General features: G+C 50.1%; 2 protein-coding genes across 3 annotated transcripts; both read right to left on the bottom strand.

Moving 5' to 3' along the window:
* Nucleotides 1-4592: 4592 nt before the first annotated feature.
* On the bottom strand, nt 4593-33053 carry PADI6 (peptidyl arginine deiminase 6). The gene is made up of 16 exons (XM_064363734.1): nt 32888-33053; nt 32001-32178; nt 29621-29693; nt 27502-27569; nt 26617-26731; nt 25696-25821; nt 19333-19511; nt 19014-19117; nt 16002-16113; nt 12862-12969; nt 12289-12443; nt 11020-11176; nt 10480-10603; nt 8970-9040; nt 7390-7551; nt 4593-5082 (listed from the first exon to the last, which is right to left on the bottom strand). Exons 1-16 carry the CDS (start codon nt 32980-32982, stop codon nt 4849-4851), a joined length of 2061 nt encoding a protein of 686 aa, XP_064219804.1. The 5' UTR covers nt 32983-33053; the 3' UTR covers nt 4593-4848.
* A 9163-nt stretch (nt 33054-42216) lies between these two features.
* PADI4 (peptidyl arginine deiminase 4) lies at nt 42217-92594 on the bottom strand. 2 transcript variants are annotated; one of them, XM_064363355.1, is made up of 17 exons: nt 92469-92507; nt 90818-90921; nt 75886-76066; nt 72712-72778; nt 70568-70635; nt 69007-69124; nt 67370-67495; nt 65395-65573; nt 65123-65226; nt 61438-61549; nt 59777-59884; nt 52386-52540; nt 50982-51126; nt 50639-50741; nt 47893-47963; nt 47402-47527; nt 42217-42800 (listed from the first exon to the last, which is right to left on the bottom strand). In XM_064363355.1, exons 3-17 carry the CDS (start codon nt 75919-75921, stop codon nt 42567-42569), a joined length of 1752 nt encoding a protein of 583 aa, XP_064219425.1. In that variant the 5' UTR covers nt 75922-76066; nt 90818-90921; nt 92469-92507; the 3' UTR covers nt 42217-42566. The 2 variants fall into 2 exon arrangements, with proteins under 2 accessions (XP_064219425.1, XP_021524065.2); XM_021668390.2 differs by lacking the exon at nt 90818-90921 and having other exon boundaries at nt 92469-92594.
* Nucleotides 92595-120606: the final 28012 nt, after the last annotated feature.

The raw sequence follows: 120606 nt of genomic DNA, 5'->3' as shown, positions 1-120606 counted from the left end.
ATACCGGGGATCGCTGGAGCCTTGATTGCTGGCCACCTTGTGTTGACTGGCTGAATAGTGGCCAGACCAGCCCTCTCGGCAGGCATTGGCCCCGTTCGGGAGAGGAGACCGGCTCCCACAGTCTGTCAGTTGCAGTAGCAGCATGTGCACTGTTGCAGGACCATCCACATGTAAAACAGGTGTTTCCCATCTCCGTGCCTGGCAGCTTGGAGCTTCCCATCAGATGATCCCACCCTGGAGGAGTCTCCCATGGTCAGGGAAAGCAGCCACTGCTGCGGGCAGCATCCTGGCTGACACACACTGGCTGTCATGGCTTGAGCATGCTGCAAATTGGGTGCTGTGTGTCTTGCCCTGACTCCTGCAGTCCACTCCAACAGTCTGGTTTTTGTTTTTGAGACGGAGTTTTTGCTTTTGGAAGGCCAGAGTGCAGTGGTATGATATCGGATTGCTGTAGCCTCCGCCTTCGGGTTTCAAGGGATTCTCCTGCCTCAGTCTCCTGAGTAACTGGGATTATAGGTACCCACCACCACACCTGGCTACTTTTTTTTTGAGATGGAGTCTTGCTGCTCAGCTGCCCAGGCTGAAGTGCGGTGGTGTGATCTCGGCTCACTGCAACCACTGTCTCCCGGGTTCAAGCAGTTCTCCCATCTCAGCCTCCCGAGTAGCTGGGATTATAAGCAACCACTATCATACCCAGCTAAGTTTTGTATTTTAGTAGAGACAGGGTTTCACCATTATTTTGGCCAGGCTGGTATTCAGCCACCCACCTCAGGCTCCCAAAGTGCTGAGATTACAGGCATGAGTCACCACACCCGGCCACATGGACAGTCTTGAAGGGGAGGCTATTTATCCCTGTTTCATAGAGGGAAGTGTGGGGTACAGAGAGAAAATGGCACTGAGGACACAGAGGGGTGGGGCGCAGTGGGAAGACCCCTACCTGGAACCACGAAGGTCGCAGTAACAAAGATGGCCTCCCCTGCTCCCCCAGCCTGCCCCAGCTGAGGACAGTGAGCCCATGTGACCTGTGGCCACCCTGGAGGGGCTTCCTTGAGAACTTTGTGAACATCCAGAAGACGACTCTCACCTGCCCTTTCAGGGGCAGCATGGGCGGCCAATACAGTGCTAGGGGATGGGAGAAGCCTCCTGCAGTCAAAAGGCAGAGAAGGCAGACTTCCCACAGGTGGCTTTGGGTTATTTTTATTTATTTATTTTTTTGAGATGGAGTCTCGCCCTTGTCCCCCAGGCTGGAGTATAGTGTTGCAATCTTGGCTCACTGCAACCTCACATTCCCAGGTTCAAGCGATTCTCCTGCCTCACCCTCCCCAGTACCTGGGATCACAGGTATGTGCCACCACTCGCAGCTATTTTTTTTTTTTTTTGGTATTTATAGTAGAGACGGGGTTTTGCCATGTTGGCCAGGCTAGTCTTGAACTCCTGACCTCAGGTGATCCGCCTGCCTCTGCCTCCCGAAGTGCTGGGATTACAGGCATGAGCCACCACATCTGGCCTTTGGCTTTGGGGTTTTCTCACCTGCAAAGTTGCTGCGTCCTGCTGCTCTCCTGCCCCGTCAAGCCAGTAGCCTTGCTGGCCAGTGCCCTCCACTCTCAGCGGCTCCTTGGGCTCCCAGGGAAGAGTGGAAAGGGCAGGAAGGATGGCGGATGGGGAAGGGGACTTGCCTATTCCTGCCTAGTCCTGCTCAGCCCTCAACACCTGCCCCAGCCCCACATTGGAAGGGCAGGGACCTGAGGGAGGGTCATGCGGGATGGCCACACTGGAGGGTCTCAGGATCTGGCTTAGCTGGTGTCACCACCAGCCAGTAGCAGTGGAGTCTACTCTCCGTCTGGAGGACTCAGCAAGCAAGGATTCGGGGAGGGAGAACGGGGAGACAGGAACAGCCCCTTAAGTGCTTTGGAAGGGAAATGGGGGTCACCCCCTGCTGAGGGCATTCTGGGCACTGAAGTAGCCAGGAGGGGAGAAGACTTGGTGCCTTTAAATAACTAAAAGGGCTGGGTGTGGTGGCTCACGCCTATAACCCCAGCACTTTGGGAGGCCAAGGCAGGTGGATCACCTGAGGTTGGGAGTTAAGAGACCAGCCTGACCAACGTGGTCTCTACTAAAAATACAAAATTAGCCAGGCATGGTGACACATGCCTGTAATCCCAGCTACTCAGGAGGCTGAGGCAGGAGAATCTCTTGAACTCAGGTGGCGGAGGTTGCAGTGAGCTGAGATGGAGCCATTGCACTACAGCCTGGTCAACAAGAGCAAAACTCAGTCTTAGAAAAAAAGAAAGCTAAAAGATGGCCTGTTACAGGTTGGGAAGCATATGTAAGGGTTGGAATCTCCAAAACCCCCAACTGCCCTCACACTGGGTCCCCAGCACACCCCAACTCCCACCCCCCACCCCACCAGTATTTCCTGGGGTTTTTTTTTTTTTTTTGAGATGAGGTCCTGTTCTGTTGCCCAGGCTGGAGTGCAGTGGCACATTTCGGAGCCTCTGCCTCCTGGGTTCAAGCGATTCTCCCAACTCAGCCTCCCAAGTAGCTGGGATTACAGGTGCACACCACAACGCCTGACCAATTTTTGTATTTTTAGTAGAGATTTTAGGTTTCCCCATGTTGGCCAGGCTGGCCTTGAACTCCTGGCCTCAAGTGATCCACCTACCTCAGCTCTCAAAGTGCTGGGATTACAGGCGTGAGCCACTGCACCCGGCCCTGCGTCTGCTATGCAGGCAATGGAGGGTTTTGTTCACTGCTACAGAGATATGGTCTCCCAGCCTTCAAGAATGAGAGTGGCTAAGGAATAAGGTGCCACATCTTTCTAGGGCTTTATGTAAATTACTCCAGTCCTCAGAACAACCTTGAGACAGGCACAAGTCTTGCCCAGTTGGTGAGGAAACTGAGGCACAGGGCCCACTTAGCTCGTTTTCTCACCTTTGACAGGTACAGGGAGCATTTCCTCTCCTTCCCTACAGCAGTAGTGAAGCATGGCGCCAGGTGACCTTTGCAGGGGACACAGTGGGGAGCGACGGGGACTGGGGCCTTCTGGAGCACATCTGTGTCTAGGGTGTGGCCAGTGAGTCTTCAGCCTCAAGCCCAGGGTGGTAAGACTTGGCAGCAGGAGCTGGAAATCCAGACTGAGTAAACCGTCGGTACCTAACTTAGAGAAGTTTGCAGCATTGTGCAAACCCAGCAAACCCAGCTCTGCTGCAGGTGTCTAACAGCCAGGGCTGGAAGGACGCCTCTGCAGGTGCATCAGGGCGGTGCTGCTGAGTGCCTGGGAGGTAACAGGAGGAAAGGGTGTCAAGCTGCCAGGATCTCCTGTGGGGCCCTTAGGCAGGTGGGGTGGGAAGGGCCCAGGGCTGACCTGAAAAGCCCTGGGTGAGGGTCTAGTTAGGGTCAGAGGAGGGACGAATTCATCCACCCTAAGGCAGTCCTTGGCAGAGGTGGGCGAGTTCCCTGGGAAAAGCCTGTGTGGGTGGGAGAGTGGATATTTTGTCCCCCTCTGTCCCTCTTCTGGCCCTAGGGCTGCCCTCTTCCCTTTTTCCCTAGAGATGGAGCCCCAGCCCTTGGGATCCAGAGTCCCCTACTCCCTTTAGCTTTTCCAGACTATCTGAAAATATGGGGAGGGATGAGCTCATCATCCCTCCCCATATTTAAGATTCATTTGAAGGTTTGGTCTGTGTCAGAGTCCCAGGCTGGTATAGGGAACAGAGCTCTAGTCCACAAACCCTGCACCACCACAGGCAGGTTAACGAGGTGGTGCGTCAGATGTTCTGGGGTAGCTGGCACACCAGGACGCAGCTCCTGGATGAAGACCCGCATCTGATCCAGAGTCCGGCCCCACTGCCTCAACCCTGGCTTCTGCCTCTCGGCTGCCTTGCTTCCATAGGGTGACCCTCCTCTACCGCCCCAGCAGCTGGCAGAGGCTGGCCAGGTCCTGCCTGCTGCCCACAGCTCCTGGCGCTGGGACCGAGGCTAGTTCAAGGCCCAGCTCTGCCTTCAGCTCCCTGTGGGACAGGGACACAGGGCTCCCTTCTCAGGGCCTACCCTGAAAATTCGAATGTCCTAGAGAAGTCATCGCCCGGGAGCAGCAGGGCAGGGGCCACAGCGCTTGTTAAAGCTTAACAGCATCTCTGTGCCATTAACACAGGGCTGGTCAGATGGGAATATGCGGCTTTGGGCCCTGGAGGGGGCACTTCAGGCTGTCAGTCGAGGTCCGCCCCTGCTGTGCCTTCTCTCAGAGGCCACACCTATAGACCCAAGACGACCAGCCCCTCCACGTGCTGAGGCCAGCTGCCCGTCACCCTGGGCCTACCCCCTCCAGCTCCTACCCGGCCCAAGGGGAGGCCCTTGGCCTTCCTCCAGCCTGGGCCTGGCCTCTAGACTCCGCTCGTCACAGTTGCTTAAACCAGAGCAGCATTTGAATAATCTAAGTCCATTTGAATAATGCAAGTCCAACCACTTCCTACCATAGACATGATTCAGAGATGAGGGGAAGGACAGCAGCTCATCATGTAGCCACGTCTCTGCCCCTCATGAGCGGGCCAGCATGGCCATAGGACCCCCTCCCCAAGCAAGGTCACCGCCAAGATGCATTCATGACTGCCAGCGCTTTATTGGCTCTTCAGTAAACGGCTCTTGGCTGAAAACTTTTCCATCTTTTCCCCACAGGGGTTCAAGCTGGCGGCATTTGCCACCCTACAGGGTCCAAGGGTCAGGGTGGACGGGGAAGAAAGGGTTGTGTTGCCTCGACTCTCCAGCCTCCTCCACTTGGCAAGGAGTCTTGCTGCTGCATGGTGACATGGGCCATCCATGCTGGGGCAGAGCTGGCAACTGCAGGGCCTGGGTCTAAGGTACCATCTTCCACCATTTGAAGGCAAAGGGCACCCGGCGGACGGTGGCGCAGGCACAGATGTCTCCCACATCTGCCAGGTAGCAGTCGAAGTCACTGATGAAGGTGCACTTGAAGCCCAGCGGCTCCAGCAAGCAGCGCATCTTTTCTTCCAGGCAGCAGGTGCCCTTGATTTGGGGCCCGAAAGGCTTGGGGATCCCCAGGTTCTTGCCCATCACAATCATCCGCAGCTGTCAGAAAGACAGTTAGGGTGGGTGAGGCCTGGACAGGGATCAGAGCCCTGGAAGCCACCTTCCTCCCTGTGGTCAGAGCAACCCAGACCAGGCGTAGCAGGCACACGGCCGCTGCCTTCAGCTCAGTGAAACCTGGCTCGCTTCTGCTTAGCCCCCTCCAATGGCTCCTTCTCAACAGCAAGACATAAAATCCTGCCTGGCCAAGGTTCGGCATTGTCAACTTCTCCAGTTTCTCCTGTGTTTCAATTATTCTGTCCTCTTACTGTCTGGACGAGCCACATAGCTGCTATCTCCACTGGAACGCTCTCCCCACCCCCACTTTGTCAGCTGACTTCTGTGTCTCTTTCATGCCTCATTTCCTCCTCAAAGCAGCTTCTTGCCACTATTCACCCCAACCAGACCACACTGAGCTGACAGTTAGAAGACACTCTGGCTGGGCACTGTGGCTCACACCTGTAATCTCAGCACTTTAGGAGGCCAAGGCAGTAGATTACAAGGTCAGGAGTTTGAGATCTGCCTGGCCAAGATGGTGAAACCCCATCTCTACTAAAAATACAAAAATTAGCTGGGCATGGTGGCGGGTGCCTGTAATCCTAGTTACTCAGGAGGCTGAGGCAGAAGAATCGCTTGAACCCGGGAGGCAGAGGTTGCAGTGAGCCAAGATCGTGCCACCACACTACTCCGTGACAGAGCAAGACTCTGTCTCAAAAAAAACAAAAAACAAAAAAAAAAAAACACACACATCTATGTACGGTTGAGGCAGGCAAGGCCTGTGTCCCCAAGACTCAGGGAAGAGGTAAATATTTAGAGAATTGGGGCACTCAATTGCCTCCGTTCATTTTCAACACCTATATAATGGGTCAGTTATTGCATGAGAAAGTTCAGATGTGAGCCACAGTTGGCATAGGCTTGGTGAAGCCAAGACCTCTTGTGCTCACAGCAGCCCTCGCCTTTTTTTTTTGAGACGGAGTCACTCTGTCGCCCAGGCTGGAGTGCAGTGGCACAATCTCGGCTCACTGCAACCTCCCGGGTTCAAGTGATTCTCCTGCTTCAGCCTCCCAAGTAGCTGAGGTTACAGGCGCACACCGCCATGCCCAGATAATTTTTGTATTTTTAGTAGAGACGGGGTTTCACCATGTTGGCCAGGCTGGTCTTGAACTTGGGATCCACCCACCTCAGCTTCCCAAAGTGTTGGGATTACAGGCATGAGCCAGCGTACCCGGCCACAGCCACACTACTCTTGATCGCAACTTCTGATTTAAAGTAGGAACAGAATGGTTTTTTGGTTTGGTTTTAAGACAAAGTCTTGGTTTGTTGCCCAGGCTGAAGTGCAGTGGCTCATTGCAGCCTCCACCTCCTGGGCTCAAGCAATCATCCTGCCTCAGCCTCCTGAGTAGCTGAGACTACACAGACATGTGCTACCACACCCAGCTATTTTTTTGGGGGAAGACAGTCTTGCTCTGTTGCCCAGGCTGGAGTACAGTGGTGAGTGGTACAATCTCAGCTCACTGCAACCTCTGACTTCCAGGTTCAAGGGATTCTCCTGCCTCAGCCTCCGATGAGCTGAGATTACAGGCATGCACCACCACACCCAGGTAATTTTTTGTATTTTTAGTAGGGATGGGGTTTCACCATGTTGGCCAGGCTGGTCTCAAACTCCAGATCTCAAGTGATATGCCTGCCTCAGCCTTCCAAAGTGCTGAGATTATAGGCATGAGCCGCCTTACCTAGTTTTTTTTTCAGGTGCGAGTTTCCCCCGCTGGTCTCCAACTCCTGAATTCAAGCAATCCTCCCCCCTTTACCTCCCAATGTGCCAGAACTACAGGTGAGCCACCATGGCCAGTCAAGCAGAACAGAATGCTATTTTAAGTGCTGATATACCTCCGTATAGCAGACATTGCTTCCCCAGACCCTGGGGATAGCGGACTGGAAGACCCACCCGGAGGCAGCTTGCCCAAGGCCTCACTGCCAGCAGATGCACAGCAACCTTGACTTTGGGTACGCTGCACCCCATCTGAAGTGGGGCTCACAGGTTCATCCTTTTAGACTACAGGGCAGCTCACTGAGGCTCCTAAAGCACCTGGTCCATAGTAACTTCCTGGGGAGCCTCCCAGCCTTCAGGCTCAGTGCACCCGCTCTCAGGGAAGGCCATCCCTCATCAAGATGTGGGAGAGGGGTCTCCTTCCATTTCCTCATCGGCACCATTATCTGTCCTCCCCATCTCCACAGTCCAGCACAGTGAGGTGGCAGCCAGTGTTACCTGAACAGGCCCTCCCCTGCCCAGGGGTGCCAGTCGCCCCTCACCAGGTTAGGGAAGTATGGCCTTGCGAAGAGCCTCTTGGGCTGCTGATCAGAGGGGACATTAGTCAACTTCTCCAAGCAGAACAGCTGGGGAATCTCGATGATGTCCTGTTCCACCAGGCCCAGCTCTGTCTTCAGGATGTCATGGTTCAGGTGAATGCACTTCTGTGGGGCAGGAGGGGACAGGAGAGCTCATCAGGAATTAAACAGTTTCCTTCCACACTGAAGGACCCGACGCCACTATTCCCCGTCACTTGCTGTGTGCCAAGGAGCCTCACATACCATGCCAACCTTCTGATGAAGTGGGCACGGTTCCCTTTTCACATGGGGAAGTGGAGGTTCAGGAAGGGCCTGGTCTTTAGTCCAGGATCCCACAGCTAGACAGCGTCGGGCACTTCCCCAACCCAGACCAGCTGAGCCCAATACCCAAGTGTCTCCCTAGGTCCTGAAATAGGCTTCAGACATGTACCCAACACGCCTAAGCTATTTGTCACTAAGGGCTGGGAGATGCGGTCTCAGCCCCATGCCTGACTGGCACCCACCCTGCTGCACCAGGAGGGCTGTTCTTGCCAAGATCAGGGCATCCATGCACTGTGTATGGCATAGAACATTCCTTGGGAACATTTCTGGGAAGGGTAAGGACCTACTGAGCAAAGCAATTTTGCTGACCATGCAACCTCAGCCAAGAAACTGCCCTTCTCTGGGCCTCAGCTTCTCCCAGAAGTTGAGGGGAGACTCTGCTTCTCACAGCCAATGATTCACTAAGATCTCTGAAGGCTTGGCAACCCTGAACACCATTCTTGGGACTGCTGTGATGGGCCAGTTCATCCAGAAAGCATTGAATAGGCCCTCTTGAGTCTGATACTCAGCTCAGCTGGCCTCTTCAAGGAGGCTACTGAGCTCTTGTCATTTCCCGGGAAATGGACCCCAGGCAGCTTGAGCAGCATAAGGAGCAACACGTGAACTTGAGAGTCCAGACCCAATTCCCTAAATGATTGTCTCGGGCTAGTGGATTTACTCTGTGCCTCACTATCCTCGTACATGAGAGGCGTTTGACTTTATAGGGCTGTCTGCAGGGTTTGTGGTAAGGTATCCTGCACAATGCTTGGGCCATCGTTGTTCTTAGCTAGGAACTGCCTAGATCGTCAGGGCTTTCCCAGCTTGGGGGAGAGACCAGGTGCACAGTCACAGTCAGTAACCCGCTCTGACAGTATCTGTGCAAACAGTATCTGTCAATGGTCCCGACATGCCATTGCGCTTCTCCCTGCCCCAGCACCCCCGCAGGTCCTCAGCCATCTGGCATTGTGGAAAGCTGCTTGCTATTTCCAGCCGTCTTCTAAGCCTAAGGTGCATCGTGCAGTGTTTGACTCCAGAGCCCTAACTCCTTACTCCTCCAGTCTCCCTGCACTGGCAGACGGCTGGCTCTAGCCCCGGACCTAGGCCTGTATCAGCACCTGGAGAGAAGGGTGGCAGGCAACTCCCTCCCAACCCTCACCCCCCAGGAGGGGTAGATGGGAGCTTTCCTGCAGGACCCGCGGCACCAGCCCTTTCTTGGGGACGGCCCCCGTCACACTGGCCCCTACCTCCACGTATTCATTCTGCTTCCTCAGGCTTTCATCAGCCAGAAGTTGATCGATGGTTTTGGCTTCCCTTCCTGTAGGAAGAAGCAGGCAGCAGGCCCACTGGTCAGGCAGTGGCAGCACTGCCCAGAGCTGGGCAGACTCAGGCTGGGTTCAGCCACCCGGGTGTGTTCCTGGGCCAGAGACCATGGTGAGAGGCCTGGCCAGTCTCCAGGGACCACGCCCTCAGGTCTGATATCATCCTCCTGGGGACTGACCAGGGTCCACACCAGAATGCCCAGGCAGGACTTGCTGCCATTGGCCACTCTGTCCCCAAGCATGAGGGGGAGCAGCCTGTGCCAGGCTCTGAGGGATACAGCCTAGAGCTTGTTAGGATGACTTCAGCCCCTACTCCCCTGATGCCAATACAACCTGGCACCTTCTGCCTGTGACTTTGACGAGGTAACATTACCTTGGTTCCTCAATTGCATCTTTGGGACAGGGATGCCCAATTCATTTGCCAGCTCTGAGGTGACAGTCTTTGTCATGTGGTTCATGCTCAGCAGATGTCACCTTCCATGAGGTTTCTATGACCAGGAGTTCCTGGGCCCCACCCCAAAGGCTGAAAAGGCTGACTATACTATACGGGAGGCCTGGAGCCAGGTGGAATTCCTGCAGTTCTGACAAGCTCCCAGGTGCGCTGGCCCTCAGATCACACTTTGGGTATTGAGGGTCTAGGAAAACCTAAAACCCCCAGCCCCTTTCTGTATTCCTACAGTCTTTATTATTTTTTGAAACCGAGTCTTGCTCTATAAGCCAGGCCGGAGTGCAGTGGCGCGATCTCAGCTTACTGCAAAACCTCCGCCTCCCAGGTTAAAGCGATTCCCCTGCCTCAGCCTCCGGAGTAGCTGGGATTACAGGAGCGCACCACCACGCCCAGCTAATTTTGTATTTTTAGTAGAGACAGGCTTTCACCATATTGGCCAGGCTGGTCTCAAACTCCAGACCTCATGATCCACCCACCTCGGCCTCCCAAAGTGCTGGGGTTACAGGTGTGAGCTACTGCACCAGGCCCATTCCCACAGCCTTTAGATCAGAAGTGCTATGCCACCAGCCACACAACCTCTGCTTGTCCACCTGTGTTTTTTTTTTTTTTTTTTTTTTTTTTTAACAGTGACCAGGAGATCCACAAAGTCCCCATGCCTAGGTACTTAACCCAACGTGCCCTGAATAAATCCAGGCACTAACATTGCTAACACCTGTTTTCCTCCCGCTTGGGGCCACCTGTGTGCTAAGTGAGCCCCCCTCCAATACATCCTGGCAGCCTCTAGGCCATCCCGGAACATCTGGTATACTTGTGTTGTCCTGGTACCACTGGAGTGGCCCGGAAATAAGATGTTCCAGTATAGCAGTTCCAACAGATTTTGTGCCTCCCTGCAGTCCTTTCTGCTAAGGGCGACAGAATGGCTACGTAGAAAGGGCCCCTGGGAAAAGAAGGACCCCAGTCCGTTCTGTGGAAAGGGAGTTCCCTTACTGTTAGACAGGAGCTGATCTGCTCTAACTCCGTCAAACAGAAAAGCATCACCATAGCCTTCCTTCTGTTTCTCTTGGAAGAGTTTGTAGCAGGCGCTGGGGTTGGCCAGAAGCAGCTGGAAGCCCTGGGAAAGAAAACTTGAGTCAGAAGCCAGCTTTCTCAGCTGGGCATGGTGGCTCACACCTGTAATCCCAGCACTTTGGAGGCCGAGGCAGGTGGATCACCTGAGGTCAGGAGTTCAAGACCAGCCTAGCCAACATAGTGAAACCCCATCTCTACTAAAAATACAAAAATTAGCCAGGTATGGTGGTACATGCTTGTAATTCCAACTACTCAGGAGGCTGAGGCAGGAGAATTGCTTGAACCCGGGGCCGGGAGTTGCAGTGAGCCAAGATCATGCCACTGCACTCCAGCCTGGACAACAGACTATCTCAAAAAACAAAAACAAAAGCCAACTTTCTCCCCAGAATCTTCCAGGAGTCCCCAACAGAAGGCATGAGGACATGGTCAGATGTCCCCTCTCCAGCCCCCAACACAGACCTTTTTGCCCTCACTCTTCTCATCTGTGGGAATGAAACACATGAACTCATCCACGTGGCCGGTCATTAGCCAATCTGAGTAGAGCTCCACCGGCGCTTGGACCTGCTGGGCATAGAGGAAGTCTCGGAGGGTCTTACTCATGGCCCGGCCCTCCATGCTAGAAGGAAGATGGAAAGAATAGCCCTTGAGCCAGTGTGGCCCAGGCTGGTTGCCCGCCACTTGGTGTCATGCTGCCTCCAGGTAACTGGCTTCTCTGACCATTGGGTGAAAGAGGCCAGTTCATAGAGGATGGGTTGGTTATGAATCCCTTACTCTGACCCCATTCAGAACAAAGACAAGTGTTTCTAGACAGACAAGCCTGGACACAAGTATCATTTTGGAATTATGGCCCAAGAAATCCAACCACGTATCTCAGAAATGACATCCTGGTGGACCAAATTTCTCGTTTCAGTTTAAACCCTGGAATCAAAGAATAAGTGGTTTATCCTAACCTTTAGTCTCCCACGTGAATCAAAAGTTCAATGTCCTTACTTCAATTTAAGAAGTGGTCCACAAGGCTGGGCATGGTGGCTCACGCCTGTAATCCCAGCACTTTGGGAGGCCAAGGCAGGTGGATCGCCTGAGGCCAGGAGTTCAAGACCAGCCTGACCAACATGGAGAAACCCCATCTCTACTCAAAATACAAAATTAGCCAGGCGTGGTAGTGCACACCTGTAATCCCAGCTACACAGGAGGCTAAAGCAGGAGAATCACTTGAACCCAGAAGGTGGAGGTTGTGGTGAGCAGAGATCGTGCCATTGCACTCCAGCCTGGGCAGCAAGAGCAAAACTCCATCTAAAAAAAAAAAAAAAAAAAAAAAAAAAAAATCCTTTTTTGCCAGGTGTGGCAGCTCATGCCTATAATCCCAGCACTTTGGGAGGCCGAGGCAGGTGGACCACAAGGTCAGAAGTTCAAGACCAGCCTGGCCAAGATGGTGAAACCCTGTCTCTATTAAAAATACAAAAATTAGCCAGGTGTGGTGGCGGGCACCTGTAATCCCAGCTACTGGGGCGACTGAGGCAGGAGAATTGCTTGAACCTGGGGGCGAGGCTTGCAGTGAGGTGTGATCACACCACTGCACTCCAGCCTGGGCGACAGAGTGAGACTCCATCTAAGAAAAAAAAGTATATGGTGTATGGACCTGCTGAGGTTCTATGGGAAGCAGGTGGGGCCAGGGGAACAACCATGGTCCCTGTCTTTCATCTAAAGGCATCTGGCTCTGTGGCTCACCTGGGGTAAAAGCTGCTGCCGATGAGGACTCTGCCCAGGGGGTATTCTTTCCCTTGGACCTTGACAGGTGGGGACACCATCACGTTCCCGATGGAATCCATGCTGGCCACTTTATGGTCCTCAGTGTCGTGGGTCATGTAGCCAATACCGGGGCTCTGGAGAGAGACCCGGCCGGGGAAGGGGCGTTACTAGGGGATGACTTTTTTTTTTTTTGGTTTAACATTTATTATAGTTACAGGAGCAAATAATCACTAGAAATAACTTTTGATCGGGTTTTGTTTTTCCTTTTGAGACAGGGTCTTACTCTGTTGCCCAGGCAGGAGTGCAGTGGTGTGATTATGGCTCACTAAAACCTCAAACTCCTGGGGCTGAAGGGTTCCTTCTGCTCTAGTGATCCACGAGGGTCACCGCGCCAGTCTTATCCTTCAATCTGGGCTCTCAGGTAGATACCCACATCCCCCCGCCCCCCACAGGCCACCCAAGCCCTCTCCCCACTTAGTGCCCTCATTTCTAGGCAGGCACCAGGCCTGAGAGATTGGACTGAGCTCAGATCAGCCAAACCAAGCTCCACACCAGTGAGTATTTCATGGGGAACTCATCAAGACTGGGGGCTCGAGGTGTGTCGAGGATCAAGGATGTGGTCTTGTGGGGCGCCTGGGTGTAGCAGAAGGCCATCTCATCCTGGAAATGGACAGGAAGACGGATTACTTGCCAATCGCTCATCTCCCTGGATCCCCTTTAGGGATAAGGAATGGTAAGAAACCCCTTCCTTCCTGCCAACTCCTGCTCAGCCCTCAACACCCAGCTCAGATGTCATCCCTTCTTGAAGGCTCTCTGATCCCACTTCCTCTTCAGGTTTAAGACTGGAGCATCCATGGCTGGGCATGGTGGCTCATGCCTATAATCCCAGCACTTTAGGAGGCTGAGGTAGATGGATCACTTGAGCCCAGGAGTTCGAGACCAGCTTGGGCAACATGATAAGACCCTGTCCCTAATATATTTAAACTTAGCCGGGAATGGTGGCTCATGCTGGTAATCCCCGCTACTCAGGAGGCTGAGGCTGGAGAATTGCTTGAACACGGGAGATAGAGGCTGCAGTGGAGCTGAGATCGTGCCACTGCACTCCAGCCTGGGTGACAAAGAGACTTGAGCAACCAGATTCTTCCTTCTTTTGTAAAGAATCCATTAACAAGCCTCACTGGATTGCATTCTGAGTCAACTCTGCTCTGGTGCCACTCAGGAAGCCACCATGATCTCCACCCTATACACTGCAGTGCCTTCCAGTTTCCCTTCTATTCTTGCCCACTCTTAAGATCTGTTCCCTACATCTTAGCCGGAGAGGCCTTTTGAAAACCTAAACTGTAATCTTTCAATCCCAATTTATGCTTTGACTGTCTCTTGCTTGCCTTTAGCTTAAAAGGTGCTAGGAGGTAGCCCTGCCTCTCACCTTAGTCCACGGATCTGGCTGCACCAGCCCTCTTCAAGACCTCCAAGCACACTCCCTTTTTTTTTTTTTTTTTGACAGTGTCTCGCTCTGTTGCTCAGGCTAGAGTTCAGTGGCATGATCTAGGCTCACTGTAATCTCCGCCTCCCGGGTTCAAGTGATTCTCCTGCCTCAGTCTCCCGAGTAGCTGGGACTACAGGCATATGCCATCACTCCTGGCTAATTTTTGTATTTTTAGTAAAGATGGGGTTTCACCATGCTGGCCAAGCCGGTCTTGAACTCCTGACCTCAGGTGATCCACCTGCTTTGGTCTCCCAAAGTGCTGAGATTACAGGTGTGAGCCACCATGTCTGGTCACACCCCTCACCCCATCTGATCTTGTCAGTTGCTCTTTTGCCTGAAGAGCTCCCACTTTTGAGATGGAGTCTCGTTCTGTCACCTAGGCTGGAGTGCAGTGGCCCCAATCTGAGCTCACTGCAACCTCTGCCTCTTGGGTTCAAGCAATTCTCCCGTCTGTGTCCCAACTAGGTGGCGCTCCAGGTGTGTGTTACCACACCTGGCTGATTTTTGTAATTTTTTTTCTTTTTTTTTTGACACGGAGTTTCGCTCTTGTTACCCAGGCTGGAGTGCAATGACTCGATCTCAGCTCACCGCAACCTCTGCCTCCTGGGTTCAGGCAATTCTCCTGCCTCAGCCTCCTGAGTAGCTGGGATTACAGGCACGCACCACCGTGCCCAGCTAATTTTTTGTATTTTTAGTAGAGATGGGGTTTCACCATGTTGACCAGGATGGTCTCAATCTCTTGACCTCGTGATCCACCTGCCTCGGCCTCCCAAAGTGCTGGAATTGCAGGCGTGAGCCACCGCACCCGGCCCGTGATTTCTGTAGTTTTAGTAGAGATGGTATTTTGCCATGCTTTCAAGGCTGTTTTTAAACTCCTGACCTCAAGTGATTCACCTGCCTCAGCCTCCCAAAGTGTTGGGATTACAGGCGTGAGCCACCAGTGCCTGGCTGGGGTCTCCTACTTTTAAATCCCAGCTACCCCTGCCCCAATCTCTATATAGCCAGCTCCTTGGTTCCTTTTCATTTGAGGGTTTTCCCCATCTATTCTTAAATGGCCTCATTTGGTCTAGTGACTCACTGCATCATCTCATTCTCTAACTTTCATAACACTTAAAAGTTCTACACTTGGCTAGGTGTGGTGACTCACACCTGTAATCCTAGCACTATGGGAGGCAGAGGCAGGCAAATCAAAAGGTCAAGAGATCGAGACCATCCTGGCCAACATGGCGAAACCCTGTCTCTACTAAAATACAAAAATTAGCTGGGCATGGTGGCGCACGCCTGTAGTCCAAGCTACTTTGGGAGGCTGAGGCAGGAGAATTGCTTGAACCCAGGAGGTGGAGGTTGCAGTGAGCCAAGATCACGCACTGCACTCCAGCCTGGCACCTCGCGACAGAGCAAGACTGTGTCTCAAAAAAAGAAAAATAAAATTCTACCCTTGCTAACATGGGACAGCAGATGTTCCGATTTCTCTCTGGTGCTCAGGATGGTGTGCCTAGCATGTGACGATCACGTATCTGCAGAGGACAGAGCTCTAGAACTGAAGGCTGACCGGGGCTCTAGACTTGCTGCTGTGCCAGGGTCAGGCGGGACCCCAGGGCAGTGGCCCAGCTCTCAGCCTTAACCAAAGGTATCAGACCCTTCAGTGGCCGGCGGCGGGGGTTAGGGTTCTGTGGTCTTGAACTTGTGTACATTCTGCAATGGGAAGGAGGTTGGACTCTAAACTTTTCTTTGACAGAATCTCGCTCTGTCACCCAGACTGGAATACAGTGGTGTGATCTCAGCTCACTGCAACCTCTGCCTCCCGGGTTCAAGTGATTTTCCTGCCTCAGCCTCTCGACTAGCTGGGACCAGGGACATGCCACCATGTCTGACTGATTTTTGCATTTTTAGTAGAGACAGGGTTTCACCGTGTTAGCCAGGATGGTCTCAATCTCCTGACATGATCTCCCCGCCTCAGCCTCCCAAAGTGCTGGATTATATGCATGAGCCACCACACCTGGCTCTCTAAACTCTATTCTTCAGTGGCCATAACTCAGGCAAATCCTCATCTGAGCCTCCACTGAAGTCCTAAGAATGGGGCCACCCCTATCAAGGCTCTGGTCTGCTTTCGGGTTAACCAAAAGCCTGTAACATTCCTCCTATGTGACACATACTGAGTCTCCCCACCCCTCCTCCACAGGCAGGTTCCCAGGTGGGATGTTACCTGGAGCCACCTGCCCAGGCGGCTGGGGTCCTCGTAGACAGAGGCCACCTGGCTGTTGCTCTTCTCACTCAGCTCCGTCACTGTGTCCACAAAGCCCTGCAGCTGCAGCTCCCTGCCATGAGAGAGAAGTCGGTTCTGGGAAGGCTTTCCAGGCTCCCTTACAGGTCATGACCTCCCTATGCCAGGAGAGGTCATATCCCTGCCCATGAGGTCGACAGAGCAACCATCCCCTGACCACAGCACAAGCCAGCAGCTCAGAGCCCATCTTGTCCAATGCTACTCAGCTTTGCTCATGGCAGAGCCAGGTCAGGAAGTGCCCTGAAGGGAGGTGTCCTGGATGCAGCAATGGATAGCAACACAGACTTCTAGCTGGGCGTGGTGGCTCACACCTGTAATCCCAGCACTTTTAGAGGCCAAGGTGAGCGGATCACCTGAGGTCAGGAGTTCAAGACCAGCCTGGGCAACAAGGTAAAACCCTGTCTCAACTAAAAATACAAAAGTTAGCCAGGCATGGTGATGCACACCTGTAATCCCAGAACTTTGGGAGGCCGAGGTGGGCAGATCACTTGAGGTCAGGAGTTCAAGACCAGCCTGGGCAGCAAGGTAAAACCCTGTCTCAACTAAAAATACAAAAATTAGTCAGGCATGGTGGTGTACGCCTGTAATCCCAGCTGCTTGGGTTGCCGAGGCAGTAGAATTGCTTGAACCTGGAGGCAGAGATTGTAGTGAGCCGAGATCACACCACTGCACTCCAGCCTAAGCAACAGAGCAAGACCCAGTCTCAAAAAAAGATAAACATTCAGTCACATGACATTCATCTTCCCTGTGGCCCCTTCTAGGCCCCGGGCTGGCAGCTTGGCCTCACTGGGACCTCTAGCCTCTGATGGCTTTTATCCATCAACCCTGTTCCTTTCCTTTTTCCTCAACCTTGCATGGGGCATCAGAATACATTCTTGCCCTTCTCCTTGAGCTTATTTGCCTGGCAAAATCCAATCTGCTTAGACCTAGTTCTACATTTATTATTTCTGGAAAAAGTTACTTAGAATAGTTGGAAAAAAACCCACAATGACCGCTCTCTTTAGATCGCCAATTTCTTTCTTTCTTTTTTTTTTGAGACGGAGTTTCACTCTTATTACCCAGGCTGGAGTGCGATGGCGCGATCTCGGCTCACTGCAACCTCCGCCTCCCGGGTTCAGGCAATTCTCCTGCCTCAGCCTCCTGAGTAGCTGGGATTACAGGCACGCACCACCGTGCCCAGCTAATTTTTTGTATTTTTAGTAGAGACGGGGTTTCACCATGTTGACCAGGATGGTCTCGATCTCTTGACCTCGTGATCCGCCCGCCTCGGCCTCCCAAAGTGCTGGGATTACAGGCGTGAGCCACCGCGCCCGGCCCAAGATCGCCGATTTCAACAGGTCCTTGGCACCATCCAGCCATCCTGCTGTTTCCTAGTCGATTCTGTGCGTTCCTTCCTGAACCATGGTGAGTGGCCCTTGCACCCACGTTAAGGCTGGTTTGACTTGCACACCCATCCTACCAGCTGGGCTCCTGCAGTTACCTTTACCTTTTTTGTAGGGGACGGAGTCTTGCTCTGTTGCGCAGGCTCCTGATTGCAGGAGATCGTGCAATGGTGCAATCTCGGCTCACTACAACCTCCGCCTCCCAGGTTCAAGTGATTCTCCTGCCTCGGCCTCCCGAGTAAGTGGGACTACAGACACCCACCACCATGCCCAGCTAATTTTTATATTTTTAGTAGACACGGTTTTGCCGCATTGGCCAGGCTGGTCTTGAACTTCTGACCCTCAAGTGATCCGCCAACCTCAGCCTCCCGAAGTGCTAGGATTATAGGCATGAGCCACCATGCCTGGCTGCCTCTTCCTTTCTATTAGTATTTCCCATCCCTACTAGAGCATTCTATCAGCATTATCCTTCGCCTCCTACCTTAAAAAAGAAAAAAGACAGCCTTCACATAAGGAATTTGTAATAAGGGGCGATGTGGCAGTAGTCATCTGGAGGCGGCTGGTATGGACCAAGTGGGGCAGGGATGTCCTACCGCAGACCAAGCCCACCTCTGACGGCCGTGCTCCTGCCGCCCTGGCCTGAGCCACGCTGTCTAGCCTGGTCTCCCATCTTTTATTTGTAGCCAACTTCCCATGTGGCCAGAAGTGCAGACAGAACCCTTGGTTTCCCACTGGTTGTGCCTTCAGGACCCGTTCTCCTTTTCTCCCTAGGCACGCAGCTACGTAGCAGAGACCGTTTCTGGATTCCCTGAAGCTGGATGTGGCCTTGTGTGTGTTGAGGCTTTTGGCATGTGAGAAGTGGTTCAGGAGACTTCCAGACCACCAGCTGCAACAGTAGGCGGCAGCGCCCGGATCCTGGCTCTTCCTCCCACCCTGGGGCCTGGGCCTGGACCTAGGAATGTGCACACCCAGCCTCCATCGAGGAGGAGGCCGCCCCAAGGGAAAGCTTAACAAGACTGAAAGGAACCAGGGCCCCTAAATGGCAGTGGGTGAGCAGTACCATCTTCCTGCAGGCATCCAGGTGACAAAGTTTTCACCACGGTATTTGAGGTGGCTATGGCCCCAGACACCTCTCCCTAATGCCCAGGGCCCACAGGGCTCTGCTCCTTTCACCCAGCCCCCCACTGCCCCTTCCTGGGCTCACACCTGTTCTTCTGCTGGCTCCACAGGAGCCTCATCATCCCTGGAACAGGTTCTCATCTGACCTCTCCATCCTTCGCCCTGCTTTAGAGCACTTGCTACTATTTAAAACCATGTTGTTTGACCCTCACATAAGAATGGGGGACTGTCTCATTCACTGCTCCATGCCCAGCATTGGGAATATTCAGGCATGTATTGGACTGTCTTGGGTCAGGTCCAGACAGCTCAGACCAAAGGTTTACACTCACCTGGTCAGAGGTCCTAGCCATCTTTACCCACCTTGCCCTGCATACAGAAAAGAGGGTGCCAGTTATGAGAACCACCTGGCACAGTCGGCCTGAGGGTCTCTCACCTGCACAGATAAACTTCCAGAGGCACCTGGGTGCAGGGAATGAAGATGCAGGGAGCCACCCGAAACACCACCGTGTCTTTGTACAGCGGAGTCTCTGGAATTAACTGCAACAAGACAAGGTTCTGTTAGCAACCTGCTTCCACATCTACTCCCTCCCCTCCTACCCCCAGGCTTCTGGCCGTTCAGCCCGGCCCCCAGCTGGGCCCCGCCTGCCTTCTGCAGCTCTGCCCCAGCAAAGCCCAAGCTCTGCACAACTGCGGGAGATGCTTTCCCCTACCTGAGCATCCTAGCCCATGGACTCATCTATGTGAGGACATACCGGGTCTTGAGACTCCTCCACCAGGGATACAGAGTAGGCGATCAGGCCTGAGAATTCAGCGGACGGGAACACCATAGCTTCGAGGTAGAAGGTCTCTTTCAAGTGGTCCCCGAGGAGGGCCAAGGTATAAGCATGCTGGCTGGGCCCCAGCACCAACTCAAAGGTACTGGAGTTGTCTTCTAGGAGAGAAGGAAGGGACGGACCGGCCACTGAAGTAACCTAGTGCCGGTCACCACATTTGATGGTCAAGGGTCCCAGCTCATTCCTCATATCAGAGGCAAGCCTGGGAGTTCCAGGAGGGCTGGAGCTGAACTGGCTCAACCTCCCCGTTTCTAGCATTCAGGGCTTGGAGGAAACCATATGTTCGTACACAAGCGAGGACCAGTTATGCACCAATACTCCTCGAAGGCCTATTACACGCCAGGAGTTGGAGCTCGGGAGGCGATGCCTTCAAGACTCCTGGCTGGAATGAAGACTCAGGGTGAGTGGTTCTACATTTTGACCCACGAATGCAACTCCTGTGATAATAGTATAAAGTCCTAAAGGTGAGTAACTGTCCCAGGCTAGGCTTGGCAGCCTCATCTGAAAAAAGTCACACTTACTGATGCTAGAAAGGTCAGTGAGAACCATTTATTGGATGGATGACGCCTCCATCAAGGTTTCTGAAGAAACCAAGTGTTCTTGTGAACTCCTGACCTCATGATCTACCCACCTCATGTATGGGTATACATGTGATGCCTGTCTCCTAGTTTTAGGTCATTAAATACAGAACCATGCAGGGGGGATCAGAAGGAAGCTGACCACATGTGGTGGTTGTCTTTTGCTAACTAGATCCTAAGTTTCTTTTTTTTTTTGAGATGGAGTCCCATTCTGTCACCCAGGCTAGAGTGCAGGGGCGCAATCTTAGCTCACTTCAACCTCTGTCTCCTGGGTTCAAGCGATTCTTGTACCTTAGCCTCCAAAGTAGCTGGGACTATAGGTGTGCACTACCATGCCCGGCTAGTTTTTTGTGTTTTTAGCAGAGACAGGGTTTCGCCACATTGCCCAGGTTGGTTTCCAACTCCTGGGCTTAGGCAATCCTGCCTGCCTTGGCCTCTCAAAGTGGAGGGATTATAAACGTGAGCCACTGCGCCCAGCCCAAGTCTTTCTATTTTCTATGCCAAAGATGACCCTGACCCAAGCTTCTCTGACCTGGGCCACTAGAACTTTCCTGGCCTGTTCTCCTTATCTGTTCCTGATGTGGCAACTGTGGGCCTGATGATGGCTGTTCCTGCTTAAGACTTCAGGTGATGGCCAGGTGCGGTGTCTCACACCTGTAATCCCAGCACTTTGGGAGGCTGAAGAGGGCAGATCACGAGTCAGGAGTTCAAGACCAGCCTGACCAACATGGTAAAACCCTGCCTCTACTAAAAATACAGAAATCAGCTGGGTGTGGTGGCATGTGCCTGTAATCCCAGCTACTCAGGAGGCTGAGACAGGAGAATCGCTTGAACCCGCGAGGCAGAGGTTGCAGTGAGCTGAGATCACACCACTGCACTCCAGCCTGAGCGACAGAGTGAGACTCCGTCTAAAGACTCCAGGTGACTTCTTATCTTATTTCAGGGACTCCTAAGCTAGGTTTACTTTGGACACCAGAACCAAGAGATCCAGGAACCGTAGCATCCTCAGACCTTTTGCACGGCACTGCCAGCGGCCTGTCTCCAGCTCCTCCTGCGTGCCAGCAGATGGCTGCAGCTGTGGCCATGGCTGCCCCCAGTCACGTGCTGCCCTGGGTCCTTGGCCTCTTGGTCTGGGATGGGGCCCCAGCAGCCCTCCCGTGGACTCTGCAGTTCTGCAGTAGCCCCTCCTTGGAGGCCCTGGGGATGTTGGTCACAGACCTGGCCTCAGTCCTGCTGCTGGCTGTGAGGGAACTGGGCCCACCGGGACCACTCCTGTGTTGGTTCCTGCTTCTCATCTGCCTAGAGGCTTCACCAGCTCTGAGCCAGGCCTCAAGGGGAAAGACCAGACAAGGCAGTCTTCCCCCAGGAACCCCTGCGACTGCCCAGTACAGACACAGCCCTCTTGACCTGCTATAATCAGCTGGCCCATGGTACCCAGCCCAGGAGGTGCTGCATACCAAGGGCCTGCTCCTGTTCTGGGACCCGGGCTCCCTGTGGCCATTCCACACAAGAATGATTCACTACCAAGTGTGGGGGTCACAGTCTGTTTGCCACAAGCCCTTACTGGCTGGCTGTCCCTCAGTGGACCCTCTGGGGACCCATCTCATAGCTAGTTTGTTTGAAGCATAGCTAACACTTCACTGTGGGCTTACCATCTTTGCTAGGAGCTGCGACAGGTGTTGCAGGCTCATGGGCTCACATCCCTTACGACACTGAGGCAGGCATTTGTTGTCCCCATTAAATAGAGGCCAGGGCAGCACAGTGGCTCATGCCTATAATCCCAGCACTTTGGGAGGCTGAGGTGGGTAGATCATGAGGTCAGGAGTTCAAGACCAGCCTGGCCAACATGGTGAAATCCCATCTCTACTAAAAACAAAAATTAGCTGGGCATAGTGGTACATGCCTGTAATCCCAGCTACTCAGGAAGCTGAGGCAAAAGAATTGCTTGAACCGGGACCCCTGGAGGCGGAGGTTGCAGTGAGCTGAGATTGTGCCACTATCCTCCAGCCTGGGCTACAGAGCTAGACTCCATCTCAAAACAAACAAACACACGCACACCAAAAACCAGAAACCAAGAAGAGGCCAGAAGCCCTGCGACCCAGGCACAAGCGCTGCCTCTGCCTAGAAGGCCCTTCCTGCCCTTGGTCCTCACTGAGCTGCCCGGAAGGCCTTAGCTATCTCTCAACTCTCTCTGCCTCCTCTGGGGGCATCTTAAAGGGCTCCCCTCCAGCCTCTGCTTAGTCTCTGGCTGTCTGTCCCTCTGTCCTAGCAGGCTCTGAGAGCACGCAACGTGTTTATTCTTCCAGAGCTGGATCCTCAGAGCACAGAACAAATCCCGACGATTCCAGCCGAGCTTTGTCCTACCTGCCGTGTAGTGCCAGCCCCGCAGCAGGGCGGGAACCCTCTTGGTCCTTCACTGGCACTTCTGGACCATTTCTCACCCCAGTCCCTGTGAGGTGCAGGCTATCGGATAATGCCAGCTACCCCTTCTTTTGGGGACTATGTCATCCCCTCCATCCTTCATGGATTGTTCTAGCACCACTTGCCTCCACCACTATTGTCACTGGCATCTGACAATGGACTAGAACCCCCAGACGTTTTGATCTCTTTGACCTTATTTCAATGAACGTGGGTTCTAGCCACCTTAGACATCCATTACAATGGTCATAACCCAGACTGCACGCCACCTCCAAGGCAGGCTTAATGCCTTCCTATTTATTTAGCTCACCTATGTTCCCACCCCAGCGAATCCCCACCCTCCATCCCCACTTCCCTTTTACCCTTCTCAGAGCTCAAAACCCCATCACTACACCCTCTTATACATACTGTCCATTCCCACATCCTTTTATAGTTTACTTTCCTGGAGAACCTCCATTCTGGTCACACCAGGTCTGTCTCCTGGGTTCACGCGATCCCCCTGCCTCAGCCTCCAGAGTAGCTAAGATTATGAACAAGCTTTACAGTGAGCTTTAAAAAGCTCACTCTTGCACCTGAGGATCTGGAGAAAGTCCCACACTGAACGGCCTCGTCTCAGGCTATGACTGGACCTCAGAGCAGACCGCCAGCATGACTTAAACACAATTGTCTCGTTTCTGTCCACTGACTCACCTGTATTCCACAGTCCTAAAGGCGATCCTCCTGCCTTGGCCTCCCAAAATGCTGGGATTACAGGTGGGAGCCACCATGCCCAGCCTGTTTAGAACTTTGTCTCCTGGCTTTCTATTCAGCAAGCATGTCAGATCTTTCCCCTAGAATCCATTTCCCGAGCCCTATTGGATCAGTTCCATCTAACACACCTGTCCATCACCACCAGCTTCAGAAACGCTCGACTGCATGCCAGCCCCCTGTAATTACCACCATACATCTCCCATTATGGAGGATTCCTTCCATGGCCTAGATTTATCATGCCTCTTCATTTCAACCTGGCTTTTCACCGGTCTTATCAGGGTCACTAATGACTACCATTCTGAGGACTGGTTTTCCTACGGGCTTGGGCGCCTTAGTCTATCAACAGCATTTGCCAAGGTCACCCACTGCCTTCCTTTGCCCAGGCTAGAATGCAGTGGTGCAATGTCGGCTCACTGCAGCCTCTGCCTGCTGGATTCACACAATCCTCCTGCCTCAGCCTCCCGAGTAGCTAAGATGATGAGCGAGCGCCACCACACCCAGCTACTTTTTGTATTTTTAGTAGAGGGGGTTTCACCATGGTGGCCAGGCTGGTCTTGAACTCCTGACCTCAAGTGATCCACCAGTCTTGGCCTCCCAAAGTGCTGGGATTACAGGTGTGAGTTATGCTGCCTGGCCCCTAGATTTTTGAATAAGCTTTTTCAATAAAGAAACCGGTGGTTTGCTATGATCCACATGATGGAGTATGGTGTCCTTAGCATGCCACGTGAACTGGTGGACTCCAAGGCCTGCCTGGCCTAGCCCACCTACTTTAGCATTGGCAGGCCTTGCAGGGCCAGAGGAGCTCTTGTGGCCTGAACTGGACCTAGACCCCTGGGTTTCTTAGGCTCGCTCCAGCCTACACGTAAGACGGCCATGTCCAAGCTGGGCTGCCTTTTCTGGCTAATCCCAGGCTACTCTGAAATCCAGCTGTGACCTATGGTCTGCAGAAGAGATGGAGGAGGAGACTGAGCTAAGGCCCCAGAGTGCAGGCCAGAAGTGACAGGGGCTCACTCTCCAATGCTGGCAGCAGAGATAGTGCCCTCTGAGAACAAGCACAGTAAAGACCACAGGCTACCCCTATTGCCCAGCTGAAGGTAAGCATGGTTTCTAAGAGAAGGTAGCAGGCTGGGCCAGGTGCAGCAGCTCACACTCATCATCCCAGCACTTTGGGAGGCCAAGGCAGGAGGATTTTTTGCATCCAGGAGTTTGAAACCAGTCTGGACAAAGTGAGACCCTGTCTCTACAAAAAAATTAATTAGCCAGGTGTAGTGGCACACACCTGTCATCCCAGCTACTTGGGAGGCTGAGGTGGAAAGACAGTTTAAGCCCAGGAAGCTGAGTTTACAGTGAGCTGTGATCACACCACCACACTCCAACCTGGGCGACAGAGCGAGACCCTCTCTCAAAGGAAAAACGAAAAGCATGCTGGCGTGTCCCTCCAGAAGCAGAGAGCTCTCCCTGAGAGATTTAGCGGTACTAAGTACTGAGCTAGTTCAGGGAAGTCAAGAGTTGCACAAGGCTCTTTTGCTGGAGCTGGACAGGTCTACCTCCTAACCAGCCCTCCATCTATAGAATAGAGCGTGCTACCTGCCTCCCAGCCAGAGGGCTGAAGATGGGTGGTGGGTGGCAGGTGACTGGGATGTAGGTGCTATCATGGCCGCTGCTCTAGCTTTGGGCCTTGAATTTCTGGAAATTTAAGGTAGTGGGTCTTGGTTAAGAGTAAAGATGAGCTGGGTGCGGTGGCTCACACCTGTAATCCCAGCACTTTGGGAGGCTGAGGTGGGTGGATCATGAGGTCAGGAGATCGAGACCATCCTGGCTAACATGGTGAAACCCCATCTCTACTAAAAATACAAAAATGGGGCCAGGCGCGGTGGCTCATGCCTATAATCCCAGCACTTTGGGAGGCTGAGGCAGATGGATCACGAGGTCAGGAGATCGAGACCATCCTGGCTAACATGGTGAAAACCCTGTCTACTAAAAATACAAAAAATTAGCTGGGCATGGCAGCATGTGCCTGTAATCCCAGCTACTCAGGAGGCTGAGGCAGAAGCATCACTTGAACCTGGGAGGCAGAGGTTGTAGTGAACCGAGATTGCACCACTGCACTCCAACCTGGTGACAGAAGGAGACTCCATCTCAAAAAAAAAAAAAAAAAAAAAAAGAACGAAGGTAGATTTTCCCGAGAGGGGTCATTGGAAGACGTGATCTAATCTGTGTAAGACAATATCCTCTGTTTCAGCCGATTTGCCTCTTCTCCTCCAGCCTGCAGGGAAGGCACAGCTACCCCCGTTTTACAAGCGGAGAAAGTGGCTTAGAGGTGCAATAACTCACCCATGTGTACAGACTTAGCCTATGGTGAAGGTGGCAGCCAGAGAATCCTAGAAACACAAGTGCACCCAAGACAGCCCCTTATCCGCAGCTCTAGGTCTCCAGCAGGCTTCTGCCAGGGACCTTGGTGGGAGGAGATGTGGGCACAACTTGCCCTGGCACGTTGAGAACAAGGCAAAGCTGGCGCTGGCACAAGAACACTCACTTCGGGGCCAGTAGACTCTCGCCTTCTTCGACTCTTCCTCGGAGGTATGGAGGACCAGCCGATATTTCTTTAACAGGCAGCTGGGGCCTTGGACGTTCAGTGTCATCTGAGACAGATTCTTTATTTCTGGGCAAAAGACAAAGCCAAGGTTCGGGAATGCCTGGAGGCCAGTGCTCTGGGGGTGGAGGGAGGGGCAATAGAGAGGGGCGGGGAGCTTGAACAGAGTGCCAAGGACCCCCTGCCTTTTGCTAGGGCTGAGGCCTGAAGCACTGCACTTCACTGCTTGTTCTAGGTGGCTACGGGCAAGCTGCAAACCGCAGGGCCTCCTTTTGAGTGAGGATGGCATTTATCCCCTGGTCCCCACAAACACAGCAGGTCCGGCCTCGGGTCAGTTCAGTGAGGGTTCACCTCCAGCCTCAGTAGGAACCAAGACATTCCATTCTACTGCTAAGACCCAGAACCGAGGTCCCAACCACAAATCAGGACCCAATCCAAGATGACTTTTACCCAAGACAGTCAAAGGTTCCTGGCCCAGGCTGAGAGGCTTTTTAGAAAGCGGTGCGTATATCCCCATTGTCTTCATTTAGTCTTGTCAACCAACTGTCAACTGACTGATACAGTTGGGCAGCCAGCTGTATCATCCCCATTTTAAACAGGGAAACAAGACTAGGGAAGCGAGTGTGCTCAAGTTCACAGCTCGGAAATAACAGTTTGTAACCACCCACGCTCTTTGCATGGGGCCATGTGACCTCTTCCCAATGACACAACTCCAACCCAGGACAAAGGATTTGATCAGCCCTGGCATGGGGGCTGGGGAGAGGGTGTGGGTGGCAGAGAAAATTAGTCTGAGATCTGTGTTTTGCTGAGAAGTAGAGCAGGAAAAGACCAAGAAGGAAAGTTGGAGACAGTCTGAGGTCCTACCCTCTGAGAAGATCACTCGCTGGGTCTTATCCTCAAGTTGCTGGCTTGCATCAGCAGGGTTGCAGTTCACAAGCAGGATGGCACCCCTACCACTGGGACCCCAGGTCCATTTTTTCTGCAAATGAGATAGGAAGGAGCCAAGTACATCCTCTGCTTCTCGGATGCCACCTTACAGCAGAAAGGCCGGCCAAGCCTTTCTCCAGGGCCACAGGGACCTGTGGAACAGGACCGGTGAGGTCAAGTACCTGTAGGAACAGGAGGGTAACATCAGGTAAGGAGGCTAAGAGGAAGGAAAAGCAGCTAGGTTCAGGGTTACCAGTTACCTACCTCATTTCAGGGTCAGAGAATCAGGGACCGAGGCAGCCTGGAAGAGAGATGTGTCACCTAAAGTGACAGCTAATCCTCTCGTCTAGGAGACTTCACAACCAGGGTAGGACATGCATCTAGAGTTGCCAGACATACTATTTTTTTTTTTAGTGAGCTAGAAATTTAATCAGTTTTGATACCAGTACTTTGGGAGGCCGAGGCAGGTGAATCACTGGAGGTCAGGGGGTCGAGACCAGCCTGACCAACATGGTGAAACTCTGTCTCTACTGAAAATACAAAAATTAGCTGGTGTGGTGGTACACGCTTGTAACCCCAGCTACTGGGGAGGCTGAGGCAGGAGAATTGCTTGAACTCGGGAGGCGGAGGTTGCAGTGAGCCATGATCACACCACTGCACTTCAGCCTGGGTGACAGAGCTTGGTTTTTCTTTCCCCATACCTAATCCATTAGCAATGTCACAGCAATCGGACTAGACACTAGGAAGGTCAGATCAAGTGAACCTGTGGGCAGATCCGGCTTATGAGGCCCCTTCCCTGTCCGCTTTCGCTGGAAGACTCACCTTAGCCTGTTTGTCTCTTGATACCTCAACTTGCCCATTGCGGTAGATGTCTGCCTCTAGGGAGACCTCTGAAACAGAAGAGAAGAGTGTCCCAGCCACCTAGACGTGCCAGATGGAGCCTCAAAGTTACAGGTTACATCCTGTGGGGCTGCCCAAGGCTGGCATCAGGCCGTCAACCTTTCTGGCATGCTATCAGTTTAGAAGCAAAAACCATCCTCAAAGGTAGCAGCTTCACATCACCAAGCCCTGAGAGGCCCAAGTAGTCACGTGTATACCCCAAACCTCCCTGGAACTCACAAAACAAGTTCATCATGGTCCTCAGGCTATCTCATGCCTTTCAGCCTCTACACAAGTGATTCTTATTTGCAAAACCTACCTCCCTAGCCTTCCAGAAAGCTCTATGCTCTAAGACATAGGAAAGGCTTAATATGGCCGGACACAGTGGCTTGCTCCTGTAACCCAGCACTTTGGGAGGCTGAGGTGGGAGGATCACTTGAGGCCAGGAGTTTGAGACCAGGCTGTGCAGTATGGTGAAACTCCCCCTCTATGAAAAGAAAAAAAATCAGCTGGGCATGGCGATACATGCCTGTAGCCCCAGCTACTCTGGAGACTGAGGTGGGGAGAGCCTAGGCAACATAGGGAAACCTATGTCTGTATAAAAGATTAAAGACCAGGTATGGGCCAGGCGCGGTGGCTCACACCTGTAATCCCAGTACGTCAGGAGGCTCAGGTGGGCGGATCAGGAGTTCGAGACCAGCCTGGCCAACACAGTGAAACCCTGTCTCTACTAAAAATACAAAACTTAGCTGGGGATGGTGGCAGGTGCCTGTAATCCCAGCTACTCGGGAAGCTGAGACAGGGGAACTGCTTGAACCCAAGAGGTAGAGGTTGCAGTGAGCCGAGATTGCACCATTGCACTCCAGCCTGGGTAAAAAGAGCAAAACTCTATCTCAAAAGAAAAAAACCACCACCAGAAAACCAAAACCAAGAACCCACCAGGTACGGTGGTGCACACCTACGGTCCCAGCTACTGGAGAGGCTGAGGTAAGGGGATTATTTGAAGCTGCAATGAGCCATGATTGTGTCCCTTCACTTCAGCTCAGCCTAGGTGACAGAGTGGGACCCTGTCTCAACAAAACGAAACAAAACAAACTTAGTGTTACAGATGTTAGCGTTCTGAAGAGCTCCATTGCTGGCAGGTGCCTAATCTGAATAGATTCTAGAGAAATTGAGGACACAGATGGCTCTCCAGGAACAGAGATGGGAAAGTGGACTTTAAAGGCAACCTAGAATCGGGTTTAAGAGTAGATGTTATGGCCAGGCCTGGTGGCTCATGCCTGTAATCCCAGCACTTTGGGAGGCAGAGGCAGGTGGATCACAGGGTCAGGAGTTCAAGACCAGCCCAGCCAACATGGTGAAACTCCGTCTCTACTAAAAATATAAAAAATTAGCCAAGCATGGTGGCATATGCCTGTAATCCCAGCTACTCAGGCTGAAGCAGGAGAATCGCTTGAACCTGGGAGACAGAGATTGCAGTGAGCCAAGATTGTGCCATTGCACTCCAGCCTGGGTGACAGAGTAAGACTCCATCTCTCTCTCATACACACAGACACACACACACACACACACACACACACGCAGAAAAGAAAAAAAAAAAGTAGAGGTTACGGTTTGTTCCTGAGCTGACGGGGGTGATCTAGCAATGGGGAAGGGTGTCAGCTTCTTACGTCGATAAGAATTGCCAAAGAAATGTTCTTGAACAAGAAAGGCTCTAGTCAGACAGGAAAGATTTACTTTGAACTAGACACATCAGTTGTAACCAAGAGGCAGAACGAAGGCACCAGACAGGCGTAGGTGGGTAAATGCAGCAACACGGAAGTTCTGGCTGTTTCTATTCTCAGTATTAGGTTGGCAGTGCATGAAGATGGAGAAGTGAGTGAGCGTGGGGGAGGGAGTGTGTGAGTGGGTATCTCAAATGAATCCATTTAGGAGTTAGTTCAGGAATTCCTGGGGCCCACGGGAGGCATCTTGTTACAGGGAGAATCCTTTTCGGCTCCTCTTGCAAGCCCCCCCGCAACACCACCCCTTCCCCAAGGCTCCTGGTGGGAGCCACACTCACCAATGCCAGTGAGGTACAGCACAGCCTTGCCCACAGGGGCATCCTCGTTGAGCCCATAGTACTTGACCGAGACCTGTGGAGACAGCGTCCTGAACCCATGGCAGCGTTGGAGGGCAGGGGCCAGGAGCAGAGCCCTAGGCCATGTGCCTAGTCTAGGCGGGTAACCTTGGTTTCCTGTTATGGCTTCTGAAGTCTCTCTACAGGGGCCACGGCTCTGTGCTTGGGGCTGAGAGTCAGTACCCTGAGGACCTAGAACCTGCCCTGATGCCCAACCCCAACCTTGTTGGGAGCCAGGCTTGCAGCCACCTGTCCAGGTGAGAACTGTATCCCTGATGGCAGAGGGATCAAGGGACTTAGCCCACACCACTCAAAGGGATTTAAGATCCAGTCTGCCTGGTTCTAGAGCCCAAGCCTGAAACCACACCACACATCCTCCCTGCTGAACTCACCCTCCCAGGGTCCCATCCGCTATTCCATAAGGTAGAGAGCGGGGAAACAGGCCTCTGGGGGTGTAAGTTGCTAAGAAGGACACCCAGCCTGAGACGCTCAGTTCCTATCTAAGTGCACTACTTGCCTCTCGGGGAATTGCCTGCCTTAGACACACAGCGCAGGCGGGTGTGTGTACCTATGCCTCCGTAGCGGGCATCTCCCCCTAGACACACGGCGCAGGCGGGTGTGTGTACCTATGCCTCCGTAGCGGGCATCTCCCCCTAGACACACGGTGCAGGCGGGTGTGTGTACCTACGCCTCCGTAGCGGGCATCTCCCCCTAGACACATGGCGCAGGCGGGTGTGTGTACCTACGCCTCCGTAGCGGGCATCTCCAGTAGGTCCTGCGGGCTGTGGTGGGGAGGAAGAGGGAACTCTGCTCCCCCAGTGCTGAACTGCTCCGTCACGGTTCTCACCCCTAGCTCCACATTGGAGGCACCTGGAGAGCTTTAAACCACGGAGGCCAGGGTCCTAGTTCCGAGGTTCCGCTTTAATTGGTAGGGGGTGTGGCCTGGGTATTGAGGTTAGCAAGTCCCAGTGGTTCTCACCTGCAACCAGGGTTGAACATTCCTTTCCTGAACGAGACACCTGCTTCTACCGCGGGAGACCATGCTGCCCCCTCGTGTCTAAGGTGGAGGGGGACCTCTCCACGGCAGGCACCCCCTTAGGGAGACAGTTTATCCAGGGAGAGCGCACACTTGGGCTCAAGCTCAAATCTTGGGTCTACCCCACTCTAGGCAGGCTATTTAGGTTTAGACACAGCACCCTGCCTCAGTTTCCTCTTATGTAAAGTGATGGTAGGCCAGGTGTGGTGGCTCATGCCTGTAATCCCAGCACTTTGGGAGGTGGAGGTGGGTAGATCACTTGAGGTCAGGAGTTCAAGACCAGCCTGGCCAACATGGTGAAACCCCATCTCTACTAAAAATATGAAATTAGCCAAGTGTGGTGGTGGGCACCTGCAGTTCCAGCTACTCAGGAGGCTAAGGCAGAAGAATCGCTTGAACCCGGGAGACAGTAGTTGCAGTGAGCCGAGATGGTGACATTGCACTCCTGCCTGGGCGACAAGAGTGAGATTTTCTCAAAAAGTAATAAAGCAATGGTAGAGGCCAACACCCCAAAACATGATCCAAGCTCTCTAGTACGTAGCATGCATTTAGGACACTTTAGCTATTAAATCTCTTTAAAGTCTCCACATCCAGAAGAGCTGCCTTCACCAAAAAGCCCATCTGAATTATGCTGCTAACACCCTGAAGCCAGACTGTGGCGTGGCTAGATCGGAAGCCAACCCAGCATCGCCATCAGGGGCTCAGATGGCCGAGATGAGCCCGCCCAGCTGGAATCCCAGTTCTGCTGGTTGCTGCCTTAGCAGCGCACCTTCACTAGATACCTCCATTTCTTTCTTTTGTTTTTTTTTTGAGATGGAGTCTCGCTCTGTTGTACAGGCTGGAGAACAGTGGTGTAATCTTGGCTCACTGCAACCTCCACCTCAGAGGTTCAAGCCCTTCTCCTGCTCAGCCTCCTGAGTAGCTGGGACTACAGGCGCTTGCCATCACACCTGGCTAGTTCTTGTATGTTTAGTAGAGACAGGGTTTCACCATATTAGCCAGGCTGGTCTTGAACTCCTGACCTCATGATCCGCCTGCCTTGGCCTCCCAGAGTGCTGGGATTACAGGCGTGAGCCACCGCGCCTGGCCAGTGCCTCCGTTTGTCTGTAAAACGGGGTCATGGAGTGCCTACCCCACAGGTCTGCTGCAGACACTGAATAAGATCAGACATGCAAAACAACGCGTGTTCCACAGGCCCGAGTCACATCTGCAGCCAGGAGGGAACCCCAGTGGCTATTTCAGGTCCCACCCTGGGAGATGCCCCTCGCCTCTTCCCCTGAGGCTTACCTTGTCCCCATCCACGGAAGGACTGGGCGATATCATCTTCACTGTGGCGTAGGTGGCATCAGACAGGGGCCACCAGATGGTGGCGCTCTCCTTCTCAGAAATCACTGTGTTGGCCACATCAATCATGACCCTCCCAGAGCCACGGATGGTGAAGCACTGGCACTTCTCAGGGGCACACCTGGGTTGCCAGATGAAAGAGACATTTCAGGGCACGGAGACTCACCTTCTCAGCCTAGGAGATGACCAGCATGGGAGAAGAGGGACGGCTCCCAAAACCCCATTCTCCTCAGCGTGTTGAGGCAGAGGTCTGCAGTCAGAATGGTCTGAGGTCTTTATTCCTACCCCCCTCCCACCCAAAGGACCCCTGTGTTTGTTCTGTGACAAGCTCCAGCCCAAACCACCCCCACCACCAACACTGTAGAAGTTACCACAGCTACATCTTAGTGATAAGTCCCCAACTCCCAAGAAGGGAGGAGCCATTCATTTGAGCCACAAAGGATCCCCATAAGGAAAAAGAACAGGGTGTGGGACTCAGGAGGTGGCATTGTGACCCCACTGTGAGTCACCTCCACCCCCAGGCTCCAGCATCTAGCAATCTCCCCGGCCTACTCCTCACAGCCCCCCGAGGCCAGCCTCCCCACGGTTTCACAGATAAGGGAACAGAGAGGCCAAGGCACTTGCCTCCCTAAGAGTCCACGGCAGCCGCTACAGGGCAGAGGCAGGAAATGGAACAGGGCAGTGGTCGGAAATGGAAGGCCCCCCTAGAGACCCAAGGCTTCCCAAGATGAGGCTAGAGAAGTAAGCCCCAACTCCCTGGGCAAGGGGACTGGGTCTCAGGCCTGCCTGCCTCTGCCCTGCCAGCCCTGGCAGGCCTCCCAGCACCTCACCTGCTGAGATCCAAGCAGATTTCTGTGCCTATCACACAAACCGCATGGGCAGGACTGTCTAGGGACAGGTGGATGATATTCTGGAAGGACATCATGGCTTGGCCCTCCACGCTGACCTTCCGGCCTGCACCAAAGCCCTCACTCGGCACAGCAGCCTCAGATGCCCCAGGACTCACCCAGCCCTCCTCCAGTTATGCAGTCCAGGCCTGTGCAACCCACCTCCTTGTTAAGAGGGGGAGGGGTCAGCAGCTACCCAGGTGTCACTGATTTTCTCTATCAGGGCTTCCTGGTGGCTGAGAGTCTGGGGAGCAGGTGGCATCAGAACCCCTTCATCACCAATTTATCAAGCAGCTCGTGCCTGCAGATCCTCAGGCTTGGGGAGTCTGAGGCATCTCTGGCCTTCAGCTGGGAATCGGAGAGGCTCTGGGAAGTCACTATCTTGGAGTGGTCAACTTGGCCAAGGTGCTGGAGGACTCAGCTGGAAGCTGTCAGGGCAAATACCTACAGAGGGCAATTGGGAGCAGTTGATGGAAGTGTTCAGGATGATAGCGTATGGCAGCATGCCCAGGCTCTGGGGTCTCAGTTCTAGAGTTGTGTCTCCTGGAAATTGACAAAGGAGCTTGGCAAAGTGCTGGACTGGTGGTTTTGTCTCCATCACCCAGGCTAGAGTGCAGTGGCGCAATCACAGCTCACTGCAGCCTCAACCTCCCTGGCTCCAGCAATCCTCCCACCTCAGCCTCCCGAGTAGCTGGGACTACAGGTGCATACCACCATGTCCAACTGATTTTTGTATTTTTTGTAGAGACCGGGTTTCACCACATTGCGCAGGCTGATCTTGACCTCCAAATTGCTGGGATTACAGGCGTGAGCCACAGCGCCTGGCCCAGACTAGATGGTTCTTAACCCTCTGGTGGTTTCAAAAATTATCAAGGGCGCTTATTAACATTGCAAATTACTGGGCCCACAAGGTCTGGGGCGTGGTCCAGGAACCTGCATCCCAACCCCAGGTGATTACGGTGAGCTCCTTGCTTACAGCTGTGTCACGGGGGGTGGGGCACCGCAAATGTTGGTGGAATGACTACATCAAGCCAGGGTCACCAGCTGCTACTCATCTCAGCCGAGCCCACAGAGCAAAGAAATAGGAACTCCTGCTCTGGCACAAGGAACTTACATAACTTACTTTAAAATTGTGTTCATGTCTTTTTTTTTTAGACAGAGTCTTGCTCTGTTCCCTAGCAGGCTGGAGTACAATCTCCACTCACTGCAACCTCTGCCTCCTGTGTTTAAGCAATTCTCCTGCTTCAGCCTCCCGAGTAGCTGAGATTACAGGTGTCCCCCACCACGCCCAGCTAAGTTTTGCATTTTTAGTAGAGACGGGGGTTTCACTATGTTGGCCAGGCTGGTCTTGAACTCCTGACCTCAGGTGATCCACCTGCCTCAGCCTACCAAAGTGCTAGAATTACAAGTATGAGCCACTGTGCCTGGCCTCATTTCATATTTTAGGCATGGGTTGCACTTTTTCTTCTTTTTTTTTTGAGACAGGGTTTCACTCTGTCACCCAGGCTGGAGTAAAGTGACACAATCATGGCTCACTGCAGCCTCGACCTCCCAGGCTCAAGTGGTCCTCCTGACTCAGCCTCCTGAGTAGCTGGGATTACAGATGTACACAACCATGCCCAGCTAATGGTTTTACATTTTTCTGTAGAGATGGGGTCTTGCTATGTTGCCCAGTCTGGGTCGTGCTTATTCCAGAATAGGTAACACATTCACATGGTTCCACGTTCAGTCTCCCTCCTGCCCTGTCTCTTACTCACCTGCAGGTGGAGGCAGTGACAGCGTTACCAGTTTCTTCTACGTCTTTCCACATAAATGTCATGCATGATCCTTCTTCTCTTCCTCCTCAGATACCCGCACACAGATAAATTTGAAGGAGCTTTACGGTGGGAAAGGCAGGGACGTGGAGCCTATTTTAAGGTTAAGGGGAAAAGGTTTCTGCAGTTTCCTTCAAGGTTACATCTCGAAACTAAAGAGAAAAGAAAGTTGTAAAATGCATTCGAAGTTAAGCTGCTCGGTTACAATTACAAACTCTTCAGTTCGGTGAAGATGCCCCTGGAAGCCCACTGGGTTATCTTTTTTGGGGAAGGACAAGGAGGTCATTTAGTCATTTGCTCTACAAATGACTAAAAAGAGTCCGGGACTCTCTTACTATTTCCTTCTCTTCCTCCTTCTTATATAAATGGTAGCACATGCCACACAGTATGTCATACCTTGCCCCTTTGACTTCATAGTTATACTGGAGAGGAGTTCTTCTATCAGTACATAAAAAAGCAGGCTTACCCCTTTGTGTGGCTGTGTATTTCCATAGGGTTGTACCGTAATATACGTAGCATTCGTTTTCCGTCTTTGCTGTGATTTGCAGAGCTGTGAGAGTCACCGGGCGTACCCGGCACAGGAGATGAAGATGAGGGACTGAGTGAAGACTGCTCGGTCAGCTAGGCTGATTACATTTGCAAGTTGAAATGAACAATCCCCTCCCTGCAGGTATTAAGCATGCAACAAAACTCTCAAGGATGGCTCTGTTTTAGTTGCTCTTGGAGGCAGGGGTTGGTCAGCAAGACCCAAAACACCCATCTGGTTGGATTGAAAGTGGCAAAATTAAATAGGCAGGAGGCGTTCAGCTGGCAGAGGCTCCGGTGAGACTCATCCCAAAGGGCTCACCCACCCTCACGCACAAGCGGCCAGAGGCGGGTGGAGGGAGAAGACAGGTTGACTGGGTAGGGGTCGCTGAGGCCCAGTCCAGGCTCTAGGGTCTGGAGGAGAGCAGCCTGGAAGCTCTGACCATCCCCACTCTGGCACAGCCCTGCCTTGTGCCAGGCTGTCTGAGCACAGTGAAGAAGGCTCCTCGCCCAGCCTGGTGGACAGAGACGAAAGGGACTCAGACCCAGAGCACGTCCTGCTCCCCTCCAGGGTCTTCCTGTTCACCACTGAATCCCCAGCACCCACAAAAGAGCCTTAGACATAGCAGGTGCTCAACAAATTCTTGTGGAGCAAATGACTAAATGACCTCCTTGTTTTCCCCCTAAAAAGATAACCCAATGGGCTTCCAGGGGTGTCTCCTCTTAACCGAGTGGCTTATGATTGTAACTGAGCAGCTTAACTTCAAATGCATTTTACAACTTTTTTTTCCCTTTCTCTTTCTCTTTAGTCTCAAGATGTAACCTTAAAGCAAACGGCAGAAGCCTTTTCCCTTAACCTTAAAATAGACTCCGCGTCCCTCCCTTTCCCACCATAAAGCTCCTTCACATTTATCTAACTATGAGCTAGTATCTAATTATGTGCTTACTTAGAAGTTCCAGGCCAGATGTGGTGACTTATGCCTGTAATCCCAGCACTTTGGGAGGCTGAGACAGAAGAATTCCTTGAACCCAGAGTTTGAGACCAGCCTGGGCAACACAGTGACACTCTGTCTCTAAGTAATAATAATAATAATAATAATAATAAAAGAAGTTCCAGGGGCTAATCTTGAGACAGACAGACCAAGCCTAGAGACCCAGCTGCAAATTTCAAGAGGTTACCTCCAGGCAGCTAGCCAACAACTCAGCGCCGTGCTGAGATGACATCAGCCTGTGCTCTAGAGGGACTGAGACCCCGAGTTAGCCATGGAAACAAGACACACAGACCTTGTACCCGTACAACTCCTGCATGCCTCCTATACCAAGTTCCCCTCTTTTTTTTTTTGAGACAGAGTCTTGCTTTGTCACCTAAGCTGGAGTGCAGTGGCATGATCTGGGCTCACTGCAACCTCTGCCTTCCAGGTTCAAGCAATTCACTTGCCTCAGTCTCCCAAGTAGCTGAGATTACAGGCATCTACCACCATGCCTAGCTAGTTTTTGTATTTTTAGTTGAGACAGGGTTTCACCATGTTGGTCAGGCTGGTCTCGAACTTCTGACCTCAGGTGATCTGCTCACCTCAGCCTCCCCAAGTGCTGGGATTACAGGCGTGAGCCACCAGGCCCAGCTGAGTTTCCCTTCTTAAACCCTTGTCTTCATCCCAGAAAGCCAAAGTGGTTGCTTTTGAAGTGAATCCACCCACTCCGCCATTGCTAGGTGGGGTAAATGATCACTTTCTACCATATTTTGCTCTTGTTACTGGGCTTGACTCTCCAAGTGGCATTGGCTGGACCCGCGTGGGTTACATGGTCATAAAGTAACTTTGTATTGACTCCGCACTCCTCACATGCTTATTCCATGCAGGAAGTTCTCTCTCGGCAACTCAGTGAGGTTTGCTCATCACACTTAAGCCATCAGAAGTCCCATGATCACTTGAGGTCACTGTGGTGGGTGCTGTGTTGAGCCGCCACAACCCCCTTTAGGAGGAGGCACTCACGTCCCCAGCTGCTGCGGGTGTCTCTCTTCTGGAATTGCCTTCTGTGCCTAGGAGCTGCCTAGCACCTGGCTATGTCCCCTTCTGAGGACAGCCACATCCAATGTGGGGCAACAAAGGCCAGGTTGCCTTGTCTGAATGCAGGACAACTCTGAGGCCCTTCCCCAGCCCCCAAGCTACCCCATGCATTGCCTGAAACCTTGTGGCAAGTGCATCTGAGCCCCACACTCCCTCCCAGGTGGGCTTCCTGAGAACACCTTCCCCCGCACCCCCATAAACCTCCTGCAGGTAAATCTCCATCTAAGAATCAGTTTCCAGGAACCAGGCATAAAACAGTCACCAAACATTCTCAATTCAGGAGTTGGAAAGTTTGCTCCCACGCAAGACTCGGTTTTACAAAGGCAGATCTTCATCCTTGCCTATGAGGTTATGCAGGTGCAAGGCTTAGAGCTGTGGAAGGGAGGTGCCTGGCTTATTTCTTTCCCCTTCCGCCGGCTGCAGCTTGCATATGGTAATCTCCAACCTATAGTGAGTGGAATAATGGCATCCAAGAGATAGCAGGTCCTTGGAGCCTGTATGATAGATACAGTGAAGTTCTTCCTCAAAAAGGAAGGCAATTAAGTCAAATAAGGCATATTCTGTTCCCTTGTTCTTTAATTTCTAAAGGCCTAACCCACTCATTTCCTGATCTGCCTGGGCATGCCTGGACATGTCCTAGCTTGTACCATATACTCCTTTTTCCTGATCTGCCTGGGCACGCCTGGACATGTCCTAGCTTGTAACATATACTCCTTTCCTTATTTGGACATGTTATTGCTTTCCTAGTCTTTTCACAAACACTTCCTCCCTTTCTTTGTTCTCCATTGCCTTTACCTATTTAGGAAAGTTTTAAGCTTTTAGCCAATCAGGGTTTAGCTTAGACTGTGCCGTCCAGCTCCAGACAATGGAGGCTGGAAATAGTACTAGAAGCCCCATGCGTTAGGGATAAAAAGCCCTCCTCTCCTTTGTTCAGGTGATACTCATGGCAAACAGGCTTATAGGCAGCACCCTTCTGCAGAAGTAAAATTGCCCTGCTGAGAATCTCTTTGAGTGATCATTTTCTTTGTGATGCTGAACTTTTACTTCCAACTCTGTAAGTTATCTCATATAGAAAGCATCTTTGTTTGCAGAGGTGATTGAAGATCTTGGGATGGGGAAATTGTCCTGGACTGTCTGGATGGGCTCCAAATATCATCACAAGTGTCCTTACAAGGGAGAGACAGAGGGAGATTTGACACACACAGAGGAGAAAGCCACATGACCAGGGAGGCAGAGACTGGCATTGATGCAGCCACTAGCTGAGTAATGCTGGCAGAAGCTAGAAGAGGAACTCTCCTCCTAAAGCCTTTGTAGCTGGGATGGCTCTGCTGATATCTGAATTTCAGCCCAGTGAGACTGATTCTGGACTCCTGGCCTCTAGAACTGAGAGAGAGTCCATCTCTGTGGCTTCAAGCCATTCAGTTCGTGGTCATTTGTAACAGCAGCTTCAGGAAACTCCTATGTGGTCTCTGGGAAGGGGAGAGGCGAGAGCAAGGCTAAAGGAACAGAGAAGTTTTTGTTTCATGGGCACAAGCAGGGGATGGCTCTGTGCTCTAGGGTGCTGGCAGCACTTTCTCTCCTGTGGCTTCCTTGGCTCCTCCGGGGATGCCTCCCACCCGCAACCCACACGCGGCTGGGGTAACTGTAAGGCCGGCTGCCTCTCTGAAGAGCCAAATGGACACACTTCATGCTGGCTCCCCACCCAAACTCCTATCAGGCCTCTCTATGCTAGCTCCCCACACACTCCTATCAGGCCTCTCTATGCTGACTCCGCACACACACTCCTATCTGGCCTCTCCATGCAGGCTCCACATGCCCACTCCTGCATTCCTCGCTCAACCCTTTCAAAATTTAAAAAGCCCACAGGAGATTTGTCCAAGGGCAGTTTAACATTAACCTACCCAGCCAGTCAGCCTACCAATGAAACTGTCTGCTCTTTGTTTCCCTAACAATCAATCAGACTTCCCCACCAATGAACCTGTCTGCTCTTTGTTTCCTTAGCCCTGCCTAACTACCAATGGCTACTCACCCCATCGGCATCTCAACTCCCCCTGACCGATGAAACTGTCTGCTCTTTGTTTCCCTAACAATCAATCAAATCTCCTTACCAATGAAATTGCTCTTTGTTTCCCCAATAACCAATCAACTACCTCCACTTCTTATAAAACCCCACACCCTGAGAAGCCCATTGTGACTTCTCTGGCCCCTTCTTGGACCACAGAACCTCGCCCGAGAGCTGAATAAATTGGATTCTCATTTTTTCTCACTGGCCTCAGTTTCCTAATTTCGACTCAGCAATATACCTTACAGTAACATCTGCGCATCTCCACGTCCCTGATGCAAGGGATGCCTTATCCATCAGCTTGTCTCTGGGTCCTTCTCCAGTCCTAGGAATCCAGCAAAATCTTCAGTTTTATCTGCTAAGACCTGTTTGATGCTCCAGGCAGCCCTATCAGCCAGGTTTGGGGCTGAACTCATACCAACTTCCTCTGTCCCTGGCCCCCTTCTGGTCCACAGAAACACTCACATCCTTTGCTCCAGCATATTTGGGGCAGTGGGGGAGCAGCTGATTGTCTTCAGAGCAGCGTGTTTTGACCCACGTTTTATGGATCCCCTTCTCCTAGGTGGGCAGGGAAAAGGCTTTTTAAAAAATACAGTATTTATTTATTTATTTAGAGATAGTGTCTCACACTCTGATCAGGCTGGAGTGCAGTGGCACAATATTGGCTCACTGCAAACTCTGCCTCCTGGGTTCAAGCGATTATCATGCCTCAGCTCCCAAGTAGCTGAGACTACAGGCATGTGCCACCATGCCTGGCTAATTTTTGTATTTTTAGTAGAGACAGGGTTTCACCATTTTGGCCAGGCTGGTCTTGAACTCCTGACCTCAGGTGATCCACCTGCCTCGGCCTCCCAAAGTGCTGGGATTACAGGCATAAGCCACTGCACCTGGCCCATCTTAGCCATTTTTAAGTGTATAGTCCAGCAGTGTTAGGTATATTTACGTTGTTGTGAAACAGATCTCCAGAACTTTTTCATCTTGCAAATCTGAAACTCTACACCCATTCAACAACTCCCCTCTTCTTTCCCCTCCAGTACCTGGCAACCACCATTCTACCTTTTTTTCTTTCTTTCTTCTTTTTTTTTGAGACAGAGTCTTGCTCTATTGCCCAGGCTAGAGTGTAGTAGGGTGATCTTGGCTCACTACAGCCTCCACCTCCCAGGCTCAAGTTATTTATATGCCTTGGCCTCCCAAGTAGCTGAGATTACAGGCATGTGCCACTACATCCGGCTAATTTTTCCTATTCTTAATAGAGACAGGGTTTTGCCATCTTGGCCAGGCTGGTCTTGAACTCCTGGCCTCAAGTGATCCACCCACCTTGGACTCCCGATGTGCTGGGATTACAGGTGTGAGTCACTTGGCCCAGCCTCTACCTTCTGCTTCTGTGAATTTCTCTTGTAAGTGGAATCATACAGTATTTCTCTTTTTGTAACTGGCTTATTTCCTATAGCACAATGTCCTCAATGCATATCCATGTTGTAACATGTGACAAAATTTCCTTCCTTATTTTCAAGACTGGGTCTCTCTCCATTGCCCAGGGTGGAGTGCAGTGGCACAATCACGGTTCACTGCACCCTTGACCTCCCAGGCTCAGGTGATCCTCTCACCTCAGTCTCCCAAGTAGGTGGGACTATAGGTGTGCACCATCAGGCCCAACTATTTCTTTTGTATTTTTTTGTAGAGATCAAGCTTTGCTGTGTTGCCCAGGGTGATCTCAAATTCCTGGGCCCAAGCGATTTGCCCACCTCGGCTTCCCCAGACCCTGAGGTTACAGGTGTGAGCCACCGTGCCTGGCCTTTCTTCCTTCTTAAGGCTGAATAATATTCCATAGACAGGGTGGGCAGATTGCTTAAGCCTAGACGTTTGAGACCAGATTGGGCTACATGGTGACCCCCATCTCTTAAAAAAAAAAAAAAAAGAACATCTTGCTTTTGGATATTTACCCGGAAGTAGGATTGCTGAATCATATGCTAGATGTATTTCTAATTATTTTTAGGAATCTCCATACTTTTTTCCATGGCAGTTGCATCATTTCATTTTACAGTCCCACCAATAGGGCACAAGGGTCCCAATTTCTCAACATCCTAACTTGTTTTTTTTGATAGTAGCCATTCTAATGGGTGTGAGGTCACTGTGGCTTTGATTTGCATTTCTCTGATGGTTAGTGATGGTAAGCATCTCTTCGTGTGCTTGTTGGCCATTTGTATATCATCTTTGGAGAAATGTCTGTTATACTCGAGAGTTTACTTCTGGGTTTTCTACTCTATTCCATAGGTCCATTTGTCTTTACGCCCATGCCACACTGTTTTGATGACTATAGCTAGTAGTATGTTTTGAAATCAGATGTATGGAGGCAGAGGCTTTTGATGTTCATCTTTTCCACCATCATATGTTCTCCATGACCTACGAGAAAATAACAGGATCCCTGGGTGTTCTCTGAATATCTTGAACCCTTTCAAGCCAATATCTGGTCTGAATTTTAATGATCTCAAGCCATCAAGTTTTATTTTCTACAGAGGAATTTAAGTCTTTATTTCACGGCCATAAAAGGCAATATACAAAAAGAACACTGAAGGGATGAATTACTTCATTCCACAAAAATCCATCACTGTCAGTATGTAGGTGAATGCCGGGTTGTAGGTGAATTTAAAGAGAGATATAACCCTCAGTGGGGCTCACCCCTCCCCTGCTCCTTCCTCCTCCTCCTCTTGGAAAGGTTCCATGGGAAACTCAGAATGAAGTAGGATCATGCAAAATTTTATAGACCAAATACATGTCTGGGAGCAAAAGACACACACAATAACGTGGCCTTCAACGCAGCCTGTTAACACTTTTCAGTTTATTTTGCAATAGTCAATTCAACCATGAAAAATGAGTGAATGAATGAATGATAGCAACAACATCTTGACCTCATGTACAAAGGGACTTAAAAAAAAACTTCATTGCGGCTTCTTAGAGCAGAATGGAATGTGCAATGCTAGGACCACGTGGGGATGCTCAGAATGGGAAACTGAGGCATAGGAGAAGGAAGCAAGCCACTGCTGGGGGGCTGGCCCATCCCAGGGAGCCAAAATATGCAAGAGCTCTTGCTTGCCACACTGCAGAGGACCCAGCGACAACTGGCCAGGAGGGAGAGGACGCTGGGGAAGATGGCCTCAGGGCACCATGTTCCACCACTTGAAGGAGAAGGGCTTTCTGCGCACGTTGGTGCCGCAGTGCACCTCCCCCTGCAGCATGTGGTATGGAGTGAAGTCGTCGATGAAGGTGCAGTGCAGGCCCAGCGGCTCCAGCAGGGACCGCACCTTCTCCTCCAGGCAGCAGCGGCCATCAATGATGGGACCGAAGGGCTTCGGGATGCCCAGGTACTTCCCCAGCACCAGCATGTTCACCTGCAGAGAAGTGAGGGCTCAGGTCACAGGCAGCAGCAGGCAGCCTGCAGCGTGATCCAAGCGGCCCCTCCCTTCTCTGACCTTTGGAAATAATAGCCCCTCCTGGGACGGTGGCTCACACCTGTAGTCCCAGCACTTGGGAGGCTGAGGCAGGAGGATCGCTTGAGTCCAAGAGTTTGAGACCAACCTGGGCAACATGGCAAAACCCCATCTCTACAAAAAATATTTTTTAAAATCAGCCAGGCGTGGTGGTGTACACCTGTGGACCCAGCTACTTTGGAGGCTGAGGCAGGAGAATTGCTTGAACCCAGGAGGTGGAAGTTGCAGTGAGCCAAGATCATTCCATTGCACTCAGCTTGGCAGCCTGGGTGACAGAGCGAGACTCCATCTCAAAAATAAATTATGCCTTTCATGGTGGCTCATGCCTACAATCCCAGCATTTTGAGAGGCCGAGGCGAGTGGCGCACCTGAGGTGAGTTCGAGACTAGCCTGGCCAACACGGTGAAACCCTGTCTTTACTAAGAATAGAAACATTAGCCAGGCACGCCTGTAGTCCCAGCTACTCAGGAGGCTGAGGCAGGAGAATTGCTTGAACCCAGGAGGTGGAAGTTGCAGTGAGCCAAGATCATTCCATTGCACTCCAGCTTGGGTGACAGAGTGAGATTCTGTCTCAAAAAATAAAACAAAACAAAAGAAAAACAATAGCCCCATTTTACTAATGAGAAAACTGAGACTCAGACACAGAAAGTGGTTTGCGTAAGGCCACCCAGCTATTCTAGGACTTACAACTACTAGACTCCAGGTTCCACACTTTTTTTTTTTTTTTTTGAGATGGAGTCTTGCTCTGTCGCCCAGGCTGAAGTGCAACGGCACAATCTCAGCTCACTGCAACCTCCGTCTCCTGGGCTCAGGTGATTCTCCTGCCTCAGCCTCCCAAGTAGCTAAGATTACAGGTGCCCACCACCACACCCAGCTAATTTTTGTATTTTTAGTAGAGGTGGGGTTTCGCCGTTGGCCAGGCTGATCTCAAACTCCTGACCTCATGATCCACCTGCCTTGGCCTTCCAAAGTCTGGGATTACAGGCGTGAGCCACTGCGCCTGGCCTTCCATACTCTTATTTAAAACTTAAAAAGTTTAGGCCAGGCATGGTGACTCACGCCTGTAATCCCAGCACTTTGGGAGGCTGAGGTGGGTGGATCATCAGGTCAGGAGATTGAGACCAGCCTGGCCAACATGGTGAAACCCCATCTCTACTAAAAATTCAAAATTAGCTGGACATGGTGGCATGCACCTATAATGCCAGCTACTTTGGGAGGCTGAGACAGGAGAACCACTTGAACCCAAGAGGCAGAGGTTGCTGTGAGCCGAGATGGCACCACTGCACTCCAGCCTGGCAACAGAGTGAGACTCCGTCTTAAAAAAAAATTCAGATTCGGGGTACATGCATATTGTTATCTCAGTATATTGCTTACTGGTGGGCAATGGGCTTCTAGTATATTCATTACCCAAACAGCGAACATTGTACCCGATAGGAAATTTTCCAACCCTCACCTCATGCTCATTCTCTCCAGTTTGGGGGTCCTCAGTGTCTGTTATTTCCATCTCTGTGTCTCTGTGTACCCAGTGTTTAGCTCCTACCTATACATGAGAACATGCAGTATTTGATATTTTCTGTTCACTTAGGATAATGCCTCCAGCTCCATCATGTTGCTGCGAAGGACATGATTTCATTTTTATTTTTTATTTTTATTTTTTGAGATAGGGTCTCACTCTGTCACTCAGGCTAGAATGCAGTGGTGTGATCTCAGCTCACTGCCATGTCCGCCTCCTGGGCTCAAGCCATCCTCCTGCCTCAGTACATGCCACCAGGCCTGGCTAAGTTTTGCATTTTTTTGAGAGACAGAGTTTCTCCATGTCGCCCAGGCTGGTCTTGAACTCCCAAACTCAAGCAATCCTCCCGCCTAAGCCTCCCAAAGTGCTGGGATTACAGGTATGAGCCACCCCTCCTGGCTGATTTCATTCTTTCTGATGCTGCCCATGCTCTTAACACTACACTCTCCTCCCCTACCTGCTACCTCCTGGTAAACTCTTTCTATTACTCAAGGCCCAGATCAAATGGCAGCCCCTCTGTGCAGCTGCCCATGAATTCCTGAGCTCTGGCAGCCACTCCTGCTCTGTGTTCCCATAATTCCCAGCACTGTGCCTCACACTTAGTAGGCACTCAATAAATATCTGTTGACAGGACGGATAAATGACTGCCTCTGTTGTGGCACTTTCCGTATATAAGTAATGTATGTAAACTACTCTGCTTCCTCCATTAGATTGGGAGGCCGCCTGGCGAGGTGGAAAGGTGAGGATTTTGGCTGTAGGCCTAAGTGGGTTTGAATCTCAGCTCTGCTATTCAATAGCTGCGTGGCCTTAGGCAGTCACATCACCCCCTCTGAGCCTCATCAGCAAAATGAGCCCAACACTTGCTTCCATTGCAATGACAATTAGGTAAGAAAGAATACACAGGCACAGCACTGTGCTGGCACATAGTAGGTGCACAGCCATCTTCCGTGGGTCATGAGTCCTCAAGGGAGCGTCTCATTCTTTGTCACTGCCTAGACACAGCAATGCATGCTAAATGCTTCGCACCGTCCATCTCTCTGCCTGTTCCACTCACTCTTCCCCGCCTCCCACAGCCAGCTCCTGGGAGAGTGGTCCCATGCTCAGGCTCCCTCCGGGGGCCTTGAACAGTGAAGGCGCACAGTCAGCCCTTGGCGTTCCTGACCACTGTAGCCGCTTTCCTTCTTGCACTGGGAAGCCTGGCTTGGCTAAACTGGAGGGAAACAGGATGCTTGGGGTCAAGACTTTAATTCCTTTTGGCCAAGGAACCCTTTACTCTACACAACATCTTTCACCGAATGTCAGTGCAAAACCAGAAAATCTGAACTACTGGATTTGAGGCGCTGCCTTGGAACTCCAGGGCCCTAGGGAACCCAGTTTGAAAACTACTGTGGTAGGTCCTGCTGGCTCCTCCCTGAACTGTAACCCCCAGCTCCAGAAGAAGAGGGTGGCTGGGGTTCCCCAGCAGAATTGGGTGAAGTCTCTGCCTGGGCCTCAGGTATGCTCTGAAGAGAGGGAGGAATGGGGCCGAGGAATGTCAAAAACACAGTGGATGATAGCAAGACAGTGCTTGGGGGCCACAGTGAACTCTCAGGACAAAGGTGGGCCCACTCTCGCCCTCAAGTGCAGCCTCGAGAAGGTGAATCCCGCTCAGCCTGGGCAGTGCCAGCCTCACCTGCTCACAGAGGCTTTCCCGGACCCCCGAGTCTGAGGTGGTATCCCCATATGTGTCCCTGTCATGGTGCATAGGCGACCTGAGGGTGTCTTGTTTGCTGCTTGACTCCCTGTCCGTCTCCCGACCCCCTACAGCACCCCCGAGCCCCAGGGAAGCTGCTAGGTGGGAAGGCTGCATGGTGGTTATAGCCTGGGGTCTGAAGCCAGAGCCCGGTGGAGGCAACCATAGAATCTGACTCCCGGCATTGTTGTGAGATACCAGAAGGTGCTCTGGAGGATGTACAGGCCCATGCAAGCCTGGAGCACTCTTGACATAAGTGACTCCATCTTAGAAAAAGACTCCGTCTGACATTTCAAAAGGCACCATGCCAACAGGGACCAGACGTTTGCCTAATCAACAGAGACTGCACCCAACCAGATAGGGACGTAAGCAGGATACTCCATTAACGTCAGTCCTCACCAGAGGACCTGGCTGTAAAAAGAGCAGGTCTTCACTAGCTCAAGATAACTGTCTTTTTTTCTTTTCTTTTTTTTTTTGAGATGGAGTCTCTGTCTTCCTGGCTGGAGTGCAATGTCACGTTCTCGGCTCACTGCAACCTCTGTCTCAGCCTCCCAAGTAGCTGGGATTACAGGCGCCTGCCATCACGCTCAGCTAATTGTCGTGTTTTTAGTAGAGACGGGGGTTTCACCACATTAGCCAGGCTAGTCTCGAACTCCTGACCTCAAGTGATCCACCCGCCTTGGCCTCCCAAAGTGCTAGGCTCACAGGCATGAGCCACCGCACCCGGATTTTATGATGGAAATAGCATCAGTAGGGGCCAGGTGTGGTGGCTCATGCCTATAATCCCAGAACTTTGGGAGGCTGAGGTGGGCAGAATACCTGAGGTCAGGAGTTTGGGAGCAGCCTGACCAACATGAAGAAACCCCATCTCTACTAAAAATACAAAAAATTAACTGGGTGTGGTGGCGTGCGCCTGTAATCCCAGCAACTGGGGAGGCTGAGGCAGGAGAATCACTTGAACCCGGGAGGCAGAGGTTGCAGTGAGCCAAGATCGCGCCATTGCACTCCAGCCTGGGCAAGAAGAACGAAACGGTGTCTGAAAAAAAAAAAGAAAAGAAATAGCATCAACCTGACCTTGTGGAAAGACACTAACATGCGTGGACCTGGTCACGTCTGACCTGGTGCCACTCGGGACAAAGCTCCAAGCAGTAATGGAGAGGAGCCAAGCCCTCTGGACCGCCCGGGCGCCCTGCTGACCTCTTGGGCTGAGCTGCCTCCATGCCACACCCTGGGGTTTTACAGCCCCCACCTCCTCACCATGTTGGGGAAAAAGGCTTTGGCCTTGAACTCTTTGAGCTTGAAGAGCTGCGGGATGTCGATGATGTCGCTCTCAGCCAGCCCCAGCTCTCGCTTCAGCAGCTCCCGGTTCCAGTTGATGCAGCTCTGGGGGGAGGGGCGGGGGCAGTGAATGGGGGAGGGCTGGGTGTGGGGGACAGTGTGGAGCTGAGGGCCCTGGGCCGAAGGAAGGACTTGGACAGGGTCAGGAAGGCAGTGAGGGCAGCTGCCAGGCCCCCCCACACAGAGAGGCCTCTGGCCAGTTCTCTCAGGGGACCCTGGGGCCTCCTGCTCCCTCTGCTCCCTCAGCCTCTCCCAGTCTCTGTCTCTGTCCCTGCTTCTGTGTCTCCGTCTTCCAGCACATCCTGAGGTCCTGAGGGAGACTCCTGCCAAATGCCTCTAGTCACTGGGAAAGTGGCGGGTGGGTCGGGGGAGCATCAGATGTACTGGGGTGTGGGCACCCAGGCTCGTACCTCCACAAATGAGTTATGTTCTCTCAATGTCTTGTTTGACAGAATGTTCTTTATTTTCTGCTGGTTTTTTTCTGTCATGGAGAAAAAGAAAAAAATAAGGCAAACAAATTCAGAGGTGGATTTCCCTCTTCCCAGTCAGTGCCGGGGGACTCAGTGTTCCTATCTATAAAGTGGAGGCAGTAACAATTCTTATCATACAGGTTTGTTGTGAGCATCTGTGAGTCAAATGTCTTTCTTTTTTTGAGACTGAGTCTCACTCTGTCACCAGGCTAGAGTATAGTGGTGAGATCTTGGCTCAGTGCAACCTCTGCCTCCTTGGAACAAGCAATTCTCCTGCCTCAGCCTCCTGAGAAGCTGGGACTACAGGCACACGCAACCACACCCAGCTAATTTTTGTATTTTTAGTAGAGATGGGGTTTCACCATGTTGGCCAGGATGGTCTCGATCTCTTGACCTTGTGATCCAACCGCCTCAACCTCCCAAAGTGTTGGGATTACAGGCATGAGCCACCATGTCCAGCCTCAAATGTCTTTAATACAATATTTTAGCAGTATAAATTCTCCTTATAAATGTTGTTCTCACCTCACTAAAATTTTCTTTTTATAAATATATTTTTGTAGTTTAATGTATTCTTTTTTTTTTTTTTTGAGATGGAATCTTGCTCTGTTACCCAGGCTGAAGTGCAGTGCTGTAATCTCAGCTCACTACAATTTCCACCTCCTGGGTTCAAGCGATTCTCCTGCCTTAGCCTCAGCAGTACCTGGGATTACAGGTGTGCACCACCATGCCCAAGTAATTTTTGTACTTTTACTAGAGACGGGGTTTTACCATGTGGCCAGGCTGGTCTCGAACTCCTGACCTCAGGCAATCCACCCACCTCAGCCTCCCAAAGTGCTAGGATTACATGCATCAGCCACCGTGCTAGGCCTAGTTTAATGTTATTTTTTTTTAATTAATTTATTTTTTGAGACAGAGTCTCGCTCCGTTGCCCAGGCTGCAGTGCAGTGGTGAGATCCTGGCTCACTGCAACCTCCACCACCCGGGTTCAAGTGATTCTCCGGCCTCAGCCTCCCAAGTAGCTGGGATAACAGGTTTGCGCCACCACGCCCAGTTAATTTTTTGTATTTTCAGTAGAGATGGGGTTTCACTGTGTTAGCCAGGATGGTCTCAATCTCCACCCGCCTCAGCTTCCCAAAGTGCTGGGATAACAGGCATTAGCCATTGCACCTGGCCTTTTTAATTTTTATTTTTTTATTTTTAATGCATTTTAATGCCCCCACACTAACAGGAACAGCACAAAAGACAGGCAACATTAAAAATACCTACTTGCATGTAGGATAGTTTAGTGAACAGATGGAATCTATTGTGTGATAAAATGCTATGAATACCATTTAGTTGCCGTAGATAAGAAATGTTCTTGTTTTAGGTGGGGCGAGGTGGCTCACGCCTGTAATCCCAGCACTTTGGGAAGCTGAGGTGGGTGGATCACCTGAGGTCAGGAGTTCAAGACCATCCTGGCCAACATGGTAAAACCGTGTTTCTACTAAAAATTCAAAAAATTAGCCGGGCGTGGTGGCGAGTGCCTATAATCCCAGCTACTTAAGAGGCTGAGGCAGGAGAATCACTTGAACTGGGAGGCAGAGGTTGCAGTGAGCCGAGATCACGCCACTGCACTCCAGCCTGCGGAATAGAGGAAAACTTCCTCTCAAAAAAAGAGAATGTCCAGAAAAATTAAACAGGTTTACTTATAATTATTATAAAGTTGAACCACTGAAACTTGTTCACAGAAACATTTTGTCTTGCATTAATGCTAAATTCTCTTATCTCCAAAGAGATCACGTCGAGAGAGGAAAAAACAGGTCCGCCCTCACTTGATGCCACACGACATACACAGACCCGAGGTGGAGCTCTCAGGCACACAGGCTTCTCAACTCTGGGCCTGGCCCATGTCTGTGAGCTCTATTGAAAGAGTAGTATTTCTTTTTTTTTTTTTTTTTTTTGAGATGGAGTCTTGCTTTGTTGCCCAGGCTGGAGTGTAGTGGCACGATCTTGGCTCTCTGCAACCTCTGCCTCCCGGGTTCAAGGGATTCTCCTGCCTCAGCCTCCTGAGTAGCTGAGACTACAGGCGTGTGCCAGCACGCCAGGCTAATTTTGTATTTTTAGCAGAGACGGGGTTTCACCACGTTGGCCAGGATGGTCTCGATATCTTGACCTCATGATCCACACACCTCAGCCTCCCAAAGTGCTGGGATTACAGGGGTAAGCCACCATGCCTGGCTGAAAGAGTAATATTTCATTCTGTGCTCCAGCCAGACCGAACCTCCCCCAGATTCTCAAACACCTCGCGCTTTCTCCTGCCTCTGAGCCTCCACTCGCCCTGTCCCTCCGCCTGCAGTGTATCTCTTCCTCTCTTTCCCTGCCCCGTTTGCCCAGCCAGCTCCTACCTGCATGCTCCTGCCTGGCCTTGCCTCCTCCAAGAAGCCTTCCCTGAGCTCCATCCACTCAGACACCCCTCAAAGCCCCTGTGTTGGAGCTGTTCTGTTGACTCACTTCCCCCGGGCCTGTGAGCCCAGAGGGCCGCAAGCTGCTCTGCTCTGTTCACGCAGGCTCCCCAGCACTTGGCATGATGTCCGGCACACAGTAAGTCCTCCTGGCACACAGTAGGTAGATGATTCCCTCCAGGCAACAGGAGACCCCGGGAAGCAGGAAGGTGTACAGATGGGAGAAGAAGGCAGGGCTGACTTACTCTTGACCCCTTGGAACATCAGGGCTTCCCCGTGGCCCTCGTTCTGCTGCTCTTGGAACAGTTTGTAGCAGGACCTGGGGCTGGCCAGGAGCAGCCGGAAGCCCTGAAGGCAGAAACACTGGGGTTAGAGGTCAGCTTTGCCCCTGAGGCTCCCAAGGAGGATGAATCTGCCGAGAGTGGGAGGAGTGTGGACTTGGACCCAAGCTGGATACCTCCTCTACCCCCATCCTAAGGGTGAAGAAAAATAGCCTCAGACAAGCAAAGTTGCTCCCACCCCAGGCAGAGGCAGAGAGTCTACCCAGGAAGGAGTCATGCTTCCTGCAGGCAGCCCCCAAGATCGTACCTTCCTGTCGGGAGCAGGCACAAAGCTCAGGAACTCGTCCACGTGACCCACGGAGAGCCAGTCAGAATAGAGCTTCACGGGGGCCTGCACCTGCTGGGCATTGAGGAAGTCCTGCAGGGCCTGGTGCATCTCCCGGCTGTAAGGGCTGTCACGGCAGGGTTAAAGGCGTGTGATTGGCAGCAAGGGCTACAGGGAAGTCTCTGAAGGACAAGGGGCTTGGCAAAAAGGTCAGGGTTCTCCTTCAGTGAAGAAAGGGATGCAGGAGCCTGGAATGCCTTTATTTTAGCCCCTAACATTTGAGAAATTAAGGAATTGTCATTCTAGTTTTATTGGGGGAAACTGAGGCACAGAGTCACTAAGGCGAGTAGGACAGAGGTTAGCCTCAGAAAGCACTGCCTCTTGAATTAGGCGAGAGGCTGGTGTTCTGGGTACACATGGGGTTTAGAGCCAGTCTGACCTAAGTTGGTGATCTCTCATTAGCTGAGTGGCCTTGGGGACATGCCCTCACCTGTTTGAGCTCAGTTTTCTCCTAAAAATCCCTTAGCGTTCCAGTGCCTTGCTCTTCCTTTTTTTTTTTTTTTTGAGACGGTCTTGCTCTGTTGCCCAGGCTGGCGCAATTTTTGCTCATGGCAACCTCCACCTCCGGGGTTCAAGTGATTCTCCTGCCTCAGCCTCCCTAGTAGCTGGGATTACAAGTGTGTGCCACCACGCTCAGCTAATTTTTGTATTTTTAGTAGAGACGGGGTTTTACCATGTTGGTCAGGCTGGTCTCGAACTCCTGATCTCAGGTGATCCACCCGCTTCAGCCTCCCAAAGTGCTGGGGTTACAGGCATGAGCCACCGCGCCTGGCTTTTTCCTCTTGTTCAATCGGTTCTAGCCATCCTAGCCTTCTTGCATGCAGGAGCTCACTCCTGCCTCAGGGCCTTTGCACACACACTTTCATCTGCTGGGAGCTCTTCCAGATCTCCACGCGGCCCTGTCCTTCCTGTCATTAGGCCTGAGTTCAACGGCCCCTCCCCCAGAGAGGCCCTCCCTGGTCCCCCCAACAGTTCCTGTTTCTCCTCTGCCCTCTCTTTTGTCTTTGTCACTATTTGAAATTATCTTGTTCACTTTTCTGTCATCTGTTTCCCCCGATAGAGTAGTGGTAAGGACTTGTCTTTGGCATCCGTGGCTGCATTCCCAGCTCCCATTCACCGAATGAAAGAGGGTAAGTGACAGAGCTGGAATTGGACTTGGGTCTATGGGCTCCAAAGCCCGCATTCCTCACCGTGCACTGGATTCCTTTTCACACTTCCTAAAGCCTGTTGGGCCCTCTGGGGTTGGAAGCGGATGGGGGAGGCTTCTGCTCTGGCCCACGGCATCCCTGGGTTCTGGCCACCCCTTCCTGTTACTTCCCTCCTTACCTGGGATAACAGCTGCTCCCGAAGAGAATCCTGCCCAGTGGGTATTTCTTCCCCCTGACTGTGACCGGGGGGCTCACTTCCAGGTTCCCAAATGAGTCCATCCCGCTGGCACCCCCCGCTTGGGGCCCTCGAGTTACGTAGCCAAAATCTGGACCCTGAGATAGGAGAAGGGAGTGCCGGGAGTTAGAGAAATGAGGTCCCAGTTGAAGGAGGGGAGTCCAAGTTTACAGATGAACTGTCTGCAGCGGGTACGTAGCAGGCACTGTTGTTATGTGTGGAATGTTAAAAGAATATTGAGTTCATTCAGTAGACAAGAAAAGGGACTAGCATTTGTTAGGTCCCTAACGCATGCAGCTGCTTGGTAAATCTTAACTTGGCATAAAACAAATCTGCAAAACATCTCTTTTATTTTTTCTTAAGACAGAGTCTCGCTCTGTTGCCCAGGCTGGAGTGCAGTGGTATGATCTCAGCTCACTGCAACCTCTGCCTCTGGCTTCAAGCAATACTCCTGCCTCAGTCTCCTTAGTAGCTGGGACTACAGGTATACCTCACCATGCCCAGTAATTTAGTAGAGATGGGGTTTCACCATATTGGCCAGGCTGGTCTCGGATTCCTGTCCTCAAGTGATCCATCTGCCTCAGCCTCCCAAACTGCTGGGATTACATGAGCCACCATGCCCAGCCATGTTTATTCTCTTAAAGTTCTGGAGGCCAGAAATCTGAAATCAGTTTCACCGGGCTTAAGTCCAGGGATGGCAGAGCTGGTTCCTCCTGGAGGCCCTGAGGGAAGAATCTATTATATTTCCTTGTCCTTTTCAGCTTCTAATAGCCACCTTGGCTGGCAGCCCCTTCTTCCATCTTCAAAAGATCTCCAATCTCTGCTTCCATCATCACCAGCCCTCCCGCTTCCAGGATAAACCAGGATAATCACTGCAATCGCAAAGCCCTAACATAAGCACATTCAGCAAAGTCCCCTTTGCCACATAAAGAGACATCAGGTTGGGGATTAGGATGTAGAGGGGCCATTATTCAGTCCCCGGCCCATCTCCCCTGCCCCCAGGAGAGGGTGCACCTAGCCTTCTACACATAGATGGTCTATTCCCTGGGGCTTCGTGGGGGCCATGAACTCCCTGAGAGTCGACTCCAAATTGTGTGCCCAGGTTTGAGTTTCTGGGAAGATGAGTAGGTCTCAAGGAGGTCTGCGATCTGCAAATTTACTTCTTCACTGCAGTTTTGACCTCCTGGGCTCAAACAATCCTCCCGCCTCAGCCGCCTGAGTAGCTGGGACCACAGGCGCATGCATCACACCTGTCTAATTTTAAAAGTTGTTTTTCATATAGAGATGGGGTCTCACTATGTTGCCCAGGCTGGTCTCAAACTCCGGGGCTCACTCTTCCTGTCTCAGCTCCCAGAGTGTTGAGATTATGGGTGTAAGCTACTGCACCTGGCCTGATTCCACAAATTTAAAAACCACACTTCCAATTTCTTTCACTGCTTCTCTCTAAAATCCAGGCCATCCCGCCTTCCCCCGCCCATCAAAACTTTCCTCACCCAGGTCTCCATGAAAACACAGCCAGGCCCCAAGGGCAATGCCTGAGCCTCGCCTTCCCCCTCAGAAGCCCCTGAATCAGCCGGTCACGCCTGTGTTCTCGGCACACTTTCTGCACTTGGCTTTCGGGACACCGAGGGATCCTGGTTCACCTCCAACCTCACTTGCCCCTTCAGTTGTCCTGCTGAGTCTCATGGAATTACATCCACGAGCCGACAACCCTCATGTTCATTCACATCTCTGGGCAACCCTTCCCTCCCAAACATCAGATGTGTATCCGGGCTCACCTGACCTCCCACTTGGATGCCGACCAAATACCTCCCACCTGCCCTAAACAGAACTGTGGGTCCCCTCTTCCCACCCCCTCATTCCCCATCAACCTGTTCCTCCTCCTGAGGTCCTCCCTGCCCAGGGGACGGTGCCTGCCAGCCACAGAGGCCACAGCCTTGCTGTCAGCATTGGCTTGCCGCTCTCAGAGCGGGAGTCAGAATGTCCTGCTGGCTCTGCTTTCAATCTCACAGCTTCCCGCCTTCTCCCTGCCACGCGCTGCCTGCACGCCCAGCACCTGTCACCTGCCCACTCCCCTTCCCCTTGCCTCTGCTCCCTTTTCTCAACACATAGCCAGGGCTTGTTCCCTTTTCTAACAAACCAGATCATAATCCTCCTCTGTTTAAGACCCTGTGATGACTCTCAGTTTTTAAATAAGTGGCCTTAACAGTGGCCAACAAGCCCAACCCCATCCTGTCATCCCGTCCCCTCCCTATCACCTCTCTGACCACAGTCTCTCCTATGACATCCCATCTCCTCCCTAACCCCCTCTTCTCCCACCTCCATCACCTCCCTGACCCCCTCTCCTCCCACTTCCCATCTCCTCCCTGACCCCCTCTCCTCCCACTTCCCATCTCCTCCCTGACCCCCTCTCCTCCCACCTCCCATCTCCTCCCTGACCCCCTCTCCTCCCACCTCCCATCTCCTCCCTGACCGCCTCTCCTCCCACTTCCCACCTCCTCCCTGACCCCCTCTCCTCCCACCTCCCATCTCCTCCCTGACCCCCTCTCCTCCCACCTCCCATCTCCTCCCTGACCGCCTCTCCTCCCACTTCCCACCTCCTCCCTGACCCCCTCTCCTCCCACTTCCCATCTCCTCCCTGACCCCCTCTCCTCCCACCTCCCACCTCCTCCCTGACCCCTCTCCTCCCACCTCCCACCTCCTTCCCTGACCCCCTCTCCTCCCACCTCCCATCTCCTCCCTGACTGCCTCTCCTATCACACTTCTGGTTGCTGTGCTCCACCCCTCGGGCCCTCTTGCTGTTCCTTGAACACTCAAGGCGTGCTCCTGCCTGGGCCTTTGCACTGGCTGTTTCGCTGCCTACAGCACTCTTTCCCCAGACATCCACCCACATGGACAGCTCGCTCACCTCCCTCAAGCCTTTGTTCCAAGGTCAGCTTCTCTGTGAAGCCCCCCTGACCATCCTATTTACAAATGTTCTTTTTGTTCGTTTGTTTTTGAGACTGGGTCTCACTCCTGTTGCTCATGCTGGAGTGCAGCAGCGTGATCACGGCTCACTGCAGCCTCACTCAGGGTTCAAGGATCCTCCCACCTCAGCCTCCCAAGTAGCTGGAACTGCAGGCATGCCCCAGCATATCCAGCTTATTATATTTTTTTTTTTTGGTAGAGACAGGGTTTCACTATCATGCCTAGGCTGGTCCTGATCTCCTGGGCTTAGTAATCCACCCACCTTGGCCTCCCACAGTGCTGGGATTTCAGACGTGAGCCACCACCCTCAGCTTTAAGAATGTAATCTAATCTACCCTCCCTGGCACCTGTGAGCCCCTCCATTCCACTCTACTGTCTTCCTGTAGCTTTTTTTTTTCTTCCTCTGAGACAAGATCTCATCTGTTGCCCAGACTGGAGTGCAGTGTTACAATCAGGACTCACTGCAGCCTCGACCTCCTGGGCTCAAGCGATCCTTCTGCCTCAGCCTCTCTAGTAGTTGGGACTACAGGCATGCGTTAACATGCCTAACTAATTTTTTTAAAAAAATTTCAGATGGAGTCTTGCTCTGTCACCCAGGCTGGAGTGCAATGGCACAATCTTGGCTTACTGCAACCTCTGCCTCCTGGGCGATTCTCCTGCCTCAGCCTCCCAAGTAGCTGGGATTACCAGTGCCTGCCACTGTGCCCGGCTAATTTTTGTATTTTTAGTAGAGACGGGGTTTAACCATCTTGGCCAGGCTGGTCTCGAAGTCCTGACCTCGTGATCCACCTGCCTAGGCCTCCCAAAGTGCTGGGATTACAGGCATGAGCCACCACATCTGGCCAAAACAAATTTTTTTTTTGTAGGGACAAGGTCTCATTATGTTGCTTAGTCTTGTCTCAAACTCCTGGGCTCAAACAATTCTCCCACGTTGGCCTTCCAAAGTACTAGGATTACTGGCATGAACCACCACACACAGCACCTGCAGCTCTTAACGTCACCTTCTAAGGAACCGTATAACTGCTTTGTTATATTCATTGTCTGCTGTTTCTCTCTCTGGGCCAGAATGGCCCCTCTGTGGGTTCAGGGACCTTGGCGTTGCTCACTGTCATATCCCAAGTGCCTAGAACAGGGGCGGCTGAGTAGGTATTCAAACAATGTTTGATGAATGAATGTAAATTCATCCACATCCGTGACCTGGCTGTTGCTGGGAGAGGGGGTCCGTTACATAGCTTGCAGGCTTGGATTTCTGCAGGCAAATGTTGGGGTGTCCATAATCTGCAGAAGCGGCTCCCCAAGAGTGGGCTGTGTAGGGGACGCTCACGGGTTCGAGGCGATGCAGCCTGGGGCACGACGTTGGAAAGCTGTCGCCCCTCTCATTTTCTTTTTTTTCTTTTTTCCTTTTTCTTAATCATACTCACTTAAGCACCTGATGCCCTTCTCATTTTCCTCCAGTCTTTCTCGTTCCTCAAAAATTAAAGTTTCAGGCCAGGCGCACTGGCTCACGCCTGTAACCCCAGCACTTTGTGAGGCTGAGGCGGGTGGTTCACAAGCTCGGAAGTTCAAGAGCAGCCTGGCCAAGATGGTGAAACCCCATCTCTACTAAAAATACAAAAATTAGCCAAGCATGGTAGCGGGTGCCTGTAATCCCAGCTACTCGGGAGGCTGAGGCAGAGAATGGCTTGAACCCAGGAGGCGGAGGGTGCAGTGAGCTAAGATTGCACCACTGCACTCCAGCCTGGGCGACAGAGTGAGACTCTGCCTTAAAAAATAAATAAATAAATACAAATTAAAAATTAAAGTTTCAGTGATGCAAACACATCCTTGACACCTGCTAATTTCTCACTTTAACAACCAGAGAGCCGACCTCGAGCTCAGAGATGCTGCAGTCACTTGTAAGGAGCCAGTTTGCGTAGCGTGATTTTGCTTCAGTTCTGTTTAACTTCACAGCTGCCTTTTGTCTGCGGGAAGTGCTACTGACGCCGGTGAGAGAACATTTACTGATGCTGCTTACAGAAAGAACGACCACTGCGTGTCAAGCTTCGTGCCAGCTGCCCAGTGGACGGCATTAGGCACAACAGACTCAGGCCCAGCAGCATAGACAATGAAAAGTAACTGAGCAAGTCCGTGATTTTAACAAAATACACTGAAGAAGTCAACAGGGGGGCTGTAGTGGAGGAGGATGGGGTGGGGTGGAGGTCCCTCCTTCAGCATCAGGGAGGACCCCACTGAGTAGGGAATGGAAGCTGAGACTTGAAGGCTGAGAAGCAGCCAGCCCCGTAAACAGGGAACAGCATTGCAGGCAGAGGGAACGGCATATGCAAAGGCCACGAGGTGGGGAAACGTTAGGCAAGTTTGAAGAATGGAAAGGAGGCCAGTGGAGGCGGGGCTGGGTAAGGGACAGTGAGAGTGGCCCACGATGGCACTGGAAAGGTAGGTGGGGCCAAAGCCTGGTGACAAGAGTGACTTTTTCTCCAATTCTTTTGATTCTGACTTTTTTTTTTTTTTTTGAGACAGATTCTTGCTCTGTTGCCCAGGCTGGAGTGCAGTGGCATGATCTTGGCTCACTGCAACCTCTGCCTCCTGGGTTCAAGGGATTCTCCTGCCTCAGCCTCCCGAGTACTTGGGATTACAGGCTCCCGCCACCACACCCAGCTAATTTTTGTATTTTTAGTAGAGACGGGGGTTTCACCATGTTGGCCAGGCTGGTCTCGAACTTCTGACCTCAGGTGATCTGCCCGCCTTGGCCTCCCAAACTGCTAGGATTACAGGTGTGATCACTGCACCTGGCCTCGTTCTGAGTGATTTGAGTCAGAATACATAGATGTGCTTAGCTGAGGCACCAGTGCCACCTGCCTTCATCCAAAGCTGTCTGTGGGAAAGGGGAAGGCGATTGTGCCGAGGAGTCCGTCTGTCCAGCAGGACGTGCGGCATCAGAAAATCTGGTCTTTGTCATACTTGGAACATCAAAATAGGAGACACAGCCACTGAACAAGGTAGGACTGAAAGCAGCAGGAAGAGGGCAAAGTCATGGTGGCAGCCGGCTGGCTTGCCCCAAAGCTGCTGAAACAGGATGAACTGCACCCCGTGACTGAGCACACGCTGTGAATTGAACAGCCTCTCTGCATCTCCACCGCTCAGCGCACAGCTTGGCCAGGAGGAAGTGAGACTCGGGACAAGTTGTTGAGTTTAACTGAAGTTTCATTCTGAAGCCTCTGTGGGCAGGGCCGCCATCCCTTCCCTTGGGGTACAGCACAGATGCCTGTTGGAAAGCCGTTCGTCCTAGCAAACCTTGTACCCCACATTCCTTCCTTCCTTTTCCCTGGGCACCTTGAGCCACGGGGCTGCCAGGGCTCAGAGTGCAGGCCTGGGGCCTTCCTGGGAGGGAGGCAGGGCGGGGAAGAGCATGCTGACCAAGCCAGACTGGCTGGGTTTGAATTCCAACTTCTCCACTCTGAGCCTCAGTTTCTTCTTCTATAAAATGGGCCTGTTGATAGCATCTCCATGGACGTTTATCAAATTAAATGAGTCAGTGCAGGTAAAGAACGCAGCACTGGCTGACACACAAGTCATGCTCAATAAATGCAACTCTTATTATTGTTATTATTTTGTACTGAGTTTGCATCAACCTGCCAGGCTAGTCAAGTCCAAGTCATCAGTATGTCACTTCCCACCTCCATATGGACAGCCTCTGACTGATAAAGTCACACCCAGGAAATGACCACTGAGCCCCAAACCCCCACATCCCAGATGGAGCACCTGAAGGCCAAACCTCACCCAAAGACAGAGCCTCCAGCTGGGCGTTGGGAAGGACTGCAGCCCTGGCCCCACTGCCACCTTGCGGCAAAAGCATCTTCAAGAGCACAAGGAAGCCCGAGCCTGAGCCACCTCCTGGGCAGGGTAACCCGGAGACCAAGCTGAGCTCACAGGCGACAAGGGCTTTGGGAAATGAAGAGCCAGATCTTATCTTGGTAATAACAGAAATAACAAGCCCCACCTGCATCAGCCGCTGGGTTCAAGGGATTCTCCTGCCTCATTCTCCTAAGTAGCTGGGATTACAGGTGCCCGCCACCACGCCTGGCTAATTTTTGTGTAGTAGAGATTGGGTTTCGCCATGTTGGCCAGGCTGGTCTCGAACTTCTGACCTCAGGCGATCTGCCCACCTCAGCCTCCCAAAGTGCTAGGATTACAGGCGTTTACCACCACGCCCAACTTCATTCTGAGGCTGCTAAAGCCTGCTTTAGCAGGAATGCCACCTGCTTGCACTGGGCTAGTCAGCCACAGCCACAGCCGGCGAAGACAGGCTAAAAGAAGGGAGCCTCAAGACAAGGGGCGGCAGCTGTGCCCCCTCCCCACCATGCAGGTACCATCACGCGTTTGATGGGAAACTCCTTCAGGCCTCTGTTCCTTGGAGAGTCAAAGACCACGGGCAGCGTTTTGTGTGGGGCTTGGATGTAGCCGATCTCCATTTCATCCTGTGGGAGTGAGTGGAGAGGAGGCTGTTGCATGTGCTGCCTGGGTCTTGGTGCCCGACAGCAGGATGGGGGCATGAAACCATCCACGCACTCTCACCCTTGCAGTCAAGGGCACATTCCCACGAGATGATTGATCTCAGAGAAGGGGCTCAGAAAGCGGAGCTGATTGCCCGGGACTTGCCCAGTGCACGAGAGGCCGTGAGCCTGCAGGACTGCCCTTCCTTCCTGCTCCTGGTGGTGCCTGGGCTGGTGCTGGGGAGCCCGATGAGCAAAACTCAGATCCCCTCCTCAAGGTGAGAAAACCCGAGAGCCAGGCAGTGAACACCAGGGTTGGGAGGTGATGAGGGGGTGAGGGGTTGAGGGGTCTGTGGGGACACAGAGGAGAGGCTCCTGATGCAGCTAGGATGGGCCAGAGAAGGGCCTCCTGGTGGCAGGGCTCCCGGCCTCCTCCCCAAAGGAGGGCAGAGAAGACCCAGCCTGGGCCACTGGAGCAGGCAGGAGGAGCACAGGGAGGTTTCAGAAATGAATCTGCTGCAAATTCCACCTCCGCAGGCTCGTATTCTAGCAGGCAGATGTGATAGTGGACATAATCTCTACTGTAAGTTACTATTAGGTTGAACCAGACAGAAGTTCCACTCTTGCAAATCAAAAATGGTGCATATCAGCAATTTCACACAATTCAACCTGCTATCCAAAAGATGGAATGGCAAGAGAGGAAAAGATGATGATGTGTAGGGGCTGAAAATAAAGAGGGAAGAATTTCTGCTGGGGATGAAGGGGGAAATTTATGGATGAGGAACATTCGTGTTGGGATTCATCGGTATGAATTGGAGATGGGGGATGGGAATGGGGAAGTGGGTCCAAGAGACAGCATGGCAGGGACGTGGCATGGAAGGGCAGAGTCCTGAGAGGCAAAGCAAGGCAGTGGCAGGAAGCGTCAGTGCCACCCACCAAATGCCCATGGGCACTGCCCAGTGCCAGGCATTGGGGTGCTGGGCTGGATGAGGCCAGTCTCAGTTCTTGGGGCACTCCCGGCATGATGGGGGAGTGGCATGGAAACAGAGAATGGTAATCAGATGTTGCTGGGCACAGCGGCAGGCTGGCCCCAAGCGAGGGAGGCAGCCAGGCTGAGAGGGCCCCGGAAGCAGACTGAGCAGGAGGAGGTGGGAGCCATGGAAAGTGCTGGAGCTGGGGTGTGGCGTGGTCTGGTGGCTGAGCCCAGGATGGACAGTGGGAGGAAGGACCACTCAAGGGACTGGCTGAGCACCAATCTCCCGAGCTTCACATTATTACCCAGGGCCATCTGAGTGTTTACAAGCAGGAAGGTGGCTTTCATCTTGGTGACTGCAGTGGGCCTGCAGTGGCCCACAGCAAATGCTGGACGAATCACTTGCTCAAGCCTTCCGACACAAGGACCTCTCAGGTTCCTACTTCCCGGTCCATCTAAGGAAGGGTGGCTGGGAAGGCACCAGGCTGAACCCCAGGAGCCCATGTCCCCCAAGTGTCTCTTGGCCCTCAGGGACCTTCACCCTGCCCGCCCACAGGGCGCATACCTGCATCCACTGGTCATCCATGTTCTCCTCCTCGGGGCAGATGGTCACCTTGCACTTGGCTTTCTTGGCCAGATCAATTACTGACTTCAGGAAGTCCTCATTTTCAAAAATGCTAGAGAGCAGAAAAGCAGTTTCTGAGTGCTCTGGATTTTGAAGATCAGCCCAGAAGGACGGGGAGGGACCACAGGTGCTCAGGGGACACCTGTAGCCTGAACAGAAGCTCCTGGCACATCTAGTCCATCTTCTCTTAGCAGGCATTAGCTCATTAAATCTATCTAAGAAGCCACGAGGCAGCAACTAGTGGGTACCCCTTCCACCCATGTATTAGTCTGTTTTCATGCTGCTGATAAAGACATACCTGAGACTGGGAAGAAAAAGAGGTTTAGTTGGACCTTCGGTTCCACAGAATCATGGCAGGAAGTGAAAGGCACTTCTTACGTGGTGGCAGCAAGAGAAAATAAGGAAGAAGCAAAAGCAGAAACCCCTGATAAACACCATCAGATCTCATGAGACTTACTCACTACCATGAGAACCGTATGGGGGAAACCACTCCCATGATTCAAATTATCTCCCACCAGGTCCCTCCCACAACATGTGGGAATTATGGGAGTACAATTCAAGATGATATTTGGGTGGGGACACATAGCCAAGCCATATCATCCCGCCCCCGGCCCCTCCAAATCTCATGTTCTCACATTTCAAAACAAATGATGCCTTCCCAACAGTCCCCCAACGTCTTAACTCATTTCAGCATTAACCCAAAAGCTCACAGTCCAAAATCTCATCTGAGACAAGACAAGTCCCTTCTGCCTATGAGCCTATAAAATCAAAAGAAAGCTAGTTACTTCCTAGACACAATGGGGGTACAGGTACTTGGTAAATACAGCCATTCCAAATGAGAGAAATTGGCCAAAACAAAGGGGTTACAGGGCCCATGCAAGTCTGAAATCCAGTGGGGCAGTCAAATTTTAAAGCTCCAAAATCTTTTTTTAAATAGAGATGGGGTTTCTCCATGTTGGTCAGGCTGGTCTTGATCTCCTAACCTCAGGCGATCTGCCCACCTTGGCCTCCCAAAGTGCTGGGATTACAGGCGTGAGCTACTGTGCCTGGCCTAAGGCACCAAAATCTTTAAAATCTTTAAAAAATTTAAAATATTTAAAAAATATTTGACTCCAGGTCTCATATCCAGGTCACACTGATGCAAGAGGTGGGTTCCCATGGTCCTGGGCAGCTTCACCCCTGTGCTTTGCAGGGTACAGCCTCCTGGGAGGCTGCTTTCACAGGCTGGTGTTGAGTGTCTGTGGCTTTTCCAGGTGCATGGTGCAAGCTGTTGGTAGATCTACCATCTGGGGTCTGGAGGACAGTGGCCCTCTTCTCATAGAACCACAACGTGGTGCCCCAGTAGGGACTCTGTGTGGGGGCTCCAACCTCACATTTCCCTTCTGCACTGCCCTACAGAGGCGCTCCATGAGGGCCCCACCTCTGCTGCAAACTTCTGCCTGGGCATCCAGGCATTTCCATACATCTTCAGAAATCTAGGCAGAGGTTCCCAAACCCAATTCTTGACTTCTGTGCACTTGCAGGCTCAGCACCATGTGGAAGCTGCCAAGGCTTGGGGCTTGCACCCTCTGAAGCCACAGCCTGAGCTCTATGTTGGCCCCTTTAAGCCATGGCTGGAGGGGGTGGGACACAGGGCCCCAAGTCCCTAGGCTACACATAGCGCGGGGCCCCTGGTCCTGGCTCATGAAACAGTTTTCTCCTAGGCCTCTGGGCCTGTGTCAGAGGGGCTGCAGTCAAGACCTCTGATATGTCCTGGAGACATTTACCCCATTGTCTTGGGGCTTAACATTAAGCTCCTCATTAGTTATGCAAATTTCTGCAGCCGGTTTGAATTTCTCTTCAGAAAATGAGGTTTTCTTTTCTATCGCGTTGTCAGGCTGCAAATTTTCTGAACTTTTATGCTCTGCTTCCCTTTTAAAACTGAATGCTTTTAACAGCACCCAAGTCTTGAATGCTTTGTTGCTTAGAAATTTCCTCCACCAGATACCCTAAATCATCTCTCTCAAGTTCAAAGTTCCACAAATTTCTAGGGCAGGGACAAAATGCCACCAATCTCTTTGCTAAAACATAACAAGAGTCACCTTTGCTCCAGCTCCCAACAAGTTCCTCATCTCTGAGACCAGCTCTGCCTGGATTTCATTGTTCATATCATTAACAGTATTTTTGTCAAAGCCATTCAACAAGTTTCTAGGAAGTTCCAAACTTTCCCACATTTTCCTTCTGAGCCCTCCAAACTGTTCCAACCTCTGCCTGTTACCCAGTTCCAAAGTCGCTTCCACATTTTCGGGTATCTTTTCAGCAATGCCCCACTCTACTGGTATCAATTTACAGTATTAGTCCATTTTCACATTGCTGATAAAGACATACCCAAGACTGGGAAGAAAAAGAGGTTTAATTGGACTTATAGTCCCATGTAGCTGAGGAGGCCTCAGAATCATGGCAGGAGGTGAAAGGCACTTCTTACATGGCAGCGGCAAGAGAAAATGAGAAAGAAGCAAAAGCGGAAACCCTTGATAAAACCATCAGATCTCGTGAGACTTACTACCACGAGAACAGTATGGGAGAAACCACCCCCATGATTCAAATTATCTCCCGCTGGGTCCCTCCCACAACACATGGGAATTATGGGAGTACAATTCAAGATGAGACTTGGGTGGGGACGCATAGCCAAGCCATAACAGCCTGGGAGAAGACAGAGTGTGAGTTCACTGTTCAAGGTCACACCACCTGGAACAGTGCTGGGACTGGAAAACAGTCCTCACTGGATTCCAGCCTGTGTCCTGTCCACCAGGTCACCCTCTTACTCTTCTGCCCCTGAATCAATCGGAAAAGGGAAGGAGAGGGTCTCCTGAGACCCCAGCACACTTACCAGGGGCTTTCAGCTACAGAAGGGATGCCTGGGCCTCCCCAAAATGCATATGGGCCCTGTCCCCAGGGATAAGACCCAGCAGCTCAGAGGTCAGCCAGAAAGGTGCATTTTATTTTATTTTATTATTTTTGAGATGGAGTCTTGGTCTGTCGCCCAGGCTGGAGTGCAGTGGTGCAATCTCGGCTCACTGCAGCCTCCGCCTCCCAGATGAAAGCAATTCTCATGCCTCGGCCTCCCGATTACAAGCATGCACCACCACACCGGGCTAATTTTTGTACTTTTTAGTAGAGACGGGGTTTCGCCATATTGGCCGAGCTGGTTTCAAACTCTTGATCTCAAGTGATCCACGTTCCTCGGCCTCCCAAAGTGCAGGGATTACAAGTGTGAGCCACTGTGCCCGGCCCAGAAAGGTGCATTTTAAATGAATTTCCAGGAGTTTCTGGTGCACAATCTCCATGGGCCACACTCTGAGAAACCAGAGGCCTGGATCAGGGCTGAAGGATCCCACTGTCCAGTTCTAGCAACTTCTACAGACCCCTGGGAGCTGACGTAGCCTCAGCTGCATCAGGGCAGGACAGAGGCAATGACAGCAACAGTGAGGAACCTCCCTGCCTTTTCAGAGCCCCCAGCAAGCAGCAAGCTCTCAGAGGGCAGGGGAGGGGTGGCTGTTTTCCCATCACACAGCGAGTGCTGTAGATGGAACTCGGGCTCCTCCTGGGGTATCTGTGCCTGCCCCAGCATCCCACGACCCCTCACCTGCACGCGTACACCTCCTGCGGGGGCTGGGTGTTGGGGGTCATGATCCAGGGCGCCACGCGGAAGACCACACTGTCTTGGAACACCAAGGCCTCGGGGAGCTCCTGTAGGGGAGGAGGGGATGGGGAGGGAGGGGCTGTCACTGCCACCAGGGCCCAGCACCTACCACTTCCAGCAGCTGTTTGGAACCGCCCTGCCCAGCTGGGCTCTATACTGGAAGGCCACTGCCTGGAAACCCAGGCCCCCCACACTGCGCTGCCTTCTCAGCCTACCAGGTTGGAGCTGTCCAGCATGGAGACGGTGAGGGTAATGAGCCCCGGGAAGTTGGTGTCCGGAAAAGCAAGGCCCTCCACGTAGAAGTCCGTGTTGTACTTTCCGCCTGGGAGCATCAGGGAGTGAGAGGGCCGCTGGGGACCCAGGACTACCCTGTACTTGGAGGACAGTTTGCCCCCTAGGAGAAAGGAGGGGAGACTCAGGTCTGCATCCTCACTTCTGAAGCCCTTTCCTCCTCTCCCCAGGGCCTCCCAGAAGCCTTTCCCAGGGTGGCCATGTGCCCTCATCTGAGGACCCCTTGCAGCCATATCTGGCCAGTCCCCTTAGGAGAAAGGGACCAGAGTCCCAGCTGGGACACTGCTCTTTGGTGAAGCCCAGGAACAGTGTGGCAGGGGTGACTGAGCCATTCCAAACTTTACAGGAAGTCCGGTATACACCATCCCTTCACTCACTTCTGAGCATCTGCTCTAGCCAGATGTCAGCTGGGGATGGGGCATAGCAAGGGACCAGGGAGACAGAGTCACTGTCCTCCTATCCTCACCCCCAGAGAGTGCACAGTCTTCTGGGAGAGTAGCGAGGAGCAGAGATCATCAAAATAGCAGACAGAGAATGTATCTGTGATAGAGAAAATCCCTGAGGACTTCCTGGAGGAGGTGATGCCTGGGTGGAGGCAATAAATTGACCTATCACCAAATTACTATCAGTTTAATCACTTTAAGAATGCAACAGAGGCCAGGCGTGGTGGCTCACAACTGTAATTCCTAGCACTTGGGGAGGCTGAGGCAGGTAGATCATTTGAAGTCAGGAGTTCAAGACCAGCCTGGCCAACCTGGTGAAATCTCATCTCTACTAAAAACACAACAATTAGCCGGATGTGGTGGCGTGTGCTTGTAATCCTAGCTACCTGGGAGGCTGAGGCAGGAGAATCGCTGGAACCCAGGAGGTGGAGGCTGCAGTGAGCCAAGATGGCACCGCTGTACTCCAGCCTGGGTGACAGAGTGAGACTCTGTCTCAAAAAAAAAAAAAAAAAAAAAAAAAGGAATAGGGTCTGATCGTCAGGCCTCTGCAAAAAAAACCCCTCCCACGGCCGTCGCCATCTCCTTCCATCCAGAAGCCAAAGTCAATATACGCCGACCTGACCTGCCGCTTCCCCTCTGCCCTGTCTCTTCCACCCTCACTCACCACTTTAACCCTTGCACCTTCCACCCCAGCTGCACCGGCCTCCCTGCATTCCTCCACACCACAGGCACAACCTCACCTCCGGGCCCATGCGCGTCCCGTTTTTCTGCCTGGAGCGCCCTTCTCCTAGGTGTCTGCCTGGCTGTTCCTGTACCTCCTTCTGCTCAAATGGCACCTCATGGGGGACACCTTCCCTGGTCACCGTCTCTCCACACACCCCTAACTCCACTCCTCACTCCACACGCCCTTCCCTGCCACATTCTTCTACATAGCATGTCACAGCGTTGGGCACACTAGGTGTCTTACGTAATTATTTTACGTATAGTTCTCCCAGCCACAAAGATGAAAGCAACGTGAGGGGCTTGGTCACAGCCATGGCTCTGTGCCCCATGCCTAGGACCAAGCCTGGCACCCACTTAGTGGTAGGTGCTCGTGGGCCACTGAGAAGTTCCTGATGTCTCTGATGAGCAGGAGGTTGCAGAGCAAATGATTACACGGCACATGACGTCAGCTTGCGCTCAACGTCAGTAACCAGGAGGGGTGTGTGTGTGTGTGTGTGTGTGTGTGTGTGTGTGTGTGTGTGACAGAGAAGCAGGGAACAATAACGAGTCATTTTGTCTGTGTCCTCCATCTTGAAGGTAGTAGACAAGTTGTCTGTCTTGCCCACTGCTGTGTCTGCTGTTCTTAGAACCCAGCACGTAGTGGGCGCTCAGGATTTACCTGCCACACAGCTGTGTGACGGGATTGTGCCCCATTGGCCAGGGCAGGAGGGGAACACAGATGGGGACGACTCACGTATGGCCTGAAACACCCTCACTTTGTCCATCTCAGATCTGGCCACGTGGAGCACCAGTTTATGCGTGATGAAGAAGTCCCTGGGGGTCTTCGTGCTCAGGGTCATCAGGGACATGTCCTGCAGGTCTGGGATGAGAAGGGCATCCCCTGAGTCACAGGCCCCTGGGACGGCCGCTGTTTTCCCATAGCCACCTCCTGGCGGAGCCTCATACCTCACCCCTCCCCTGAGACCTCCCTTTACCATGTTGCCTGGTTTTCTTTTCTTTATGCTGTTTTGAGTATTTAAATGACGGTTTTCATTTTGGAATGAGAGTTCATTAAGGTTCTGGTCTCCTCCCGCTAGGATAAGCTGGGGATGTAACCTCAGCAAAGTGGGGACCACATATATTAATATTTTGTTCCTTGCAGCGTTCCCTGAATCTGGAACCTAGAAAGCCAAGAACTCCCTAGAACAGTGACCAGCTCGTGGCAGGTGCCCAGTTGAGATCTGTGCAATGAACGAGTGAAAGATTTCTGTGCTGGTCCTGAGCGAGAAACAAAGTTTGTGAACCAACTTGAATAATGGCCAGAAAGGGGTGGATGGCGGGGAGAGTGAAGAGATGGTTTCCTAGGACCTGATTGACAGACAAGGGCTTAAAGGCTTTGGGGTCAACTTGGTTTGAATGTGGGATCTGGGTGGGCTCAGGAAAGTTATTTCAGCTCTGGCTGTCTCTGTTTCCTCATCAGTAAGACAGGGGCAAGAGTTGTACCCGCCACAGGGCTGTTGTCAGGATAAAGTGAGGCGATCCACAGTGCTTATTCCAGTTCCTGGAACCCCGGGAGTGCCCACAAAGGGCAGTTGTTGTGATTATTACTGCAGGCCTGGCACTCTACAAAGGCTGAACCCTGGCATCAGGCCAGGCCAACTGCATGGAACCTGGAAATACATCCATTTCTATGTTATTCTAAGAGCGCCCCAGGATGGCCTGCCAGCCCGAGCCCCTTAGCGCCTTCCTCTAGCGCAGGGGGATAATGTGTCCTCACTTCAACCCTAGGGCCACCACTGAGCAGCCAGAGGTGTGCTGCAGAGACCCTGCACCCGCCCAACCACCCTCATGCCTCTCAATGAGCTCCGGTCTTGGGACATCTCGGGTTCAAACCCCAAGTCTGCTGCATATCAGTGGCGTGACCTTGGGCAAATTGCTTAGTTCTCCATGCCTTGGTTTTCCTATCCATCAAGCTTTGTGTTGGAGGATCCAATGAGTTCATCGTTCCAAAGTGCTCAGAGTCATGCCCGGCCTATGGCAGAGTTCTCAGGGGCTGCTCTGACCTGAGTTTGGGAATGAGAAGTTTTCATTTCCAGTGATTTCAGGCTCCAGGTTTGACCTAAGAGCATTGAGGTCGGGCAGCGGGGTGAGGCGTGGAAACCGCAGGAGCCGTCAGGAGACAGCATCGGCCTCAGCTCTTCCCTGACTGCTGTGTGAGCTTGGGCAGGTCACCTGCCTCCTCAGGGCCTTTGCTTCACCTATAAAACGGACATGCTAACAAGAACATGCTTTCAATAACCCTTATTTCAGAGGGCCGCCTCCAGGTTCAGGCTGTGTGGGCAAAAGGGCTTTATAAAAAGCTCTTCCCATTAACGAGCAAATGCTCTTTACCTTTGCCGTCAAGCACTTCCTCATCCTCGCAGTCCATGGCAGAAGATTTGGGATTGTCTCTGTCACAGTTCACCAGCAGGATGGCACCTTGTCCACTAGGGCCCCAGGTCCAGGTCCTCTGGACACCAGCAGAGAAGAGTCACGCTTAGAAACTAGCGTAGACCCCTCCGACCCTCGCAAGGGGCATAGCCGACCTTCCCCATCACCTCTGTAACCCAGCGCGGTTTACACAGCTTGCTCCCACATCAATTCATTCTTTTATCTCAAGAGTGGGTTTTTACCTTTTACTCCAAAAGTCACAACCAAATTCACCCCAAACACAATTCATCCATTTAAACAAAGGAACCCAAGAAAGTCAAATGGATTTTTAACAGCTTTTAAGAAATGTTGGCCGGGCACAGTGGCTCATACCTATAATCCCAGCACTCTGGGAGGCCAAGGCAGGCGGATCACCTGAGTTCAGGAGTTTGAGACCAGCCTGGCCAACATGGTGAAACCCCGTCTCTACTAAAAATACAAAAATTAGCTGGGTGTGGAGGTGCACACCTGTAGTCACAGCTACTCAGGAGGCTGAGGTAGAGGAGAATCGCTTGAACCAGGGAGGTGGAGGTTGCAGTGAGCCAAGATCATGCCACTGCACTCCAGCCTGGGCAACAGAGTGAAACTCCATCTCAAAAAAAAAAGTTGAGCTTGACAAACTAAATGCAGCTAATTATGTATGCCAAGATTCTAATCTAAATAGTTACTATGATGTGAACTCTGAATTACTCATTCAGCAAAGTGTGGTACTATTCTTAGCAGCCAGTTAGTATCCCTCCAAAGATTAAAGCAGCCCCACCCTGTAGGGACCTAACAGCGATGGCGCCTCCCTTCCAGGAGAGCGTTTGCCCCCAGGCAATGACAGCATTTCGGGAGGGATACGGGGATAGATTCTACTCCTAGAGTTGTAATTCTTCCTACTTTTGCTGACCCCACAAAGGATCTTCAGCTAGTTACAAGGCATAGCCCGCAGTGCACACCAGCATTAAATGGTGCAGGCAGTTTGGGGTTCCAGGTTTACCTGTGGACTCTGGTTTAAGACAGCGCTCACCTGCCCCGTCTGCACACCCCACCATCCCGTCTTTCTGCCACACACCGCCTGGCTCCTTCCCGCCTCTCTCCCTGCCATTTCTTCCTTTCTCTGTTATTCCCCCATGTAAGCAGCTCTGCAGAAATCTCTCTCAACAGCCCTACAGCATGGAGTAGGGAATTTTTGAGCCACAGTCAAAACCTGCCCTCGAATTTCCTCTCTGCTGTGTATTCACTGGGTGACCCAGTAGCGTGTCCAGTTTGTAGGACAACACATTTTCTGAACCCACACTTGGTGAAAATCTGATCTTGTAAAATAGATGGGAAATACATAAGCCAGAATATTAATGGTGATGCTAATTTTCTCTCTCTCTTTTTTTTTAACAGTTAACATGGGATACGTGAGACAGACCAGCATTTACCCCATCTCCACGAGGGGGCGCCAGGGGAGAACCCAGCAGAACGCGGAAAGGAGCGCTTGGGTGAGCGGTACCTGATCTTTCACAGCTCTGGTTGGCTTCACTTTGCCGGTGCGGGTGATATCTGCGCACAGGGAGATTTCTGAAATCCCACCAAGGAAGAAGAGAGGGTTGGTGAGGGTCCAGTGTTGGGGCATTCAGTCTTGCCCCAAATGGGCAGGTCCTTTCCCCAAGGGACTGTCTGCACCCATAGTAGGAGTCCCTCTTCCTCACCTCCAGAGGAGACACAGGTTCAAGACATCCTGCCCCCATGGCCCCCAGGATGTCTGGCTACAGATCAGACAGCAGAGCTGGGGCCTCTGACCACACCTGTTCCCCTTCAGCGGGGCCACAAGTGTGATGTCAACCAGACCCTGCATGTCTGGCCACCCCCAGGGATTTTGGAAGGAACTTCCAGCCACCCCAATGAGAGGTTCAGTGTGAGCCCCGGCCCTCAGTGACCTTGGGGTGGGGGACACAGCAGGGACACTAGCCCCACCCAGCTCTTTGTGACATGTGTTGTGACTGCCTCTGGGGACCACTGCAGCCCTGAACATATCCCGCTTTGTCCAAATGGCATGACTGAGAAAGCAAACGTTTGTAAATCCTTCCTCCCTCATTGGAATATAGGACCGCAAGGTCATTCCAATAAAATAGATCTCTGTGTCCCACAGCATGATAGGGTGACACTTGTCCCACATGAGACTGACCCAGATGACCTTCTAAACATATTCACAGCCACATCTTAGTTAGGGCCAGACAAGCATTGTCTTTTCATGGCCTTGACTCCCCAACTCCTGCACTAACCAATCGTGTGACCTTGGGCAAGCCTGTTTAGCTCCCGTGCCTCAGTTTCCTCATCTGTAAAATGGGACGATAATAATAATACCAATTTCACTGGATTGCTGTAAGGATTAAATGTAAAGTCTTAGCACATGCCTTGCAATAGAGTACGTGCTATGGTATCATTTAAGTATGCATTAATGAAATGAAACCTAAAGATTCCATATGCTACATATTATACATATGTGTGTGTATATATATATAGTTTTTATTTTTTGAGACTGGGTCTCACTCTGTCACCTAGGCTAGCACAACCACGGCTCACTGCACTTCTGACCTCCTGGGCTCAGGCAGTTCTCCCGTCAGCTTCTTGAGTAGCTGGGACTACAGGCACATGCCACCATGCTCAGCTAATTTTTTTTTTTTTTTTTGTAGAGACAGGATCTCACTATGTTGTCCAGGCTGTTCTCAAACTCCTGGGCTCAAGCGATCCTCCCATCTCAGCCTTCCAAAGTGCTGGGATTGCAGGTGTGAGCCACCATGTCTGGCTGCTACTTATAAACTTAATACACATAATGATACTAATCATGATATTATTATTCAAAATGAGGTCAAGTTAAAGAATGAATTTCATTTAAAGAAGAACATTACATAAATATGAGAAGAGATGGATCATTGATATGGCAGAAATGGTAAGATGAGATATAAATAATGGAATTTTGGGAACACTGTCTATATCATTGTATAAGACAGTGTCATCATCTACTTTTTGTTATGGATATTTGAGGTATCAAAAAGGAATAGGGGGTGGGGCGCAGTGATTCACGCCTGTAATCCCAGCACTCTGGGAGGCCAAGGCGGGCGGATCACCTGAGGTCAGGAGTTTGAGACCAGCCTGGCCAACGTGGTGAAACCCCATCTCTACTAAAAATACAAAAATTAGCCAGGTATGGTGGCATGCGCCTATAGTCCCAGCTACTAGGGATGCTGAGGCGGCAGGATCACTTGAACCCAGGAGGCGCAGGTTGCAGTGAGCCAAGATCCTGCCATTGCACTCTAGACTGGGTGACAGAGTGAGACTCCATCTCAAAAAAAAAAAAAAAAAAAAAAAAGGAATAGAAATACATATATTGAAAATCCATGTACCTACTTCCTAACTTGAGAAATAAAATGTTAAGATATAATTAAAGTTCCCTGCACCACCACGCCCACATTGTGTTTCTTTATGGTTCACTGACTAGGGATGGAATATTTCTGAACTACCAGATGTCTGACTGACTAGAAACCATGCTTTTTCTCTGCTCACTCTAAATTACGCTCCAGTTTAGTTTCTCCTGCAGGGATTAGGGGTGGGTAGGGGATGAGATGGCGCTCTAGGATCCTGGTTATCACTTACCCACCCCGGTGAGGTAGAGTAGAGCTTTGACTGGTGGAGTCTTCGGACCGTAGTATGAAATCTGAACCTGCAGGAGAGCAGATCGCTAATGACTTCTCTTAGTCATTCAACAAACACCCACTAGACCCCTGCTATGTGCCAGCTCCAGGGAGGGCACTGGGGAGACACAGATGGGCAAGAACTGGTCCCAACCTGTAAGGAGTGCCCCCATCTGATAGGAATGGAGGGAAGCAAAAAGCTTGAATGACTGATGCTACAGAGAAGCGTATGGGGGCCCAACGATGGAGACACTCTGCCTGGCAGGGTGGTTTGTGAAGGAGTGCCCTTTGAGATAGATCTTGGAAAGGCAGTAGGGGCCCAGCAGCTAGAGATGGGGCGGAAGAGGCACTAGAAGGAGAGAGCCAGCTATAAGCCACAGAAACTGACTCTGGCAAGCAGAAGGGATCAAAGAAAGACCTGAAGAACCAGACCTTGGAAAGGCAGAGTCCTGAGGGATCTGGGGACCAGGAGCTTTGGGTGGGTGAGGTCTCTTCAGGAAGAGATGAGAAAACACCAATCCCCTGTGCCCACGGTTCAGAAATCCCGGGAGAACACCTTGGATTGGCCAGAGGAGGGTGGAGTATCTGGGTGGATACATCAGAGCAAAATGGTGGTGGGGAGTTTCCCAAAGCAGAGCCAAAGAGCTGCCACCAGAAGAGGAGGAGCTCTTGAGAGGTCACGCTGAGGGGTTTGGACCTGCCCTGTAGACAGTGGAAATCCAGGAAAATGCCACGGCCATCGTTGCCTCTGCCTGGACCATGGCGTCAGCTTTCCGTCTGGTCTCCCTGCCTCCCATCTTCTCCCTAGATCCTATTTGCTAGGTCACAGCCAGTGGGATCTTTCTCAAGTACAAATGCCATCTTGTTATCCGCTGGCTGAAAACCTTCTGTTGGCTTCCTGTTGTCCTTAGAAAATGAGGTCCCTGATACCAAACCCTTCAAACTGACTCCCTCACCTCCCTCTCTGTCTTCCTTTCTTGCCATACAGAACTTCCTCAGTTTCCCCAACACGTGTCTCACCCTTTTCTCATCCGGAGAGTGAACACAAGCTGCCCCTCTGAGTCAAGCTCTCTCCTCTCTCCTGCTCTTAGGTGGGTCATCCATGTCATCTTTCAGCTTGCCACTTCTTTCAGGAAGGCTTCGCTGATCACCTCCTCCCCAGCCTGCCTGGATAGTCAAGCTCTGTGTTCTCCCCAGGGAGAAGCCTGTTTGGCTGGTTCTGCTGGGAGCAAGTAGCTATTGGCCCAGAGATCTGTGAGAACCCCAGAGGGTCCTGTTGAGCCCATCTACAGGCAAAGGGGGTGTAGTAGGTAGAATGGTGGTCCCCACAAAAATACATCCAAATCCTAATCCCTGGAACCTGTGGATGTGATTTCATTTGGAAAGAAAAGTCTTTGCAGATGTAAGTTAAAGATCTTGAGGCCAGGCGCCGTGGCTCATGCCTGTAATCCCAGCCCTTTGGGAGGCCAGGGTGAGCAGATCACTCGAAATCTAGAGTTCAAGACCAGCCTGACGAACATGGCAAAACCCCATCTCTACTAAAAAATAAATAAAAATTAGCTGGGTGTCATGGCAGGTACCTGTAATCCCAGCTACTCAGGAGGCTGAGGTAGAATCACTTGAACCTGGGAGGTGGAGGTTGCAGTGAGCCAAGATTGCACCACTGCACTCTAGCCTGGGTGACACAGCGAGACTCTGTCTTGAAAAAAAACGGATCTTGAGTTGAGGAGATCACCCTGGACTAGCCAGTTGAACCCTAAATCCCATGGCAAGTGCCCTTATGAGAGAGGCAGAGGGGGATTCCACAGAGAAGGAACAGAGGCAGTATGACCATGGAGGCAGGGACTGCAGTGATACAGCCACAAGACAGACTGCTGGAAGCCCCCAGAAGCTGAGAGAGGCAAATAATCGATTCTCTCCTGGAGCCTCCAGAAAACTCTGGCCCTGCTGGCACCTTGACCTTAGACTTCTGTCCTGCAGAACCATGAGAGGATACATTTCTGTTTTTTTTTTTTTTTTTTTTTTTTTTGAGACGGAGTTTCGCTCTTGTTGCCCAGGCTGGAGTGCAATGGCGCGATCTCGGCTCATCGCAACCTCCGCCTCCTGGGTTCAGGCAATTCTCCTGCCTCAGCTTCCTGAGTAGCTGGGATTACAGGCACGCGCCACCATGCCCAGCTAATTTTTTGTATTTTTAGTAGAGACAGGGTTTCACCATGTTGACCAGGATGGTCTCGATCTCTTGACCTCGTGATCCACTCGCCTCGGCCTCCCTAAGTGCTGGGATTACAGGCCTGAGCCACCGCACCCGGCCCATTTCTGTTGTTTTAAGCAAACCATGGTGATTTTCTTTCTTTCTCTCTCTCTCTCTCTTTTTTTTTTTTGTGACAGTTTTACTCTTGTTGCCCAGGTAGGAGTGCAGTGGTGCGATCTGGGCTCACTGCAACCTCCTTGTCCCGGGTTCAAGCTATTCTCCTGCCTCAGCCTCCCAAGTAGCTGGGATTACAGGTGCGCACCACTACGCCTGGCTAATTTTTGTATTTTTAGTAGAGACGGGGTTTCTCCATGTTGGCCAAGCTAGTCTCAAACTTCTGACCTCAGGCAGTCCACCCGCTTAGGAAAGTGCTGGGATTCCAGGCGTGAGCCACCATGTCCAGCCACCATGGTGATTTTCTATAGCAGAACAGGAAATCGATCTGGGAGCACAGACCGGCGTTCCATGGGGCTACCTGTCTGTGGCCTCCATAGAACTCAGCACCATTTGTAATTGTCTGTTTACCAGCACATCCTCTGATGCCACCACTCACAGGTTTTAAGCCCCATGAGGGCTGCACCCTCAGCTGTCTTATTCATTTCTGTATTCCCAGTGCCTGGCAGTGTCTAGCAGTGTCTGGCATATGCTAGGTACTGACTAAAGGTTTGCTGAATAGAGTTTAATCTGAACCCTGGCCTCCAGGAACCCCTGGCAGCTGTATACTATTGTCCCCGAGGACACTATGGCTAGAAGAAGCCATCACGAGCTTTTCCACAGGGAAAGAGGCTCTGGCAGGTTGGTGCTGTGGATCGCAGCAGGACAGAGTGTGAGTGGCTGCCCTGGTGAAGTCCTCCCACACCGCCACCTCACAGCTGTGACACTCACCTTCTGGTCACCTGTGCTATTACTGGCTGCTTTCATCGTCAGGGTCACCTCCACCCCAGGGTCCAGGGGCCATTTGGAGGAGCCTGTGGGAATCTTCTTCACTGGAGGGTTGTGGGCAGTATCCACGACCACCCCTGGGGAGGCATTGATGCTGAAGGACGTGCAGTCCTCGGGGGCAGAGCTGTGGATGAGACAGACGGGGAGGCAGAGGATGCAGTGAGGAGGGGCTGGGCCCGCCATGGCTCTCCCAGCACTTCTCCTTGTGATGGTTAATATTAGGTGTCAGCTTGACTGGACTGAAGGATGCAAAGTACTGTTTCTGGGTGTATCTGTGAGGGTGTTGTCAGAGGAGGTTGGCATTTGAGTCAGTGGATTGGGAGAGGAAGACCCACCCTCAGTGTGGGTGGGCACCGTCCAGTCAGCTGCCAGCATGAGTACAGCAAAAGCAGGTGGAAGGAGGTGCGATCACCTTGCTCGCTGGGACCTCTGGCTGCCTTCTTTCTCCCGTACTGGATGCTTCCTCCCGCTCTTACCGGCCTTAGACTCTAGACTCCAGGTTCTTTGGCCTCTGAACTCTGGGACTTGCACCAGTGGCTTGCCAGGGGCTCTCGGGCCTTTGGCCACAGACTGAAGGCTTCACTGCCAGCTTCCTTGGTTTGAGGTTTTCAAATTCAGACTGAGCCACTACCAGTTCCTCTCTTCCACAGCTTGCAGATCATGGGACTTTGCCTTATGATCGTGTGAGCCAGTTCTCCCTAATAAACTCTCTCTCTCTTTCTCTCTCTCTCTCACACACACACACACACACTCCCTATTATTCTGTCCCTCTGGAGAACGCTGACTGATACATTCTTTTCCCCAACAGGTGTAAAAACCAGACAGCAGCCAGTGCTTACTCTGACCGTGGGGAGTAGGTACCGTGAGGTTGTCAGGAGGGAATGAGAGACACAGAAAGTGAATCCTCTGACCTGAAGGGCTGGCATTTGAGCTAGAAAAATAGCAGAGGGATGTGCACCCTAAAGGCTCACACACACACACGGAGGTAGGCATGGAGGGATGTGTGCACCCGGAGGTTCCCACTGCACCACTGTGCACACGCACAATTGTGCACATACAAAGCAGCACGGAGTCTTCCGCTTCTGGAATCGTGATGGACCAGATACTCTTAAGGACCTTCCTCTTATGAAACAACTGGATTATGGGTAAAATGTACTTTTTAAAGCATTGCTGAGCTCATGAGAAATAACCCAAATCTCCAAGGGTAAGCCTTCTCCACGTGCACACACACACACACGCATATACACGTACACATACACATACACAGCGGTCAAAGTGAAGAACATCAAAGACAAAGAGAGGATCTTAAAGGCATTCAGAAAGGAAAGTCGGATTATCTGGAAGGAAATAATTCGATCGGAAGCAGACTTGTCAACAATGCTGACATCCAAAAATCAGTTGTGTCATATCTTTATAGCATTTTGGGAAAATACGGTTGACCCTTGAGCAACACAGGTTGGAGCTGTGTGAATCCACTTCTGCCTGATTTTCTTCCTCCTCTGCCACCCCTGAGACAGCGAGACCAACCCCCTCTCCTCAGCCTCCCCAACCTGAAGACGAGGCTGAAGACCTTTAGCATGATCCATTTCTACTTAATGAACAGCAAATATATTTTCTCTTCCTTATTTAGCTTACTTTGTTGTAAGGCTACAGCATATGATACATATAACATGAAAAATATTTGTTAATCAACTGTTTATGTTACTGGCAAGCTTCCCATCAACAGTCGTCTATTATTACTTAAGTTTTGGAGGGTCGAAGTTATACATAGATTTTCAACTACATTGAGGGGTCAGCAGTCCTATCCCCGAAGTTGTTCAAGGGTCAACTGTAACTGTTAACCTAGAATTGTGCACTCCTCCAAAAAATCTCTTCATAAAGATATTTTCAGATGAACAAAAACTGATATTTTAAAATCAGACTTTCACCACGGCAATTTCTGAAGGCATAGTTTAGGAAGGAGGTATCTGAGCCATAGAACGATCTGAAGTGCAAGAAAGAATGGTGAACAAATAAAATGGTAAATATTTTGGTAAATCTAAACTAACATTGTATATGAAAAAGTCACAAAAACTGTGGGATAGGCCAGGCACAGTGGCTCATGCCTGCAATCCCAGCACTTTGGGAGGCCAAGGTGGGTGGATTACCTGAGGTCAGGAGATCAAGACCAGCCTGGCTAAAATGGTGAAACTCTGTCTTTACTAAAAACGCAAAAACTAGCTGGGGCGTGGTGGTGGGCACCTGTAATCCCAGCTACTCAGGAGGCTGAGGCAGGAGAATTGCTTGAACCCGGGAGGCAGGGGTTGCAGTGAGCCGAGATCGCGCCACTGCACTCCAGCCTGGGTGACAGAGCGAGACTCTGTTTCAAAAACAACAACAACAACAAAAACCTGTGGGATAAACAAAGGCAGAACATGATTTGTCAGGAGGATGAGAGAATTGAAGTATTCTGATGTCCGTGATTAAAAGGGGAATTAAGATATTGTTTAACTCTAGCGTTTTTAGAGTTAAACTTATTTATTTCTTTTTAGAGACAGGGTCTCCCTCTGTCACCCAGGGTAGAGTAGTACAGTGACATGATCACAGCTCACTGCAGCCTTGACCTCTTATGCTCAAGAGATCCTCCTGTCTCAGCCTCCCAAGTAGCAGGGGCTACAGGTGCATGCTACTACATCCAGCTAATTTTTAAAGTTTTTTGTAGAGACAGAGTCTTGTTGTGTTACCCAGGCTGATCTCAAACTCCTGGCCTCAAGTGATCTTCCTGCCTCAGTCTTCCAAAGTGCTGGGATTACAGGCATGAGCCACTGTGCCTGGCCTAAACTTTTATGTGCCTGGCCTATACTTTTGAAGGTATTTGGCCAGGCATGGTGGCTCATGCCTGTAATCCCAGTGCTTTGGGAGGCCAAGGCAGGAGGATCATTTGCACCCAGGAGTTTGAGACCACCTGGGCAACATAGGGAGATCCTGTCTCTACAAAAAATATAACTATTAGCTGAGCATGGCGGCTTGTGCCTGTAGTCACAGATACTCAAAAGGCTGAGGCAGGAAGACTGCTTGAGCCCAGGAGGTCAAGGATGCAGTGGGTCATGATTGTGCATTCTACAACGTCTGCACTCCACCCTGGGCAACAGTGAAAACCTGCCTTTAAAAAATACAGTAAATAAAGGTATTCCCCAAAAGAATAGAAATGCATTTATAAATTTCTACACGTGGGAAAAATGCAATAAGAAGGAAATGAATGTGAGAACTCCATTCCAAAAAAGCAAGGAAAGAGTCAAAGTCCACATAGGGAGAAACTGGACAAATAAAAATAAAGATTGGTAAGAACAAAGCCAAATATGTAAATAATCACCTGTGATCCCAGCACTTTGGGAGGCTGAAGTGGGTGGATCACTTGAGGTTAGGAGTTTGAGACCAGCCTGGCCAACATGGCAAAACCCTCTCTCTACTAAAAAAAAAAAAAAAAAAAAAAAATATATATATATATATATATATATATATCTCATATATATATTTTATATATATATATATAAAACTAGCCAGGCATGGTGGTTCATAATCTCAGCTACTTGGGAGGCTGAGGCAGGAGAATCACTTGAACCAGGGAGGCAGAGGTGGCAGTAAGCTGAGATCATGTCACTGTACTCCAGCCTGGGTAACAAAGCGAGATTCCATCTCAAAAAAAACTGTAAATAATCAAAATAAATATAACAGGATTAGTATTGCCAGTTAAAAGAAAGTTTTGATTAAATAAACAAAATCCAGTAATATGTTGTTTACAAGAAACACATCTAAAATGCAAAGATCCAGACAAGTTGAAATTTTTTTTTTTTTTTTTTTTTTTTTTGAGACAGTCTTGCCCTGTCACCCAGGCTGGAGTGCAATGGCGCAATCTTGGCTCACTGCAACCTCTGCCTCCCAAGTTCAAATGATTCTCCTGCCTCAGCCTCCCGAGTAGCTGGGATTACAGGTGCCTGCCACCATGCCCAGTTAATCTTTGTATTTTTAGTAGACAGGGTTTTACCATGTTGGCCAGGCTGGTCTTGAACTCCTGACCTCATGATCCACCCACCTCAGCTTCCAAAAGTGCTGGGATTACAGGCATGAGCCACTGTGCTCAGCCAAAAATTGTTTAAAAAGGAAAAAAGATCCATTAAGCAGATGCTAACCCAAAGAGAGCTGGGGTGGATGTATTAATATCAAAAGAATAAATTTTTAGACAAAAACATATTGTTATCAATAGAGGAGATTACAACCTATTGATAAAAGGTTTAACTTACCTAGAAGATATTCTAAATTTGTATGCATCTATTAACAGCCTCAACATACATAAAGCAAGGCTGGGCATGGTGGTTTATGCCTGTAATACCAACACTTTGGGAGGTTGAGGTGGGTGGATCGCCTGAGCCCAGGAGTTCAAGACCAGCCTGGGCAATATGGTAAAACCCCATCTCTACAAAAACTACAAAAGAATTAGCCAGGCATTGTGGCATACACCCGTACTCCCAGCTACTCAGGAGGCAGAGGTGGGAGGATCACTTGAGGCTGGGAGGCAGAGGTTGCACCACTGTACCCCAGCCTGGGTGACAGAGTGAGACTGTGTCTCAAAAAAAAAAAAAAAAGTACAAGGTAAACATTGATAGAAAAACATTGATAGGGAAAATAAGTTGACAAAACCACCATCAGAGTTGAAGATTTCAACTCTTCTTTCTCAATTAGCAGTAGATTAAGCAGACAAAAATTTAGTAATGATACAGATTTTGCTAACACAATTAACAAACTTGATTCAGTGGATATAACATAGATTTGTGTATCCCACAATTAGCAAATAGACATTTTCCCAAACAAAGCACACATAGGTCATGGGTCATTTAAAAAAGTGACTATGTAATTGGCCATAAAGCAAGTTTCGACAAACAGTAAATGATAGGTAACATATGGGTAGCATTTTCTTCGATCATACTGTAACTAAGTTAGAAGTCACTACCATAAAGTAGGTTTTTGAAAACCCCATACATTTGGAAATTTAAAACCAGACATCTCAATAACTCACAAGTCAAAGGACAATTCATAATGGAAATTAAGTAATAATACTTAGAACTGAGCAATAACAAATGCTATTTTCAAAACTTTTGGGGAAATGTAAAAGTGATAATTTATGCCTTAAGTGTTTATATTTTTTAAAAAAGAAAGTAAAAGCTGAAAATTAATAGAAAAAGAAAATGTAACCTCCCAAAATGAAGAAAATAAAGTTGGAAGAAATCTATGAAATGATAAATCAATGAAGCCAAAAGTTGGTTCTTAGACCAATAAAACTGACAAATCTCTGGTAACACTGATCAAGAGAAAAAAATATTAGGAAAGCAAAAGAAACATTACCAAAAATAAAGCAGACTTTTTTCTGCAGATAGTCGATAAAAGGTAAACAGAACACGCACAGAGAGCATCCTGAAAACCTTCCCCTTAAAATCAGAAACATGGGGCTGGGTGGGGTGGCTCATGCTTGTAATCCCAGCACTTTGGGAGGCAGAAGCAGATAGATTATCTGAGGTTGGGAGTTTGAAACCAGTCTGGCCAACATGACGAAACCCTGTCTCTACTAAAAATAAAAAAACTAACTGGGCATGGTGGTGCACATCTGCAATCTCAGCTATGAGGCTAAGGCATGAGAATCACTTGAACCTGGGAGGCAGAAGTTGCAGTGAGCCAAAATTATGCCATTGTACTCAAGCCTGGGTGACAGAGTGAGACTCTGTTTCAAAAAAAAAAATCAGGAACGTGGTAAGGATACCCACCCTCACATCCTTTCAACATTGTATGGGTGATTCTAACCACTGCAGCAAAAGAAAAAAGACATAAAGTAAAAGATGTAAAGAGTGAGAAGTAAGAAAAACACCTGCCAATATTGGCAGACAATACAGTTGTCTGCAAACCCCAAAAGAGTAAATTAGAATGTTTTTAAAATTAAAAATAAATAAAAAGACAATAGTTTAATAAAGTGACTAATAAAATAGAGAGGAAAAAATAAATTACATTTCTATACACCAGCAATAAATAGTTAGGAAACAAATATTTTTCTTTTTTTTTTCTAGCAAACTATTTCTTCAAGAAGAAAACAATTTTTAAAAATAGATATAATTTACAAAATGAAAAAATACTGTGAAGTACCTAAGATAAATCTAGAAAAAGATGTGTAAAATTTTCATGGAGAAAATATTCAAACCTTATTGAAAGCCATTAGAGAAGATCCAAATAAATAGAAATACTATGTATATGGTTAGGAAGGCTTATTATCATAAAGGTATGAATTCTCTCAAATGGATTTATACATTCATTGGAATTTCAAGGCTTCTCATGGAACTTGACAAGTTGATTTTTAAAACTATATGAGAAATCCATGTACTTTTTAAGATAGTCAAAGTACTAGTAAAGAAAAGTAGTAAAAGGTGAGGCACTTTCTCTACCAGGTATAAGACTTCCTATAAAGTCATGGAACTTAAGACAAAGCTTTAATGGCTCAGGCCAAGACAAAGGAAGGATAAAACTTAAAAGAGGTATGACTTGATCTATGACAGAAATAGGCTTGCAGATGGCTGGAGGTAGTGGAGACTATATCATAAGTGCTGCTGGAGCAATTGTTCATTCATATACGGAATACTAAATTGGATCAATAATTAAATTGATCCCAGCCTCACACCATACACAAAAATCAGCTGGCGGCAGATAAAGACTTAAATGTGAAAGGCAGAACTTTGAATCTCTAAAAGAGGATACAGGATAACATATTTATGCTTTCTCTGAAACAAGACACAAAATCAGCAAACATAAAGGAAAAGATTAAAAAATTCAACTAGATGTAAATAAATAGGCCAGGTACAGTGGCTCATGCCTGTAATCCCAATGCTTTGGGAGGCCAAGGTGGAAAGATCACTTGAGCTAGGAGTTCAAAACCAGCTGGGACAACACAGTGAGACCCTGTCTCTATTTTTTAAAAAGTTAAAAATAATTTAAAAATTAAAAAAGAAAATAAATTCTGTTAATCGAAAGACAATATAAAGTGAAAAGACAAGCACAATCTAAGGAGACTATATTCTAACACAAAACTAACAAAGGCTTAGTATGCAGACTATTTAAAGAACTTAGGCAAATCGATATGAAAACATGAAGAGGCACCTGACCTAACTAACAAATAAGAGAATGAAAATGTCAAGACCATAAAGAAATGGGGTTTTACACCCACTCAATTGGTGTAGTGCTATAGAAAAATAATGCTATAGACGATACGATTCAACAGAAACGCTAATACACTGCTCACAGGAGTGTGAAGTTAACCATTTTGCAAAAAATCCCAACTTGGTATTATCTTGTAAAATCAAATATTAGCCAACCCCAAACCCAGCAATTCAACTCCTAGGCAGACACTCTGGAGAATCTGTTTCACGTGTTCACTAGGAGACATGTTCAAGAAGGTTCAGAACAGCCCTTTCCTGAATGTGAACAATGAAACACGGTCTAAAAACCCACAAAATAATAGCTAATAAATTGTAGTGGATTCACAGTGTGTGGGAGACTCCCTAGAGAGGCAGAACTCCTTCCATATAAGGTCACAGGAACACTTAGGACTACATGTGGGTTTGGGTTTTTTGTTTGCTTGTTTGTTTTGAGGCGAGGTCTCACTCTGTTGCCCAGGCTGGAGTGCAGTGGAGCTCACTGCAACCTCTGCCTTCCGGGCTTAAGCTATCCTCACACCTCAGCCTCTGCCTCCCAAGTAGCTGGGACTACAGGTGTGCACCACCACACCCAGCTAATTTTTGTATTTGTGTATAGATGGGGTTTTGTCGTGTCATGGAGGCTGGTCTTGAACCCCTGGACTCAAGTGACCTGCCACCTCGGCCTTCCAAAGTTGCTGGGATTACAGGCATGACTCACCGTACCTGGCCTAGGATTATGTTTCCTATTTTTGTCTTTGTATTGAAGTTCTTTTGCCTCTATATGAAGAGCTATATGTATTCATTATAAAGAATTAGGAAAATACAGGAAAGCATATGGCAGGCAGACTTCTAAGATGGTCACCAGTAATTCCCATCTCTGTTGTTCATGCCCTTGTGCAATTTCCTCCCCTTGAGTATGGGCTGGACCTATTGACTTCCTTCTAACCAATGGAAAATGGTCAAAGTGCTGGAATATAACTTCTGTCATAAGGTTACAACAGGATTCTCTCTCTGTGTGTGTCTCTCTCTCTTCCTGTCTCTTGTCTTCTTGGCTTGCTCACCTTGATGAAACTCATAGCTCCATTTTGTGAGCTATGGAGAGGCCAACATGGCAGGGGACTGAGGGAGCCTTGCAGCCAACAGTCAGAAAGGAACTGAGGTTCCAACACCCTGCAAGGCCCTGAATCTTACCAACAGCCATATGAGTGGGCTTGGAAGTGGCACCTTCCCTGGTTGAGCCTTAGCATGACTGCAGCTCTAGTGATACTTTGATTGTGAGAAACCACGGAGCAGAGAACCCAGCTAAGCCATACTGGACTGCTGATCTATAGAAAGTATGATATAACAAATGTTATCATTTTGAGCCACTAAGTTTTGGGACAATTTGTTACACGGCATAGATAACTAATACAGTATACCAGAAGAAAGGAAGAGTGGGGAGAAGGAGAAGGGGAGAAAGAGAGGAAAAGAGAAAGAAGGAAGGGAGGGAGGGAGGAAGAAGACATAAATTGCCTAGCAGAAAATGAATCTTACCACTTAGAGACGGTAAAAGGAAAATAAATCTTGCGACCCCAAACTCACTAAGCCAAAGGGAAGAGTGAAGCTGGGAAATGGGTCCCTCAAACCTGCCTCTTATGTTTCCTGGGTAACTATAAAGATAAAAAGCTACATATCTCCCTCACAATTGGCCCACGATCTTTACCCTAAAACAGTTCTGCTGAATTTCTTCCCAGCAATTTTTTTTTTTTTTAGATGGAGACTCACTTTGTTGCCCAGGCTGGAGTGCAGTGGCATGATCTCAGCTCACTACAAACTCCACCTCCCAGGTTCACGCAATTTTCCTGTCTTAGCCTCCTGAGTAGCTGGGACTACAGGTACATGCCACCACACCTGGTTAATATTTTGTATTTTTAGTAGTGATAGGGTTTCACCATATTGGTCAGGCTGGTCTCGAACCTGACCTCAGGTGATACACCTGCCTTGGCCTCCCAAAGTGCTAGAATTGCAGGCGTGAGCCACCATGCCTGGCTGATAGCTTATTTTTACAGGTACAGGACAAAGGACAGAACTCAAAGTCATCCCTCTGCTCCCCTGAGACAAATGCCTATCTAATTGCTTCCTCTCCAGTATGGTTCTGTTATCTTATGGAAAAATGCAGCTTCACTGAGCTAGATGAATGCACAAGCGACCATTCCTCTACCTTGCCTCACATGAAAATTGTGTATTCAGTGAAAGGTTGGTCAAAGACTCAAAAGGATGCAACTGTTTATCTCTTATCCACCCACACATCTGAAAAATTTCTTCCTCTTCTTCCAGTATCAGTCCTTTCCCCTTTAAATACCGAAGACCTCAAAATCATCTTTGGAGAAAGGCGTAGACCTGCCTCCCATACGCATGTCCTTAACTTTGGCAAATAAATCTTCTAAAATGATTGAAACTCGCCTTGGTCATTTTCACCGATTTACAAGACAATCACTAACTTTCTGATGTTTATCCTTCAGGAGATGGCATTTTGACATAACTTTTGAAGAACCAAAGGGGTCTGAAGTAGACAGCAGGGGAGATTTCACTCCGTCTCCTGCCCACCCTGGCTTGGGTCCTCATTCCACCCTCACGAAGTCAATTTCACATTCTTAAATGACAGCCATTACTTACAGGGAATTCACTCAGCTCCGGGCACTGTTCACATTCTTTCCACACATTAATTCAGTTCTCACCAGCAGCCTGTAAGGCGGGTACTGTTCATTTTACAGATAAGGAAACTGAGGCACGGAGAGGTGAACTCACTTCCCCAAATTCAGAGTTAGGCATGTTGCATTTCTGCTTCGTAAAGAGAGTGGAGGTGGGCCCTGGCCCGGCCCCCACTTTCTCCGTATTTCCTCCCTCCCCCGCGCTGCTGTCTCTGTGCTGTGGTCAGACGGAATGGCCCACAGTTCCCCTCACCTGCTCCCCATTTTCCCATCTCCCGGGCTTTGCCTATCACCTGCCGCTCATCTGGAGGGCTCTCCCCTCCCACATTTGTCTTGCAGAATCCCATCCAGCCCCGAGGCCCATCTCAATGGGGCCTCTGCCATTTAATCCTCCCTTTATTATTTTACTCAACCAAAAGGGATTTCTTCCTCAAAATGAGATCACCCCTCTCTGGTAGGCAGAACACTGGTCTCCCAGAGATCATCACACCCTAATCCCCCAAACCTGTGAATACATTATCTAACACACAAAAGGTGACTTGCAAATGTGATTAAGTTAACGATCTTGAGACGGGGAGATTATCCTAGATTCACCAGATGGGCCCAATGTAACCACAAATGTCAGAGGCAGTTGAACCAGAGCAACTCCATCTTGAAAAGGGGCTGCGTAAAATAAGGCTGAGATCTGCTGGGCTGCATTCCCAGGAGGTTAGGCACTCTAAGTCACGGATGAGACAGGAGGTCTGCACTAGGTACAGGTCATAAAGACCTTGCTGATAAAACAGGTGGCAGTAAAGAAGCCAGCTAAAACCCACCAAAACAAAGATGATGACGACGGTGACCTCTGGTTGCCCTCACTGTTCATTATAAACTAATTATAACACATTAGCATGCTAAAAGACACTCCCACCAGCTTCATGACAGTTTACGGATGCCATGGCAATGCCTGGAAGTTATCCTATATGGTCTAAAAAGGGGAGGAATCCACAGTTCTGGGAATTTCCCACACTTTCTCCCCCAAAAACTCATGAATAATCCACCCTTGTTTAGCATATAATCGAGAAATAACCATAAAAATGGGCACCCAGCAGGCCCTAATGGGAAGGTGGGGATGGCAGCCGCCTCATCAGGAGGAGGAAAGGCAGGCAGCGGGCTGGTTTTGTTTTCCTGGGCCATCTGGGTAGACACAGCCCATGGACAGGGGCAGAGAGGAGGGGTCAGGGCAGAGCTGTGGGTTAGGGAGGCACCCAGGTCCAAGTGACAGGTGTAGCCCTAGGGGGATGTGAGGTGACCTCGGGTGGGACTGAGGGTTGGGGGAGAAGCCCTTGAATGGGAACCCAGTGTAGGATCCCAGAATTTTCTCCAAAAATGGAAAGGAAGAATTCTTCTTTCCCACGGTTACAAGGGAAGGTGTGAGAACAGGGTGTGGGCCATAGCAGGCACCGATTTCCAGAAAGTTTTCTCTTACTTGATCCTCCCCTCCTCCCTTTCCTGTTGAACTCACACCGCAGTCTTTGACCACAGGAGCCAGCATGGGGGAGAGGGAGAGGGGGGTGGGGGGGAGGGAGAAGGGGGTGAGGGGAGGGAGAGGAGGGTGGGGAGGAGGGAGAAGGGGTTGGGGGGGAGGGAGAGGAGGGTGGGGGGGACGGAGAGGGGGTTCGTGGAGAGGGAGAGGAGGGTGGGGGGAAGTCCTTTCTGAAGGACCATGGAAGCAAAAACCATGTCCCAGTGGCCTGGGATGTAGGGGCCCCTGCCCTGTAAGGGATGGTAATGTCTGATGTCAGGACAGTGGAATGGTTTTGAGTATGATCTCTTTCCATCCCCCTCTCAATTTTTCTCTTTCCCTTTTATCCTCCGCCCTCTCTTGTTGCAAAAAGATTTTGTGGTAACTGAGTGCCAAGTATGTCCCAGGCACTATAGGGGATGTAAAGAGGAATGACACCCTTCCTGCTCTCAACTTTCTTTTAGTCACTCAACAAACACTTAAGTAGCACCTACTGTGTGACAGGCATAGTTTCCCTTAAAACCCACATTCATTCATTCATTCATTCATTCATCTAATCAATCAGCACACACTCACTCACCCCCTCCCCCGCCCCACTGTATACCAGACCTTGTGCTGAGGACAAAAGTGGATGGGACAAGGTGGAAAATCTGAGGTTCCCTTGTGGACTCCCCCTAGTCCTCCTTGACAAGGACGACATTCTACATCTGCTAACCTCAAGTGGTGGCTGTCCCTGGCTGTCCCCTCAGCTCAGGTGGTGGCTTCCCCCCACCCTCGCTGCTCCCAGCCTGGTTCCCGTGCTGATGGGGGCAGGGAGCAGGATGGCTGGGTTGATGTTACCCCGGGTGGCACTGACCTGGGCCTCGGGGAGATTGCCAGGGCCAGCGTGGAGGGGGTGGATGAACTCCCAATGCACCACACAGCACAGCGGGTCAGTCTGCCTGAACTGCCTGTACTACACAGCGCGTCAGCCAGCCAGGGCACAGCACGTGCTCGGGGTTTTGCCCTCAGGCACGGAGCGGTTTGGGATCAGATACTCTCCTGCAGACAAGCTGGGGCGGACCGGTTCAGCTGCCCACCGAAACCTCTCCCAGGCCAGTCCAGGAGCAGTGGGCAGCCTCGAAGGGAGCGAGAGAGGCAATGACCTTGGGCTGCTTCTGACAGGCTCCGTGACCTTGGCCTAGCCACTGACCCTTCCTGGGTCTCGGCTTCCTTTTCCGTAAAATGGAATCATGTTGATATGTTTTGTACGTGGTTGCAAGGTTTGGAGGGACCGACGTGGTAACCGCTCAGTATGGGACAGCTACTACCAATGATAAAAGAAGCAGCAAACAGCTCAGCACGGGGGGCCATCCCTGGCCAGGAGACGCCCCGGTGGCACTGGTGCCTTTCTGCTCAGGTGCGTCCATTTATGATACACCTACCTGGCCGAACCGAAACTTAACCAAGGCTGTTGTTTCTCTGCCAGAGTCCGGAGGCTCATTCTCTTGGCTCTGCGTGCTGTTGTTTTCCTTCATTTTCTCAAAGCCTCAGTGATAAGCCAGGCCTCCCAGCTGCCTGGGCACTGTGGTCAGATGAGGACTGGAGAGGAACGCACCATGTGTCTGGTCCACCAGGAAAAATGAATAAGGGGCTCAAGGGACAATGGAGGCCAAGGGGCACACAGCAGGTGGATGAGGGGCTGGGTCTGACTCAGCCCACTCTGTCCCGTGTGGCTTCTTCAAAGGCGGAGGGAGAAGGGCACAAACGGGTGAGTCTGGCACCTTTGTAGCCTCTCTCTCTGCTAGATGGGGAAACTGAGGCTCAGAAAGGTAAGGGCCAGCTGGGAACTAGGCCACTGGGATTTGACTCTAAGATGTGCGTGCTTCCTCTGGCTGTGTTCCAGATGTTCTCAGCTCCTAAACGAGGAACTGTCATAAACATCTGGGGGTTCACACCAGGCGTGTGCATGCCCTCATGCATGTGATCCATGTGTGTTTATCATAAGGTAATACCCACCCAGAGCTGAATCTTCTTGTAACTTCCAGTACCCTCCGTACAGCCAGCACCGGGAGCTTCAGCCGCAGCCAGCGACATGGCTCCTTCAACTCCAGCACCCCCCATCTCCTGAGCACACACCCGCACTAGGGAGGCACTCAGCGTCTGCCACTCTCACACACGGACGCTCATTCAGTCCTCGCTGCTGTCAACGGAAAACAAATCTCAGGACCCCAAACTCACTAAGCCAAAGGGAAAAGTCAAGCTGGGAACTAGGTCATGCAAACCTGCCTCCCATTTTCTTTCGGTTTTTTTGGGGGGGGTGGGGAGGTGGGGGAACAGAGTCTCCCTCTAGCATCCAGGAGGGAGTGCAGTGGCACGATCTAGGCTCATCGCAGCCTCTGCCTCCTGGGTTCAAGCAAAAGGAGACTCCGGGAGGAAGAAGATAGACCATGGATGGCAGCTTCAGAATGCCCACTGTCCTTTGCAGTTGGCACCTTCTGGACCCCCACCCATTCTAGGCCTTTACAAATCCTTTGGAAGCTGAATGAGCTCTGCCCACCAGGGAGCAGTGCCCAGGGAGATCCACTCTACAGCATTTGGAGGCAGTGTGTGCTGGGAAGCAGGGTGGGTTTAGGGTCAGACAGTCCTGGCTTTGCCACCTTTAACATTTTTTTTTTTAAGTCAGAGTCTCACCCTGTTGTGCAGTGGTGCAATCTTGCCTCACTGTAACCTCTATCTTTCAGGCTCAAGCAACTCTTGTGCCTCAGCCTCCCGAGTAGCTGGGATTACAGGCATGCGCCACCACTCCCATCTAATTTTTTTGTATTTTTAGTAGAGATGGGGTTTCCCCATGTTGGACAGGGTGGTCTCAAACTTCTGGCCTCAAGTGATCCTCCGGCCTCGTGCTGGGATTACAGGTGTGAGCCATCACACCTGGCCCCCTTGACAGGTTTTAATATTCATCTCAGGTCAGCTGAATTTTTCTTGAATATAGTCAATGTATTTTGCAAGAAAAGTACTTTTCAGACTCAGAATGAAAGTCGCACGCAGCGTTTATAAGCAGAGCTCTGGAATAGGCACACACACTTCTGCAATCTACTCTGCCTCTATGACCTCGGGGTCTTTCTAACCCCTGGGATCTCTGACTTTGGGGACAGAGAGAATGGCTTGAGCAAAGGTATGGAGGTATGCACATGTGAGGTGGAGGTGAGGGAAGCATGGCGTTCCCACCTGAATGGTTCGGGCAAGAGGGTGATGGCTGCTCGGGAGATGGGACGGAGGCGCTGTCTGGGACTATATTAAGAACAGATAAGAAGTGACAGGAAGGGCTGGAACCAGGACCCAGGGGAGAGAGGAGGGTCCTGGGGTCAGCCTGCCTGGGTTGAGTCCTGGCTCCCCTACTTATTAGTTGTGTGGCTTGAGGTGGGTTACTTAACTTCTTGCAGCCTCAGTTTCCTCTTCTGTAAAATGGGAATAACAACATTACCTACCTCTCAAGGCTATTAAGTGAGTTGTACGTAGGAAGTGTGATGGAAATATTAGCCGTTGTGATGTGAGATGTTCAGGGGATAGAATGACAGGGCTCACTGTCTGGCTGAAGGAGGAGAAAAGAAGGATTTCAGCTGGGCGCAGTGGCTCATGCCTGTCATCCCAGCACTTTGGGAGGCTGAGGCAGGCGGATCACTTGAGGTCGGGAGTTCAAGACCAGCCTGACCAACATGGAGAAACCCTGTCTCTACTAAAAATACAAAATTAGCTGGGTGTGGTGGTGCACACCTGTAATCCCAGCTACTTGGGAGGCTGAGGCAGGAGAATTGCTTGAACTGGGAGGCTGAGGTTGCAGTGAGCCGAGATCGTGCCATTGCACTCTAGCCTGGGCAACAAGAGCCAAACTCCGTCTCAAAAATAAGAAGCCTTCTGAGGCACCTGTGAAATGAGCAGTGCCTTCCTCTCTGCCCAACCCTGACTAGCTCTCCACCCACCTCTCCAGGGCCAGAGGAAGCACTTGTGACCTTGAGCATTACTCCTCCACGCTGGGTAGAGGGCTAGCCAGGGCATGCTGGGAGAGGCCCTGGACCAGCTCCAGCCTCTGTCATTTCCTCCACACCCATTCTCGGAGGAGTTGGGGGTGCCTCAAATGATGTCGGATGGTTTTCTTTTTCCTTTTTTCCCCAACCTCTTCATCTCCTGCCTCCCCCATGTGGCCCTGGGGAGGCACCCGACATTGACTGCTGCTCTCTGGCTGCTGGGGCTCAGGCAGCAAGTGACACTTGCAAGGAAATGTCTCTGACACTCCTATGGGCAGCATTCTAGGGCCATCCATGCTCCGCCTGGGATGGGGAAGCAAGGGGCAACCACTCCTGTTCCTGACACAGCAATGAGAGCAATGGCCCTGCCCACTCCCTGACAGCGTTCCTCAACTCTCTTGTTTAACCCAGACCCTGCCACAGGGCATGGGACACAGGATTTGTTAAATGAGTGAACAGAAACTACCAAGGATGGGCCCAACAGCGAGCTAAGTACTCAGCCAACATTTGCACATTTTTTCACATTGAATTCCTATAACCACCCCCTGACGTGAGTATTATCCTCATTTCACAGATGAGGAAACTGAGGCTCAGTTGCCCAGGGCCTCCCTGCTAGCCAGCAGCAGGGCCAGGCTTCCTGCCTCAGTCTCTGCCATGCCAGAGCCCCATTTCACCATCCCCACCCACACTATTACGCACCCACTGAGGGAGGCTTGGCTAAGAGGTGTGGGGTAACAAACTGTGCTGTGAACCAGGAGGCCCAGGGCCTAGCCTGACTTCCAGGGACACTTGCTGTGTGACCTTGAGCAAGTCACAGACCCTCTCTAAGCTTCTGTTGCCTTGATGAAGACAGGAAAGCGGACGGCCTGATTGGCCTCATAATAATTTATCTGTGGTGTGGTCCTGGGGAATTTGCATTTTTACACGGCAAAGAACCCACTGCCATGAGTCTGGCACTTCCCAGGGCTGCTGGGGTCTTATCTCTCCAGCTGCTCCTCTGGCAGTGGCTGCAGAGGCTGGAGCCTGGGCCAAACACATGCTCCTGTGTCAGCAGAACTGGCTTATCCAGCATCTCCTGACCTGCCCCCCAAACCCCAGAAGGTCCCCCTCTCACCTGCAGACGTCAAGCTGAGTCACAGTGCCCAGCACACACACAGCATGGGTGGGCTGCTCTGGGGACACACGGATCAATGTCCCCTGGGCCATCGTCTGACTAGCTCGTCCCTCTGGCTGTAGGAAGCCCCTGGTCTGATTCCTTTATACCGCCCATCGGAGGCTATGAGTCAGCACCTGCGGTCTGTGGCCCAGAGGCTCAACCCCTCCCCACTCAGCTCAGGGATGTGGGCTCTCAAAATCACCTCTGCCCTGGGGCTGCCCCTTGGACCTCCAGATATGCTGGTACAGTAGCAGGCTGGCTTTGTCATTTGCCTGGGAAGGATGGATGGCTCAGAAAGGCTAGGGTGGAGAGTGGGGCTGAGGGGCTGGGTCCCAGTCCTCGAGCCCATAGCCCCATCCCTGCCTGGAGGTCCTGAATGCTGATCTGTCCAATCTCACCTATGTCAAACAGGGGAATCAGAGAGAAGGGGAGAAAAGCAGGGAGATCTTAGGTAAGAGGCCACAGGCCAGGCTGCACATTCAAAGACCAGCCAGGCTCTGGACAGGTCCCTCCACCTGGGCCACCCACATGACAGCTCACCTCCTTGGTGTTTCTTTACACCTGGCAGGTTCTCCTGCACTTCACATGGACTAGCTCATTATGACAAACCCGTGAACTAGGTAGTACCATTATCTCCTTATTTCACCCTCACAGCAGCCCTCTGATGTTGGTGCCAATGTTAAACCCATTTTACAGAGGAAGAAATGGAGGTACAGAGCGCTTACACAGCTCGAGAGTGGTAGAGCCAGAAATGGAACCAAAGGTGTCCAGTTCCAGAATGTGAGATTCATTAGCTGCCTCTCTACATGACACACGCTTTTCAGACTGTATCATAGCGACATCTCACTACACTACAAGGTATGTATGGGCTTATTACTGCAACCCATTTTACAGAGGGAAAACTGAGGCTCAGAGAGTAAAAGTGACTAGCTCTTGCCCAAGGTGCCAGAGCTAGCATGTGGCAGAGCTGGGAGGAGGAGATGAGCTTCCTGGCGTGGAAGCTGATGTTCTCTGCATTCTCCAGGATACCTGCCTCCTGCCAGGGCCTCTGGGTGTCAGATCACATAGCGCAGGTGTGAGCCACCCTGCCAGGGGGACGCCCATGTGGCCACAGAGCTGTGGTTGCACCTGGGCCACTGGTGCCAGGCTCTGTCTGCAAATGGGGTGATTGGGGAGTGGTGGACAGGTCCCAACAAGGAGCACTAAGAGGGCGCATGCATAGGGGTCTGGCATGAGCATCGAGCGTTTGGTGGGTTGGAGATTCTGCATTCATTTTTGTTTGCTTGCTTTGGCTTTGAAGCAAATAATTCGCCTCATTAATTGAGATCCAGGCCCTGGGGTCAGGCAGACTTCAGTTCAAATCCTCCCTCATGTCAACATCCCCATGGGGTGGGTCCTATCATAATGCCCACGTGCAGATGAGGCCACAGAGACTTAAGAGAGGTTGAGTGAGACCCCCAAGGTCCCACAGCCCTACAGTGGGGATCTGGGCCCAGATCACCTTCTTTAGGCTCAAAGCTTATCTTCTGTACCAGCAGATGATGGCCAGGTCTGATGTTCTGACGCAGCTACATGAGTGCCTGCACACAGTAGGCCTTCAGAAACCCAATTTCTCTGGCTGACCACATGATTAGAACTAGTTTGATTTTCTATTGGAAAGTGGCAGGAGGGAGCTCTCCCTTGTTAGAGTTGGGAGAGCCTTAGAGAACACCCAATCCAGTCCTCATTCTGCAGATGGGGAGACTGAGGCACAGAAAGGGGGTGTGACCTGCCCACGCTCACACAGTGAATCAGTGGGAGGTTGGGCTCTACCCTGAGTCTCAGGTCTCTTGAGGTTGTTTTCTTCTGTTCCTTCTTTTTTTATATTTTCTTCAGCAGTTTGGGGTTTAAATTTGCTGTGAATAAGCCACAAAGAGGACAAGCCCCAAAGCAGTTCTGTTAATTCAACAAATACTTACTGAATGCCTACTGACGGCCAGGCACCGTTCCAGGCACTGTGGATATGTGGTGAACAAAATGGACAAAAATCCTGCCTTCACAGAGCCTTTTCTTTTACTTTTAATTGGGAGAGTGACAGCCAGTAAGCAATACACGCAGTAAGTGAATTCTGTCATATGTTAGTGGGGAAGAAAAGGGAAAAGGGACAGGATAAGGGCCACCAGGAACACAGGGCCAGGGGCCAATTGCAATTTCAAATAGGGTGGCCAGAGAAGGTGACATTTGAGCAAAGGCTTGAGTGACAATGTGGAAAACTGGAGGGAGAATGTTCCAGGTCAAGAGAACAATCAGTGCAATCCGTGCAAAGGCCCTGAGGCAGGGAAGTGGCTGGAGGGTTCCAGAAAGAACAAAGAGGCCAGTGTGGCTGAAACGCAGTGAAGGATGAGGAGAGCAGCCTGGGGTGGGGGTGCGATCATATAAGGCCTTTGGGGCATCCTAAGAACTTTGGCTTCTGCTCCAAGTAACGTGGGGAGACTGCGGTCATTTTGAGCAGAGGAGGATTGTGAATTGACTTGCTTAAATGTGATCACGCTGGCTGTGATGTGAGAACAGACTGTAGGGGACCAGGGAGGGGGCCAGGAGACCTGTGAGGTGGCCGGTGCAGACAGGCTGATGACAGATGATGGGGCTCAGGCCAGCATGATGGCAGTGGAGGAGGGGAGGACGGTTCAGATTCTGGACATTCTGTGATGCAATGCAGCCGACAGGATTTGCAGAGGGACTGGATGAGGGGTGTTAAGAAAGAGAGAGGAATCGAGGAGGATGCCACAGTTTGGAGCCTGAACCCCTGGAGGATGGTGGTGCCCGCAGCTGGGCAGGAAAGGCTGAGAGAGGGGCGGGGGATAGGCACGGTGGAGATCAGGAGTTTTGTCCTGGCTGAGCCAAGTGTGATTTGCCACGATGATGCCCCTTAGGGCGTTTGAACACATGATTCTGGAACTTAAGAAACAGGACCAGGCGGGAAAGGATAAAACTGTGAGATGTCAACATCTCCAGCTCCTCTGGGGAATGAGTGTGGATGGAGAAGAGAGAAGGCCAAGGGATGAGCCCCGGGGCCTCCACCAGAGACCCAGGAGTGCGATGAGCAAGAGGAGACGCAAAAGACAGCGCATGTTATTTGCAGTTTCACAGGGAGCAATACAAAACCGGGTTTGTAACCCACACACACTCACACTCACACCCAGGGAAAGCAGCTGCACTCGGAAGCAAAGCCTCTTTGTAGAAGCACACTTGGTCACTCGCAGCAGAACAAGGGCCATGGGCTCTGTGCTGCGCAGGGCTGAGGGCAGAGGCCGAGGGCAGTGGAATGAGAGGCCAACAGACCTGGGGCTGGCGCGTGCCCCACCTGCGCCTGCAGCTCCGGCTGCATCCCGACATGGCTGCTCCCCTACTGTTGGACACGGGGGCTGTTTGCAAGTTTTCAGTGTCATAAACCATGCTGTGACGCATCACTTGTGCCCGCGTCTGTGGTTGTTTGCAGGGATGTTGGAGATTCATCTTTGCCCCTCTTTAGTTTTCTGGTAGAGCATTTCATTCTTTTCTGAGATTTGCCACACCTTGTGTTTAAATGCCCGTCCCCCAACCAGCCTGAGAGCAAGGCCAGTGCCTAGACTCATAGTAGGTGGCTTAACACCGCCGCTGTTTGTGTCCCCAGCACCCAGCCCAGTACTTGACCCAGACAGGGTCCCGTGAAGATCCCTAAGAACTTGGCCAGGCTGTTTCTTTTGCCGATGGCATTAACCCTTTCAGAGCCCAAAGGGGGCTTTTGGGGTTGGGGGAGCAAACTTTCCTACACATGAAGGTGACTGGCTCAGAGTCTAGGCCACAAACCCCGGAGGAAGAGGCCTTTCTTCCTGCTGAAAGGCAGACTCACCAGCCCAGCTCACGTAGAGGAAGCAAGTGTGTTCTGAAAGTTGCCCAATATCCTCCAGGCATTTGGGGCCCAGATTGCTGGGTACCTGAGCACCCGTCCCAGAGACTGCCTGGCTAGCCTGTTCCAGATGATTGCGATGACATCATTCTGGGGAAAGAATCAGGGTCAGGGGACTCTCCCAGTGACTCTGGGTCTGGGTACTATGCAGTGGTGTTCTTTGCAGCAGATGGCCTAGCTCTTGCTTCAGCATTATTCATTCATAAGTACAGTTCATTCACAACACTGAGCTGTTCATTCCACAAATATTTATCAAGTGCCTCCTAAGTGTCTGACCCTCTCTTAGAAGCTAACTTAGGCTTTCTTTAACATAAATGTGGAAGCACCCAGGGTGATAACAGAGACCACCATCTATTAACGCCTGCTACGTGTTTATCTGTCAGCAGGTCCTTGGGCTATATTATTTCTTTTCTTTTTTTGAGATGGAGTTTCGCTGATGTTGCCCAGGCTGGAGTGCAATGGCACTATCTCGGCTCACTGCAACCTCCACCTCCCGGGTTCAAGCAATTCTCCTGCCTCAGCCTCCCAAGTAGCTGGGATTACAGGTGTGCACCACCACACCCAGCTAATTTTGTATTTTTAGTAGAGACAGGGTTTCTCCATGTTGGTCAGGCTGGTCTCGAACTCCCGACCTCAGGTGATCCACCTGCCTGGGCCTCCCAAAGTGCTGGGATTACAGGTGTGAGCCACCACACCCGGCAGGCTATATTATTTCTAATTCTCACCATTAAGTGAGGCAATAAGTAGAATCTCATTTCTACAGAAGAGTGAAACACCAGGTTCAAGGTCACATGGTCTCCAGGAGGGTTTCAAATTTGGCTTCATCCAACATGCTGTGCCCTGGTGTAGCCCTGACCTACGCCAGCCCTAACATGCAGCATCTCTAATCCTCACAGCAACCGTAGCATCTCTCTCCATTTTCCAGATGAGGAAACCGAGTCTCAGAGGAGTTAGGTAACCACTCAAGGTTACGCAGAAGGAAATGGTGACACTTGCGTTTAATTTTGCATGGCCTGACTCTCGAGCCCGTGCATCCTTGTCTACCCTGAGGGCTGTGCAGCTGCCCCCAGGCCAGGTCACTCGGCTGATGAGTTCTGAAGTCCCTTCCATCACGGAGAACCCTGGTCTCTTGGCCTCTCTGAATTCATGACTTCTAGCAGAACCTTGGAGCATGTCTAGATCAGCGAGACCGGCTGAAACTAGAAAATCCCTCCTCCTGTGAACTGTTCCTCCCAGAGCCCCCTGCCTGCTGTGTGCATTGCAGGGGCAGACTTTTCTCCTCTCTGTTCACACAGCTCTTCTCGGCCCCCAGTATCTCTCCTTTCTCTCCTTTGCAGAATACTTCTAGGTTCTGGAAGGATTCCTGGGCACACAAGAGCAAAATCATGACTCTAACATGTGCCAGGCCCTGCCCTGCACTGGAACCCATTCACGTGAACAATACACCAGTCCAGTGAGCGTCATTCATTGACACATGAGCAGCCCATTAGGGGCAGCGATGGGAGATGGAGTACAAATCTATCCGCGTTGAAAGCCTGCAACCTTCCACTCTGCCCTCTTTGAGAAAAGGAAGGGACCCGTCAGATGAAGGCCACTGTCTCTGCATTCCCTCTCTGGAACTGGCTCCTACCCAATCCTTGACACCAGGTGCTCACATTCCTCCTCCAGCACCCCGGATTTCTCCTGGGGACCGTGACCACGAGAATGTGAGTGACATGAAAGCAGGGGCTCTGCTTTGCTCACTGCTATCTCCCTAGTGCTTAGAACAGGGCCTGGCACATAGTAGGTGCACAAGAAATACTGTATTTTACCGAATTTATGACACTATTTTAAGATACATTCCTTGCTCTAGCATCGTGTGTTAAAAAGACTCTCTTTCAACAATTCGAAATTGAATTGCTTTCGCACCTTTGTCAAAAATTGTACACGTTGGGCATACATGTGTGGGGCTATTTCCAGGTTCTATATTCAGTTCCATCGATCTGTGTCTGCTCCTCCAATAATACAATACAATCTTGATTACCGTAGCTATACGATACATCTTAAAACTGGGTAGTGTGTTAGGCTGTTCCTGTCTTGCTATAAAGAAATACCTGAGACTGGGTAACTGATAAAGAAAAGAGGTTTAATTGGCTCATGGTTCTGCAGGCTGTACAGGAAGCATGGTGCTGGCATCCGCTTGGCTTCCAGTGGAGCCTCAGGGAGCTTTCAGTCATGCTGGAAGGTGAAGCAGGGAGCAGGCACTTCACATGGCAAAAGCAGGAGCAAGAGAGAGAGAGCCTGGGGAGGTGCCACATGCTTTTACATGGCCAGATCTCATGAGAACTCACTGACTATCACAAACAGCGCCAGGCCATGAGGGATCTGCCCCCGTGACCCAAACACCTCTCACCAAGCCCCACATCCAGCATCACGGATTACAGTTCAATAGGAGATCTGGGCAGGGACAAATATCCCAACTATATCAGGTAGACAAATTGCTTCTACTTTATTCTTCATCAAAATTGTCTTAGCTATTATAGTTACTTTGCCTTTCCGTATAATGCTAGAATAAACCTGCCTATAGCTTCAAATAAATCTTGCTAAGATTTTAATATAATTGCCTTAAATCTGTATATCAATTTGGGGAAGATCTTTACTATGTTGCGTCTTCCAATTCATGAACATGGTATGTGTCTCTATTTATTTAGATGCTTCTTAGATTTCTTTCACCAATCTTTTGTAGCTTTCAGCGTATAAGTCTCTTACATGTTTTGTTAGATTTACACCTAACTATTTAAATTTTTTGGAGTGATTATAAACAGTATTGTATTTTTAATTTATTTATTTATTTATTTATTTATTTATTTTTCTTTCTTTTGAAACAGAGTCTCACTCTTGTCACCCAGGCTGGAGTGCAGTGGCCCAATGCTGGCTCACTGCAACCTCTGCCTCCTGGGTTCAGTGGAATTACAGGCGCCTGCCACCACACCTGGCTAATTTTTTTTTTTTTTTTTTGAGATGGAGTTCCACTCTTGTTACCCAGGCTGGAGTGCAATGACACGATCTCAGCTCACTGCAACCTCCACCTCCCAGGTTCAAGGGATTCTCCTGCCTTAACTTCCCAAGTACCTGGGATTACAGGCACCTGCCAGCACACCTGGCTAATTTTTGTATTTTTGGTAGAGATGGGGTTTCCCCATGTTGGCCGCCAGGGATTTTAATAGGAATTTCGACCCAAGCAGTCTTGATGTCCAAGACTTTTCCTCCACAACTGGACTGTTGGATGTGAAGGGCCCACAGCAACCATGTGAGAGAGACTTTCTTGGTGCTGGTGACAACTAGTATCTGGCCCAGCTAGTGGAGAATAGGCCCCAGACCTGCTTCCTTCCCTGGGGAAAGGAGGCTTCCCCAGCTTTGAAGAGGCTAAGGCAAAGGATCAATTTCTTCTATCTTTTGGGGAAACAACCAGCTCATTATTTGGGATTTTAGTTTCCTTTAAAAAAGTTTATAAACCATTTCCCCCTCCTTACTATAAGTGGATGATAAGAAAAATGAAGGTAGAGGGGGATATGAGTTGAAGGAAATGCAAAATAAACATATCGCCTGGTTCCAATCAAACAGTCATTTCTAGCACATAATTTTATTTCCTTCCATTTTTAATAGAATTTTTGATCTCATATCTTACAGATTATTTTTTGCTTTTATATCTTTTTTTTTTTTTTGAGACGGAGTCTTGCTCTGTTGCCCAGGCTGGAGTGCAGTGTTTTGATCTCGGCTCACTGCAACCTCTGCCTCCTGGGTTCAAGCGATTCTCCTGCCTCAGCCTCCCAAGTAGCTGGATTTACAGGCACCCGCCACCACAGCCCACTAATTTTTGTGTTTTTAGTAGAGGTGGGTTTCACCATTTTGGCCAGTCTGATCTTGAACTCCTGACCTAAGGTGATCTGCCCACCTCGGCCTCCCAAAGTGCTGGGATTACAGGCATGAACCACTGTGCCTGGCCATTTATATAGTTTTTGTTTTAACTTTTTCCAATTACTGTTTTAAAACTATTATTATCATCGATAGTAACAATACTGCTTTATTCCAGCTTTTTCTTTATATTTGTTCTTTCCATAGAACAAATACATTTGTTCTATGATTCACATCCAGCAGAAGTCATGAGGCGGGGCTGGGTCGAGCTGTCCCGAGGGTGTTGGCAGAGCTGCCTGTTTGGTTGCTTGCTGGTTCTTCTCTTCCCAGGTGCTCCAGACCTCACCAAGTTTTCCTTCTTGCTAAGCAGCGTTGCCCAGGCATCTTCAGCTGCCACTCAATCTTGAGGTACGACTGACAAATAAAAATTATATACATTTAAAGTGTATGAGTCTGGGCGCAGTGGCTCATGCCTGTAATCCCAGCACTTTGGGAGGCTGGGGTGGGCGGATCACCTGAGGTCAGGAGTTTAAGACCAGCCTGGCCAACGTAGTGAAACCCCGTCTCTACTAAAAATACAAAGACTAATCTAGTGTGGTGGCACGCACTTGCAATCCCAGCTACTCAGGAGGCTGAATCAGGAGAATCACTTGAACCTGGGAGGCAGAGGTTGCTGTGAGCCAAGATTGCGCCACTGCACTCCAGCCTGGGAGATAGAGTGAGACTCTATCTCAGAAAAAAAAAAATGTAAAAAAAAAGTGTATGTTTTGTTATACATACACAGTGTAGAATAATTATTACAATCAAACTAACATATCCATCACCTCACATAACTGTGTGTGTATGTGTGTGTGTGTGTGTGTGTGTGTGTGTGAACACCTGAGATCTAATCTCTTAACAAATTTCAAGTATAGGATACATTATTATTAACCATATTCACTATGCTGTACATTAGCTCTCCAGAATTTATTCATCTTATAATGGAAAGTTTTACCTTTGGACCAACATCTCCCATCTTCTCCTACCCCCAGCCCTGGTAACCACCATTCTCTTCTCTGTTGCTGTGAGTTCAACTTTTGAAAGATGCCAGTTATAAGTGAGCATCTGCAGTGTTTGTTTTTATGTGCCTCGCTTATTTCACCTGGATAATGTCCTTCCAGATTCATCCATGCTGTCCCAAATGGCAGAGTTTTCTCCTTGTTTCAAAGGCTGAATAATATTCCTCTGTGTGTGTCTGTGTGTGTATCACGCTTTCTTTATCCAATCGTCTGTTGATAGACACTTAGATTATTTCCCTGTCTTGGTTACCGTTCATAATGCTACAATGGATGGAAGTGTGCAGATGTCTCCTTGACATAGTGATTTTATTTCCCGTGCATATATACCTAGAAGTGAGATTGCTGGATCATTTAGCAGTTCTATTTTCAATTTGTTTAAGAACCTCCACGCTGCTTTTCACGGTGGCTGTACCGATTTACATTCCCACCCACAGAGTTCAACGGTCCCGTTTCGCCACACCCTCACCAGCACTTGCTATCTTTTGCCCTTCTGATAGTAGCCGTCCTGGTAGGTATACGGTGGTATCTCTTGTGGGTTTGATTTGCATTTCTGTGATCATTAGTGACACTGAGCATCTTTTCATATAACTGGTGGCCACTTGTATGTCTTCCTTGAATAAATGTCTATTCAGGTCCTTTGCCCATGATCCGTGAAATACAAAGAGCCAATGGAATCTCATTCATGTCACCCAGGCTGGAGTGCAATGGCACAATTAAAACTACAATGAGATACTGCCTTGCCCCTACAAGAATGGCCATTATTAAAAAGTAAGAAAACAATAGATGTTGGCATGGATATGGTAAAAAGGGAACACTTATGCACTGCTAAGAATGAAAATTAGTACAACCTTTGTGGATAACAGTATGGAGATTTCTTTTTCTTTCTTTTCTTTTGAGACAGAGTCTCACTGTGTCCCCCAGGCTGGAGTGCAGTGGCTCAATCTGGGCTCACTGCAAACTCCGCCTCCCAGGTTCAAGTGATTCTCCTGCCTCAGCTTCCTGAGTAGCTGGGATTACAGGCACCTGCCACCACACCAAGCTAATTTTTGTACTTTTAGTAGAGATGGGGTTTCGCCATGTTGGCCAGGCTGGTCTTGAACTCCTGACCTCAGGTGATCCACCTGCCTCAGCCTCCCAAAGTGCTGGGATTACAGGCATGAGGCATGGCGCCCAGCCTGCCCATATTTTAACCAGACTTTTTGAAAAACAAATATTACTTTTTTAAGTAATTTTTAAGTAGAAAGATAAACTCATCCCCTCCCATATCCCCTCATTTCATTCCCCACTGGTAACTTCTGTTACTAATTAAATATACAGCCTAGGAATTTCTTCTATGTCATTATAGATAATGGGATTATGTCAAAACCTACTTACTGTTTCACAACCTTTTTCATTTTATAAGTCTCAGATAACTTTCTATATTGTATATATAAATCTGCTTTCCTTCTTTTTTCTTTTCGTTTTCTTTTCTTTTTTTTTTTTTTTTTTCAGATAGAGTCTTGCTCTGTCACCCAGGCTAGAGTGCAGTAGCGCCATCTCGGCTCACTGTAATCTCCACCTCCCAAGTTCAAGTGATTCTCCTGCCTCAGCCTCCTGAGTAGCTAGGCTTATGGGTACCCACCAGTATGCCTGGCTAATTTTTGTATTTTTAGGAGAGACAGGGGTTTCACTATGTTGGCCAGGAAGGTCTTGAACTCCTAACCCCAAGTGATCTGCCCGCTGGGGCCTCCCAAAGTGCTGGGATTACAGGCATGAGCCACTGCACCTGATCTTCCCTCTTTTTCCCTACTTCAAAAATGTAAAAGATGCAGTCAAAGCAAATCATGCCTAATTTAATCAATTTCCATAGGTAATGATTGCTACAAACACCGTCACTAAGACTAGTTTCCCTTTCTTGTTTAGCTCTTTGTCATTTCACAGATCATTTTCTTTCGTAGTTATATTTTTCCACTTAACATGAAAGGTATTTTGTTATTTATGGTTTTTTTTTTTTTTTTTTTTACCATAAAGGCCTCAGAGTTTTCATATATTGGATCAAATGGAGGTACCACAAGTTTCCTACTCATTCCCATCGGTTTCTATATTTTGACCAGCTTGATTCTGATTGTTTGCTATTATGAATCCCTAATAAAGATTCGTGTCTGATTAGGATTACTTCTTTATTTTTCCAGAGATTGAATTCCTGGTATTTGAAATTGTTTTCCAAAGGATGATTTCAAATCCCACCTTTATATTTAATACACAAGGCTGCTCATTTCACCCTGGCCTGTCCAGAAACTTGTTTTTGCTTCTGCAATTTTGATGGTGGCATTTTATGTTTATTTAGTGCCTAATGAGATTAACAAACGTTCCCAATGTTTGTCATCAAGTTGATGTTTTTGTAGTTCTTGATATTATATTAGAGCAATATTGGCCAGGAGAGATGTTGGCAGGGCTGGGGCAGTGGTGAGGGGTTGGAGGTGCCAAAGCCGGGAAGCTGGCACCCTGCAGGCAGCTTACAACCTCACAAATTCATCACTTTACTATTTCTAGTTAGGACCGTGATCGCACCCTTCCAATGGCAGCTTGAAGGTTGAACCTGGAGCTCTGTTAATGTAACATTGCCATAAAACTTGTACCTCGGGCTGGTTTAAAATAACTCTGACACCTCACATTCTCCTCTGTCAGGCTTGGGTGATTCTCTTTTTCAAAATACATTTGTTCTATGATTCACATCCAGCAGAAGTCATGAGGCGGGGCTGGGTCGAGCTGTCCCGAGGGTGTTGGCAGAGCTGCCTGTTTGGTTGCTTGCTGGTTCTTCTCTTCCCAGGTGCTCCAGACCTCACCAAGTTTTCTTTCTTACTAAGCAGCATTGCCCAGGCGTCTTCAGCTGCCACTCAAGAGCCTGTGGGTTTAGAATGAACGTGCCTCTTGGCCCTGTAAAGCCATGATGGAGACGAGTTAGGCATGGGGCTGCCATACATCCTCCGACTTAGTGCTTTCATCCTATTTTTCACCAGTCAGGGCTCCACACAGCTGCAGCGTCCTATCTGTGCACACCTCCTCCATTCAGTGTCTTCGACACTCATGTGTCAGGCCCCATTTCCAGGTCTCAAGAAATTCAGGCCTCGAATTTTCTGGAATGTTCTGATCTCAAATACGCCACCCCCAAATAATATTTCCTCAGGTACCTTTGTGTAGAGAATGTTAGGTCCTGATGTTCATCTTCCCAGCCAGTGACATTGGCTATGGTCAATGTAGCTGATCCCTCTGCAGGCTCCAGGCTGAGCTGCTGACATGCACCACCTCACGTAATTATCTTTCCTTCCTTCCTTCCTTCTTTTTTCTTTTCTTTTCTTTCTTTCTTTCTTTTCTTTCTTTCTTCCTTTCTCTCTCTCTCTCTCTTTCTCTCTTTCTTTCTTGAGACAGAGTCTTGCTCTGTTGTCCAGGCTGGAGTGCAGTGGCATGATCTCAGCTCACTACAGCCTCCGCCTCCTGCCTCAGCCTCCCAGGTAGTTGGGATTACAGGCACGTGCTACCATGCCTGGCTAACTTTTGTATTTTTAGTAGAGATTAAGCAGCATGGAACACATAGTTTAAGGCGGGGTTCCTAGTCCTATGGGGTCATTTAGCCTTTTGAACATGTAAAGGAGGCAACCAAGACGAGCTCAGCGTTTCTTTTCTTGCACATGGGGAGAATGAGGCTGGGGAGAAGCCGTAGCTTGCTGACAGCCACAGGCCATTGGATGCAGAATAAAGGCAGGGGTGAGCGTTCTTCGTCTTCTGGGAGTTTTAGTTTGAGCTCCCCAGAAGGTGACTCTGAGCCACGGATTTGTGTGCAACTGGTTTATTTGGGAGGTGCAGGATACACTGGTAGAAAGTGGGAAAATGAGTCAGGGAAGAGAAGCAGCTGGTAAAAGGTCTGTTAATGAGCTGGCTACCACCTGTGGGTAACTGAAGATCACCCCCCTGGGGAGTGCTGGAAAGTAGGGTGAAGCCCGTGCCTCAGAGTTAGCCCAAGGAGCAAGGGAACTGGGGCATTTATACTCCCACTTCCTTCTGTCATTGGCCGAGGGCTGCTCTGGGCGGATTAGTTCCCTGGCCCTTTGGTCAGCAGGCTCCAGTGGCCAGGGAAGGCCTCAGGCAAAGAGCACAGGTGCTGGCACTTGGAGGCCGGGTCTCTCTGAGCTGAAGGAGGGGTTGTAGGAGGGGTGGGTGGGCACACATGGCATCTTCTACAGGCGAGGGGAAGGTTAACACGCCTTCAAGAAGACAGCTGGGAACACACTCCCCTGAAAGATGCATGTGGAATTTTTCTGAGCAGTTTGATGGATTTACAGACCCCTGGAGCCCACTTGGGAATCCAAGTTTAAGATTCTTGGCTTGAATCTTCCTCTGGTGACTGGTCCTTCCTCCTCCCTCCACACCCATGCACCTGTACTCCCCAGGAAATAGGCAAGACTTCATTGACACAGCTGCCATCCACCCACATGTGCCCAGGGACTTTTTCAGAGAGAGGCGGCTCTGTGATGGCATCCTGCTGTGGTCACACTGTGCAACACCCTGCTCTCCCCCGAGCCTCCAGCAGCTGGTCCCCTGCCAGCCCACACCCACCGCCCCCACCGTGGCTTGTGTAGTCCTCTGCAATCTGCCCACTGGTGGCCAGACCTCCTCTTTGTCCCGCCAGTGTGAACAGTGTGGAGTAACTGGATTAATTCACATACATATGCATTTGTGATTGCCTTTGTATCTGTGTGTATCTTTTCAAATTGCAAAATATACATCTGGAGGAGTGTGTAGACATACATGCATTTATGGAATAATACTAAAGGGAATACTGTGTAAACACCACCCAGGTTAAGAAATAGGAAGTCTTTAGTACGCCCCCCCCACCTTTTTTTTTATAGATGGAGTCTTGCTCTGTCTCCCAGGCTGGAGCACAGTGGTGTGATCTTGGCTCACTGCAAACTCCGCCTTCCGGTTTCAAGAGAGTCTCCTGCCTCAGCCTCCTTAATATCTGGGATTACAGCTGCCCACTACCACACCCAGCTAATTTTTGTATTTTTAGTAGAGACAGGGTTTCACCATGTTGGCCAGGCTGGTCTCGAACTCCTGACCTCAGGTGACACACCCACCTTGGCCTCCTAAAGTGCTGGGATTACAGGCGTGAGCCACCATGCCCGGCCAAGTCTTTAGTACTCTTGAAGCTCTTTGAGGACATCTCCCTGACTACATCCCCCAGCACCCAGAACTAACAACGCTAAATTTTGTGATCATTCTTCCCTTGCATTTATGGTTTGTAATTTATTGTTTTTGCTGTTGTTGTTTTAGGGACAGGATCTTGCTCTGTTGCCCAGGCTGCAGTGCAGTAGTAGTGCAATCACAGCTCACTGCAACCTTGCATTCCTGGGCTCATCCTCCCAACTCAGCCTCCTGAGTAGCTGGGACTACAGGTACACAGCATCTCGGCTGCTAATCTATTTTATTTTATTCTTTGTAGAGACAGGGTCTCACTATGTTGCCCACACTGGTCTCAAACTCCTGGCCTCCAGTGATCCTCCCACTTTGGCCTCCCAGAGCACTGAGAATATAGGTCAGGTGCAGTGGTTACTGTTTAGTTTTGCCTGTTTTCGTCTTTATGTGAATGAAAGCACACTTTATTCCTTTGTGACTTTCTTCTTTCAATCAACATTGTGTTTGTGAAATTCATCCATGGTGATGTGTGAGTCATAAATTGTTCATCTTTATCACTCTCTAATATTCCATTGTATGAATATACAACAATTTAGTTATTTGTTCTACTGGTGATGGGCATCGTTTCTAGTTTTCAGATACCATGACCAATGTTGCTATGGATACTCATGTCTCCTAGGGTAAAACTGCAAGGGGTTCTCTAGGTATTACCTAGGAGTTGAATTTCTGGCATTGGGTATAGGCATTTTTCAACTTCACTGAATAGCACAAACTGTTTTTCAGACCAATTTCATCCCCATCAGCGATTGTGAGAGGTCTAGTTGCTTCACATCCTTGCTACCAGTTTTCCTTTGTATATTGATTATCTTCCTAAGTGGTGAGCATGTAATAGTATACCACTGAGGTTTTAATTTGAATTTCCCTGATGACTAATTAGGTTGAAAAACTCTTCTGTTGGATTGTGTATCTTCTTCTTTTTCTTATGTTTATTGAATGGTAGGATTTGTTTGTATGTCTTAGATACTGGTTCACAAAAAGCAAAATGATAAAAAGGAAAGAATGACAAATTTAATTATTTTAATATATGATTAAGAATATGTAATATAATTAATATGTTAAAAGTAAGAGCTTCTTTTTTTTTTTTTTTTGTTTTTTTTTTAAGACGGGTTTCACCATGTTGGTCAGGCTGGTCTTGAACTCCCGACCTCAGGTGATCCACCCGCCTTGGCCTCCAAAGTGCTTGGATTACAGGCGTGAACCACCACGCCCGGCCTCTAGAACAGTCATGAGCTTCTGTTTTTTAAAAGACAGGTTAACAGAGTAGAAATATAAACCACAAACTGACATATTTGTAACACATGCAAAAGATGACTGATCAGTATATAGGATTTATAAACAACTTCTGTCGTTCAATAATAAAATGGCTTGCCCTCTGTTTTGTGTAATTGGTCTATTTTCTCTGCAAAAGTTCTATATTGTCTTAATTACTGTAGCTTTTTAATAAGTTTTGATACGTGGTAGAGCAAGTTCTCTCATCTTTTCATCTTCAAGGGCCACTTTGCTATTCTTGGCTCTTTGCTCTTCTATGTAAATTTTAAAATCACCTTATAAATGTTTCCCTCTTCCCTCCCCTCCCCTCCCCTCCATTCCCCTTCCCTTCCCTCTCTCTGGAGTGCATGCTGTCACATGCACATACACATGTACACACACCCTGTAGAGGTTCTGATTGGATTTACACTCACTTGTAGGTCTTGCAGAAATTTAACATCTTTTTAATATTAAGCCTTTCAATCTATGAACATGGTATATCTCTCCATTAATTCTATCTCTAATGTTTCTACAATACAGTTGTAGAGTATACTCTATAGGTTTTCGCACAACTGTTTTTTTTTTTTTAGACAGAGTTTCACTCTTGTTGCCCAGGCTGGAGTGCAAGGATGTGATATCAGCTCACCACAACCTCCACCTCCCAGGTTCCGGCAATTCTCCTGTCTCAGCCTCCTCAGTAGCTGGGATTACAGGCATGCGCCACCATGCCTGGCTAATTTTCTGTATTGTTAGTAGAGACAGGGTTTCTCCATGTTGGTCAGGCTGGTCTTGAACTCCCACCCTCAGGTGATCTGCCTGCCTCCCTCCCAAAGTGCTGGGATTATAGGCGTGAGCCACCACACCCAGCCTGTTTTTGCATATCAAAAGATATGCTGTGATTTTCACTTTTTGATGCTACTGTAAATGGTATATTTAAAATTCGCCATTTTCTATTTTTTTTTTAGTATATGGAAATGCAGTTGAGCCAGGTGTGGTGGCTCATACCTATAATCCCAGCACTCTGGGAAGCCAAGGCAGGAGGATTGCTTGAGCTCACAATCAGCTGGGGTAACATGCAATATCCTATCTCTACAAAAAAAAAAAAAAAAAAAAAAAAGCCAGGCATGATGGCACATACCTGTAGTCCCAGCTACTTGGGAGACTTAGGTGGGAGAATCGCTTGAGCCTAAGAGGTCAAGGCCACAGTGCATTGTGACTGAGCCATTTCATTCTAGCCTAGGCAACAGAGCGAGACCCTGTCCCACAAGAAAAAAAATACAATTGATTTTTTTATATTGGTGATGGCCTTACTAAACCCTCTTATGAATTCTTATAGTTTGTAGATTCTTTTGGATCTTCTGCATATATAATAATTATTTTCTAATCTTATAACTCACTGGCAAGAACCTTCTGTTCAATGCTGATGAACGGTTATGATAATGGGTATTCTTGTCTTATTCTGATCCTAGAAGCAATGGTTTCAATACTTTATCGTTAAGAATATTTTTTGATGTGAGTTTCTTACAGATCAGTAGTTCTCCGGGTGGGCTGAGGACTTCCATTTTGGACATGTTCCCTAGAAAGGCTCATAATGTCGCTGCTGCTGGTCTGGGGACCACGCTTTGAGAATCACTATTGTAGTTGCAGCTTCTTTTTTTTTAGATGGAGTCTTGCTCTGTTGCCCAGGCTGCAGTGCAGTGGCATGATCTTGGCTCACTGCAACCTCCGCCTCTCGAGTTCAAGCAATCCTCCTGTCTCAGCCTCCTGAGTAGCTGGGATTACAGGCATGCTCCACCATGCCCAGCTAGTTTTTGTATTTTTGGTAGACACGGGGTTTCACCATGTTGCCCAGCCTGGTCTTAAGCTCCTGACCTCAAATGATCCACCCACTTCAGCCTCCCAAAATGCTAGGATTACAGGCATGAGCCACCACATCTAGCCTATAGCTATTCTTTATGGGGTTAAAGAAGTTTCTTTTTATTCTTAGCTTCAGTTTTGTTTAAAAATCATAAATGACAATTTTATTAACTGTTTTTTCTCTGATCTATAGATAATTATGTGAATTTTTTCTTTGATCTATTAACCTGTTGAATTGATTTTCTAAAATGAAACTTGCATTCCTGGGATTAATTTATTCTGATCTGATATTGTATAATTTGATATCGGATCATTTTTGAATTAATAGTTGTGTTTAGAATTTTTGCATTTACGGGTTGATTGTTATGTCTATAGGTTCTCTTGCTCATTCTGTTCCTGTCAAGCACAGTAATGAACGCAGGTTATATGCTGAAAACTAGAAGCTAATATAGTTATTATTGTGGCTTTACAATTGTACTTATCATATCATGTTGCTGCTCTCTGTTTGCCTTGCTTCTCTACTAACCTGTGAGCTTCCTAAAGGCAGACTTCGTATCTGCTCACTCACTGCTGTATCCCCAGAATCTGCCATTGAGCTGGACACATAGTAGGGAAAATTGTGCCCATGTAAAGTAGGGTGAGGACTAAATAGCTACCTTGGAGAGGATGAAGAAGGCACCAAGCTTGCCAGGGATAGAAAATAACGGTGGCTCATGCCTGTAATCCTAGCACTTTGGGAGGCTGAGGTGGGTGGATCACTAGGTCAGCAGATCGAGACCATCCTGGCCAACACGGTGAAACCCCGTCTCTACTAAAATACTAAAAATTAGCCGGGCGTGGTGGTGTGCACCTGTAGTCCCAGCTATTCGGGAAGCTGAGGCAGGGGAATTGCTTGAACCAGGGAGGAAGAGGTTGCAGTGAGCAGAGATTGTGCCACTGCATTCCAGCTTGGGTGACAGAGCGAGACTCCATCTCACAAAAAGAAAATAAAGAAATGAACATTTGTTAGGTTCTTACTGTCTGCTCTAGTCTCGGGAAGGTAGGCAGCATTCCCATTTTACAGATCAGCAAATGGAGGCTCAGCCATAGGAAATCCCCCATTGAATTTGCTCTTGCAATTGCTTCTTGGCCTTTTGGCAAAGAGCAGATGTAGAATTTGTTCTCGCAAGCTGGTTGAGCACACTGACCACTCCATGTCTCCTTATAAAGGTCCATGCATGATGGGAATCACTTTGGCACGCTGCCTTCCTTCTGATAATGAGAATTAAATGGTTGACTCTGGTTCCCTTCTTGCATGGGCTGCCGGGAAGCTCTCATCCTCATGAAAGTTTGGTTCTCATGGTCATATATTTGTTTGTCCCATTCCATGGGTTTTATTTTCTGGATTTTTTTTCTGTTTTGGTGTATTATTAGTATTATTATTTCAAGAAAGAGTCTCACTCTGTCACCCAGGCTGAGTGCAGTGGGACAATCTTCGCTCACTGCAATCTCCACCTCCTGGCTTCAAGCACTTCTCCTGTCTCAGCCTCCTGAGTAGTTGGGATTACAGGAGCCCCCCACCACAACCAGCTAATTTTTGTATTTTTAGTAGAGATGGGGTTTCACCATGTTGGCCAGGCTGGTCTCAAACTCCTGACCTCAACTAATCCACCTGCCGCAGACTCCCAAAATGCTGGGCTGACAGGCATGAGCCACATGCCTGACCTTAGTGTCTTAATTTAAAAAAAGTTTAATCATCAGTTCATTGAATGTACTCTTGATGTAAGTTGCCTCAAATCCCTAGAGGAATGTGTCAAGGGAATAAAAAAAAAAAAACAGAAAGGAAGTAAATATGCTGATTGAGCTGTCCAGTAGCCTCTTGGGGAGCGTTACTCATATAAGCACTTAACTTCCGATGCCCTGCCCAGCCCTGCTCAGGTCCCAGCTTGCTGGAGCACTGGGAACTGCCCGAGGCAGCTGTAATTTCTGTGACTGAGATGTTTCGGATTCAGATAATTGGCATCAAGATGCAGTTCTCAGAATGCCAAGACTTATTTAAAAACCCAAGAAGGGTTCGAAAAAGAAATGATGGAGCTAGTTTAGTGCTGGCCTCCAGCTCTTAAAAGACAGCATTGCTTCAGAGAGCAGCTGAGCGGTGGTTTCTTTCCATCGCTAGTTCAGGTCAGACACCTCCACCAAGCACCCACGTGGCCAGTGCTCAGCCTGGGTTTCTGAGTGTGCATTCCTTTCCAGGAACTCAGAGGGTGACCCTTGCCCCCTGACATCCTATCAGGAACCACCTCAAATCCTTACCACCAACATAACAATAAAATGCTGTGAACCAGGAGACCCAAGTCTGGGGCCCAGAACTGGGGGGACACACTTGGGGGAGCAGGGATCCTAGCCCTTTTCCTGCCCCAAGACTCATAAAAACTTACCCACTGCTTGACTCACCTGTGAGTTCTGGGGGAGTGGCCACTGGCCCATCATGGTGGGCAAACGGGGGATACACTTACCTGCTTTGTTGATCAAAGCTTTGCAGTAGCCAGACTTTTTATGTGTCCAGCTGGGACTTTCTAAAAACATGTTTGTCACCAGGAAAAAGTGGTAAGAGACTGCTTGGGTGGCAGTGCAGAAAAATCGAGCCAAGCACATGTGTCTTTTTTGCTTACTTGGGCAAGTTGCTTCAGGTCATGTCCTTCTCTGTCAGATAGCTGCAGCTTGCTGCCTGCCAGGCGCGAGGCCAAGCTCGTCCCTGGACCACCTCTTAACGCTGCTCACAACAGCTTCCCGAGATAGGTACCATTGCTAGCCCCATCTTACCGACAAGGACAGCAGAGTTCAAAGAGGTTAAGTAACGCCCCAAGGTCACATAGATGACAAGTGGCAAAGCCGGGAAGCCCACCCTGGCAGTCTGACCTCAGAATCCATGCTTTCAACTCTGCTGCAGCCATTGCCACTTACTGTCTGGGCACACAGTACGTGCTCAATAAACATCTAATGAATTAAATGGGAGTGTCCTTGAGAGTCGGCTCCTGGTTCCACCTCCCATCTGTGAAGCTGTTGTTTGTGGGCAGAGAGCAGGTGCAGGCTGGCAAATCAGCCTCACCCCGCGTCCACACTGGCACCTCCATTACTTCATCACCACCGACAGGGAAGCAGGAAACATGGAAAGAGACACTTCTCCAAACACGTTACTCACCCTTGATGAGCCCTTTCTTCCTGCTTACGCTGACCCATTCATCTCTCTCCAGGAAACTACTCTCTGTGGCTGAAGATCAGTGGGTGATCACCACAGCAGGCGATCCTGTGCCTCCCGGGTTCAAGCGGGTGTCTTGAACCTGGGAGGCAGAGGTTGCCGTGAGCTGAGATCGTGCCACTGCACTCCAGCTGGGGTGTGACAGAGCAAGACTCCATCTCAAAATAATAATAATAATCATCAGTGTAAGGCCAGTTGCCTCCCTGGGAGCTCGGACGCACAGCCACCCGCCTTTTGTCTGAAAGCTCGGACATGCTCGGGATGTTCCCTTCTCCCCTTCTCGCACAGCCTGGCTTTCCCTTAAAGAACCCAGTATGCAAGCGGGATCTTGTGATTCTAGCAAATAGCAGCCAAGTCGTTCTAGCCAATAGCAGCTGAGTAATTCTAACCAATAGCAGCCAAGTCCTGTATGCAAACAAAGGCTTGTAACCTTACCCAATAGTAGTCCTGCTCTCCCACAACCAATCGAGCTCCTTCACTCCCTATAAAACCCCACGTCTGAGAGGAGTCCGTGCGACCTCTCCGGCCCCTCCTGTCGGACTGCAGAACCTGGCCCGGGAGCCTGAATAAACCTTTTATATTGGATCTTCTTGTGTTGGCCTCAGTTTCTTCCTTTTAAACTCGGCAAGAACAAACCTTACAATCAGCATCAGAAAAAATGAATAAGAAAATAAAAAAATAATAATAACCATCATCATCCTGTGGAGACACAGGACTCCAGGACGAATGGTCCAGGGGTGGGGTGAGAGGGCAGGCAGAGGGAAACCTACAGGGGCTAAGCCCAGCTCTGTATGGCCACAGCTAGGAGAAGAAGGCTGACCTTCAATCCCTAAGGATAGGATACCACAAAGTGAGCAGCAGTGAAACTGGAGCTGCAAACTGAAGGACCTGGGTTGCCTCTGTGGGGGAGAGATTTTTTTTTTTTTTTGAGTCAGAGTTTCACTCTTGTTGCCCAGGCTGGAGTGCAATGGGGTGATCTCAGCTCACTGCAACCTCCACCTCCCAGGTTCAAGTGATTCTCCTGCCTCAGCCTCCCAAGTAGCTGAGGTGACAGGCATGTGCCACCATGCTTGGCTAATTTTGTATTTTTAGTAGGGACGAGTTTTCACCATGTTGATCAGGCCGGTCTTGAACTCCTGACCTCAAGTGATCCACCCACCTCGGCCTCCCTAAGTGCTGGGATTACAGGCATAAGTCACCATGACTGGCTGAGGTTTTTTTTTCCCCCCTGGCCCATTCTTTTTCTCTTCTGAGTTAGCAAAGAACCCCTTTCCCCTCTTCTATGGCATGCATTTGACTCTGGGAGGCAGCTGCCCAGCTAAGGACCATGTTACTCAGAGTCACTTGCATCCAGATGTGGTCACTGAGCTGTCCGTGCTGACGGACTGTAAATGGAAGTCATATGTGTCTCTTCTGGCCCGAGGTGATTAAGAAGCAGGTTTGCTTTCTCCATCTTCTTTCTTCTTCTTTCTGCTGGCTCGAGGTACATCCAGGGTGACCTTGGAAGTCACATTTGGAAAACAGGGATACTCACACATGTGGGGAAATTATAAAGAGGAGCAAAGGAATGATAAACACAAATTTCAGATGAGAGAGAATCCTGAGTATGGGAGGAAGAGGGAAGCGTCGTCCCCAGGGTTGCAGAGGAGTTTAGGGATGTTCCCTTTGTTAAAGAGAAGATGCTGAGTACACAGGTTTTCATTCCATCATTATTCTCTAAATCATTCAGAAACATTATAAAAACCTTGTTTTGTATTGGTGACTTACTTCATAATAATTCAGTAAGTAAATAAATCTCAAAATCTGGGAGGCACCCCTGTCTGTCCCCGCCCTTTGCCTGTTCCCCACGTCCTGTCCGGCAAGCCTGTCACTTCTGGTTTCCCCACAAACAGAGAATTGAACGCAGTGGCTTCTCTTCGGCTGAACTAGCTGCACCTTCTGATTTGTCTCTCCGCTCCCGTCCAATCCCTCACCCCAAAATTTCATGCTAAGCTTTTCCCCATGCAGAGCTTTCTTTATTACTATTACTATTTTTTGAGATGGAGTCTTGCTCCGTTGCACTCAGGCTGGAGTGCAGTGGTGCGATCTCGGCTCACTGCAACCTCTGCCTCCCGGGTTCAAGCGATCCTCTTGCCACAGTCCCGAGTAGCTGGGATTACAGGTGTGTGCCACCACGCCCAGCTAATTTTTGTATTTTTGGTAAAGATGGGGTTTCACCATATTGACCAGGCTGGTCTTGAACTCCTGACCTCAGGTGATCCACCCTCCTCGGCCTCCCAAAGTGCCGGGATTACAGGCCTGAGCCACCATGCCCACCCCAGAGCATTCTTTACAACAGGGCTGGGGACTGGTACTCCTCTGTGGCCTGTTAAGAACTGGGTGGCACAGCAGGAGGTGAGTGGCAGGTGAGTGGGGCTTTACGGCCTCCTGTCAGATCGGGGGCGGGATTAGATTCTCTAGGAGCCCCAACCCTATTGTAAACTGCACATGCCAGGGATCTAGCTTGTACCCTCCTTATGAGAATCTAACTAATGCCTGATGATCTGAGATGGAATAGTTTCAGCCCAAAACTGTAACTATCCCTACCTTCTCCCTGTCCGTGGAAAAATTGTCTTCCACAAAACCGGTCCCTGGTGCCAAAATTGTTAGGGACTGTTGTTTTAAAAAATGTAGACTCCCTCATGTCACAGCATGCTTAGACGGCTTCCACTGCTTCAAATGCAGCCAAGCTCATCACTGGGGCCTCCCAGACCCCAGAGACAGGGACCTGCCTTCCATTCCACCGCTGTCTAACGCCATGCCCCTTGAGCCTACACGCCCACCCCAGAGGCCTTCGGCCAGCATCCGGAGTGAACGGAGCCAGTCCCCACTCAGGGCTTAGCCTGACCTACCCTCTCCTCCCTAGCTCCTTCCCATCCTTCACCCCCAGCCTGAGATGCCACCTCCCTTGAAGGCCTCCCTGGCCACTTCTTTATTTTATTTATTTATTTATCTATTTTTGAGAGAGTTTTGCTCTTGTCACCCAGGCTGGAGCACAATGGCGCGATTTCTGCTCACTACAACCTCCGCCTCCCGGGTTCAAGTGATTCTCCTGCCTCAACCTCCTGAGTAGCCACCACACCTGGCTAATTTTTGTAGTTTTAGTAGAGATGGGGTTTCGCCATGTTGGCCAGGCTGGTCTCGAACTCCTGACCTCAGATGTTCTGCCCATAGGGCCTCCCGAAGTGCTGGGATTACATGCATGAGCCACCGCCCCCGGCCATCCCTGGCCACTTCTAAGGCAGGTGCCCTGGGGCTCCTGGCCACACCTGCCTTTTGTTTCCTGCATGGGAAGAGCGCGATCCTAGTGCTACACGATGTCAGTTACTCACTGTCTGTTTCATGCACTAGTCTGTGAGCTCCATGGTGGAGAGGCCTCTGTGGTGGTCTCTGTTATAAGTGCTGTTCTGGACTTTACTCGCTATAGAACTTCAACTTGTACCTGTTCTTTGATCTCTAAGGGTGGGTACAGTCTTTGATCCAAAACACAGATCGTTTTTATTTTCTTAAAAAGCTTACATTTATATACATACCATATGTAATTATGATAATGCGACCAAATGAAACCCTCCCTGCCACGCCCATGTTCACAATTGACTGTGCATCTGCCCCTGTTTCTCTCCATGGTCATATAATCATAAATTCACGCACACACACACACACATACACGAACACACACGGGAGTGACCACTTCGACATCATACTGACCCTGACATCATTTGGCGTCTTGTCTTTCCCCACCAATTCCTGGTCGGTGGAAAAATTGTCTTCCACAAAACTGGTTCCTGGTGCCAAAAATGTTGAGGACCATTGCTTTACAAAAATGTACCCTTCTAGGGCCGGGTGTGGTGGCTCACACCTGTAATCCAGCATGTTGGGAGGCCGAGGCAGGCAGATCATGAGGTCAGGAGTTCAAGACCAGCCTGGCCAGCATAGTAAAACCGCGTCTCTACTAAAAATACAAAAATTAGCCAGCCGTGGTGGTGCGAGTCTGTAATCCCGGCTACCCAGGACGTTGAGACAGGAGAATTGCTTGAACATAGGAGACGGAGGTTGCAGTGAGCCAAGATGGTGCCACTACACTCCAGCCTGGGCAACAGAGTGAGACGCCATCTCAAAAAAAAAAAAAAAAAAAAAGTATAAAAATCCCTCCAGGTCAACTGGGTTATCTCCTGTTAAATTCTTTTTAAATGATGGAATAACAGTCCAAGGTGTGGAACATAACATAATAAACATACACCCTCAATAAACATTCACTATTTCTAGATTTTTTTCCCCACAATGAATAAGAAATAGTTGGGCTGTTTTTTTTTCCAACGTGCTCTTTGGGGAAGGCTTGCGTGTGCTGTGTTTAAGAACCACTGGCCCATCAAGAAAATTTGAACATAGCAAGAACCGTCTGGTTGTTGGAGGTGCCACCAAAGTCCAAGTGACTACCAGAAAAAGGAGACCACGGGCCCTGGAAATCGCCAATTCTAAGAGGTTGGGGATTGAGCCAGGGAGGGGCAGCCGGAGATGCTTAGAAGGACAATATGAGTCTTCCTACAGAAGTCACCGTTGCTGAGTCCTGGCTACACACCTGCGTCACCGACTTACTCTGTGTAACATCCCCATGTCCAGACGGAATGTCTGAGGGGGGGGCCTGGCCCTGCTAGCTTGTAGCAGCCTTCCAGGTGATTCTAATGTGTAGATGGGTTGAGAACCACTGGTGTCACTGGTTAAGAACCCAGGATACAGAGGTCACGTGTCTAGGCTCAATTTCGTCTCCTCCACTTAAAAGCTCTGTGACCCGGGCAAGCTCGTTCATGTGGCTGTGCCTCAGTTTCCCTGTCTATAAAGTGAGAGCACTAATAATAGCTTCCTGCTGGCATGCTGTGAGGGTATATCAGACGGTGCTTGGGAAGCGTTCAGTGCCTGCTGGCACAATGCTTGCACTCACCGTCCTTATGCCTGAGGGGACTAGAAAGTGACAGGTCCCACGGACTCTATCCAGCCATCCTCACCCAGGGACCCAGGGCCCTCCTTCCTGGGCTGCTGGAAGCCGCAGGAGGTCACAGGGTTGGGCAAAGCCCTGCAGCTACTGATTCCAAATTCTGAAGAAAGCGTGAGTCAGGGCTGCCCAGAGCCTGTAAAGTAAGACAGGCTTTCTTGTCGGCTTCCTGTCTGGGCAGGAGCCTCCACCTGGGCCAGTCCCACGCAGCTGAGACAAGCAGGGTATGATATGAGAGTAGCCAGGACAGCTGTCCCTTCCCTACCTCCCTCATCTCACCTCTGGGTCTCAAAGGGTCTTTGTCATCTATGAAAGAGTGAGGATTAGGTGGGTTCTACACAGCAGATGCTTGAGGAAGGCCTGGGGGGTGATACGTAACAAGAGTCGTCATTTACTGAGCACTTACTATGCACCATGCACTGTGCTATTAACCCTGAGTATGTCTTGCGAGATACCCTACTTCATCCCCAGGCAAGCTCTATGAGGCAGGAAGTTTTTCTTGCCCATTTTGTGGAGGGGGAAACTGAGGCTCACACAGGTTAAGTGCTCAGCTAGAGGGTACCAGTTCAGCATCTTATGGTCCAACTCCGAGGGGTTCCAGGCAGCCAGCTGGGAGTAGGTGAGCCGGCTGAGTATCTTCCCTTATTCTCAGGCCTGGTCAAGGTTGCCTGCTGTGTTAGAGGAACCACAATAGGGTGAAGGGGAAGTTTCCCCGCAAGAGCCCAAGCTTCATCCTAGTCTCCCTGGGATGTCCAGGCCTAAGAACCAGGCCCCAGAAGGGACCAGGCAGGGAGGCATGGGCAGCTGTCTGGGAAGGCAGTGGACAGCGGAGGTGTCCTCTGACCCCAGGACTGATAGGGGCAGCTCCCAGTGCTTTTCGGAGCCCCCAGCCTGCATCCACGGGATCCCAGGTCTCAGCCCCGCTGAGGGTCCAGATCTGAACATCAGTCCCAGAGTGAGGGCCCACTGACGGCATCTTTTTGCTGCTGCTTCTGTGGATTTCAGAGGGAACCGTGTATGGTCTTACTCTTGGAGGCCAGAAAGGCCAGTTGGGGCCTGGCTGCCTATGGTCAGCAGAAAAACAGCCCTCCAAAGATGTCCACGTTCGAATCTGTGGAACTCGTGAGTATCTGACCTTCTTGGTAAAAGAGAATGAAGGTTGCAGATGGCATGAAGGCTGCTCATCAGCCGACCTAGAGATGGTGGGCGAGCCTTGCTTATCCAGACGAGCACATGTCATTGCAAGGATCTTTACAAGTGGAAGAAGGAAGCAGAAGAATCAGTCAGAGGAAGATACAAAAATGTTGGCTGAGCACGGTGGCTCATGCCCGTAATCCCAGCACTTTGGGAGGCCAAGGCGGGCAGATTGTGAGGTCAGGAGTTCAAGACCAGCCTGACCATGATGGTGAAACCTCGTCTCTACTAAAAATACAAAAATTAGCTGGGCATGGTGACAGTCGCCTGTAGTCCCAGCTACTCAAGAGGCTGAGGCAGGAGAATCACTTGAACCCAGGAAGCAGAAGTTGCAGTGAGCTAAGATCGTACCATTGCACTCCAGCCTGGGCAACGGAGTGAGACTCCATTTCATGTTACTATGCCGCTAGCTTTGAAGATGGAGGAAAAGCCCACCAGCTGAGGGGTGTAGGCAGCCTCTAGGAGCTGGAAAAGGCAAGAAAAAGGATTCTCCCCTGGAGCCCAGAAGGAACCAGCCCTTCCAAGATGCTGACTTTAAGTCAGTGAGACCCATGTGTGTAGCAGACGCACTGACGGCGATAGTTTAACTGGAGCATACCCTGAGAATGATCTTACAGTCTATGATGAATGTGCAGTGGGGTTCCCAGATATGGAAAGTGGCCAACCCGGAGATTAATTTCTTATCTACGAGGAACACTGGAACCCCCCACTTACCTCGTGGAATGCAGGCTGTACAGGGGATTGAGGCCCTTTGTTCTGGGTTAAATGAAGATTGCCAGGAGGAGGTCGTTAGGGCGAGAGTGCTAAGTGAATATGCTCAATAAACTGCATGCTCTTTACAAGCAGAGGCGGCTCTCCTGTCCAGCCTGCCACCACAGGACTGCCCTGTATATAAATCCCCTCAATAAACCTAATGTTGGTCGGGTGTGGTGGCTCACACCTGTAATTCCAGCAATTTGGGAGGCCGAGGTGGGCGGATCACCTGAGGTCAGGAGTTCAAGACTAGCCTGACCAACATGGAAAAACCCCTTCTCTACTAAAAATACAAAATTAGACAGGTGTGATGGTGCATGCCTGTAATCTCAGCTACCTGGGAGGCTGAGGCAGGAGAATTGCTTGAACCTGGGAGGCAGAGGTTGCAGTGAGCTGAGATTGTGCCATTGCACTCCAGCCTGGGCAACAAGAGCAAAACTCTGTCTCAAACAAAATAAAACAAAACCAAAACCAAACAAACAGAAAAAAACCAAACCAAAAAAAAAAAAATCCTTTTGTCTCGGTCACTGGCTCCGGGTCTCTTCTGCGGTCTCTCAAACGTGGCGCCATCCCTGTCTTGTCATTTTTTTTGGGACAGGGTGTCACTCTGTCACCCAGGTTGGAGTGCAGTGGTGTGATCTTCGCTCACTGTAACCTCAAACCCC

The sequence above is a fragment of the Aotus nancymaae genome, unplaced genomic scaffold, assembly GCF_030222135.1.
Source record: "Aotus nancymaae isolate 86718 unplaced genomic scaffold, 86718_ANA_hifiasm-v0.15.2.pri h1tg000053l, whole genome shotgun sequence".
Classification (NCBI taxonomy): domain Eukaryota; kingdom Metazoa; phylum Chordata; class Mammalia; order Primates; family Aotidae; genus Aotus; species Aotus nancymaae.
This window is presented reverse-complemented; position numbering and strand designations above follow the sequence as displayed.

Coding starts and splice junctions, on each gene's coding strand:
- PADI6 (XM_064363734.1), bottom strand. CDS start 32,982: ATGATGTCCTTCCAGAATATCATCCACCTGTCCCTAGACAGTCCTGCC. Junction 25,822..26,616: donor GCGAGTGATCTTCTCAGAGG/GTAGGACCTCAG, acceptor TCTTTTGCCCAG/AAATAAAGAATCTGTCTCAG. Junction 19,512..25,695: donor GAGAGTCTACTGGCCCCGAA/GTGAGTGTTCTT, acceptor CTTCTCTCCTAG/AAGACAACTCCAGTACCTTT.
- PADI4 (XM_021668390.2), bottom strand. CDS start 92,560: ATGGCCCAGGGGACATTGATCCGTGTGTCCCCAGAGCAGCCCACCCAT. Junction 51,127..52,385: donor GGGAGCAGCTGTTATCCCAG/GTAAGGAGGGAA, acceptor CTGCCGTGACAG/CCCTTACAGCCGGGAGATGC. Junction 50,742..50,981: donor TGCCTGCTCCCGACAGGAAG/GTACGATCTTGG, acceptor TTCTGCCTTCAG/GGCTTCCGGCTGCTCCTGGC.